Here is a 144,179-nt window from a genome sequence, read left to right on the forward strand (position 1 = left end):
CCAAATTTAATAATGAAAATTACTCTAAAAACAGATGCATTTTGAACCTTATATATTACGTCTATTTAGTTGAACATTATAAACAAAATATAGTAACCTTTTTTATATATTTTATTAAAACTTCTCTAAAAAAGACAAATAGTACTACGTACTTATATTACCAAAAAATATAATTCAATTTTTCACTTTCATTTTTTTTTTTAAATTATCTTAATTTATTGAAGAAATTACTAGTTATTTGAAACTATATATATTTTGATATCCTTAAAATGATATGAACACTATAGACTATATATTTATAAATAAGATCAAAAAATAAAACATAGGTATATATATTTATCTACTTATCATTCCATTATTTCACAAAAGAACATATTGATTCTCATTACACTTAGTTAAAAATTTCATTTATATAGATATATAATACATTTTTATAAGCGTATAACCATAAAAAAACAAAGATAAAAAAAGGAATAAATTACGAAACAATATCTATTAATATACAAGTTCATTTTATTAATTTAAAATTTTATTGTTGTAAAAATAAAAAATATATAATGTATATTAATAAATTTTCAATATATATATATTTAATTCATTCTACTAAAATTAAACTAACACTACAATTAAGCATAATAATAGCATAGTAAATGTTTATAAGTCCTAATTTAATTTTAAATATTTAGAAACACTAATTCGTTGAACTATTATGAATAATATATATATATAAAAAACATTATTTAATCATATATTTATAACTTCACATAAGATTTCAAAAAAAAAAAAAGAGGCAAGTTTTATAAAAAAATAATTTTACAACAAATATATTTCATGATGCATTTCTCGTAAAATATTATTTACAGAAAAATAATTAAGTTTTTTATATTAAAAAAAAAAATATACTTATATGTATAAAAATACAGCAAAATACATGACTGTAGTTCCATAAAATACAAAACAAGACACATTTATTTTTAATATAAAACATACAACACATTTTCCTAATTAACTAATAATAATAATAATATATGAAAGGATAATGTTATGAATGTAGTATTTCTTGTAATTCAACTATATATGAGCACACGACTTCAATAAAATTATATGTACATTCCTTTTAAATATATTAATTTTAACGCAAATTTATTTTTTATAAATATCTATTTAAATATACAAATACATTTATTAAAAAAAAAAAATTAATTATGCGGAAAAAAAATCTTAAAATATAAAATGCAAGGTATTAAAACATATTAATTTGCAAAAAAAACTAAGTCATAATTTCTTACTTTGTTTACCAAAAAGATCACGAGAATCTGTGTACAAAAATAAAAAAATAATAAACTCTATGAACCTTTAATAAGTATATATCTAAATATGTTACTTTTATTATTCCACACTAAAAATGATTTTATAAAAAGAGACATATTATTTACTACATATTTTACTTTTTCTGAACTTAAATTTTTCATATTTCTTAACGTTTTTATGATAATAAATAACGCACGATATAATTGTGATACCTAATATAACGAGCGGTACCATATATATTAAAATACGGAACACTTGACCTAATATGCACGCATCAGTAACTGTTGTAACACTGCACAACGTACATGTTGTCCCAGAACCCAAACTTTCCGAGTGCTTCCAAAAACCAGTTATCTTTTTCAACACACTTACAAATGTATATAATGGTCCCTCACCCTAATTTACTAATTTTTCTAAATGAGTTTTTTTCAAACCGAAGTAAGACAATAAACAATCTTTACCTCACAATCCTAGTGCTAATTCTACTATGAATACTATTAAGAAAAACAAAAACAGCAAGGAAGGTAAAAGAACCTGTAGTCCGCACTTTTTAAATATTATTTTTTCATAAATCCTATCACTCACTGCTTTGTTATTTTTAAGAAAATTCATATAGTCTAGTTCTTTAAATATTTTTTTCTTTAAATGAGTATATTATTTTGTTTCAAATATGCAAGATTTATTTTTCGTAGCCTTTTTGTACTCACTAGCATAATTTAATGTATTTCTACACGTTTGTTTTTTCACTGTCATAATGCTTTTTTTATTATAATATATATCTTTTTTTTCGCACGCTTCATTATGTGGTATATCTTCTATAAAACCTCTAATAAATGTATCATCATATCTCTTGCATTCTGCTAATAATCTACAATTTCTTATACCTAATTTTCTAATAAGGATGCATTTCATCCCCCAATATATATTATACATACATTTAAAAAACGAAGATAACATGTGTAATTTAAACATAAATGATATCATCATAAAAAAATATTATTAACAAACATAAAAAATCAAATACAGGAATATGTAAAATATGGTTAAATAATATTATTATACCAAATCATTGTTAAAATGGTATATCCCAGTTGAAAGGATAAACACAAAAATTTTAATAAATAAAAGTATCGTAATATTTTGTTTTATGTTGTATAATTTTAATAATGTAATATATTAATTAAATAATCAGTTAGCAATAATAAAATACACTGTTAATGACAAAAAATAATATAATTATTTATTTAACTTTTTTCTATTTTCATAAAAACGAAATAAAATATATATAACTCTAGTTTTTTTACAACGAATTGACTGAAAATTAACTTTAGAAATATAATGAGAAATTTTTATCTTAATGTTATATACAAAAAACTAAAATTTACTAAAATAATATAAATTGAAATATTAAAAAATATTCAAAATACATTATTTATTTATTTAATATAACAAATTAATTAAATAACTTGTTTTTTGATTACTTTTAGAATAAAATATGTATATATATATATATATCATTTTTTAATTTTTTGATGTATTTCCTTGTTATAGTATAGAGAATTGAAATAATACACTGCTATGCATATTGATAAAATAATTTCTAATATTAAAAATGTTTTCTTATTAATACTTATAATATTATATACATTATACTTGGAAAAAATTTTTATAGCTAATATAATATTGATTATTATAACATTATTATAATATTAATAATAAATGTAGAAAATAATACTACTTGTAATTATATGTACTATATTATTTATAGCATTTACATTAGTTAGCACATAGGCATTTTCATTCCTATATTTTCTTTTATATATTTCAAAAAACTTTTTACTAATATACTACATATCATAAGTTTAAATAAATGTTTCAAGTGTATAAAAAGAGTGATTTTTTATTTTTTTATAATTATTCTTGAAAATTATAATTTTTATTACAGTTTAAATTATATCATTATTTCTAAAAGGAATGCTTGTAAATGAATGTATCTAATTACTACTCCTTTTAATTAAATGTATATATATATATATAAACATATATATATATAAGCATTAAAAAATAAAAAATTAAAACTTGCATAATATGTGCAAATATCAGAATAACCTAAACTAGAAAATAGGTTTATATAATTTTATGAACAATAAAAATAAAAAAAATTATTGTTTCATTCATTTACTTCAGTATATATATTATAGCAATATTTATAAAATATAATTAAATCAAAATTACTTATATAAAAAAATAAATTAATAAATATTGGTATCCTACTACTTAATGGAAAAGAAGAGTACTACACAAAATTAATAATTCCATACTTTTAATTACTACTAAAATTAAATTAACATGTATATATATTGACTTCTTCTTAGAAATAGTCCGAGAACTGACTCTTGAAAAATAAATTAAAAATTATTATTATACTTATGCATTGCATATGAAAAAAATTCTTATTTTTTTACTTTTATTTTATTAAAGAAATATAAATTATAAATAGGAAAGATTTACTAATAGTTAATATAAATTCTGTGTATATTTATATATTCCTAAAATAAAATGAAAACTTAAAACATTTATAGACAGCATTAAAATATATTTCCAATGCATAAATAAATACCTATACACGATGAAAGTGTTGTATAAAATATAGTTTTGTTTTAATTTTTTTTAATGTCGATATAAATTTTCGTAGATATATGTCACATTTTTTGAAATTCACTACTAAACGTATGTAAAAAAAAGGATTTGTGCATATTATCTTTTAATATGTGATTAAATTTGATTCATTTATTTAATATTTTAATGACATAATAATTAAAAAACATTATACTATATTCACATATTAATTTTCAGTTTAATATAAATTTAATTAAATATTCTAATTATTAATTAACACAATAATAAAGAACAATAATAAAGTGATAAATATTTTTAATTTTTCATTTAACTGTAATGATATATAATCCCAATTTAGAAAATAATTATAGATGATATATATTTATCATACCTATTCTTTCAATGTTTATAAATTCATTCTTTTATGATGCAAAAAAAACAAAATTTATGATAGATATATTTAATGGGTAAATCCAAATTAGTGGTTTTATAATTTTATACTTAATAATTATAAATAGAACCTAATAATTACTATATAATTTATATAAATATATTTTATTTATTATTACTAAAAGTAAATATTTTAAAACTAAGAGTACATTTATTTTCGTTATTTTCTATTTTTTTTTTTTCCAAAAATAAAAAAATTTATATCATCGACTAAAATATGCATATTTAAAAAAAAAAAAAAATATAAAAGTAAACATTGTATACAAGCACCTTTAATAATTATGATAATTTAAAAGAATTTTAAATAAAATTACCTACGATATAAGATATTATCGTTACGAAGTCTTAAAAATAATATATTATAATTTAGAAAATATTCGATATATAGTTTTTTTTCCTGAAAATTCTATAAATGAAAGAACATTGGTTTATATTTTATTTATATGTAAATTATTACTACACAAAATAATATATTGTATTAAAAATATGATACAAATCTAAATAAAATAAATTAGCTTTTTATGAAATAAACATAAAAAAAACAAAATATTATATATTAAATGTATTTTTTTATTATGCAATAGTAAATTCTTATTAATATGACAAATTATATTACTGTTCTAAAAAATAAATTATAAATTAAGATAAAAATCATATTATATTTTTAATTATACCATGTGTTTCATACTATCCTGTGGCACTGACATTAAAATAAGATAATTATTTTTTTATTTTATGCTTTTATATACATGTTGGATATATATTTATATATATTATAAATATAATGTATTTGGAAACATAATCGTTTCATAACCATAACATATTCCATTATTTCACTTCCTCTTAATTTTCGAATATTACAAATTTCCATTTCTACAAAAAAATATAAATGCGTATTTTAATTAATAGTTCTGTATATTATGAGAAATACATAATGATACGAATTATTTATAAATATAACTTTTTATTTAATAAAAGATTTTCGTATACTCATGTAACTAATTGAAATGTTTATTTTTAACAAAACTTATTTTTTCCTATATATTTTTTTTTATTTTTATATCCAATAAAAATATTCGCGGCATTTTAAATTAATTACTCATATTTATCCAAATATACGTTTCATATATAAATAATTTAAGCTTATTCTCGATATATTTAAGTTGTTACTAAATAAATATATATATCATAAATGATTATTATTATTAAATGCATACGTATATATATATATATATAACAACATTTACGCAGTTTAAAAAAATACTATATAAAACAAATAGGAAGATAATATATCAGAATATATTAAAATTTTATAGTTCACATTAATCATCTTACGGTATATCAAAACATTTATGTATATCTTGGTGATTTTATAATGGTTACATATTTTCTGAATATACATCTACGGTGGATTATTCGTAAGAGTACTATATATTGTTTTAAATTATGTAATAAATAACTTTTTGCTGAAATATATTATGCATAAAAATAAAGCTAACTCTTCTTTTTGATGACATCCTATTGTAATGTTCTAGTAAAGTTATGTAAATGTTACATGGCATATACTAGCAAAAATTAAATCTTTATAAAGTGTCTTTTTGAAACAAAGAGAAGGGATTAATAATATCAAAAGTGTTTCAGCAAGTAATATTTGTAAATCGCATAAATGTATTTTATTATAAATATTTTAATTAAATTTTGGTCCTTTTTATTTTTATCTTTATAGCACGGTATATCCAATGCACAATTCTAAAAATATATTTTCTATAGTTTCTGAAGGATTTTAAAGTATAACTTATTTTTTCAGTAGTAAATCTATTCCGATTTACAGCCCTTAATTTGTGTTTTAATTTTTTATATTTTTATTTAAGTTTTTCCTTATATCTTTTAATTTAATTAGTACTTCTATATTCTTTAAATTATTGTTTTATATAATCTTTTATAATGTAGGTTTATTTTACCTATTTATTTTTTTTTTCCTTTTCTTCGTTTTCTCTATTTCCATATTAAACATATTCAGATGTCTGCTTTTTCAAAATTGCATTTTTTGCTTCATTTTCCCTCATGTATTTTTCTATTAATATAATATTTTTGTAATATATTGAAAAGTTTCTGTTGTTCCCCTGGTTTATAGTTTTTCTAATCTGGAAATAAAAATAAGACTTAAAAATATATTTTATAAATTCATAATGTGTTTTACCTCATAATAAGAAAATTCTGCGTACAAAAATTAAGCAAACAACAGCAAAAATAAAAAAACAAAAAATAATAAACAAAAAGAGAAAAACAAAGTATGAATATTTTAATTATACTATGTCATATTATTATTACAGTGACAACTTCATATACAATAAACAAATTAATAAATTTTTATGATGAGAAGGAACTTAATTTTTTTTTTCGTGACATTTTTCCATATTACACATAAATTTAGTATAAAAGAAACTGTTCATTATAATGATCATAATTCTATTTAAATAAAAGTTTCTATTTAAACTCTTCTAACATTTTAATCATATATTTTAGTTTATAGATATTAATTATTTAACTATACATATATATATATATATGTACACATTCCGTTTTAAATGATAACATAAAGAAGAAAAATACAATAATTATATAGTAATATATCTTTATATTTTTACTTAATATGCGCTTAATATATTTTTAATATAATCTATATAAATTAGTGCAGGAACCAACCCAAAATTTATTAGAAACTTTATTTTTCTATAATACATAATTTCTGGAATAAAAAAATTACCTTTATACATAAAAAATAAAAAACATAAATAAAAACAAAATTCAGATAAAATTAAAAAATATATATTTTGAAAATTTTATTTTCATGTCTATTTTGTTTTGTTTTATTTTTTTTCAGAAATAAACCATGATTTTTGAAATACAAGAATATCACTATTTCTACTGATATTTGATGTAACTATAGTATAATGTTATAATTCCTCTACAAACAAAATGATTAATCCATCGAAATAATACAACTAAACAACATTTTCTACTTATTTCTTGTGTAAGTATTGCATGGAATACTCATATTTCTAAAAAATATTTATATGATAAATAAAATTAAATTATTTAATACACATATTAATCATTTCTATTTTATATATTTTAAATATCATACGATCATAATAAAAGATTTCTTTTTAGATGTCTATTTTAGAAATCAATTATAATTGTATCCATTTTATTATTTATTCTTTGTTTTATTTTATTTTATTTTATTTTTCTTCTTTATAAATAAAGAAATACATGCACATACATAAAACTGTTAATTTTATTTTTTTATAATATTAAACTAATTATTCTATAATTAACAAATACATAAAATTAATAAAATAATGTAAAATGGTAAGCGTAGAATAATTAAAAAATTAACAATGACACTTTTCTTTTTTTTCTTTTTACTTACCTCTATACAAAGATAAGTACTTTCACTATAAATTTCTTTAATAAAAAAGAATAGATATTAATATGTTATATATAATATCAAATATTTTATTTACATTTTTTTTATTAATTATATATATATATAAATATATAATATAAATATAAAGTAAAATAGGAAAGATACTTTTAGTTTTTTTTTTTTTTATCGTGAACATCTCTTCAGCATCACATTACATATAATAGCACAATACGAAATTTTATTTGTTCTTTTATTTTGAATCCTTCTTAATTTTAACTTTATAAAATTTTATTTTAAAATTTTTTTTATAAATTATAAATATTATTTTATATACGTTACAGTAAACATATATCAAAAGCCAAAAACAAATAATAATAAATAAATAAAATATTTCATATAAATTCAAAATAAAACTCTTTCATTATACTCTTTTTTTTTTTCTGCTAATTTTCATCTTATCTAATAAAAAATAATTATTCAAAGATTTTGTTGTAATACATTTAAACAATATGCCACTTTACCAATATTTTTGAATGTAGTCTTCGAAATGAAAAAATAAATATAATATTAAGAGAAAACAAATAACCTTAGTGCATAAAAAAAAAACAGCTTGAAATAAAAATAAATAATGTACGCAAATAATACTAGTAAAATGTTAAAAATTAAAATGTATAATTTTAATAATCAAATTTTAATTTAATTGTTATTGTTTTTAATTTATCATATATTATATATTATTGAAACTTTTATAAAATAAGGTATAATAACCACTCAAATATTATTGTTTTAATATACATTTATATAACTATATTATTGGAATTATTGATTTAAAATATAGATGTACATTATCCGCACAGATTACAGCAAAATTGAAGATATTATAATAAATAAAATTTTCATATATCTTATATAATATAAAAATATAACTATGTATATGTAAAATAATAATATTTTTTATCAGCTAAGCATTTAATAGTTATGCTATATCAAATTATATCAAAATAGAATACTATATATAATATAAATGTAAGTATAATATATTATAATTTTGTTACTGCTATATATATTCCTTCTGTTTTTTAATTAATAATTTTTATAAAAAATATTTTCAAAAATAATTACAACATAGTAGATATTTTTTAAAAAAATATTACAGTATATTTTTTAACAATAGATCAAAATATAACTGTTCTAAAAATATTTTCTAAATATATTCTAATACATATTTTATTTTTAGAATTTTTTCTCGTATTATATCCTCATTAAAGCAATATTTTATCAATATACATTATGTATATAAATATATAATTTTTTTTCGAAATGAAATTTTGTATGGTGAATTATAATATTAACACAATTGTTTCCGTAATGTGCTCATTAAATAGTTTTTTATTTGTTTTATTTAAATAATATTAATTAATAGTATTTTAATTATAGCTCTTACGAAAATATTTTTTTTAATTATAACTTTTTTATTGTACTTCATTAAATACTACATTTATATTTATTTTAAAAAAAATTTAAAGAATTGTTGTATAGACAATATATAAAATATATACATCAAGTTCTAAGTTATCCATGCACTTATTTTTTTTTGAAAAATATTAAATATATCTAGTAAAATATTATATAAGCTTTTACAACTTTAAAAGTATCTATTATAAAACAAAATAAACAAATGATCATTTTTTTTATTAGAGCCTTTATTTTTTCCTGTCTAATATGGATATTCAAATATTCTGATGAGGTACCATATTTATTATACTTAATTTTTTTCCTTTTTCTTTTTTATTTTATGTTTTTAAATGAGAGGAATATTTTATTCATATAATATATAAATATACATTTTTTTAATATTTAATATGAACTTATAGTCAAATATCTGCGATAAAACTCGGAACAAGGAATTGAACATAAATAACATATTAAATATTAAATATAGCAGATTGTTAAGCAGTGAAATAAGAGCATCGCTGGTAGATAAACATAAATGTTTAAAAGAAAAAATATATGATTTAAAAAGAAAAAGTACTGCATCATTTGAAAAAAAACCATATGCATTAAAGCAAGATAACTTTTTTCAAGAAGAAGATAATGAATCAATATACAATTATACGTATCAAGAAGAATTGAATTATTTTATTCCACGTAAAAAACCTCAAAAACATGGAGCTTCTAACGTTAAAAATAATTTAAAAGAAAAATCTCCTACATTAAAACATTATAATAATATTCAGAACAATAATAAACTATACAAATCTTTAGAAAAGTTATACTCAGGGAATGATTCATCTTTAGACAACATCAGCTCAAGTAATAAACGTAATTGTATTATTAAAAAAAATAAAATTAATTTTAGTTTAAATTATGATCATAAACATCCAATAAGATCTGCGATTTTTTTTTTCTTTACTATCATGATAACACTTCCGTTTTATCTTTTAACTCCGATTTTTGTTTTGTATTTTTATATCCGAAAATGCCTAAAATAATTATGTCTCTTATTATTTCATATGATAATCCATTATATATTTGTATTACTAGTAATATTGTTTTCATATTTTATTCTGCTTCCTTGGAGCATACAACTGTTTTAAATTAATATACATAAAACTATCTCGTAAATTAATCTAAGTCTAGTAAAAAGTGATAAACAATTATTTATTTCAAAAATTTAATTCTATAAATTTATTTTAGTAATCTGAAATAAAATATAATTTTATATATTCAGTTGTAAAAAAATGTATGCCACCAATACAATTATCTAATATATATGAATTTTTTATATTTTTTTCCACTTATTATTAAAAAATTGTCTTTATATAATTTTATATTTCTTGTAATATAAATATATATTCTGTACTTTAATTTTTAGTTTAAATTATTAAAGATTTGAAATATATTTAAAAATTTACTTTCTGGCGATATATATATATATACTTTAATAAATTTTGCTTATTTTTCATATTATGTCGTTCATATATTTAATATATACAATTAAAAATATTTATATAAAGAATAATATTACATTTCAAAATATTATAATCATATTTATACAAGTTAAATAGTAAAATATTTACAAATTATGTAATATTCACTTTAATAATCAATTTTTATATAATTCAGTATATCGTTTATATGGAGATAGCTATAATTTTTCTATTTATAACTATCTGTTTTGCTTTAAAATAAAAAAAACTTAAAATATTTCCCTTTCTTATTTCTAATATTAATTAGAGAAGGCGTAAGTAGAACATATATTTATAGGGATTCGCATCACTAGTGAAATTCCAGTACTTTTCAAAGAATTATTTTATAGTTATTTACTGGTCTAAAATGTTCTGTTAAATATGTATATGTAACACATTAGGTGTTAATGATCATATACTGTTGTATCAGTTGTATATTTGTTCTACATATATTTAAGTTATTCACTGCATAGACGATAGAATAGTTAAGGAACGACATATATATATATATATATATATATATATATATATATATATATATATATATATGTATTTATATTAAAGCGTTTAAGCAAAAGCTATATAATAGGTATATACAAACTGAATAATTTAAATATATTTTCTATTTATTTAAATATTATTAATTAATTTTTGCTTAAATACCGGAAAGCATATTTTTTATATACTCCTAAGAACTGTGCTACTCTTTTGATACTTCACTAATAGTATCATTAAATATGTTGAATATTTCATGCAATTTGCCATGATTATAGAATTAGCAACAATAAAAGCCTTATTTTGTTAATAATATGTGTTAGTTTTTTTATTGTATAAGGAGTATCCTTATTTTTTTTTAAATTAATTTTTGGATAGAGTTATTTCTTTACCTTTTTCTAGTGAGTGTAATGTATATATATTAGCATCGTTTAAATAAACATATTAGAGAATTTTAATTATAAGAATGATTAAAGAAATATTAGTTAATCATTCTTCAAGTGTTTTGACTTTTGTATTTATCTTTACATACAGAATTTTTCATTCCATCTGTACATACACAAAAAATTAGTTAATAAGCATGATGTAATATATCCCCTGTACTGTTTATCAATTTGCTTGTCCAATATTCTATAGAATTTTAAATTTAGGATAATAACATATATATATATATATATGCATTTTAAATTAATAATTTTTTGTGGATAAATATTTTACAAGAAATATATGGCTGTCCATTGTGCGCTTTGTATTCCCTGTATGGTATTAATAAGTAAAATACATTATATATATTATTAGTGATATTCTAAAATATAAGAAGTTAATAAACTAATAAATTTAACACTTTTGTGATAATTTATATGTTTTATGAGTATATATAATGTAATAGTACGAGTCTTTTTATCATCATATCTATTACGTATTTACAAATGGTTATTACTACGATTAAACTTTGAAATAATATTTCTTATACCTCTAACGAACTACTAAAAATTTCGCAATAGGTGAAAAGGTGAAGTAAAATAATATATTTTATTAATATATCTTTAGTAGAGGATATATAGGAATATAAAGTATTTATTAATAGATGTTATATAATTGAGGTACATTGGTTCTTTATTCGTTTATTCATACATTTGACCAAATGTATATGCATATAATTTTATGTATCTATTTATTGACTTAGTAAATATTTAAAAAATAAATGAAATATTTATGAATTCTTTACACTTAATTGTATACACTAAAGTAGTTTATAATACCACATAATATAATTTGGAACTGTAAATTTAAATGAATGAATTATGTGGAAAATATACTTCTTTAACACAATCATTCAATTAAAGAATATGTTACATGAAACATATTTTCTCATTTAAATAATGCATAAATTACTTTTTTTTTTTTTTATATTTTTTCAAATTAATGTTCGACAAAAATGTATATAAAACAATATTATTAATGATATATCTAATATTTCACTAAATATATCTGTTATTTTATCTGCTGAGTAATATTATAATTTGGTCACCCCAAGAGTATATCAATATTTACATTTAAACTGATTTTACAAAATAGCTAACAAAAATGGATACTTATTCTTTTTAAATATTTTATTTTTAAACAAATAGATAATAAGTAATACTATATTTTATATGATCAGCAGAAAAGGATTTTTTGGAAAAAATATTAAATTTGGATATTTTTCGAATATATTACTTTTTTCATATAATATTATATTCTTTAAAACATAAAAAATGTGAAGTACTTAATAATTATGTGCACATTTTTCTAAAAATAAATTTTGTATATTACTACATACTTTCAAAAATAAAGAAAATATTTTTATCATCGTCATTTCAATTTAACTTCAAACTATAATGTAAAACAAGAATAGAAATAAGTATGAGGAAAATTTTTAACTTAAATATTAATAAATTAATGGATTAATTGGTTCACTTGGTATACCTAATATATTGAAGTATAACATATTTAAAGTAATAAATAAAAATAAGCGAGGATTATAAAAATTATTTGTATATCTAATGGTAATTATATGATGTCTATGATTAGAAATTACGAAGCGTATAATTTATGGAATTTAACATATGGAGATTCGCAAAATATGAACTAAATAATCTAACATAATAAGAATAAACTTTTTAAAATGAAATTAAGGAAGATATATTTCAACAAAAATAATTAAAGCATTTTATTTACATTATGCAATGTCCACTATTATATTATTAGGTAATTCTTTGTAATATTATGAGTGACAATAATGTAATCTGTACAGCTGTTATTATCTCTAACGAAAGAAAGTATATAACATAATAAGTAAATTATAAGAACAATATAAATAAAAATTAACATATGATACCTTTTGAAAATATATACAATACTATTATTTTTTTTTATTCAATATAAAAGGAAGTATTATTATAATTTTTATTTTTTTTTTTAAAGAAACTTCATTAAGAAAACATACTTTTATTCGCATTTTTATTTTGCACTTAAACAAGTTATATTAATATTAGCATAATAAAATAATTTATTTATGTAGCAAAACAAAGGCATAGTATGCGAACCAGCAAGTTATGCAAACAAAAAAACAAAAAATAAAATGAAATTATATAAAATATAAATGTAATATGTAACATAAAAAATATTTATTTTCTCTTATGCATAAAATTGACAGAAAATAAATCTTCTTTCCATGTATATTAATATATATAATATAGTTTGTAATGTTATTTACTTAATTTTCATGTGTTATAATTTTATTAAAACATGCTAATAATTGACTTATGCTCTAATTGCAATATTTTATACGCTTTTATTTTTAAAACACAAAATGTTATATATATATATATATATTATATATGTATTTAACAAAATAAGAAAACATTCTCTAATATTTTCATAATTTACTGATATAATAAATTATATTTTAGTTCATTTATCATTAAACAAAAGAAAATATATAAAAAGGGTTAAATAATCCATACAAATTGTGCCTCATAATAATGTTCGTTTTAAATATTTTTTTAGTTTCTATGAAAAATTAAATAAATATTGCAAATATATTTCCAAAATTTAATATTAAGCTATATTTGAATTATGCTAATTGCCTTTTAGTTATCTTCAAAATAATATTTTTATTATGCGGGAAAAATAAAAATGCTTTTATTCTTTTTTTTAAGCGAATGAACATATTAAAGTTTTTATTAAAAATTATTGATCTGATTAGTTCATTTTATTCAGATGCGCATTGATGTACAACATAATATATGCTATGTGAACTGTAATAATGAAAGAAAAAAAACAATATCGATTTACAGTTTACTGTGGTCATTAATAGAGGTAAATATTTTGTATTTGCGTTAAATATAGATTACCTAAATAGTGGAATTATATGTAAAATAAATTTTCTAAGTAAAACTTTTTATCATTAAAAAAAGTTTATTTGTTTGTTTTTCTTTTCTTTTTTTCTTAATATTTCTCTTTTTAATTACATGATTATAATTTTTCTAATATGAACTCGGTTAATTATGGTAATGCTCATATATAGAGTAGAAGATATAGTTTTAATGGAGTGATGATTATATTCACGAATAGAAAAATAACTTCTAAACAAGGAAATTTAGTAATTTTGATGGAATACCATATTTAGATATATATAAATATTTAAAAGTATAAAAATCCTTGAAAACAAAAATATATGATAGGGCATTACAATTTTTTATTTTTTATATTAACATTTATATTTTCAATTGAAGAAAATTAGATAATAACAATTAATTACTTATGTACATATATATATAGAAAGAGAATAAATTGTTTCTATAATACATTCTTTCTCTTTTACTATTTACCATTATACCGCATAAATGTTAAAGTTATTTCGGTTTTAATGAACAATATTAATGTAATAAAAACGATACAGTTATAATTTATTTTATAAAATAAATTAGTGTAACATTTCTTTAAGAAATATGTAAATGGATGTAATTACTAATAAAAAAAAGAAAATGCTCGAAATGTGATAATTGTAAATATGTCGTCATTATTTATACGTAAATATATATATATATATATATATATATATATATACAGTTTTAATTATATAATTTAGTATATACATTGTAAGAGGGAAAGAAAATTATATAAATGGAAGCTGTAGATTATGTATATTTTCATTTTTAGTTGAAATAATGATAATGATACTATATTAAATTATCACTTTTCACATGTAACATGAAAAAAATAAATCTTTGTAAGAAATATTTTAGTACATGAATAATTCATTTTATACCTTCAATTTTCAGGAAAAAATTTTTAAGGATTCAAAACCGTATAATATATATAAAGAATTGGAAGATAAAGTTAAAGATGTAACAGATGGCAAACATTGTAGTGAATTTGAAGAAATAAAATCCAGTCAAAAAGATAATTATATTACACTTTGTAAAAAAGTATCTAAACTTTTAAAATATGTATTTGATCAGAGTAATTCAGGGAAACGTAAAGAATATTGTTCACATTATATATACTGGGTATATCATGAAATATGGAAATTGTTTAAAAACGGTCAACAAATGGATGATATGCATGTTATTGATAAATTTAATAAATTACAGAGTGATCTTTTTGTTAAGCACAGTAAGCGTGATTGTTCTTACGGATATATTCTCAAGGACTACGAGGAATTGAATTATAAAATAGAAAAAAAATATTTGTATGATTATTTTAAAAACTATAACACTATTAAAAGTAGTATTAATTGTAATACTGTTGGCAGTGATAAATATAGAGCGTACCTTGAAGCTATCAAAGAACTATATGATAGAGAGAGTCACTGTTGTTGGACCGGGCTATCAGAATGTCCAGATTATATTTTAACTTGCGATGATAAGTTTGATCCTAGTAAACTCTTATCCGCTTTAGGATCTAGAGGTAGCGAGCGTTGTGATGGATTAAATGAAATTATAGCTAATTTTGATGAAGAAAAATTAAATTCTGTGGTAACAGATGCAGGAATTTTAAACTCAATTTCTCTTGGTACATGTTTTAACCTGGAGAATCACGAACTTACATCAGATGATAGAAGACACCCACATTGTAGTTTATTAGCAACATCTGTTACGTTAACTAGAAGTGTGCGTACAGACAGAAATGAAGGACCAGAAGTAATTGATACAGAATCCACCAGGGATATATCGAATTCAGGGTTTAGGGCAGATCAGGAAGACGGAGATCTATCAAAAGGATACCCATTACAAGAAGGTCAACTTGATGCAAATGGAAAAGGAAGGGATTCTGATAGAGCCGAAGTAAAAAAAGTTGTACTTCCTATGAAAGACGCATCTGATCATTTTAGATGGAAAATTGATGCAACCGGACAATTAAAATGTTCAAGTAAAAATAAAAAAGAAGCTGAATTAGCAATGTGCAATTTTATGGAAGAACTGATTGAAGGTGGTCATGCTAAAAAAATAGAAGGTACAGAGAAGTATACTTTGGATATTCAAAAAGGATGGACCATTGAAAAATTAAGAGTATATCGTGAAAGAATAAGGAAAAGATCAACTTATGAATCAAATATATTAAACAACATTTTTGTCCGTATTTCTACTGGAGTTACTCTAGTAATGGGAATTATTTTTATATTTTACCTTTTTTTTAAAGTAAATACAAAATTATTTTTTGCTGTATGTATACATTATTAGTTACCATTTATAACATGTTTTTCTTAAAATATTGTAATTGTGAAATAAACAAATTATACATGTCTTTTACTGTCATTTATATATTAGTTTACTCCCTTCGGATCACGTTTACGTAGACATAGAAAGAGGAAACAAAGGTATAGGTTTGATTTTACCGATTTAAGTACACGCAAACGACCAAGACGCTTCTTAAAACGCACTTATAGGCATTCTGACAGGAAGAGATTTAACGTAGTAAATATAGAAGATGAGCTTAATTCATCAAATGATTTACGGAATATCAACTGATATATATCAAAGATATTAAGAAGCCCACAAAACTGGATTAAATAAACATTTCTATTAAGTAGAAATGATAAAGATCAAGCAATAAAAAGAGGAGCATAAATAAAATATAGACACTTTTATTTTTAACTTTTTATATATATTTTTTTATTTGTCCTTTTAGAATAATTTATTTTTTCTAACATTTTGTCAAATACTTTTTTTGTATTTATTTAATTTTTTTTTTAATGAATTTAATTTGAACTTGCAATAATATTTGTTTTATATATGGAAAAAATAACTAAAACATTCCTATCTAATAATAGTTTAAGATTCTAATGTTCCACAATTCAAAAGTGTATACTGGAAAGGCATTTTCATTTTATTTAATTATACTCATGAAATTGTACCCTGACTTCTTATTATGTGTTTTTAAAGCATAACACATTTGAAATATATTATAGTTATATTTAAAGTAAAAATAAATTTCAATTTATTGAATTTATTTGGAAGTAGTAATTTAGCCCTTAAATTAGCACAATGTATCGTTAGTAAAAAAAATTGATGTAACTCGTCAAATAAAAACCTACAATTTTTTTTTTTTTTTTTTTTTACATATAAATATACTTATCAAATTATGATTAAATATTATATAATAATCAGTACTCAAACTATTTCGTTTTTCAAAAAGAAAAAAGTATATATTCATATTTGATCAGTTCTTTTGGATAAAATAACTTTGTATCTGTAGAACACAGTTTTTATATATATATATATTAAATATTATATACATAGAGCAGAAGAAATATTAAACGTGTTGCTGGATTTTTTTATTGGTAATATATATTAAGTGTTAGAGTAGTACATAGTAAGTGTATAAGAGTAAACTAAAAAAAGTTCATCATTAAAGATATTAATACAATTATTTGTATCCAAAAAAACTAAAATGAAAAAGTAAATATTATAATACAAAATTTAATCCAATGTACCCAAAAAAATATGTAATATTTTATTCCATGATATAAACATAAGTGCAATTTTAGGTCTAATTTTATTAGAAATTATTATAATAAAAACTGTTTTATCATTTAAACTCTGAATATTCAGAGAAAGGAATTTTAACTCATATTAGCACAGAAAAAAGACATATATAAAATAATAAGCAAAAACGAAAGAATAAAATAGGAAAAAAAAAAAAATTATTAATTCTCATATTTTAACAATACAAAAAGTGTATAATAATACCATTTTACAAATATATATTTTGCTTATATATTTTTCCTAACATAGAAAATTGTTTCCTATGAATAAATTATAAAACCATAAATATATGTTAATTTAGCATCCTCCCATGTACAAATATAAAAACAAGTAGAAAGATTCATTCATTCCATATGTTTACAAGCATACCAGTAATTGTAACCTTCCATTAAAATATATATTTAATTTTGTGTAAATACGTCAGTATGACTAAGATATCTTAGAGCAATTACTTTGTATACATAGAACATATAGCACAGAAAAAGTTTTAATAGTTTCAAATACAATATTATATAAGGAAAATAAAATAAGAATTACTTTTTATAACTTTTCTTATATTTTTCTTAAAAAATTTATTTCGATTAGTATCGGAATAGTTACAATAGAAATAAATGATACACTTAAAAATATACAATTAAATATGCGTTAATAATTTAGGATTCAGTAATTATTAGTGAATATACGAAAAACAAAAAATCGTATTTAAATGTATTTTCATATAATAATTTACTTCTATAGATTACTCTATTTTTCTATTATTTATAATCGGAAGTATGCAGTTATCGCGTTAAAAAATTAAAATAAAATTTGATTTCCTTTTTTTGCAACTATTTTAAACAATTGGGCTTAACTATTTTGGTAACGTTATTTTTACGGAAACATTTCATAGCATGCTTTTCAGTAATATAAATAAATATATATTTATTTATTTACTTAATCATATTAAGTGCAATATATGTATATATTAATTAGAGACTACCATAATTATAACAAAATATATTTTATGGTGCCTTTAGGTTAATGCGAATAGGCATGGTGAACTTTTAGAGTTCATAAATTATAGAATACCTTTTAAATAGGACAATAATAATTAATAATATTTTGCCATAAAAAATACTGTTTATGTCACAAAATTATATTTATTCGTCATATACAGTGCTTGATAATTTATTTCATTTTTTTTTTTTTTTTTTTGTTCCCCTAATGTATCCAAAATTTTAAGATATCTGCTTCATTGACTTAATATGTTTTCATTGTAATATCGTTATGATACATTTTGATCATGTCCTTACCATTTTATAGGTTGTTGTTTTGTATTAATTAATCGTATTAGTCTACTTTATTCATAGTTTATATAGAATTTACATGTATATCATCTTCTCCTATCCAATCCTTTATTTCATCTGTAAAATTATTTTCTTCCTTATAATCAAAAATTTCAGTATTTTCACTATTTTCCAAAACATTGTTTCCCTTTTCAACAACATTTTCTATAATGTGATATTTCCTATCTAAATTTTTTTCTGAATTACATTCATTTATTGAACTGTCTAAATATGATTCCTTATTTTCTACATTTTTCTCTTTTTTGCACTCCTCTAATATTGTCATAAATACAAGCACACACAATTTTGATAATAATTTTTTTTTAATATACTTATATAATTCTTCGCAACTTTTGTTATGTTCCATTTCTTCTATATTTATTAGTGATACACTATTTTCAGTTCCTTCATTTTCATATTCATCTAATATATTATCAAATTCATTTGTTAATCCCTTTAACCAGTCCTGTTCCAAATAATGTTCTACAATTTTACCTCTGTTTGATATCCATCCTCTCCATGCATCTTTTTCTCTTTCTAAATGTGAACCTTTTTCATTTTCGTTTAAATATTTCTTGTTTAATTCTTCCGTTTCATTTACCATGGCTTTCTCTTTTTTCCATTCATTTTTCAAATTATTAAACCAATCTTCTTTTTTCAATTTTTCAGAAAGATTTCTGTGCATTTCTATCCATTTATTCCATATAATTTTTTTTTCTTCAATATCATTGCTACATTTAATATTTTCCATTTGATCACCATTTATTAAATTAGGATAGGTTCTATGTTTTTCATATTTGTATTCTTCTAGACATACTGCTAAAAATTCACCTTTTTTTAATTCCCATTCTTCATTTCTGAATTCCTCAAGTACTTCCATATGTACTTCTATAATAGTTTTGGATCTGTCCTTTTTTCTCTTTAGCATATTTGTATTATTTATAGTGTTATGTTCATGTATTTTTAATTTTTTTATGATTTCTTCATCATCATGTATCGTCTGATCCAAATGATCATCTGATAAAAGTATGTCTTTTTTAACAGAATGCGAAGGTAGTAGTATTCTGAGGAATTTAACTTTTCTTCTTATATTTTTCTTCTTTTTAAACTTCCCCATTAGAGCGTACTAAAATACAAAATAAATATACTTAAAAGTTATATTATTACAATTATCAAATATTTATAATGTTTTTAATACTTAATTTTATATTACTTTTATAAAAAAAGAAGACACAATAATAATTAGAAATGTTATTAAAAACGATGATACATATGGGTTATGTGAATTTGCTACTGGACCTGCATTAACGTTATATATATATATTAATTTGTTTAGATATTACAAAAATAGAAAAGAAAGTAGAATTAATGTTACCTTGAATTTTAGAGTCTACAGGAGTAGTAGGAGGAGGTTTAGGATGTGATACATCAGTAGCTGCGGGTATAGTTTTAATATGACTATCTGCTTCTAATTCTGGGCTACCTGGTGATTTTACTATAGAACTAGTTAATATTTCCTGTGAAGATGAAGAATGTGTAATAGCATCTGGTTTTTGAGTAATTGAATCTTGTGTATCTTTGTCTAAATTAGTTAAACTTGCTTGATTTCTGTCTTCTGCTGTTGTTTGAAGTTGAGACTGATCTGAACGTGAACCTTCAGGTAAACTGCTTGGTTGACGTTCAGATGGACTATGCTGACCATCAGGTGGACGTTCCACTTGTGATGGACTTTGATCTTGAGATACTGGCGAATCTTCAGCATTGACTTGATCTAATTTGGATCTGCTTATTTCTTTTTGTTCCGTTGGAGCTTGAGTAGATGCATCTGGTTTCGGCAGTAGGCATTGAGGAAGTTTATTGAATGTACTAGTATCTAGTATGTTACAATTCTTTTCTGGAAATTGTGATGATGTATTTTTAAATATGCAACTTTCACTAATGAGATTTCTATTACTCTCAAAATATTCCTTTTTACTTATAAACCACTCTTCATATTCCTTACAATGTTTTATACAATCAGAATTATTATTACAACTATATGTGCTACTACCTCCCTTTCTGAAGGCAAATAGCTTATTTTTATATGATATATTTTTTCCACAGAAGTCTAACGCATTATATTTTAGTTCTAAAAGGTCTCTATCTTTCTTATCGAAAGTCATAGGACAACCACCATATTGAGTAAGCTTGTCAAATTTATTTCCAAAATAATTCCTAAGTACTGGTACCCAACGTTTTGGATTAGTATATTTTGGGGGATTATCCTTTATTGTAATTAGATAATCAATCAATTTTAAGCATTCATCTCTAAATTCTTTTTTATTTTTCTTTGTCCTTAAGGAAGCAGTGAAAGATGAAATTTGTTTTCGAGCTTCTTTAAATTCGTTTTCCATAACATATTCTGATGCCCCATAACCGATCCCAGTGTAGTCCTACATTCAAGAAATATATTAGGAAACATTTAAACATTAGTTTTTTGCGTTATTTGTATCATAATTTTTTTATCACAAAAAAGTAGTTTATCCATATTAAAAAAAAAAAAGGAATATTACTCTGGTAGTACAATTTTCCATATTGAATCTACATGATAACACGAGGTCGTTTTAAATAACTGAAAAAAATACAAATATATATATTTCTACTTATTAATAGCGTAATTTTAAACTAATAAATATGAATGAAAATTATAAAATAATGAACTAAGTAATTTATATGTTAACTAAAAAATGATATAATAAATTAATATTCATTTTATATGCTTCTAATATTTTTTACCATATATAAATATATTACAACTAAGGATATATTCTAATGTTATTTTTACTTTAAATCACTATAGAGAAATTATTTTTGTGTAAAATTTATACAAACCTTATATAAAAAAAGTTAAATAACTAACATTAAAAAATTACATATAAGTGATATAAAAGTTACTATATAAAAATTATTATTAATATAAGTATTATACCTTTTTTTTTTCTTACCAAAGACACATATATAGAAATAACACTACCTGTATTAATATAATTAATTCTTTTTATTCTTTTCTTTTTTTTTAAAATATATAATATATAAAAGAAATTGTTATTAGTATATTAGTACGTACCTTATTTTGTGTTATATTTTATATTTATTTTTGATATAAACCATTGTTGTATCATTAGTATTATTTTAATTTTTCCTCATATTTACTATGATATTACACAGAGAAGAATTAATATTATATAAATTTTACTAAATTGTTTCTATAGTTGCGGAAAGTAAATACGACTGAAAATTATATATAACTTTTAATATTATATATATATGTATATATATATATATATGTATGTCAATTACCTAAAAGTTAATTATAAAAGATATTTATTATTCTGTTGAATGATTTAAAATAGTATAATTTATTAAATATATAATTATAATGCATATATATTTCCACTTATTAATATGATTTCTCAGGAATTAATTTAAAAATTAAAATACATTAATCAATGACAATAACGTCAGGTACATTTTTGAAATATTGAATATTATAAGGATATTCTTAAGTAAAAATTAGTTATATTATGTTTTTTAAAAAAAGTAAAATGAAATATAAATTTTTTTAGAAAATATAATAATATTATAATTCCATGTAAATGGAATAATTTACAACACTAAATAATACAAAAAATATTTAGACATCGTAATTATTTTATAGTAATTATTAGTAGATATATTCTATTAAATGGATTAGAAAGATGTTATATTTTTTTTTTTTTTTTTTTGTATCTTTTTTTAATTGATAACTAATGAAAATATACTTTTATCACTATTCATAAATATTTAATTAGCATGCAAAATTAAAAAGATGCCGTATTATTTTATAAATTTTTAGGACATGAAATTGTGAATGTAATTACAAAACAAATTAAAAGTATTACCAAAAATTTAGGTTATTATACTATACAGTAAATGTGTTATTACTAATTTTAATGCTTTTAAAACGTATACACAAGGGATAGAAATTGGTGAGGAAATAAAAAAATATGTATATATATATATTAATTGAAAATTAATTTTTGTAAACAATTGATTCACATAATAAATTCATCCATTATATAAATGTTTAAATAATTTTTTATCCTAAAAAATTATTGGTTTGATTTATTTTTAAATTTTGAATATATTTTTATATATTTTTTTGATTTATTTCTCTTTTTTTTTTATATTAATTGTTTACATTATAAACTTCTTCTTTTCAAAATAAATTGTTTAATAACTATATACAGGGGGATTATGCATAAAATTTTTTTATTATTTTTAAAGATATTATGTATTTAAATTGTTGTATTATAATATGTTATTTACATATTTGGTAAACATAATACTTAAAAAACATAAAATAGTGGGCTAATATATAGAAATATTAATGAAAATATGATTTTTCCAAATATCTGTAGGAATAATAGAAGAACAACATGACAATTGTTTTCAAACATTTGTATAATCAAATTTATCTTTTTTTTTTTTTTTATACTCTATTATAAATATATGAAATTTTTATTTTTTTTATTAATATATTTTTAATTTTTTTGTTCTAATATATTATAAAAGTTAACATATTCTAATACACTTTATTTATAATATTTAATTAAAAGTAATACAAGATTAATAACATTTCGTATAATCCATTGAATATTTCTTCGTAGTACTATGAATATATTATTTATTTATTTAAAAAATAATATTTATCATTAAAATACATATGCTGAACATACGCATTTTTCACATAAGATATACTAATATAATTGATACATATATATATATATAAAGTAGAACAGCATGCAGCTGAAAATTTATATTAAAGAAGTCCTATTTAACATTATTTATTTACTTTGAATAACATAATTTTTTCTTATTTAACATGTATTAATTGTTATCTAAATTATAAAAATCCACTTATGTAATTAAATTCACAATTCATATTATTTCACACAAGAATTTATATTTTTTGATATATTTTCAGAATTCATGTAATTTTAAAGAATATTATTTATTAAAATATAGTAAAAAAAAATTATTTTATGATAAATAGATGCTAGTTTTACCTATATAACTTTAGATATACACATAAATGCAAAAATGGAAACACACTATATAATGAACGTGCATATATAAGTCATTTCATTAAAAATACAATACGTTATATTAATCCATATCATCTTAATGTAAAATAAGTAATATTATTGCTGTTTTAATGATTATTATTAAATCCTATTAAAATACATGCCATTGTTCTATGTATAATTTACTTAATATAAAGTTATATAGTTCTATCTCTTATCCTTTAAAATTATAGCTCTAAAATATATCATATTTTTAATAATATAATTAGAATAGTATAAAAATTATTATATATGTATTAATATTACAATAATATATGACATACGCTTATTATTATAAATTTTTAGCAAATGTAATAATAATTCTTCTTTCATTTACAAACACTGTTTATATTTCTCATATTTAATTATTAAATTGTTCTTTTTGGTACATGTCCATTTATATATATTATATAAATGAATTAACTATAATAAATACTGTGCATCCTGACTATGTCACTATATAATAATAACATGGATAATGTTTATTCAATAAAAAAATTAATGTATTTTTATATTTTCTTTGTTTTAATTACTTATAATTTTGAGTAAGATATTTATCTTTTTACTTCATATATATATTCTTTTTTACTTTGTTAAAATAGATCACGTGGGTATTTATGTACGAACTTTTTATAGTTATCCTATTATTATGCCTATACATATACTGTACATGCAATATACTTATTAATAACAATTTATAGTAACACTTTTATTTTTTGTATTTTTTAAAATAAAATTCATTTAACTTATTCACAATTATAATTGTTATTAACATAGATATCTTTTTTTTAATATTCATATATTATAATTAAGTACAGTATGATATTATATATAATATCTGGTATCACGGGAGTTCTCATGATAATTTTCAGAACATTGTAGCGCTAAATGATCACTATGTTCGTCTAGATCATTTAATATATTTTTATTTTTTCCTATTGAAGATTAAACCAAAGTCCAAATAGAGTAAACCATTATTATAAAAATTACATATTTGTAAAAACAACACTTTTACAACAATAATTTCTTGTTCTAATGGATTATAAGATTGTACAAGAAGATTCATATTTCTAAATGGAACATATTGTAGTTTTCCTCAATAAAAAACATGAAAAATATTGGAATAAATTTTATTGTAATTATTAAGAATAAATAGATAAATTCATACCCATTAACATGATAAGAATTTTTCTCGTAATTGTGATTGCCTCAGTTAAAATTTTAAGGAAAATGAGATTTACATAATATGAGAAGCCTTATACACATAATGAATAAATTTTACGAATGATACAACATTGCATTTAATTATAATTTATTCGTTAGTATTAAAATTCTTTTACAAATATTGCAATTCATACAAAAATTATTGCCTTTGTGTGCAATATATCATTATATAAAATTATTACATTATAAACGTTAATTCTATGAATATACACAAAGACTATATGAATTAATTTAAATATGGTAAATTTTAAGGAATAGTAATACAGGTAAAATATATTAGAAATATATATAAAAAAAAAAAACTTTTTAAATAATATTTCTTTGTAGGAAAACAAAAGTATATATATATTTAAGATAATTGTACATGAAATCATGTAAACTATACATTCCCTTACCTAAAAATTGAACCTCTGAATGAGCATACCAATTTTTTTAGTTAATGAAATATATAATTATTTTAAATAAGAAGTAATGTTTTGAAAATTTATATTCGAAATTATTTTATATTTATCTTTATTTATTTATATATATTATATAATAATAGAATTATTTATTAAATATAAAAAGACATGAAACGCATGCAAAATTTATTGATACTCAAAATTATTTATAGCCATATAAAATTACAAGCGAAGTGTCACATATCGAAAAAATTAAAAATATGTAAAAGGATGATGAAACAGATTTTATGAATATGGAAGGTTCCATATATTTTCCTATAGAAAAATACAAATCTTTTTTTAGCTGTAAATATGTATTATCTTAGATACGCATTTACTTTCCATAAAGGGGAATTTAATCAAAGATCACAGATGTGTTATAATAAAAATAAAACAATTCTAATACTCGTATTTATTAAAATAGAATAATAACTAACAAAATAAATAATAACGTATATAACAATTCTATTACAATCCACATTTCTATAATAATTATAGAATATTTCTTAGAAATAACTTAAATTTTGAATCCGTATAATGAATTATATAGAGAAAAAAGGAATATAACTTCTATTTTTATATTTTTAAAAAAATGAAGGTATAAATATGAAAGAATTAGAAATCATCAATATAAGTTATAATTATTTTTATATATTAATAAAATAATATTAAAATATTACTTAATATATTTGTAGACACTATGAAAAGTATTACTAACATATAAACCAATACTTATGCATTATTAAAGTATTGTAAAAATTATACATATTTTTTAATAACTCCTAAAATTATATAGCTTTTAATAGATATATAACTCATTCTTTGAAATTTACAATTAAAATATAAAAGAAACGTTTTTCTCTATAATATAGATAAATGTCTTACTAAATTTTATTCCTTGATGTAATTGTTGAATGATACACAATATATATAATTATAAAATTTCAATATAATATATATTTAAACAATTTATAAAAAGTTTAATTAACACTACAGTTAGTAACAATAATAAAATTATATATGATATTAATGCTTCACTTAATTATAAAGACATAGTATCTCGTGACTAATTGTCATAAATGATTTTCTATTAAAAAAGATATTTTTTCATTATATATTCATAGATTTACAAATATATAATTAATAAATAATAGAATACGGTTAAAATGATTCTTATGCTAAATATGATTTTTTACATATATTCTATAGAACTTTTTTATAGATTAAATATTAAGTGTTCATTACGTAAATAAATACATATATATAAATATAATAAAATACTTTTAGTTTATTGCGTTAGATATTAAGAAAGTTACATTTATTTTGTAATAAAAATAATAATTTTCATACTGGAATTACGTCAACAAATAATCACATTAGTTTAGTACAAGAAAAAAAAAAAAAAAATCAAACGAGAAGTTTTTAAATCAAATACAAATAATAATATTACAAAAAAATTGTATGAACAGTACAATTATATATTACTTTTTACCTACATATGTACATTCTCATAAGAATCTATTTAAATATACGAGTATATATTACCCCATAATATTTAATTAAATTGAAATAATACTCTATATTATATAGTTAAAACGCTCAAACATTCAAATTTACAAATATACTAATAAAATATTTATTTAATCTTATATATCAAAACTATCTAGCTATTCATACTTACATTTATGTAATTTAAGCAGTTCTATATATCTTTATAAAATATAAGACTAACTATGCTACATTTATTTAATCATATTAATTCATACTATACATAAATGAAAATATTTATTTTATCTAATCTAATAAATCTTCTTCATAATTCTTTTATGTTTTTTATATTTCATATAAGTAAAAACAGGACCTAACATCAACATGACAATTAGCATGAATAATATAACAAGAAATAATGTAAAATCATAATATTCTTCTAATTTTTTTTTCTTAAAAAAACCAAATATTGTAGTTTGTAATGATGCTAATAATACCCACGTGAGCGCTAAAGTAGGTAAACACATTTTATGTCCAATCTTTTCACGCACTAATTTTTGTTAAGTCTTATTGCTAATTGACGACCTTTTTTTAATAAAATCTATGTAATCAAGGTTCTTGAAAACATTAATTTCAAAGTGATATCATTTTTTTCCTATATATATTAATTTTTTTCGTTCCTTATATTCCTTATCAAATTTTTTTTTATAAAATGAACTTCTGCTTCATTGTATGTTCGTTTCTTTGTTCCCCTTTCTATTGTTGGATGTAACATTTTCATCGTTCTCTTCATCATTAATTATCTATTGTTCTGATTCTACAAAATTTGAATGATTTTTTTATTCACATTCTGCCAGTAATCTGACATTTCTTAAATATAATTTCATATGATACTTATGCTCTCTCTTTGATATATTAAACTTACTCTACTAAAAAAAAGATTTATATATTATTTAAAAGAATAATTAATTTCAATCTGAAAATTAGAATTGATAAAAATAAGAACCGGATAATAAAAAATACGAATTTCTTTAAATAATATAGTCATACCTGTTCAATGTAAAAATTGCATATCCAGGATAAAAGTATAAACATACCGATATTAATGAAAAATATTGACTAAATTTTTTTCTGCATGATATATAATTTTAATATAGTACTATATTCAGTAGGAAAAAAACAAATTATTCTTTAATATATTTTAATTATATTTTTTACTATATTTATTTTATTATTTTCCTATTTATTATTAATAACGTAATAACGTATATATAATTAAAATTTTTTTTACAAAAAATACAAAGAATGGAAACTCTAAATATATAATATATAATTTATATCTTTATGTTATTTATAAGAAATTAATTTTAATAAAAATAATATAATTTGAATTTATTCATAAATATCCAAAATATATAATTTAATATAGTACAGTAATTAAATAATTTTTATATAATTCTTTTCGAAAAAAACAAAAATAAACAAATATATACATAATCTTCTAATATTTCAAATTATTAAATATATTTAAATGTATAAAGTATAGAATATATATTATGTATTATACTATATATTAAGAGGATAATTTGCAGTTTTAATGATTCTTTCTTATTAATAATGCTAATTTTGTAAATATTACATAATGGAACGAATGTTTATTATTGTAGTAAAATATTTATTATCGTAACAATATGATAATAGTAATAGTAATTAATAGAGGAAACGTTTTGAACAAATTATGTATTATATTAATTATAAAAATTAAAAATATTGAATTAATTACGATATATAATGTATTTAAATAATCATATTAATATGATACCCAATAATATATATAAAAAATATATACTTCAGAGCTAATTGAAAAAAAAAATTATTCATATTATTAGCATAATTTTGAAAATAATAATTTTTAAATGATTTTATTATATATCATTATTTGTAAGCGAAATAACTGTAAACTCATGGAATTAATTTATTTTTACTGTTTATTACCTAAAAATATATATTCAGAAGAAACATAAATATAATAAAAAATAAGAAGCAAAAAATTGAGATAAGAAGTAAAATTTCCTTGAAAGTATTTAATACATTTTTCTCGGTTCAATAATGTATCAAATGAAGTATATAAAAAAATAATTATAATTTATAAGATATAATATACACATAATAAATAAGAATATATTTTAATAAAATATGTTATTTGGAAATATTTTTTTTATAGTAATTGAAAGAATATATTATTTTTCTATTTGTTCTTTTTCATAGCAATAATACCCGGAACAAATTCTAAGGACACATTAAAAAATTAACATAAATAAATAATATTTTATTAAAAATAACTTTACAAAATATATATTATACACCTTAATAATTTTATACTTTATGTATTGTATGTTGAGCATGTAAATTATAAATATATCAAAAGCATAAAAACATATTATAATTATCCGATGTAAAACTATATACTATTTTTTACTTCAATAAATATTATTCATCAAATTAAACAATTAAATGTTTTAAAATAAAACAATTTTAAATTAACTCCTATGCATTTTGCTCTTTTAACATACATATATATATATTATTGTCTTGAAGTCATATAGTGAGACTCTTAGTTTTTTTTGAGATTTTTCCTAATACGGTAATCTCACATTTATAAGTACAGTTAATGTTTTATTATAAAATATATGCAAAAATATTTTAAATATTCATAATAATATATATATAACTTGCAAAATGTATTACTAAATTGAACCCTTAATTCCGCAGAATCCTCCAAGTCATTTACTTATAAACAGGATTTTTTAATTTTAACAATATTCATTATTTCTTAATATATTTTGATCATTTTTCATAACAAATAAACATTTATTTATATGAATTATATATAATTTTCTCAATTTAAGCATTCATATACAAAAAGTTTATTTTTCTAGTAAAATATTTTATTATATATTTTCACGTACTTATAGCATAAGAATTGTTTTTCTTTGCATATATATCTCAAAAATCTTTGCCTATTTTTGTGTAATATATTTTTTATATTTAATATGTTCCATTATTAATTCATTGTAATAACGCACTTTAATGAACAGAAGATATTAATTTTCCATTTCCACAATACAATTTTCATATTTTTACTAGATTTATAATACCATGTTTATAAAAAATAAATTTTTCATTTACATATTTAATTTTTATCGCAACTAATATATTATTTATGTAGTTTCGTATATAATTAACCAAATAAATCAATATTTTACTTTTTTACAAAGAAGACATGTTTCATTTTTCAGCCCTTATTATAATTTAACACAAAAATTATCTGTTTCACTATTTCTAAAATTCTCCCATAATTCAACTGCATATGTATCCTTATCATCCAAGTTAAGACATATAATTGATTATATAATAGTCATATTAGTAGATATGATACAATAAATAAAATAATTTTTGTACATAGATGGAAAATATTACAAATGAATAACTCCCTTATAAATAGCACGTATGTTCAAAAGCATACATCTTTTAAAGCATATTAATTAACTGCATGAAAGTACTAAATCTCAAAGATATACAGATCTAATAAAATTCTAATTTTTCATTTACTGGTACAAAAAAAATCTACTTCTAAAGCTACGGTGAATGCATTTATCTTTATATTTTCACTTATTATATTTACATTTATTTTAGTATTATTCACGTTTCCTTTTGCTTAGTACTAAAAATTAATTTACTCAAAATTTTGAATGTTTCACAGTATCCCTGTAATATGTTACTACAAGAAATTACTGTTTCAATAGTGCTGTATATATAAATATGCAATTTATCTAATAATAGTTTACTTCACTTATACTCTTCTTTGAGCTTTAATAAGAAAAAATAATAATATATATATATACGAAATTCCCCAATACAGATAAACGGTTATGTGAAAGAAATAGCAAATTCGTCTTAGAGAAGTAACTATATAATGTATGCTGTTCAAGATTGTAAATTATAAATGTTTAATTACATATTCCTTCGTATATATGAAATAGAATTCTGAACAATTTAACTTAAATGCATTTTGAAAGGAGTAACAAAAAAGAAAAGATTAGAATAATTTTTTTTAATAATAACTTTACAAATATAATAGTATATAATTATGATTTTAATAGTATTATAAAAAATTCATATATAAATTTTCACATAAAAAGCATAGCAAGATAAAAAAAATAAAAATAGTATATGAAATTGAAAGACAAATATTTTTCGCAAAAAAAATATGAGTAATACAGGCACAGAAATATAAAAAGCAGATAATTTTAATTGGAAAACCAATATACGAATTATTGTTGAATATTAACATACTTAGGATACATTTTATTTCTTATATGAAATCCATTCATACAATATACATGAATAAAAAAGAGGCAAAAAGAGCAAAATAATAATTCAATAAACGTATAATTGTCAGTAGATGTAACAGATAAGCAGAATTATAATGAGATTTAAATAAAAATTCGTAATATTAACACTATATCATATATAAACACAGGATTAATACATAAATACAAACATTTATGCTAACATAATTATATGATTAGTAATGTTATATGTTAGGGAACTCAAATTTTAAAAAATGCATACCAGAACAATAGAATTTTATAATGAATAAATTATTCATAGCACGATCCTACATAATCCAATAAGATTAAATGATACTTATTAATACATTAATATTATATAACGTATTTTACATTATAATAATATGCACAAATATAACTTAATCATTTATTCTAGAAAATACTTTTTAAAAAATGTTACTTTTATAATTTGATACTACAACATATTTATGTATATATATAAAATTATACTCGTAAAATTAAGACATATGTATAATCAAAATAATTTATTTTTTTTGTTTTTCAAGTATATTATTACTTAAGACTGTTAACAACATAATTTTGTGCTAATAATTATGAACTATATTTTGTATAATATAAACTATAAATTTAAAAACCTAATGGCTCTTTATAATTTTATATACGACAATATTTACATTTCGTTCTTTTATATATTAGATGAAAAAGAAATATAACTTGTTATTCAAAGAACTCCATTTTCTTAAATATATTTACTTTTACATATATTTCAGGCTTCATGATGTAATAACTTTTATTCATACAGCATTTGCATAACTTATGTTATGTTATTATTTTACATAAAAATATATCCAATTTTACATTAAATATTATCTTTTAAAGAAAAACATAAATAGTATATTCATAATATTATGAAGCCAACTTCATTAATTTATATGAATTTTTAATAATATTGTATAATTTTTAAATAAATATAATGTATAAATTACAGTATAATAAAAAAAATTATAATGATATAATAATAGAAAAATGTATTAACAAAGAAAAAAATATATATTCATATTTTTATAAAATAATAAAAGAAGAAAATAATATACATTTTCTATAAACATTTTAAAACTAAATTTATTCATATTTTTTGAAATTATTTCAAATACTTGACAAAATAATATTCTGTTGTTTTTGGTAAATATTAATCCACAATTATAAGTTCATTATATAAAATATTTTTACATATATTTATGTAATATATTTGAATACATAAATATAAATAAAATATATTTTTAAACATGATAATTTGTTTTTATTTATAATCCACTATAAATTATTATTAACATATTTAATGAAAACAAAATTAAGTAAAATATATGATATTAAAATAAAAATAACAGAATAACGAACAAATAAATCCTATATAAATAAATTAATATGTAACTCATTATGAATGATTTATTAAAAATAACCATAATAACGTAATTTCCTGGGTAATTAGCTACAAAATTTTAAAATTAAAATATATTTTTTTAATTTTCTTAGCATTCTCTATATAATATGCACTTGTTTCAAAAGAAACATTAAAATAAGTAACAGTATACGTATATTATATTATACTAGCAATTGTTTTTGGTTAGAAGTTTAAACTGTTCTTCATTTTCATTTAATTGTTCGCTCCTTAAAGGTATTTTAATAATTCAAAATCTATTTTATTTTTCATACAATTTAATCATATATTATTATTAAGAAAACATTTTCTTATAATTAAATGCAGCAAAAATCAAATAAATATACTATATATTTTTAGTCAGCTTATTAGAATATACTTATATAAATTACAGAAAAACAAAAGCAAAGTGTCAAAAATTTTTGATTTGCCTATTTTGATATATGATTCAATTTACATTCAATTATTATGTTATTTTTTATTTCAATGTTATAATTAATTTTATATTATTTCGATTATATTGCAAAATTTATTATATTATAAATATACCTTAATTATACTTTATAGTTAGAATAAGTAACCATACATAATTTTGTTAATTATTACACTAAGTATATACTTTTACTTAATCAAATTTTTGTACAAATGAATAGATTTATATCTAGAATTGATAATACTCCCATAAAAAAAAAATTAGTATATATTAAAATATAACATATTAATAGTATTGAAAGGAATAATATATACTATAAATAAAGAATTTATAGGTAATAAATATAAAAATAATATTAAGTATCACAAAAATAAGTTAATGCTAAGAATATTCCGCAAATTTAGAAACAATATAGATTAATTTATATATCGTTATTTATCACATATTTATACAATATACATAATATGAAAAAAATATTAACGATATAATTAAAACAATATAATAACCTATAACAAAAATAAATAAAAATAATAAGATAAAAAAATCAAAGAAACAAAGACACACTATGAATACCAATAATTACTCAGTTTATAGATTATTTTTCCTAGTAAAGTAGTAGGAAAAAAAGGAATTATTTACACTGCTACAGGTAATATTATTTATACATATATGTCATAATTTTAAAAATAAGATAGATAAAACTATATATATATTACTGATAATTTTGCAAAATAAAGACTATAATACTTGTTGATGCAACTTATATGTAATTTGTATTGTTAGTTGTCTAGCTTTTTCTTCATAAAGAGCATATGAATTTTATATTCAACATATAATTGACTCTGATTTAATATCATAATATTATTTTGATACATCTTCAGCTGTAATTTATTCATTTAAGGTTAAATTAGATAATAATCGTACGAATATATAGTAATGTATATGATTATTTTACAATACTTATATAAATACATATATATATAATAATTTTATAATTCCCTTCTATTAAAAAAAATTAATCAAAAATTACACTACAGATAAATAATAATAATATATTTTTTATTCTTTTTTTAGACTGTTATTTACATTAAACCAGGATATTAATGTACAGTCATTATGGATAGTTGTTTTTCCTCGGTAATCTTCATTATTTTTTAATATTTATAAAGTTAAGCATAAATTATATAATTATGATAAAAAGTTATAATAAAACTAACCTAAACATTAATGTATAAATAATTCTTAATAATTCTTTTTGTATCTAGGAACTTAGTGCTCTAGGATTCGGTTCATTCACGTTCTTTGGAGAACCAAAATTTAATCGGCTTAGACAATTAATTAGTGATAAAACTAGTTCATTAAGTAAAGTAAATGATAAAAAACTATTTAGGGAAAAATGCTTTGAATTGGCTGATTTACTAATTAAATATAAGGCTCCTCCTGCACATTATAGTCAACAAAAGGAAAAATGGGAAGGAGCAATAAGAGATTGGTTCAGAAGATACTATAAAGACCTAAAAAATTATGGCGGATGCTTTATAATTTTAGATGAGGAAGATAAAAAAATTTTACAATTAATATATGATGCAGAAGATTTCTGTGAGGAAAAAGAAAGTAAAAAACCAAATAAAAAATGCCTTCAGGAAGCACGTGATAATTCCTATAATTGTGATAGTAAGTGTTCAAGTGAAATTAATCAATATAATGCTTGGATTGTAAATAAGAAGAGCTATTTTGCCAATGAGAAGGAAAAAATTTATCAGAAATGTAAAAAAGACGATACTTTATTTTCATTTCCAAAACGGTCTTGCGATGTTTTTAAAGCTCAAACTTTTGAAACAATTCTTGAATGCAAGACCTCGAAACTGACTACACTGAAAAGACCTGAACAAGAAAAATTATCTCTTTCTCAAGATCAAACTCAAGATACTAAAAGTAATCAAATTAAAAGTGAGAAATCTACACAACATGATGTATCACAAACTTCAGAACGTTCCGAATCTACTTCAGGAATACAATCTCACGCATCAGCAGATTCATTACCTAAAATTCAGTCTTTGGAAAGTGCAACGCCTGAGACTGCAGAAGAACTATCTTCAAAAACCGATGTATCATTAATTTCTGGAGATTCTGAATCAACAGATTCAAAATTACCAAAACCTTTTACATATTCCCCAAATAATGAAGGTTCACAAGAAACCCCTTATAGCCAAACAAAAACTCTAGCTCCTAATACTCTAGTTACTGACTTACAATCTCGTGCTTTACTTAAACTTCCTAAATTTTCAGGTATAATTAAATCTCTATATTTTTATATTCTTTAATTAACTCAAGTAAATAATATATTTATTTATAAAACTATTACAGGCCAAGAACAAAATTTATCTGTAATAAACACATCATCTATCTTAATAACCATTCTTCTTATTATGGTATTTTCCATTTTTATTAAAGTAAATTTAAATAAAATTATTAAATACATGATATATATTTGAGTTTAGTAATAATTTATATTATAAATATATTTTCTCTATATTATAGTATGCTTTAACAGTGATGTTCAAAAAAAAAAAAAAGATAAAGAGAAAACAAATGAAATTCCTTAGAATACTACTACCTTCTTTCTCTGAGAGAAAAAGAATATTTTTAACAAATGATCAATTGGTTCAACAAAAATATAATAATAAAGAAATCACCAAAAAAATAAAAATAAAAGAACATAACATAAAACAAAATGTAAACTCCTCAAAGAGGAAAACGGAAAGGACAAAAACTATTATAGAAGTACATATGGAAGTACTTCAAAAATTTAGAAATGAAGAATGGGATTTAAAAAAAAGAGAATATTTGGAAATATGCTTGGAGGAGTTCACAGAAGGCCAAACTAGAGACTATCCTAATTTAGAAAGTGACCAACTATTAGCAGAATGTACTAAAAACAGTAGAGGCACTAAAGAATCCATAACTCTATGCAATAAGTGGATAAAAAGATACAAATATCTTTCTGAAAAATTGAAAAAAGAAGATTGGTTTAACAGCTTGAAAAATGAGTGGAAAAGAGAACGAGAATACATAAAAAGAAGTAATGAATTAAATAATAATATTCCAAATGACACCCCAAATATTTCATCATTAGAAACAGAAAAAGATATATGGAGACAATGGATATCAAAGAAGGGTCGGATTATAGAGCAGTATTTGGAATATGAATGGTTTAGCGGATTAACGGAAGAATTACAGAATACTTTAGATGAATATGGAAATGACAGAAATAAATATAATGTATCACTAATTGATTTGGAAGAGTTGGAACAAAAAGGATGTAGTGAAGAACTATATAAATACGTAAAAAAAAAATTACTAGAAAAACTGTGTATACTTGTACTTATGACAATATTAGAAGAATGCAAAAAAGAGGAGAATACAGAGAATAGTGAATCATATTTGGATAATTCCATAAATGAATGCAAATTAGGAAAAAATATTGATGAAAAATCAGGAATTACAGAAAACATAAATAAAGATATAGGAAATGTTTTGGAGTACATGGAAAATAAGGAATCTTATAGCAATAAAGGAGAAGAACCTTTTATACAGGAACTGAATGATTGGATAAGAGAAGAAAATACATATATATATTTTATAAACAATTAGAACAAATTATAAATATCCTGGGAGAAATTATATTGATATAACCTATAAAGAGATAGGGACAAATTTAAATGTATTCGAAGAATAATTTATTGAAATAAAATGATATATATAATGTAAAATTGCTAAACTATGCGATATTGAAAGGAAAAACACAAAAAGATAACTATAAAGTAAAGGAAAAAATAAAAGTAAAAATTATTTGCGAAATAATAACATTGAAACAGAGTTATATAAAAAAAATTCGAATTATATATAAATTTTTTTAATTCTATAAGAATATCTAAAACACGTTATATTAATACTTGAATCAATAATAATAGCCAATTGCCAATGTATAAATAATAAAAAATAAATTTCATACTATAAATTTTAGCATACTAATTCAGCAAAATTTAAGAAATGCTTTTTTTTTTATTACTTAATATATAACTTCTTTCAAAAAATCATAAGATATATTGAACTTATAACTTGTGCTTTTAAAATGTATATTTACTTTTTAATATATATTAAATTATTACATTATCTAATACTGGTATCCTTCCTGTCCCAGATAAAATATTAAAGCTCAGATTAGTATATACGTATGAATTTATATAAATATATATATATTATATTGTATATATTTTTTTTTCCTTTCTCTTTTAAATAATTAATGTGTTTATAATTATTTTATCTAATTTAATATTTAAATATAATAATAATATAATATTATATCCTTATTAAAATAAATAATATTTTACTTTGTTTAATAACAATATCTTTTTCAATGAACCATTGGAAAAAATGAATAAATATATTCTTTAGTATTTTATTTTTCTTTTATATTAATATAAGAAGAAACAAGTTATTATAATAAGAACTTTATAATATATAAGTTTTAAAAAGATTATTAAATCTATTATTAACTGGATACATAATTATGAAGTATAATATAATTTTTTATTAATAATAAATATTACAATAATATACTTATAATAAATAATTGATTAATATATTCTTACAATATAATTAATTAATAATAGTTTATTATATTTCTTATATTAGATTCTTTATATTTAAAATATATATATATCTTCCGCAAGAACTCATATGTTATATATGTAAGATATGCTGTTATCTAAAATAAAATATTAGAGTATTTTTTGAGTACATAGAAACTACAATGAATTTTGCTAATTTAATACAAAAAAAATTATAAAAATCCCATAGCTTTAATTTGAGGGGCTATATATTCATAAATGTATATATATATATATATGTGTATAACATTTTTATTATTTGTAAAGGTCTATAAAGGAAATGTAGAATATATATTTTTATATATAAAATTTTATTGTTTTTTCGTAATATATTATTAAAAGTACTATAATAATTAAGAATTAACAAGTAAATCTACTTTATATTGATATTTCTAATTTTTTTATTATTTTTTGTTTAAAAACTACAACTCAATTTCTTTTAAAGCTTCTTTTAATTAATTTTAGAAAAAATTCATAAAACATAGTATAAATAATATATAATTAAGTGTAATATTATTATTAATGCAAGTTCAATAATTTTTATTTCTAAATTTAAATAGGAATTCATTTTTTTTATATAAAATTCATGAATATGGAAATTCCTTATGATATATTTTATCCATATTAATGATATATTATATGGAACTCCTATTAAGAATCTTTAAATCACAAATAAAATCTATGATTCATTCTTAATTATTTCGATATTAAACTAAAAACGGCTAATATATTTTTTGCACAGAATTATTAATGTATATATATTTTAAATTATTAACAATATTATTATGAGTAAAGTTCATGAAAAAAAGCATTTACATATGAATCAATTTTATATCTTTTTTAAAAATAAATATTCATTATTCATACATTAAAACAGTGAAAGTTTACAAGCAACAATTAAAAAAATTTTAAATAAAAACATTATCAATATATTTATATTAGAATTTTTCATATAAATATTATGTTTATTGAATTTTTATATATATCTCGATACATTTTGTCTTACAATATTTTATACAAGGAAAATATGTTACTATTATTATAACATTTATATTATAATATATATAAAAACTAAAATAAGAGAAATACCTTATATATATGTAATGATATAAAATGCATTATCCAAGTACAAAAATAATTTTTTTTTTTCATTATGTACATGCATATATATATATATATATATATATAAATGAAAACAAATATAATTAATGTATTAATGTATGATATATTACAAAAAATATAAATTTATGAGAAAGGTATTTAATTTATTCATTATCAATTTATTACATAAAAAAAATAATTTATACATAGTATATATATTTATACTGCTTCAATAGATATACATCAATCGTAGTATATTAATAAATTATAAAAAAAGTTTAATTAAATATAAATACTATATTTAAAAATAATTTACATATGTTAAGAGTTATTTAGTACAAGTAACTGTGATAATTTTTTTTTCATTTTTTCATAATCTTCTTTTTGTTGGGGTAAAGTATTTTAGTGAAAGTATATTTCCATACTAATATAAGTATATTCTTATTATGTAATCAAAGATACATAATAATTGCACCTTAAAGTTAAATTAAAGGAACAATTAATTATATATATATATATATATATATATATCATTGTAACTTTTATAATTTTTACTAATTTTTTTCTTTTTATATATTATATTTTTTCTAATAATAGTAGAAATATTAAAAAAAATCTTATACATCTTCAAATTTTTACTTTTAATATTATTTCTTAAACTGTTGTATTATTAAAAATTTTGAATTCATATTAAAGATAAATAATGTCACCAGTACATAAGAAAAATATTTTTTATATTATTTAAAATATTAATAAAAGTCTTATTTTTTTAAATATGATATATCGGTAAAGGTAACCTTAGTTAAGCAGTATATATTTTTGTGTTAGCAGTTAATAAAATATTTTTTTCTTAAAATATATATTTCGTTAATATTTTTATATTTCATCTCAATTAAATTTTATTCGTTATTATTATATATATATATTGTTTTTCTAATTATATTAGGCATAATTCAAAATTATTTTTAAAATTTTGTTTATACGTAAGATATCAGCTGCTTCAAAGAATTTTTTATTATTTTAGTTGTAAGAAGATTATTTGAAAAAATAAAATTTCAATGGTTAACATATATATATATATATATATATATATATTACGTTATATACCTGTATTAAATTTTATCTACTTTTATTTTAATATTAAGAAAGCTGTTTATTAATATGTATATAAATTATAAAAATATAAATTCATTTTTTCAAATAAATTATTTTAACAATGCGTAAAGTTGCAATTATTATATAAAATTATTATATTATTTTTAACTTTTCTTAAGATAATTTTATTAATACTGTTCTTATTTCGCATTACATGAATAGATAATCTATGTTTTTAGTGTTTACTTACATAATTCTGAATACTTCTACAAGAGTATCTACATTTTTAAATTTTTCATCTTTTTCTACTTAGATATACAGGATAATTATCTTTATATATAAGTTTTCTTTAATTTTGAAGAATTTTATTTTGACTATTTTTTTTCATTCATTTTTTAATTTACCGCGTTTTTGTTTTCATTTCTATTTGTATTTCAATATATTAGGTAAATTTATAGATATATATATAACATTAAATTTTATTTTGTTCTATTCCGGAAAATGCATTTACTAATTATGAATAAATGCCTAATACAAATAAATCATAATAAATTTGCTCAAAAAAACATTTTACGAGAATTCAAAATTATTTAAATAAATATAAAAATTAATTTCATAATTATTTATATTTAGTAGAAATATTATTTATGTGGAAATTTTAACTTCTGATGATTTTTTTTTTTTTTTTTGCTGTAGGACAAAAAAAAGTAGCATGGAATTACTTCTTTTATAATACAAACAGTAACTTCATTTAATAAACATTTATTAAGTATACATATTTATACAGAATTATTATTTAATTAAATTTATTTCAATGCGTCTTTTCTAAATTTCTCCCTTTCTGTTGTTCTCCAAAAATATATATTATTAATGTGGAATAAAGCCAATTTTGAACGCTTCATATATTTTAGTAATCACATTTTCCCTTTTACTTATTTCTATACATATGTCAGCATATTAATAATTTTTTTTCTACAAATGTTGACATATAGATATATCGTTAATAATATAAAAATTTTCATTTTTATTATTATTTATAATGCTTTATGTATACATGTATAATCAACGTATACATACTTATACAAAAGTAATATATATATATATTTTTTCATTATACTTATTTTAAATATGATATTATACTTTCAATAATGTCATATATCATTTTTCTTAGATTTATTTCTATATTTAGACTCTTTCAACTTTAACATTTTAAATTCTTATTTTAAATAGAAATTTCAATAAATTATTAATATGCTATTTTTGGGCTATGGAAAAAATTAGTGTTTTAAAAAATAAATAGAAAATATGTAAACATATATAGAAACTTGATAAAAATATATACACGAATTATATTTTATTATAAATTATAAAAACTATAAATTATATACTTAAACATATTAAGGTGCTGCCCGCTAGTAAATGCTCGGAGATTAATAATATTTACTTAATATATATTTTTAACCTCTTTTCAGATAAATGCATGCTTATTCTTTCGAATTATTTATGTTTTCACTCAATTAAAGGATTATATTTAAAAATTCTACTTTTTAATAAATAATTTAATTTTCTATACAATAAATATGTTATCGTAAATGTAATATATTCACATTTATATATATATATATATTGATAATATTAATGTGTTTTTTTTTAGTTTATATAGCTTTTATTAAATTTCATTGTGTAAATGATTGAAATTATTAAAATCATTAATATATAAAAATAATGAAACTATGCTGAATATCTAATTTTTTACATTAATGCTTATATAATATTTGCTTTTAAAAAAGATATAAACAAATAAATAAGAAAGAAATTTTTTTTTTCATTTTATCATTTATTTTATTTCGGAATCACATTACATTATAATAATAGAATTCGCTACATTTAAGAGTATTTTTATATTTGATCATTTTTAACATTAACTCTGCAAAAACATATTTTAAATATAAAACTTTATGTAATTTATAAATATAATTATTTGTAAGATATGGTAGAATCAAATATGAAAAGAAAAAAATAATAATAATAAACAAAATACTTCATATAAAACTAATATAAATCACTTTCCTTATTACATATTCTTTTTTTTTTCTACTAATATTATCCTATAAAATAAAAAATCATTCTTCTAAAACGTTGTTGAAATATTTTTAAAAATTATTACATTTTAATTTATCAATTGCTTTTGCTAATGGTCTTTAGATTGAAAAAGTACACATAAAATTATTTAAGAAAGAACAAATAATCTTATTAAATAGAAAAAAAAAAAAAAAAAAAAACTTGAAATAAAAAAAATACTGTACACAAATAACCAGTAGAATGTTAAAAAAAAAAAAAGAAACAATTTATTTTTAAAATTTAATGCTAAATTTAGTTGCCCTTTTTCGTATTATATCATGTTCTGTTTGTATTTTTAAGACATTTATAAAACAAAGAATAATAGTAGCACAAATTTTAAAGTTTCAATATACTTTATAGGGCTATATTATTCGAATTATTGGTTTCATATATAAATATATATGATCTGTAAAGAATTAATAGCACTATTTCTTGTATTATTATACAAATTAATAATTTTAAGTATTATTTATAATATAAAAATATAACTATGCATATGTTAAATAAGTATGTATTTCCAGCTTAGGTTTTAGTAGGTACTGTAGATCAAAATATATTAAAACCTAATACTACATATAATATAAATATAGCTAATATATTATAATTCTATTACTGTTAAACATATTTCTCTCCTTTTTAGTTAACAATTTTTATCAAAATTAATTTCAAAATAAATTATAACAAGATAGTTACTATATAATTTTTAAAAATTTTTTACATTATATCTCTTAACAAAAGATCTAAATATATTTGTTCTAAAATTTTTTTTCTAATTAATAAAAATAAATCTATAAACATTAATACAACCAAATTTATTCACTTTTTTTTTTTTTGATACTATACACATTTATTATTAATTCAAATATAATAATGCATTTTCTTAAAACTATGAAAAAATAGTGATTATAGTTTGTAACTACATATAAAATAGAGAAAACTTTAGTTCCCTAACATAAATGAATATATTTATTTGTAATTATTCAAGTTGTACTATTATACATTCATTTGAAAGTGAAAACATATATTTTTTATAGAAATCCATTTACATACACAAACATTTATATTTGTCTAAATATATTTAATTAAGCGAAAATAAAATTTTAAAATAAAAAACGAAAAGTATTAAAACAGTGAAATTCATAAGGAAACATATATGTTTATATTTTACCGTTTCTTAACATACAGACCAAGTATACTCACGTACATTTATAAAACTTTATATAATAGTTATCTTATTCAGAAATATATTACTCATAATATTAAATATATTACTTCATATTAATAATTGCCTCACATAAAAATTCGTATTCTTATTTTTTCATTTTACTCAGTCATTAACTTAATCTTTTTATATTTTTCATTATTTCTCAAGATCTTGGGAATAGCTATTATAATAATAGCACCTAATATAATGATAAGAACAAAAAAAAATAATACAAAAGCTTCTTCTTTCTTTACTATATACTCGAAAGGTTTTCTATATACTCCCAAAAGCTTTTCATAAAATCTAATTTTTTTTCAAGTCCACTGTATGAAGGTAGTGCTTTTAATATGGGTAATCCTATTCCCAACAAGAAAAAAATAAAAAATATGGAAACTCCAAATCCGTAATTTCTAAATTTTATTTTTCTTAAAGTTATATTCCTAATTCTATTGTTTTTTTCAAGAAAAGTGTTATAATCTTTTTTTTTGATCCATTTTTTTTCAAAATGGAAATGTTTTCCATCAAACATTCCATTATTATAATCTACGACTTCTGTATAATATGTAGCCTTATTTAATAGACTACTATTAGACTGTTTATTTTTTCCTTTATTTCTTTTTATATTAATAGATATATTTTCTTTATCCGACTTCCCATTGTCTGGCATACCCACTTTTAACTGTGTAATATTTGAATATTTTCCTTCCTTATATTTTGCTAGTAATCTATAAGTTATTGTATCTAATGTCTTATTAAAATTGTTCTCATTAGCCAAATATTTATTAAAAATATACTAAGAAAAAAAAATGAATACTGATTATATAATAGATTATATAATTTAGTAGTAAAAAACTGTATTAAATAAAATACATCACGAAATGCATAAATAACATATATATCCTTAAATAAAATAACGTACGAAATCATTGTTAAAATTGAATATCCATATTAAAACGAAAAACATAGTAGTTTTGATAAATAAGATTAACTTAATTTTTTGTTCCATCATATATTTCTCTAATACTGTATTATACTAAATAAGAAAAAAATTTTAAAATAATATAATATTCCTCATATGATAAAATTAAATATTTATTTTTAATATTCAATTTTATTATTTCTTCGTAAATACCTTCAAAAATTATATAACTATAACGTGTTTCACATAAATTACAAAAATAAATAACTTTTAAAATATAATATATATAATCTTTATAGTAATTAAATTTAAAAAAAAAAAAATACCTATCATTGAAATGAATAATTTGAATTCATTTATAATAATTCAAAATATAAAATTTAACTTTTTAATATAGTGTACAAGTTATATAATTTTTTTATTAATTCTTTTTAGAAAAAACTAAAAAGAAAACATATAGTTCCCTATTAAATTTAATTATTAAGAATATATAAAATATAGAATATAGAGAATATATATTTAGTACATTGCTCTACATATTAAAACAGGAATTACTAATTCTATGGATGTAATATCGTAATATTTATAATAAAATAAACATATTTTCAAAAAATTATATATTTTTAATAAAATATTAATTATTGGTAACAATATATTAATACTAATAATAAATAAATATAACTATATGTTGTACAATTTTTGTGTAATATTTTTTATAAAGTGTATTCTAGTCATTACACAAATATATGTATTCTTTTATGTTTCATAATATATTTTTAAAATCAAATCTATAACATATAACATAATATATAAAAAAGTTTATTCTATATATAATAAATACCTCTTAAATATTTACTTATGTAAAGAATTCTTTAGTCTTAGAAAAATTCATGGTTTCTAAGTATTTTCTTGTTCTTTTTTTTATTAATTCTGTACATATTTGTGTAAATTACTTATATATTAAAATAACTGAAGTATTATATTCAAATAGTTTACGTGCTTTATAATATATTTTAATATTCCACTTTTTAAATAACTATATCATGAAATGTGTTCTTATATATATATTCTTAATAATATTCGAATATCTTTTGCAAACAACTGTATATTCTATCTTATTTTTTTTATAATGCTCTTTTAAATATATTGTTTATACTAATATATTTTACATCATTATATTTATATCAAATGATATATTGATATTAAGTAATTTACTTTTCTTCATTTCATATCTTTGTCTAAGATATAATAAAAATATTTTTATATTTTCAATTAAAATTTTGTTTAGAATATTTGAATAATAGATAATTTTCTTACATATTAATAATAAAGGTATTACTCTTTTTTGATTATATCTTTATAAATTAAACATACAAATGTTCTTGTGATAATAAATATTTTAAATAATATTTCATATAATTAAATTTTATGATTTTATTTATGTTCATTTTACATTATTATTATATTGAGATATATATTTTTATATATTTTCCTCTATTTTCTAATTAATCTATACAGCATGCTGCGTTATCAAAGTTTATATAAGTTAACATTCATATATACAAGTTAATGGGATAAATACAACTCTTAATTTTGTTATTATAATTAATACTTAATCATTGCAAAATATCTCATTATATAAATGCTTATTTTATTTATACAATATATATAATAGAATTTTTATAATAGTATTCTTCATATATAACTTGATACATTATATATTATAGTAATGAAAGTTATTATATCATGATTCATATAAATTTATTTTATATTTTAATTCATTTACATTCATATAATACTTTGCACTAGAATATGCTTATGTTGTAGTATATAACTTACCATACAAAAAAATATATATTTTTTTTACTTTAATGAATAATATATAGATATATATAAATTCAACAAATTTTATTCACTTCATTTCCTCAAATTAAAGAAAGACACATATGTGTTTGATTTAAAACTCATAATAAATTATTTTAGATATATTAACAATTAAACGTTTAATCAAGAACAATATGAAAAATATAAATCTGAAAATTTTGAATTGAATATAAATTATCATACATCAATAAAATTATGTGAATTGTACTATAATATATTTCCTTTAATGTATAAACATATATTTTCCATGGAAATTTAATTAAATTGAAAATTGTAAATATGAAACTATAATATTTAGTTAGCCTTATACAATACAGTGAAATACTTAATTAAAAACTTTAAAATATTCAAATATAAATAGAATTACTGTTATAATAATTTTTTACTATAATGCATAAAAAAAGAACTGATTTAATTAGGCACATTTATAAAATTTAAGCACTTATACATACTACTAATAAATATATAATTAAATATATTACCGAAGTTGTTTTACATTAAAGAATTCATTACAGAAAAAAACATAATACATACCATATATTTTACCTTTTCTTAAACTTAATTTTTTGATATTTCTTAACTTTCTTGTGGTAATAAAAAAGGCCTAATATAAGTATGACACCTAATATAAGCAAAGGTATAACATATATTAGATAGTTAAAAAAACTATCTACATAAACGTATCCTGCTATTTTCTCCTGTTTCCCCTTATTTATCTTTATCAATGCATTAGGTACTTTATCCATTGTCCTGAACAACCAACTTACAGGTGAATTCTTCAACAACACACTTAAATTATGGTACCATTTATCTGGACCACACAAATTCAATACCTTAAACAGTACCCCCCTAAGCCCACAACCACAAATAAATCTAATATGTATAATATCAGTAATACGGTGATTAATAATAAAGGTAAAACAAATCTCAATCGGTATTTTTTACATATTGTTTTTACGTAAATCTTATTACTAATTGTCCTGTTGTTTTTAAGAAAATCCATATAATCAAGTTCTTTGAATATTTTTTTTTCCATACGAGAATATTTCTTTGTTTCAAATATACATTTCCTATTCCTCATATTTTGTTTATTTCCTCCTGCATTCATAAATGATTTTCTATTTAAATGTTTCATTTTTTTTTTGGGTTCTTTCTCATTATAATATACATCTTTATTTTCGCTTACAGCATAATTTGGTACTTCTTCATTTAATCTTACAAAAACTGAACATTTATCCTCTTTAGATATTGCTAGTAATCGATAATTTTTATCTAATTTTCTATTATTTTTATAGTTTCCTTCTGAAGTTTTATAATAGTCACTCTAAAAAAATATGTAAATATTTATTATTTAAAAGAATAAGTAATTTAATGACAAAAAAATATATTAATAAAAATAAGGCAAGAATAAAATAGATAATGCACGTATCCTTAATTATTATTATCATACGAGATCAATGTTAAAAAGACATATCCAACTTAAAAGGATAAACGCAGAAATTATTGTAAATAAGAGTAACGTATTTTTTTGATCCATAATATATATATTTAATTTTATAATATATGCACTTAAAAATTTATATCGACATAATATACTTCTAATTTTAAAGGACTCTATATATTTTTTCTGTTTTTAATTTTTGATTATGTTTTTATTGTAATTTTATAAAATTATAATAAAATGAATATAACGATAACATGTTTTATAAAATAGACAGAAAAACAACTTTAAAAATTTATTATAATATTTTTATTTTATTATTATGTATAAAAAACTAAATTAATTAAGATAATATAATTTGCTTTCATTAAATTATATTAAATATATATTATTTTATTAATTGTTATAGTAAATGAATAAATATTGTTATTAGTTTTTTACAAAATAATATATATTTTAATATCTGAATTATGGAAATTATATAAAGTATGGAATATAGAGAAGATAGATATAATTCATAGTTCCATAAATTAATAAACTACTTATTTAACGATGTTTTACTTTTAATAATAATAATTTCATAAACAATATATAATTCAATATATAATTCAGAAATTGGATATTTTTGTTAAATATACTAATTGTTATAGCAATATAATAATAAATCAGAATTCCAATAATTAGTAGAACATTTAGTTTCTTGTTAATTTTAGAATATACTTGATTTACTATTTGAACGGATTCATTCCTTTATATTAAATAAAATATTTATAAGTATTTTAATTCATAGAACACTAAATAATCTATGAAGATATTACATTTAAAGATAAATAGAAATGATTATTTATGCTTAAATAAGAATACTTGAAAATTATAATTTTTAATTAAGATCATTTTAGGCCAGTATTACTAAAGGTAATTTTTTGGAATTCATGAACAAAAAATATAAACATATTTAATTATATATATATATATATTTAGAAAAAAAATATATATAGTTAAAAAAAAAAAAAATTAAAAATAATATTAAACTTTTTATTACGAGTTGCTTAATTTTTTTATGAATATCATTCCAATATTTAATTTCAATTCCTCTATGTCGAACTATAATTTTGAAAAATTCATGATATACTTAAGAAAATACATAGTATAAGTAATACATTCCAAAACAGATATGCCTTGTAGTTAATAAAACAAATATTAATATTTATGTTGGGGTTCAATTTGAATTTACAATATATTATTTAAATAAAAAAATTAGTATTTAATCATTTTAAAGGCTCTTAAATATAGCATTTCCAAAAATCATGTTATTTATCTTATCATAATTAATATTTCTATGCAAAATATATCCTAATACTCTAACTAAAATATATAAGAAGTTAGAGTGTTAATAAAACCACTATAACTTTTGTGTTATGTTGTTTTTATATATGACATATGTTTCCTTTAATTAGTGTTAAATTATTATATATATGGTGATAAAAAATATGAAAAAAAACTCTAGTTAATATAGATTATTTGCACATTTTCACGTATTTTATGCACCATTACTGCTCTGGTATGTACATATATATAATAAAAATAAAAAGTATCATAACTATATAAATTATTATCCATGGGTGTGTGTTTTCTTGAACAAAATATATTTAACCTTAAAATTTATGTATATTTTATTTAATTGTCAATTAAATTTCATTAAAAATATATTATTAAGTTTTAGTAATTATTTATTTATTAATTTAGAATGAAATTAGTATTTATACGGTATATATTATTATAGGATTAACATTAGTGTTAAACTGTGTACAATTAATAGAACCTAAAACAAAAAAATATATGTATTTATTTTATCAATTGAAAAACAACATAAAAAATTTAAATTATGACTAATATATAATATATTCTAATAATAAGATTTTCAGATAAATACTTAGAATAGAAAAAAAAGAAAAGGGATATTATAATTGTTAAAAATATAAATTACCTCATTATCTTTGGTAATGTTTTATTTATTGTAACTTTGTTTATTAAATTAAGTGAACAAAATTGCTATAATAAAAATTAAGATCAAACATATATGGATCCAATTTTTATACATAAAGTGAATACTTTTGTTCTGAATATTAATCTATAATATTTATGTACTACTATGAAACAGAAAAAAATAAAATACAGCTATATTAAGTCACAATAATAAATTGACTCAATATAATACATAATAATATAAAAATAAACATGAAAACATTCGACTGTTATAAACATTTATCCCCTATTTTGTTTACAGTTATACATATATATATATTCGCATATAGTTTTATTTCAATATTTAATTTTATATGTATATATCATGTAATTAATTTGAACATATATTCTTACTTAGAATTAAGTACACACCTTTTAGTTACACAAAGCACTTTTTTTAAAAAACAAATATTCATTTTAAATAGGCTTTAAATGAATTTCCTTATATATCAGTTGTATAAATTATGATTTTTACAAATATTTAAGTAACTATCAAATATACTAAATAACTAACAATAATGAAAACATTTGTGTAAATTCCTTGGAAATTTCTATGAATAATATAGTTGAAAATCCAGGTATCATAAATATTTCTCGTAAAGCATATATTAAAGAGGTATTCGTATTTCTGAATTCATTAAACTTATTTTCTCTGTAGAATTGATATATTTCCTGTATTATATATATAAGAATAAATCCTATATATTGTACATTTTCAAACAAGTTATCTACCATCGAAAAAGTTTTATATATGACATATTTTCATTTCTTGACTAATTTTTTGGCGGAAACCACCATAATTATTGTTATCTATCGATTCGCCTTTCCTAATTTACTTTCATTCATTATTATAAACTTAACTGTCTTAATCAGTATATATATATTTCCAAATAAAATATAATTAATCCTGCATTATTTCTTTTCTTCTCATGTAGTAATATATCGGTTCTTGAATATAATATTCAATATACACTCTTCTATTTATCAAACGATTTATAAAAGCTACACAACGAATAAATGAAAATATTTTTATTATTTATAACCTAATAATTTTACCTACGGATAAGGGAAAATTTTAATATAAGTATATATAACATAAAGCATTAAAAAATAAAAAGTAAACTTTTTGTTTTTATCATTATACTATATTAAAAAAATAATATATCCAAATAAAAAGAATAAATATAGGAGATTTAGCTAAAATTAAATATTTACTTTTTCCGTTTAAGTGGTATCCTTTTATGTTTTATTATCTTTTATTCTGTAAACAAAACTCTGTATAATATGAAGATATTCTTAAGAAAATAAAATTATTGAGGTACTCATTTTATTTTATTATATTTTATGAAAAGATACTAAAATTCATAAATAAAATACAAATATCTGGTACAAAAAATAAAAATAATTTAAAAAGATTTATTGTAAATAATTCTTAAAAGTTATTTAAAAAAGAAGGTAACATCAAAATAATTTTTGGCAATACTAGTTATTTTAATAAATGCACAACATATATATTATAATAATCTATTAGACCAATTCTAAATTTTAGTTATCAATGTTTTTCAAAAAATAATGAGATAAATTAACTTTTTCTTTATTCATATGGATTTTATTTGATAATTAGATTAAAAAAAATACATATGGGGTGAGAACAGGTAGATAAGTACATATTAGGAATATAGTTATTAATTTTTTTGTCAAATTCCTAAAAATAAACTTAGTCATTTCTAGACGTAATACGTTTATGTACTATTTTATACTTCAAAAATATAAGATATAGCATAAAATATAATAGTATACACAGTTTAAAAAAAAAAATTTTTTTATAGCATAAATTATAATTTAACTTGTGTCATATACTTCCAACATATAGAATGTTTTACATAAATTACTAAAGAAATTCTATTCTAAGCTTTAATTGACATACAGAATGTTTTATCTCTAAATATATACTATCCAATTTAACGCATTTACGCATTTATATCATATCATTAAATATGAAAAACTATAATTTCTTATATTTTAGAATAATGCGTTATATTAATTATGACTAAAAAGAAATTTACTAAATTTAAGAATTCATTTATATTTTTCTTTTATTCTTTTTTATTTTTTTTAAATATAAAATTATAAATTCTATAAAAATTATAATATTAAAAAAAACATTGAAGTAAATGTAATAAATAAACATTTTAACTAATTAAACAATTAAAAAAAAAATTACAAGAAAAATAATATCATTAGAAAATACGAAAAAATTATGTACAATAAAATATAGGAAAATAATTAATGTATTATTTTTCTTTTTAATATATATATAGAGGAGATAGCTGTGTACATATTTTTCTGATTTATAAATTAATAATACCAAAATCATGTATTAAAATACAACTATTACATAACTTAAAAAAATTAAATATATTATGAATATATTAATATAATCATATATATTTAAATTACATATTTTCTACTGAATTTATCGAATGGACTTAATTATAAAAATGTAATATATTAAATATATTACCTTAGATGAAAAATTATAAATCTATGCTAATTTTTGTATGCAAATTACTTCTCTAAAAAATAATTAATTAAAAAAAAATATATACATTATTTATATTTTTAATGTTCTATATAATGCATACTACCCTTGGCTGTATTACATAAATAAGATAGTTATATTTTTACACCATTTTTCATGTGCACATATATATATGTATATATATAAACATATTTAAATATATTCTTGTTTTGGTACCCTTAAATAACACTTTCATTTGGATATTCATAACTCTTCCAAAAATTATAAATTTTTTCTTATATAAAAAAGAAAAATGGAGCATCTTAATTAACATTTCTATCTGTTTTGAATATCATATAATGATAATTACATAAATTTATAAACTTCATTTTTGTAGTTATTTCCTAAATATTCATGTAACTAATACAGTAGATAATTTTTAAGACTATTGTTTTTTCCTAAAATCTTTTATGCATGTTTAAACTATTAAAAATATTCACGTCAATTTAAATTAAATAGTTATTCATATTTATCAAAATGAAAAAACATTCAATATATAATTGTCATTTCTTTTGATATATATTAATTCCTAAGTGAACTTATACGACATGGAGGATAATTATTAAATATATGTTTTTATTTCCTATATGTATATCTATTAATTCATGCATATTTATATTAATATCTTTATATTTTTTAAATTATTGTAGATCAAATGTCATTTTTGATAATCATTTGTCTTATATATAATGTTTGCTATAATGGATTAGTTTTCTTTTAATTTAACGTGCTCTTAATATTATAATAATGAGACATACGACATTTTTTATTTTAATATTTTATTTAAAAATTAATTTATTCGTGTTATATATATTTTCAGTGAAATTATTATTTTCACATAATTTCATTAGGCATTATTTTTGCAATAACACACATGATATAACTATTAAATCTTATCAATAATACTAATACACTTTGATTTTTATTAAAGTAAGTCCGCCCAAACATACATGTATTAAAATAATCAATAAATTAGAACCTTTATGAGTTTCATTCATATGTGTTTTATATTACTCTATAATTTTACAAGCATTTATTTTTTCTAATTAATTCATTTTTTTCAAAACATATTTAATAATTTCTTACTACGAATTAGTTTCCATACATACATTTAATGTAATTCTTACAAAAAAAAAAAACATTAATGTATAGTTTTTTCCTTTTTCTCTGTTCCATATGAATTCATTCATTACATTCAAATTTGAATACGTATTTTTCTTGTGCATATTTTTTATTATTACATGTATTTACTTTTTTACATTCTTGTTTATCTATGGTGAAAATTATGAACATATACATCAGCATATAATTACAGTTCTTGTGCATGCACACTTATTTACATATATGAAATCTTTTCTATCATACTACAAAGAACTAATAACCTTCGAGTTTTTGCTTATAACTTTATTCCTTATGCTTTTGCACTTTTTATATTTTTACTTTTTGTTTTTTCCATGCTTATGCTGAATGCATTAATTATTCTCCTTATAAAGATCTTTAATAGAAATAATTAAATGAACTTTCACACTTTTGACGTAATATAAAATAGGCTACAGCAAAGCAATTTTTCTTTCGAAATTGTTAATTTGAATAGATCACTGTTCAGGTGACCTATCTATTTTTTTTTCCCCTTTTTCTTATTAACAACCGCACCAGAAGTAATTGTTTCAACGAACTTCATACATTCTTGTTTTTCTCCGATGTTATCTGAATTTTATCATCCGTATCATCCTCTCTTATATACATGAACTTACTATAAATTGTTCACATTTATAAATGATGATCATAAGACGGCAAGGTCAGTAAGGTCATGTAAATAAATATCTAATACACAAATGTTTGTATACATATATATATGTACAGATGATTTCCTTTTTATGACTTTTCAATAAAAACAATCTAAAATATACAAGGCAAGATAGTTTAAAAAACATATGTATATTCTTGCATATAGTATGCATAGATAACTAATTGTGAATAATGCCATCCTATCAACATGCATAGATATGACCTCAGTTGTGTCCTCAAATTGTTTCAATTACTAACATAAAATTTAATTCCTAGTATAAATGTCTTATTCTATTTATTTTTCTTTAAACAGGTCAAATGGTCATTCGTGTCTTCATAAATGTATTCTTCCTATGGGCTCCTTTATTCGTGTGACACATGCACGGAACAACATAAAAAAAAATTTACATATATATGTAAGAATCTCAGACAAAATATTGAATTACTGTAATGGTTTCACAAGAACAAATAGATATATCTAGATGTAAAAAATACATCTCATTTTTTTTAATAGTTATAATATATTTATGCATTATACTTTTATGCTGGAAAACATTTTTGCATCAACCCTCTTAATAATATAGATAAATGATTCAATGTATTGTTTCAAGTTTAAAATGAAATATTCGTTCTTTGAAATATAGGAAAGTATATATATTAAAATATGTACATGAATATCTTATATTATGTAAGTATACGTATGTACACGTATACACGCTCCTTTATTCATTTACATGCATACATGTACATATACACAAATGTATGCACACGTATATGTACACGCTATATAAGCATGATTGACAAATATATATTTTTGAAACAATTTTTGTCAACTTTTATATCCCAAATTCCCAAGAAACTACATAATTAAAGGCTTATTTTATTGAATTTTTCCTCTTTTATAAATGCTATGGAAAGAAAAAATAAATTACAAAAATCATATAAAAAGATAAACCAAAATTTTTTTTGTCTCTTTTGAATAAAATATTCACATGTATATCATCGTCTTCAGAAAAACTCTGTAATATATGTCTGAACAATTAAAAGAATAAGTAAAGAAAAAGTTTTCTTAAAATTCAAAGTTATACATATACTATTTGTATCAATATTAATCACGTTTTATGTTATTATACTTTTTTTTATATTCTTAGAGTTTTGTACAAACTTATCAGATAATGTATTTCTTCTCCTCCATTCTCTCCTTTTTCAACATAACTTTCTTTCTGGATAAATAAGACATCTTGATAGTAGTGAAGGTATCCTAAAAAAAGAAAGCGTACTTCTCATGAATATAATACTCATATCTTTTACATATACATAATGTTCATTCACTTAGTTCTCTTATATTATATTTACTAAGGTACGCTCACGTACACTCCATTAATACTTATAGATACAATGAAAAATGATACCCTAAGTACAGAAAATAAAAAAAATTCCATTTTTAATTGCGCATATCATAACAATTATTATATAAGTTCAACATTATTCACACATTTCGGTGACATTTATACAACTGTAAAATTCAAATTTAGCCCTACAGTATTTTTAAAAATTCATGCATGAATACCATTAACGTTTAATAATTTCTTATTTTTTGATTTTAATTTTTCAAAAATTAATTACAAAAAAAAGAAAAGCAGAATAAAATGATGTAAAAGGGAGAAATAAAAATATGAAATAAGAGGTAAATATGAATATGTGTACGAAAGAACTTTTAAGGAATATATGCACACATGCAAATACTTAAAATACATTAAAAAGTGAGGAGAAGAAAAAAAATATATTTTAAAGAACAATAATAACATATAAAAATTAAAAACATAATATGCGAAGATTCAAAAAAAAGCATTTTCTTTAATTTTTTGGGTGAATAATTTAACTTTTTTAAGGTATTAAAGTTATACCTGTCAAAAATATATAATTATCTTTTCCTTTGGTGGCTTCTAGTAAAAAAGAAATTTGTTGTCATGTAATTAACATTATGTATTTTATAAATATACAAATAAACGGCGAGCTAATAGCACCATGGAATAAGAATAATTACTTAAAAACAAGATTTTCAGTTGTATAAAAATTCTTTTATCATATTTGTTTTTCCGTTTATGCAGTTTTTATATAAATAATTTTTATTCCTTATACAAAAGAATATTTCTGTAATATTTTTCTTTATGTTATCCTGTAAGAGTGTTCTTCAATTTTGTTGTATTTTGTAATTCTATATAATACTTGAATTTGAATTATTAATATTTTAAATATTTCCATACAAATAAAAAAAATTAGAACAATGTAATTTTAGTATAATTTTTTTCAAAAACAAGAAATAATTAATTATCTATAAATTCTAAATAACAAAAATTTATTAAAATATTATGACATTTTGAATAAAGCGACAATTAATACATAACAATATAAAGGTAATGATATGAAGTAACTATCAGTATTCTTCGAATATTAAAATGAACATTTACTTATTTTAGTTTTTTTACATGTATATACGTATAATACTATGATATAATAAAATTAATTATTTTTCTATTTTTATATCTCATTTCTTTTCTATTTCTTAGTAATTTAACTATATAAAAATTACTCTACACAAAAAAAAAAAAGTACACATAACAATTCCAAAACTCACGGATGCGATAAAATTAATACATTTATAAGTATCCTCAATTTACTTAAAAATTTTAGTCAAGAAAATCTTATAGCATGTTTTTTTTTTTATGCATCAAAAATAAAAAATTAGGAAACGTTACAAATCTTTATGAAATATTATACGTAAACAACAAAGATATATATATTTTTTTAAACTTTTTAATGCTTACTGGTATGTATTTCATGTATATAATTTTTTTTTACATATGTACTATAACATTTTCTCATAAAAATACTACCATTACGACAAACTCAAAGTATTTTTAATACTTGATTAATTATATTAATATATAATAGGAGCAACTTATTATAACTGTATGCATATTTAGGTGAGTACTCAATATAAAATATTTAATTATAAACAATATTTTGTAAAAGTTAGAACTTCATATTATCATTATGAAATACTCCTATTTTGTTGTTAGCAGATTGTAAAAATATATATATTTTATTGCATATTCCAAATTTTTACAGTAAACTAAAAGAAACCATAAATTTTTTTCATCTTATACACACACTAAAAATAATATAATTATGTATTCTCAAAAAAATTTAAATACCTCATTTTTAAAAGAACTACCATGATATAAACCGAAAAATTATTAATATAATTTTTCCTTGAATTATCTACATTCAGAAGAATGAACTCATTTTTAAATTCATATATTTTACATACTCCAAGATACATAAATGTATAATTTTCTACTATACAGAAAAAAAATAAAACAAATTACTAAAAAAATATATAAAAGAATTTATAAATAATGGTATTGTATTAATACATAATGCTATAGAAAGTACGTAATATATGATGTTCGCTGCACTACTATATTCCGAGTTAGAAGCAAAAATAAAATTATAAAGCCTTATAATTTATTATTGAACTCATAAAAAATTCCAAAAATAATGAAATGGAATATTTAAAAAATACTTTAAAAAAATTATTCATACATAAAACTATAGAAATATGGAATTCTTAATAACACGAAATTATAATTAAAATATATAGTAGTTACTTTTCTACTGTATAGATTGCAAGAAAATATTAAATACCTTATTCAAAAATTAAGTAAAAAAGATGGAATTTTAATTCATATAAAATCGAAAAATATAAAAAATTTAATTCTAAAATATTTAAAATATGAATTTAGTTCTCCATGAAGTAAAATTACTAATATTTTCACATAATTAAAAAAAATATTTTGTAGATATAAAAATTATTTAATAACTGCAAACTATGATGTTAAATTTTCAATAAACACCTTTTCGCTAAAAAGAAAAGTTTTGTCTTATGTAAATAAAAAACATTTGCCTAGTTTTTATTTATTCACAATATACTATCTCATAAGTTATGTAATTTTTTTTGATAAATAATGAAAAACTACGATATTTAAAATTAGTACCAACTAGTAAAATAAAAAGATATATGTTATAAAAAGTAACATAAATTTTATAAATAATATTTAAAAAGAAAAAAATATATCAATAGATATTTATTAATATCTAATTGAATTTAATTCATTAGATTAATAAGAGAACAACATGAAAAAATAAGAACTACATGCTCTATATTTAATTATAAATTTTCAACATAATTTATATATAAATATTTTACTAGACTCCAGTTAGTACAACAGTTAGGAACCAAATTAATAGGACAAATGGTTTTAAAAATTCATTTAAACTTAGTGATTGATAATCTTAAATTTAGTATGATATTATATTTAATCTATAATTAAAAATATATTATTTAATTATATATCTATATTTTTACATTTCCTCGGCATAAAATAAGCTAAAAGTCTGTTAAACATATTTTTTCAATATATTAGTTTTATAATATGTTTTACATGGACACATTTTATGCAAAAAATATTAAGTTCTTTCCTAAGAAAAAAAAAAATATATATACATGTATCAAATAACGAAATACATATACTTTTTTTCATTAAATACAAAACAACACACATTCATTATTAATTTAAAAATAAAAATTTTCTTAATAACTTTATCAAATAATAATTTTAGGCGCAACGAGATACAAAAAAAAATCATAATTGTTTAGTATACTTCTAAATTATACAACTTCTATATAATTATGTAAATTGTGCTATTATATATTCTTATTAAGCACAACCAATATATTTCATAGATATATATTTAAACTCATAAATATATGTGCTACACCATAATATTTAAGCTATAATAATATTTGAAAATAAAAATTCTAAAACATTAAAACATTAAAATCGACAAAAAAGGAAGAACATATATTTTTGTTGCTGTGTATCAAAGAGACTAGATATACATGTAGCATTATAATACTTTAGAAAATATATATATGCATATTAAGTATATCAATAAAGTGTTTAATTTATTACTTCATATTAAAATTTTTAGTGAAAGAAAAACATTCATTTTTATTCATTTTACTCCGTCATTAACTTAATTCTATTATATTTTTCATTGTTTCTTAAAATCTTATTAATGACTATTATAACTATTACGGATAATATAATAATAATTACACTGAATAATCCTATATAAATATAGAAATTTTTTTCATTTCCCAGGCTATTTAGAGCACTATGCAAGCCTTTTAATAATGAGTCTTTTCCATCCATTTATCTACAGTTTTTCATAAATGGTAATCCTGGTAATACGGATAATCCTATTCCCAAAAAGAAAAAAGTAAAAATAGAGCAACTCCAAATTTGTATTTTCTAAGTTTTATTTTTCTTAAGGATATATCACAAATTCTTCTTTTTTTTTCAAGAAAATGTTCATAATCTTTATTTTTAATCCATTTTCTTTCAAAATGGAAATGCTTCCCATCAAATATTCCATTATTGTAATCTGTAACTTGAGTATAATAATGAGCCATATTCAATAAATTTCTATTAGATTCTTTTTTTTCCGTCCATTTTTCATTATTACATATATTTTTTTTTTCGTATTTTACATTATGTGGTACATCCTTTTTTAAATATACAATTTTTGAATCTTTGAGCTTTTCATATTCTCCTAGTAATCTATAAGTTCTTGCATCTAATTTATTACTATGGTAATAATTGTCTTCCAAAAATTTACTAAAATATCTCTAAATGAACAAGGTAGATATTTATTATTTAAATATATAAATAAACTATTATTACAAAATATTATTAATAAATATAAAATAAAAGTTAAGAATAATACAAAAATATTTAAATAACGTTATCATACCACATCAATGTTAAAATGATATATCCAAGTTAAAAGAATAAACGCACCAATATTAGTAAATATAATATCTTCATATTTATTTTTAAAATATACATGTTAAATATTCCAATATATTAAGTAAAAAAAAAATTAATAATAATATTATATTCCTCTAGTGATATGAAAATCTATATTTATTAAAAAATTATTTTTATTATTTCTTCGTAAACATATAGTAAATATACATGAATATAATATGCTTTTCCACATATTCAACGTAAAATAACTTTAAAAATAGATTATGAGATTTTTAATTTAATTCTAATACAATAAAAAAAACTTTCATTAAAATAAAAAAATTTGAATTGATTCATAAATATATGCAATATATAATTTATTCATATAATGTAGTGAACTAATTAAACGATTCTTTTATTAATAATTTTTAGAATATATAGAAAAATAAATATGCGATTTCTTATTTTATGTAAATATTAAGTTTATCTATTATACAGAATGTAGAGAATATATAAAATATATTTCTCGACATAATAGGATAACAATTATCAATTCTAAAAATGGTATCCTATTAATAATTCAAATTTTGTAAACACTTTTTTTAAAAACTAATTATGTATAATTATAATAAAATTAATTATAAAAGAAAAAAATAACATATGAAATGTTAATTATAACACTTCCATTAATTAGTACTCAAGCACATAAAATTGTTTAGTGTTTCTATTTTTTTTAAAAAATCAAATTTATAAGATCTACATAATCTACAGAGTACTGTCAATTCTCAAAGAAAATTCAAACTAATTTTTTTTTTTTTGTAGAATAAATTTTAAAAGTTACACTTTTTAATTTATTCATTTATTTTCTAAATGAAAATTTTGAATATTCATATATCTAAAACTTTAATTTCTTTTTAATTAATTATATACTCATAGAAGATATACTAATATATTAAAAAAAAAAAAAGAAAAATATATGTTAAGGGAAAAACCTCTACAGAAATATCATATGCACTAGCATTAATTTAAGTTTTTTCCAGAAGAAATTTAAAAATAAGGTTAATATATATTGCGTATAATATGTACATAACAAATAAGAAGGAATAATAATACAATTTATTAAAATGTATTTTTTAGTATTTTTTTGCTGCAATTTTTAACGGACAAGTTATTTTTCATTTATTCCGTTACAAATATATAAGATTACGAACGCATTTCAAAGTTACAAAATAGTAAATCGACCTGAATATATAAATAAATAATATTATTTTAAAAATGTATTTAACAACAAAATTTTATAATATAGTAATATTTATTACCTTATTCATTGAAACACTAAGAGTGATAAATACTAAAAAATATTTGGTATAAAAATTTATTTAATCGTCTGAAATATAACATAATGTTATTGTTCTTAGAAAATAAGATTTTCTCAATATCACAATTAAAAAATTAGAAAAAGGATATTACAAAAGTTGTCACTAAAATTTCATAGATTTACACAATATATGCATTTATCGTGACTTTTATGAAGATTATTATTAATCTACCTTGAACTGTTACTATGAATTAATCGCTCAACACTTATTCCCATATCAGATGTTACTAAATAAAGTGTAAAACCGTCCATATATAAATTCTAAAATTATAAAAAGTACATTTTCTATTTTAATTTTGTTAAACAATTACTTATTAATAACTTTTTCTATTTTAGAAATATTCATGATTTCTAAAGGTTTTTCGAGCAGTTATTTTTAAAATAATATATAATTTTCTAGATTATTTATGTTTTTGCTAAATTAAATAATAATGAAAAAATAGATTAATTACTTTATAAAACATTTATTCTTCTGTATTTTTAATATATATATATCTATGTGAACTGTTCTATTATATATATATATATTGGTATAAACATTTTATTATTATTTCATTCATTTGTTGATTCAATATTATTTTTTTCAAGATTATCTTATAAATCTATTATTTATACCAACATATATTATACTTTCAGTTTATGAAATTTTCAAATATATAAGTATTTAAAGTAATTAAATTTTTTTTTTTTTTACTATCGTATAAAATATAGTTAACATATTTTTGAATTTACAATGGGAATATTACTATGCCTTTTTATTTTTTAATGCTTGCAAATTCTTCAATATACATAATATAATATTATTACACTTATTTAAAACTTTTACAAAAAATGTAGATATTTTTTTTAATAGACTTAATTAAAACTCATGTTATCAAAAAGAAGAATATAATATACTCATGAATTATTTATAGAAAAATAATTTTTTTTTTAATTTCATTTAATTTAAAAAAGAAACTTCATTAATATAAATTAATTAGCAATTTTACATATGAAGTGCATATAATTTTATACATCTTTAAAATGATGTTAATTATTTACATAATATATAAATAAACATAAAGCATTTGAAAATATATTAAAAATTAGAATTTCGAATTATTGTATGAATGTAAAAAAATTATATATTTATGCATTACTTCTAATCATATTTTATCTTTTTAGGTATATATAAATGTCTTATAAATTTTACTATACTAATAAAAATAAATGTATTTACGCATATTATTTATTAATATATCATTACTTTCAATTCATTAATTTAAACTTTAAATATTGTAAAAAATATAAGGTATATGTTCTATATTTATAAATTTTTAGTATAATATATATTCAATTCATTTATGTCATATAGAATTTATATTAGAATTCACCACAACAATAAATTAATAAATCATAGTACCTCTCAATATAATTGTGAATATTTAAAATTGTGAAGATGTTGAACTATTATATGTATCCTAAATTTAATAAAAATATTTTATTATTTATTTTTGTATTTTATTTTTTTTATCATTCAAAAAAAAAATAAAAATTCTGTAAAAAGTGATTTACAATTAAATTGTTCTATAACGTATTCTCATAAAACTTATTTTATGTATTATATATATACATCAATAAAACAAAATACATTTGCTTCATATCATTGAAAACAAAACAAGACACATATTTTTAAATTTAAATATTATCAAACGTTTTTCATAATAAGTCAACAATTATTTATTTTAGAATATAAACAGATAAAAAAATATAAAAAAGTATTATTTATGGATAAAATATAAATTAACACAAAAAATAAATAAAATTATACAAATTTCCTATTATATATTAATAATAACGAACAAATACTTAATCTTAGAAGGAATATACTGAAATATAAAATTATATACATTAAATCAAAATAGTCAACTAAGCTGAGACAATAACTTAAACTAGAAATTAAAAAATATTAAAACATTCTAAGAGACAGAAAAAATAAAAATACCTTTTTTTACTGGTATCTATCAATTAAACCAGTTATATATACATACATCTATAAACTTTAATCAATTATGAGTGTATGTATTATCAATACTATTCTAAATACTGCTTATACTAAATCATATTAATGATCTCATTATAGAAAAAATATATTGATTATTACAAATTTTACCTTTTCATGAATTTAATTTTTTCATATTTTTTAACTTTTTTATGATAATAAATAAGTCCTGATATAAGAATTATACTTAATATGAAGATAGGCACAAAATATATAAGAAATCCCAAAAAACCGGATACACAATAGTTTCTCATCTTACCTGAGGTATTTGACAAAACTTTTGTGAACGGATTTAAAGATGGTTTCGTCAAAAAGGCATATAAGTATGCAAAGGCGGAAGAAATATCTCCTTTATTTTCAAACACATCTGATAATTTTTTAATATCTGTAATATGAGAAAAAAATGGATTACTTTCAAGACTTTGAACAGATACGGAAGGTGAAAGAAGAATTATTAATTTAAACAAACCACGCGAAAGCCCACATCCACAAAAATTATCTAATATGAATGATACTGCTAATACCAAAAACAGCAATAAAGGTAAAGCTATTCGTAATCCGCATTTTTTAAGCAATATTTTTTTGTAAATCTTATCACTAATTGTCCTGTTGCTTTTAAGAAAATCTACGTAATCAAGTTCCTTGAATATTTTCTTTTCTAAATGGGAATATTTTTTTGTTTCAAATATACAAGATTTATTTTTCAGACTTTTTTTATTGCGTCTTGCATTTGTTGATAAACTTCCATTTATGTGTTTCTTTTTTCCTACTTCACCTTCTTCATTACTAGATATATCTTCTTTATAGTTCACGCCATTTGGAGAATCTTCTTTTAAACAGAAAAAACTTAAATCTCTATCCTGCTTATATTTTGCCAATAAACGATAATTTGTTGTATACATTTTTCTACGATGACTATAGCATTCATTCAATGATTTGTTATGCATACTCTAAAAAAAAAAAAAAAAAATCATTATGTATTCAAATAAATAATACCATACTAAAAACAAGTACTAACAAAAATAAAACTCAAAAAATACAAATAATACATAAAAATTTATGTAAAATTATTATAACCAAATAAACGTCAAATTGATATATCCAACTTAAAATAATAAATGTAACAATTTTAATAAATAACAGTGGCTTAATTTTTTGCTTCATTATAGAGAACGTTAAAATTAAAATATACTAAACTAGGATTCAGTTAAAAATATAATATTCTTTGAATGATAAAGAACACTGTTATTTTTTAATTAACGTGATTTCTTTTATTTTTTCGTAAAATCATAATAAAAAGTTTTTAAGTACAATTAATTTTACAACAGATAAAAAAAAAAAATAATTTCAGAAACAAACTATAAAATTTTTCTATTAAAATAGTTTTTGAAAAAATGCTATTAATTAAAAGAATACAAATTTAGTTAATTAATAGATATTCAAAGTACATAAATTATTCCTTTATTATACTGAAACAATTAAATAATTTTCTTATCAATACTCATCAGAAAAAAAAATATATATTTTTAATTAATATTTATATATATTGAGTATATAGAGAATATAGAATGTAGAGAATATAGATAATTCTTTCCTCTACATATCAGGAGAAATGTCACTTATTTAAATGATATTTTCCTATTAATAATACTAACATATTGAATAATATATTTTACAAACTGTTTATCTCTAAAAAAAATATTAATTATTATGCCACCATAATAATAGTAAGAAGAAAACAAAAAATTAATATTTTGTACAAATTGTTTTTATTATTATATGTAGTATTGTAATTATATACTCCATAAATATACACATCTTTTTATGATCTATAATATATTTTAAATGTCAAATATGACAAATCACGTAACCAAATAAAAAACAGTAAATTTCAAAGGTAAATAAAGACCATACTTTTATGTTTGTAATATTATTTTTTGATGGGTATGGAATTTAAATAGTTATATTTTATATTATTTTTTATAAATGAAAAGTTTGTAAATTGTTATGTTTATTTATATATATCTTGTTTTAGCTAATATAAATATTCAAAAGATATATAATAAATAAAAATAGAGTAATAGTTATATAATTTATAATGACTTAAGTACAATGCTAATAGAAAAAAGTTCTTGTTTAATTATATCAAATGCATACATAAACATAATTTTTTGTTATCATATATATTATCGCAGCTATTTAAGTAAATCATATAAAATAGAATTAACTCGCGTAATTATATAGGATAAAATGTAAAATGATAAATTTTTATAGAAGTCCTGATTTAAATATAAAGCTTCATGTATTCTGAAGTTGATAATGTTCTATTAATAATTAATTTTAAAAGGAAAATTATATTATTATTTAATTATAATTTCATACCTTAACTATAAAAAAATCTAGAAATTTATTTATAGGTTTTTACATCAAATAAATTATTAAACATATAATTTTCAAAATAATTTTTTATGAGGATGTTCTGTTATGTTTGCATTTAAATAAAAATTAAATGTTAACACAAAAAGTGAAATAGATTATATTTTGTTAAATAAAAAAATTTCAGACATATTAAAATTAAATGTAATATCTCATACATTTATTAATAAGAAAAAAATGAAAACTTACAAACTTTAAAAAATAAAAAAGAAGAGCAATTGTTATAAATATAAATTACTTCATTAACCGAGTGAAATTATATAATTTTCAATATTACATAATAGCTTAAAAGTCCCACCTATATTATATTATATTACAAATCCAAATGAAACAATTACATAAATAATTTTTGCATATAAAAGACTTATTTTTATTCTAATTATGCGGAAATTTAAATTGCACATTTTATTAAATTAAAAAAGATATATTATATATATGTGTTCAGGATAATTTATTGTAATACAAATGAAATATAGAAACATTTGGACTGCTAATATTATTTAATATATGTCTTTTTACTTTTATGTACAAACATATACTTGTAAAATATATAGATTCTATAAGAAATAATTTATAAGTATGCAACAATTAATTTTCGTTAACTTATTTTGATTAAGCATATAGGAAAACATCATTACATACATGAAAAAAATATTTCTGAAAAAAATCTGTCATTTTTTACCAGACTTAAATTTTAACTCATCCTACTTCAGTGGCTTATTTAAGAATTTTAACAGCACATAAAACATTAAAATGTTTAAAAGGTGACTAACAGCAGTACAGTTGAGACTCCTCTTGATAATTAAATAATTATGTCATTAATGCTCGTTCTAATATATATTAAACATTTTCCAATTAAATAAGAAATAAAAAACTAATGAAAATTTTATAAACAAAAAGTATTCCATGGAGTACATTATAAAGTATTACTCATTCATTCTTAAGGTTTTAAACGTTCTTTCTTAATATAACAGGTGTAATTTCTGCTTTTATGCATAGGAATAAATATTCCTTATAGTTATTTAAAAGAAATATATCTAGCACTACATATGACTTGAATATAACAGATATTCACTTCATGAATAATTTTTTAGATGCATTCATCTAATTGCCGTTATCTTTACACTAATTCTTTCCATCATCTTTTAATTCAACATTAACTCTTCATTGTATGGATCACCATATACATCAACATATAACATCTTTATTTCTATTTTATTTCTTCTCTTCTCTTTTTCTGAAAATAATATAACAAGTTTTGAGTCAAAAATTCCATGCCCACAATTATAATTGTCTAAAGGCATATAAAAAGTGTATTACAATGAAAAGTAATTTTCTTTATTATTTATAATGTGATAAATTTGCTTACGAACAATGAAAACTGTCTTATAAATAAACTTATGTTTATATAACATGCAGCATCAAAAACATAAAGTAAATTTCATGCTAACGTACTATACTGCACATATTAAGTATGGACATATACAATTAAAAAGGATAAATATAAGCGATTTTGCTAATATAAAATATTTATTTTTTCCATTAAAATTGGATTTATTTAACTTTATAATTCATCTATTTATGTAAAAATCCTACAGCATATTGACAAGTTAGTGACATAGTTTTATAGTAATTTCTGTAGCTATTTTATTTTATTTTTTAAAAAAAAATTAAATTGCATAAATAAAATGCAAGGTACAAAAAACCTCAGATTCTTTTAAAAATATTTTTATAAATACTTCCAGTAAATTTATTTATATAAAAGCTATGTGAAAATGATATTCAGGAAAACTAATTATATTAATGAATTCTTAAAAAGCATATATATATTCATAGCCTAACAAAACAGTTCTAAATTTTTGTTATTTATACTTTTCAGAAAAGAAATAAAATGACTTTTCTCGTACACAGAAATTTTATTTTATAATTAGAAAAAAAAATTAGTTGTGTTCAGCATAAGCATTTTAGCATATGTCAGGAATATACTTGTTACATTTTAGATGAACATCCTAATAATAAGCTTATATGTCCGTATCTTTTATACCTTTTAAACATTATTTTACAATCAAAGAACGCAAATTATTGTATTGTATATAATAGTATTCATAGGATGGAAAGAAATAATTAAAAGAAAATTTTATATTTATAGCACAAATTATAATCTAATATTTGCACATACATATAACATGCAGAATATTTGTACTAGAATAATTTTAAAATTGTATTCTAAAATTTAATTCAAATAAATAATTCTAATATTTTAAAGAGTTCTATCCAATTTAACGCTTTTACACAATTGTATGTTATTATTATAAATAGAATACTATAATTTCTATATAATTAAAAAAAAATTATTTTATTCATTATGACTAAAATAAAATTTATTATATTTAAGAATTAATATCTATTTTTTCATTTTTTATTTTTTTTTTAAAAAAATATTAATTTATAATATATAGAGCAATGGTAATATTAAAAAAACATAATAACCATGCAAGATTATATGTAATATGAATACATATTTATTAATTATGATTATAAAAAAAAAAATTATAATAAAAAAACTATTTTAAATAAATTAATTTACATCAAAAAATAGGATAATTAAGAAATTTAAAAGATAGTATATAATATGTAATATAACATATAATAACATTTAAAAAAAACGATTATGAATTATTTTCGTTTTTGTTACTTTCATAGAGGAAATAATAATACATATTATTTTTATTGGTATATAAATAAATATTTCTTAATATATCATATTAAATTTTAGCTGTTATTTAAACTACTCAAATAAAATAAATTAGATTTTTAAAGAAATGTACTTATTAAATCAACAATATTTGTATTCCATACGGTGTGTTTAATATAGTAAACATAGATAATTATAAAATGTAATATCATAAATATATTATCTTAATTTTATAATAATAAATTGATATTAACTTGGGTAACTAATGCACTTTTCTAAAAAATAATTAATTATAAATAAATATAAAATATTTTAAAATTTTGCATATTCTACATAATATATATTACCCTGTAGAATTACAGAAAAATAAGATAATTATTATTTTATTTTATGTTTTCTTATATATGTACATTACATATATTTATATATTCAGATATAAACATAATTAATAATACTTTTAGTTTAAAACGTTTACATGGTTCTTTCATTTATATAAACTTTTTCAAAGTTTACAAACTTGTTTTTATATAAATAAGGATAACACCACAATTTGGCAATAAATACTACCTATTATAAAATTTATTTAATTATAAAATTTACATTAGCATATGAGCTTTTTTTAATAATTACTTTTTAAGCTTTTATGTAACTAATCCAATCGATAATTCTTAGTAGCTTTAGTTTTTTTTTTAAATATTTTATACATATTATATTAATTGAATATATTCATGTCAATTTAAATTACATAAAAATGAACATTCAGAAAACTAAAAGAATTATCAATAACGAATTTTCATTTTGTCTTGAAATACTTAATTTGTTCTTTAGTAAATGTATACGACATTAATTAATTGTATTATTAAATATAAATATTTATTTTATAGTCATACATCTACGAATTTTCATATATATATGTTTATTAATATTAACTCTTTAATTATTATTTACTGTAAATTTAACGTAACTTGCAGTAATAAGTGCTCATAAATATTATTATTACATTAATAAATTATGTTTCTTCTAATTAGATATGTTAATAATGTTGTAATAATAATCATATATATGGCATTTTTAACTTCAATATTTTATTTTAAAATAAATTAAAATAAAATAATGTAAATTATATATATTTCCAGTTAAAGTATTATTTTCCTATTGTTCCATTCAGTAATAATTTTATAATAATCTTTATTATAGAACAAATATGCCTGTTTTGTAGTACTATTAAAACTATAAATTCTATGAATTATGTTCGCATATATGTATATTTGATAATATAGTCCCTGATATGAGGATCATTATATTTTATATCTATATGTATTTCTTCCTACTCAAGCACTACTCTGATATTTATTTATACTAATTAATTTATTATTTTTAAAACATACTGAATCTTTTCATATTCTCAATACATTTACATTCATTACTCTAATGTAATGTTTACAAAAACAAAAATAACAATTATAGCGTAATTTCCTTTTTGTTTTTAGTTCCATATGAATAAATTCATTATATGCATATATGCATAAATAAAGTGTTTGTACATATTTTTTATTACTACTTGTTTACACTTCCTTACATACTTGTTAATATGTGACGAATATCATAAACATATGAATACGCACGTATGCCCTTTTTACTCATATGTACATATATAAGTATATGTAAACTATATTCATAGAATTCCGACAAACTAATAATTATTACAATTTCGTTTTTTACCTTTGCATTTTATGCTATTCCAATTTCTATTATCCAATTCATGTTTTGTAAATGCTTACAACTAGTAAATAATTAAAAACTTGTATAAGAACCTTTAATAAATGTAATCAAATGTAAATTTACAATTCTGATTTAATATAAAATGGAACTATTGTTAAATTAATAATCTACACAACTAATTAATATATTCAACGCCACATTTAATTGCCTTATCATATATATTTTGTTTTCTTTCTTTTCTTAACATCCTTAGGTGGAATACCTTTTTTAGTGACCTTCATACATTAATGATATTTTCCCTTGTAATATGTAATAGTTCTATCATTCGGCTTATATTATCTCATATACAAAAACGTCTACATGGTCACATGTACATTGAAACATAAGGCGGTAATGTGAAAAATAACATGTAAATAATTTACCGACATGCAGAATTTTATACTCACATACATATATATGTGCGTCCACTTACAATTTTTTAATGTAAACAAGCTAAAATATCCACGTAAAGCTAGTACAAAAAAATAAAAAAAACAACAAATACATATATACATACGCGTTATATGCATAAATACACATTTCCGCATGAATACTGCTATCTTATATATCCACATAATCATGTACACGATAGCGTACTCAAACTAATTCATTTATATATATACATAAAATCACTTATCCAGGATACATGCTTTATTAAATATATTTTGTTTCAAATGTTTTAATTATACGTTAGAGTTTTTAAAAAAATATTCTTCTAATGCAGACAATATAAAAACATTTACGTGTATACATATGAAACTTGGTGATAATAAGAAATTGTTTAGAAAAATATCATTAGGGCACATAGGTAAAACCCACCATATAAAATACTTTTTATAGCGTTTATTTTTTCTAATTTTCTATTCATTCTGCGCAGAAGAATATACTTCTATTCATACTATTAATAATATTGTACATAAGTCAAAATATTGTAATAGTCACAAAAATGAATATGCATCTTATGAAATTTAGGAATGTCCATATGTACAAATATATATATGGATAAACCAACTTACAAAATTCATGTACTTGCATCCGTATATTCACATATACACATACGTATATACACATATATACTCATGACATAGATGTAGCATAACATATATAAATTCTTTGAAGAAATTTTTTTTTAATTCTTATATCTACATTTCTCCAAAATTATTATAATTAGACGCTTATTTTCTCGGATTTTTACTTATACATATAAACTAAGGAAAGAAAAGATAAATTATAAAAGTGACGTTAACATATTACTTCCTTCTTTTTATTTCTTTTTTATATAAAACTTTTATAATGGTATCTATATATGTTTTTAGAAAAACATATTTGTAAATGATATTTGAACCTTGGGAAAAAGGGGGGTATGCTTTTATAATTTGTAGGTATTCATATAAGTTTGCATTATTATTTGTCATATTTCATGTTCTCTTAATTTTTTTTATTTTTCTCATTTTCTTTTTCTTTGAAACACTTTGTCATATGCTTGTCAGATATGAATTTCCTTCTTCTCCATTCTCTCTTATTTCAGAGTAACATTCGTTATCGATCAATAAGTAATCCTAATAGAAAAACATGTAACCTTAAAAAAAAATAAAAATTGTTCATAGACATAATAGTGTTTTTTTACAGTACTTATACGATTAATTCTCGAAGCACTCCGTTTTATAATTAATAAAATTTCTACCGGCACATTGCATAATTAATTAAAACTAAAATGAAAAAAAGTACACTATCTCAGAAATAAAATAATTTTTACAATTATAATTATTTATATCAAAAAAAATTATATATCACTTCAATATTATATTAATAACTCATAGAAGATGTTACAAAGGAAACATGCGATTCATACATTAACTTACTTTTAAAAATTCTTCTTAATATTCTATTAAAATTTAATAACTTTTTGTTTTTTAATTTTAATGCTTCATTCATTAACTATAAAGGAAAAGGAAAACAATAAAACCAAGTAAAAGTGAGAAATAAAAAGGTGAGACTAACGAGGGTAGTGAAAATATGTCGTAAATAACATTTTAGAGATACATGTACATGTGTATTTTATATTATTTATCACATGTACAAGCATATATTCGAGAACAATTTAAACAATATTAAGAAAAAACAATATGAATATACATATACATTAAAGAGTAATAGTTATATAAGTAAATTAAAAACTTTACGAGAAGAAGATTCAAAATAAGTTTCTTCTTTTTTTTTGTTTGCAAACCAATTAACTTGAATCTCTATTTTAAATCTCTATGTACTAAAAATATTTTATTAACTTGATATTTAGGGTCTTGAAATAATGAAATTTTCTGTCATACATATAGCTTTACGTATATTATAAAAACATAAGTAAAAGAATATCAGTTCATATAAAAAACTTAGAATAAATACATGGAAAATAAGTTATTTTAATTGTACCAAAAAATGTTATTATCTTAGTTTTTCATATAATTATTCAAATGTTCACATGAAAGTAGGTTTTATATCCTATAATAAATAATCCTTTAATATTGTTCCTCTCTTTTCTACCTTGGGGAAATGTTTTTCCTTTAATTTAATTGTATTTTTCAATTGTTTTTATATAATATTAGAGCTTCTAATTATTAAGGGTAATGCATTATTAGGAAATATACAATAAAACGTTTTGAAAAAAAATTATTTTAAAAAATATAACGTAATTAATTGTTAATAAGTGATAGTAAAAAAAAAAAAAATGTAATAGAAATATGCTTATACTTTTAATATATATGACAACTACAGATGTATATTTAAAAATATAAATCTAATAATATAGCTTGTAACATTATACAATGTATTATAATTTAATATATACTAAATTAATTTTTCTTATATATCTATACTTGTAACATTATGAAATAATGAAACATGCTATTTTTCAATAATTGTGCCTTGTTTCTTTTTATTTCATATAAATTGAACTAAAAAAAAATATTATCTGCATGTAATTATTGTACATAAATATATATATTGTATACAGAAGAAATATTTTAATAATATATAGTAATACCTAATGTATAAAAAAAAATATATATATATATATATACTTTTTTTTTATTAAAAATACTTTTAGCAGTTTTTTCTCTTTCACCATGCAGAATTGTCCATATATATTAATCTCATATTCTCTTTCTCATTAGTATATTTTTGCAAAGACATATATATATGTGCATTATTTCACTAACGAAAAATTACTTTTCAATCGTAAACGAAGGCGATAACTATAACATTCATTACAATAATATTATAATACTCATTTGAATCTATATAAAGGAAAATGTAATGTATTAACTTTAGTTATAAATGAATTAGAAAAACAGATTCATGAGAGATCATATATATCAGAATTAATTAAATCCTCTAGAAAAATACGTATTAATTTTGAAAAAAACTAATTAAAGTTTACATAATGCAAAAAACAACGTTATATACTTAGGAATGTTTAAAAAAAAAACGAGAACATTTTTTTCTTTAATTTTATATAAAAAAATGATTGCTATACATATAAATACACTATTAATTGTCAATATTATATATATTCATATATATGCATGAAAAATAAGAAATATATATAAAAAAGTACATACACATAGTTATAATGTTGTAAAGAAATATATTTTTTTTCCTTAAAAAAAAGGATAACTTAGCGTTTTAAAGACATATATATATATTTAAGATATTACAATTCTAAAAAAGATAATAAAGGTATTTATACATAATTATGTCAATATTGTTAACAATAAATTCTTTCATTTAATATTTTAATTTTAAAAATAAAATAAATACATAATTTATTTATAAATTTTCATATAATATATATTAAATTAAACTTGACAGAATGTAATTAACTTCAAAATTAAGTTTAATAATAAATAATTCTAAATCATCATTCTAATTATGAAGATACAGAATATAATTTGGTACACAGTTATAAATAATCTATATTTAATAAGAATATTTTTTTATTGTATATATATAAATCAATTTTATTCATAAAAACTAAAAGTGCATTAAAATATCTTTTACAATTATTAATTTTTATAATATATTTCATATAAAACATATCTTATAGAATAAATATAATATTTCTAATAAGCAAAGCATATATATTTATATATCAAAACAACAAATAATATTCATTTGCTATTATTAAATACTAAGTAGTAACCATTTAATTCTAATTTAAAGATAATATTACATTTTCTTAATAATCTGAAAATATAAATATTATGAACTAGAACTACACGTAAAATAGAAAGCAGACCTTTTTAGATAAAATATAGATTATCACAATTATTCAACAAAATTATATCAACTGTGCCATCATATAATTATATCAATGCACAAATATAATTTTTTTATAAAAATCCATTTATGTAAGGACATGTAAGCATATTATGAAAAACATAATTAATGAAGCTTAAAAAATACTTTGTAATGCAAATTGAAAAATATTAATACATTCAAATTCATTAAAAAACTAACAACATAATTTATATTTGAATATAAAAAAGTCTACTTATATATAGGCTTGTTTATAAAATTTAAGCAGCAATAATTACGTTTATTAAGCGTAGCACTAATGATATTACAAGTATTATGTCATGATTAAAACTTCTTTATATAAGGAAACATATTCCTTTTTTTTACTTTTTACTTTTTTATGAACTTAATTTTTTGATATTTTTTTACTTTTTTATGGTAGTAAACGATTCCTAATATAAGTGTTACACCTAATATTAAGAAAGCTATTAAATATATTAAACATAATAGATACCTAAAAAAGCCATATACGTAATCGTAGTCATTTATAAAATCTAACGTACGGCTTTCCTTAATCCATTTTTTTAATTTTATTGTTTTCTCAGACTTGAATAAAAAACCTAAAGTAGAATTTTTCAATAAGCTATTTAAAGAACCGTACCACGAACCTCCAAGGTACAAACGCAATGTATCAAACAACCCCTTTATAATAAAACGAAAGCAAGAAATATTTATTATCATCGATAATGATAACAATAATAACAATAATAAAGGTACAGAAAATCGTAATGCTAATTTTTTACGTATTATTTTTTTGTAAGTTTTGTAACTAATTGTCCTGTTATTTTTAAGAAAATCTTCAAAATCAAGTTCTTTGAATATGTTTTTTTCCATATGGGATAATTTTATTGTCTCAAATATATTAGACTTATTTTTCTTACACAGTTTATGGTCTCCAGTATTATTTAGTGAACGTACATCTTGTTGTTTCATTTTTCGTCTGTTCCTTTCTTCGTTTATATATATATCCTTTTCTTTATTCATTATTTTATTATGTATCTCTTTTTTTAAATGTAAAATATTTGAATATTTATCCTGTTTACATTTTGCTAGTAATCTATAGGTTTTTATATGTAATTTACATCTAGTGATTTTTTTCTTATATAGGAATTTGTCAAACAAACTCTGAAAAACAAAGAAAATAATTATTATTTATATAAAAAAATATTCTCATACTGAATAACAGCGTTAATAAATATTAAACACTAAATATATAAATAATATGTGTTTCTTTATGTTATAATACCATATAACTGAAAAAATGACATATCGCACTAAAAAAGATAAAAATAGAAACTTTAATAAAAATAGGTAACTTAATTTCTTGTTCCATGATATATATATTTTCATAACACAACGTATTAAGTGAAATAAATAATTATCAATCATATAATCACCTAATAATATAGGATAGCTGTTATAATGAAAAGTAATTTTATTAATGCTTTGTAAGAACTTAATGAAATATATTTGAGTTTAATTTTTTTGATAATGAAGAAAAGCAAAAATAACTTTAAAAATAATATAAAACAATTTTTTTTAATTTTATTTTTAAAAAATTATTCTTCTTTAAAAAATAATAATTTTCACTGTTCTTAAATATTAAAAACATGTAATTTAATAAATAGCGAAGTAGGGTAATTAAATAAAACGTTATTATTATTTTTCTAAAACAAATTAATAAGAAAATATAAGATTTATTAATATATATAACATCTGAGTTTATGTATAATATAGAATATATAGAATACATATACTATAGAATGTATATATTATAAATTATATATTATTCTATATTTTTAAATAATAATATCTAATTTAGAAAATTTCTTTTTTACTAAGAATTTTAATTTATTTACATATTTTGGAAAATTACTATAATATTTAATAATCATAAAAATTATTGTGATATTTTAATAATAGTATTAATAAATAAAGAAAATTTTTTTTTACAACATTTTGTGTTAGTTTATTTATAGTGTTGACATTAATATCCAAGTAAACAAACAATATTTTTGTGTGGTCTATAAGATGTTTAACTTATCGAATTTATAGTGTACTACGAAAACTATAAAACAACATATTTTTTAAAGGTTAAAAATAATTATAATTTTTTAAGTTACATAAAAATATATGAAAATTATAATTTTTATTTAATTTTTTCCCCCATTACTAATATAGATGAAATATTTTTATGTTCACCTACATATTTTATTTATTTTTTTTAACTATATATTTATATTTAAAAAAATTATAGTAGAAAAAAAGAGAATGACAAAAAATATATTCTTAAATTTTCATTTTATATGTTTTGAAGTCAGAATAGAGTTTTTAGTGTTATGTATTAGTCTAATTCCATCAATAATAAAATTATATAATGTTTTGTGTTAATACATTATTCCTATCATAGATATTAGAGATAAATTTCATAAAATAACTTAATTAAAATTTATTAGAACATAATAGATTTACTCATTCTCTTATTCATTATAACAACATATTTTTGCACTATAAGAAAAATATAATATTCAATATTCCTATTGAATAAGAAAATGCACTTATACATTTTGATGTATTCCTAGAAACAACTTAAACCCCAAGCCCCAAAGATAGACCTGTATTTACAAATTCTATATGAAGAAAGAATTTTGTTTTTTTTACTATAATTTTATATAAAAAATTATATTTATAAATATGAATGAATTAGTAATATTCGATATATATTACATGTGTTTTTATATGTATTCATAATAATATCAAAATTTTAGTAAATATCTTTATATATAACTACAAAAACAGAATACACATATTTAAATAAATACCTATATATAATAAAAAGCTCGTATAAAACATATATTTACTTTAATAAATTTTAAGGATAATTTAAACCTTTTCAATATTAAAATAATTTATTAGAAATTCACCTTTATCAGATGGTAAAAAAAAGGATTTGTACTTAATAATATAAATATATGATTAAATTTAACTAACTAATTTAATCTCCGTGTGACATAAAAAATTAAATATAAAATATATTTATTTATTATGTTTCAATTTAGAATATATTTATTTAATGTTTGCAAAATTTAATTAATGCTATAATAAAGCATAATAAAAAATGATAAATATTTTTGATTCTTCAATTAAATACATTGGTTTAGGATAACATATTTAGTACAATATTATAAATAATCCCTATTTAATATGGATATTTTTTTCATTATATATATAATTTCGCATTTATGCAATGCATAAAGAAATAAAATTTATTAAGGATATTTTACTAGTAAGTACTTTTTATTAAATATTTTACATAAATTATATCATATAGAGTATTAAGTTCTTGCATAAATTAAATATATATATAATACGCACATATCAATATAATTATATATCTTCAATACCTTTCATAAAATACAAAACAAGTCACATTTAGTGTTAACCTGAATATAATAAAATATTTACTTAACGCTAACAAGTAACAATTTTAGTCTAGAAAAAGATATAAAATATAAAAAAGCACTTAATTATTATAATACAAATTATCACAATATTCAAAAAGGATATATGTATTGCGACAGTATACATTTAATATAAAGAACAATAAATTAATTTTCATAAAAATGCATATAAATACATAAATATATATATTTTATCAAATGAATTTAATATAGATTAATTAATACATTAAAATATATAATGTAAGACATTAGAATATTATGATTCTTCGAAAAATTAAAAAGTTAATTTTTTACTGCGGTCATAAAAAATCCCGTATATTCAACACATGTATTTGTAGAGTTAGGATAATCATAGTCATATTTATTAATAACATAAAATTAAAAATATCAAAAATATCATATTATATTAATAACGTTATTACAGAAAAATACATACTTATAATTATTAATGCTACTCAGATATATACTTAATTTTCTTATATTTTTCATTATTTCGTAAGATCTTAGGGATAATTAATATAATTAAAACAGCTAATATAATGGTAATTATGAAAAATGTTGCTAGAAAAAAATATTCTACTCCTGGTATTGCTTGTGTTGCTTCTCCTGTTCCTGTACCTGTTCCTAGACCTAATGTTTTATATATAAATTTCCAACAATCTTTAAATGGTGTAAAATGTGGACTTTCACTTAACTCATATACACGTACTATTGGTAATCCTATTCCCAATAAGAAAAAAAAAAAGATTATAGTAATTCCACATCCGTAACTTCTAAATTTTATTTTTTTTAAAGCTATATTTTGAATTCTCCTTTTTTTTTCAAGAAAAGTATCATAATCCTTTTTTTTAACCCATTTTTTTTCAAAATGAAAATACTTTCCATCAAACATTCCATTATTATAATCTAAAACTTCTGTATAGTATTGCGCCTTATCTAGTATGCTTCTATTAGCTTGTTTTTTTATTTCTTTCGACCCTTTTTCATTATTAGATAAATTTCTTTTTTTCCATTCCCCATAATTTGACATATCGTCCTTTAACTCTATATTATTTGAACTCATATACTGTTTATGTTTTCCTAGTAATCGATTATTTATTGTGCCGAATTTATGATCAAAGTCGAATTTCTCATTCACAGATCTGTTAAAAATCCTCTAAAAAGAAAAGAAATTTAAATATGTACTATTTATTAGAATGTAAAACCTAACGTAAAAAAAAAATATTTATTAATAAATATAAAATACTTAGAATAAATATAATACAAATATCCTTAAATAATATTATCATACTACATAACGGTTAAAATGACATATCCACGTTAATAGGAAAAACGCAGTAATTTTAATAAATAATATTAGATTAATTTTTTGTTCCATAATATTCGCCATTAATATTTTATTTTATATATTAAAGAAAATAATAATAATATTATTATATACTTGCAAATACAAGGTATGCTATATATATTTTAAAATCCTTTGTTTTTACCTATATGTGAATACTTAATAAAATATATATAACTATAATATATATTACATTTAAAAAAAGAAATATTCCAAAAATTATACTATTAAAATTTTATGTTAAAGCTACTATAAAAAAAATAAACGTTCATTTTAATAAAATAAATTGAATACATTCATAAATAATCAGAACATGTTATTTAAATATTTAACGTAATGCATTGAATAAAATATATTTTTTTTAATTCTTTTCATAACAAAGTAAAAAGAAAAATATATGTTCCATGAATATTTAGAAATATTGAGCTTATATAGAATATGTAGTAGGTATAAAATATATATATTATACATTTATCTACATAATACAGAATAATTACAAATATTTCGGATTTTATTCTATTAATAAATCCTATTTTATTAAGATTCTATTTTAGAATTACATGTAAATATTATTAAACATATTAATAATATAACTAAAATAACTGTTATATTATATGAAAAAAACAAAATTATATGTTATGTGAATTATAACACATTATTTATTTACTGATTAATCATATACTGTATTTTATATACTATAAGATATATAAAAAATAAAATTTATTATATACTATCTAATCAATGAAGAAAACTATTTTTTAAAGAAAAATTTTGATTGATATTTTATTTTTGTATGATAATTTTTGAAATTTATTATTTTAAATTAAGTTTAACTTATAATATTTTTTATAAACAAAATAATTTAAAATTTTCAATATAATGTGTTTTTTTTTTTTTTAAATAAATATATATATTTAAAAGTAATATAATAAAAAAATAAAAATTATAAAGAAACATAATGAAATTTTTTTTAGAAGTGAACTTTTTTATTAATCTTTATGTAAATATTATCCCAAATTTTCTAGAACTACGCGTGTTTTTTCGAAAAATGTAAATACATAGGTTCTTTCATACGTTATGCAATATATTTTTAAATGCCCATGTCGTATGGTAACTAACAAAATATTGGTTTTAATTTTAGGAATAAACTTTAATTTACATAATGGCATTTTTTAAAAAACTTAACTTATATAACATAAATGTTCATATATAAATTTAATGAAAAATAATATATATTATCCTCATATAATTGAAACTTTTAGTCAAAAAACAGTATAATATTAAGATTAAAATATATTGCAGCTTATAGTTTTCATAAATGTATAATATTTTTATTAATTAGCATATAATATAACTTGTTTTTTGTTTACATAAGTTTATATTATTAAAAAAATATTAAAAACATCCAATAAAATTCTTTGTTATTAATGTAGAATCCTTATCCTTTAGAACATATTTTGGTATCTACAATTTCTGCTGTAAACAAAAGTAAAGAATAAAAATGTAAAGTACCACAAATATATCAATTATTATCTACATATAATGATGTTATGAAAAAAGTTTATTTACCTTAAAATTTATTTTCAAATTGTTTAATTAAACATTATTATATCTATATTATTTTTTTTTTTTTTAAAATACATATTATTTAAGACAGAACAAAACGAATAAGTATTCTATAAAGCCTGCTAATAATAGATTAATATTCATACAAAAAAACTTTTGTCTTTATACAATTAAAAACAAAAAAATATAATAAATTTTAATTAACAAATTTATTTATTTACAGATATCTAAGTAATTCTTATCAAATAGTTTTTTATCTAATCATTATGCAAGTTATATAATGATACATGTATTTTAAGCCATTCATTTATTTATAAACTTTCATTAATTCCAAAATTTTTAATGTACTACTAAGAATTAATTTATAAAACAAAAATATTATTAGTTTGTATTTTTAATTTCATTCTAAAGTATACATAAAATCGAAAAATACATTAAAAATATTTTTATATGAAATAATCTTTGAAACATATACCTCTCATAATAATTTCCACAGAATATTTCTTAATATTTCTATAAAATATACATACTGACAAAAAATAAATCATATAGTTTTAGTTTTAGTAAATAAGAAACAACAATATATATTTAAATTAAAACGATAATATAATAAATTTCTTTAAGAAATTCTTCATATAATCAAATATAACCATAAAAAAAACCCAAAAAATATAAAATTCTTAAAAATCTATATTACCTTAATAATTGAGAGAATTTGTATTAATTCCAAACTTGTATATCAAATAAAGGGCGATCATATACTATATGATAAAGTTTTACATTAAAACTTTATGCATATAATTTTCTCACATATAGTTATTACTTTTGCCAGAAATATTTAGCTATACGTATTTAATATTACAATGAAACAAAAAAAAAAAAATATATATATATATATATATATATATAGGTATAACAAGTTAGAATAATAAATTAACTAATAAAAATACAGTATAATAGTAAATGAAAAATAGAACCATACGAACCATAATAAATATTTAATAAATACTTTTTACTTTTGTGTGTCAGTACATATATATATTATCTATGAATTATAATAAAATTTATGTACATACAAGACACAGTTGTTTTTTCGAAGATAATATAATTAAGCATAAAGAATACCTTTACTAGTTATATGAAAAAGCTCTTTTCTATAATCGGTGAATTTACTACTAGACTTTATATTCATTTCCTTGAATATAAAATACCTTATTTGAATAATATTATTAGAATATAAATAAACGTAGAAATACTTATATAGGCTATGATAATTCAACTTTATGTCCATTATTACTAATAAATACCAATGATATATTTTCAATTATAAGCCAATTATTATTAAAAGTTGAAATAATATATACAAAATAAATTATTTAAATAAATAATAGAAATACCACTAAAAAAGGTATTACAGATAGTGCAAATATCAAAGCTGTACTTTTATATTCTGAGCGTACTAAACGTTTTTTCTGTGAAGAATTCTTACATGTCCTATATTTATATATATGACTCAATGTCCTATATAGCATTTTCTAAAAAAAAAAATCTATCTCTTCACACGGTTTACATATAATTGATGTGAATTTCGTCACTAAAATTTTGAATGAAGCTTTTGTATTATTTATATTCATAGATTCATACTTTCCATTAAATTTTTAAATATATTTATCGTCTTCACTTTTTGAAAAATAATACTATTTACAAAATAATGTAACTTTTAATACTACATTTTTTGTCTACTTCTCACCCTCTGAAAACAAAATATTCGTTTATGAAAATAATGTTCTGCTGGAAATTGTCACATTATCTAAAGATTTATTAAAGCCTATTACAATCAAAATTAAGTATAACAATCATTCACGAAATTATATACTTACTCATTAAGGTACTATTAATAATAATATAATATGAGGTAGATAATAATATTAGGCAAATTTTCTAGGATGATATTATTACAACTCATATTAATTAGAAGGTTACAAATTATATAGAAGAAATATAGGAGTTTTCACTAAAATGAAAAATTTCACTTTCCTATTCACATAAAAATCATTCGTTCTTATAATATCCTTGAGCGTGTAAACAATTTAACATATTTTAACAAGTTACTAATAAAATGATATTGTCATTTGATTTATGAATATTTTTTTTTTGTTTTTAAAAAGACATTAAAAATAAGTAAAATACAAATATAAAGCTTAAAAAAGAAAATATAATTTTAAAAATGTTCTAATGAATATTTGCAATAATGTTATTTATTAGTAAAGTAACACTTTTTACAGTGAATGTTTGAACAGTAAATATTATAAAAAAATGTTTGAAATATATATATATATTTCCCCATAGAACTATTAAAAAATTTTGTTATTTATAACATTTAGAAATATAATAAAATTGATCTTTTAATGTTTAATGATTTAATTTTGTAGTTAATATAAAAAATATATATATACATTGAATACACATATTGACATATATATTACAAATATAACTATTAATTTTTTTCTCATTAACCTCAAAAAAAAAAATAGCTCTGTACGCTTACTATAATTGTTAAACATTATTAATTAAAAAAATTAAACTTATATGAAACTTAATACTAATTATAGAATGTGAAAAAAAAATAAATATAAGTTAAAATTTTTCTTTGTTTCAAAAAATACAAGCTACACGTTAAATATATTTCGAATATTTAGAACATTTATGCAATGTTATATTAAATTTTGTATTCTTTGAGTGAAAACACCTATAAAATTTGTATATTTTAAAAAGGGAAATCCAAATGTGCGGTTACATAATTTTATATCTAATAAAAATATTCGTGGAAATTTAAATCAATTATTCATATTCATCCAAATAAAAGTACCATATATAAATAATTTACATTTATTCTCGTAATATTTAACTTGTTTCTAAGTAAATATATATATCATAAATAATTAGTATTATTAAATGCATATATATATATATATATATATATATATATATTATATAAAAACAGACACATTAAAAAAACATTATACAATAAATGTTGGACGAAATATATCCTAGTTTTATTAAAATTTAAGAATATATATTAATTTTCATATTTCATATCAAAATATTTAAGTATATATTAGTGATTTCATATATACTACATATTTCAATAATATTATTCCAGTACTTAGTATCATTAAGAATACAATAAATTTTTTTAAACTATGAAATAAATACTCTTTTGCAGAAAATAATTATGCTTAATAATGGTGCTAACTATTTTTTTTGATGATAAATTACATTTTAGAGTATCTAGAAATGTTAGATTAATATTACATTACATATACTAGAAAAAGTTAAAACGTTATAGAGTAATTTTTTTGTAATAGAGAATTAAGCCTAATAATTTCAAATGTGAGGAGACAATTAATATATTTAAATTACGTAAATGTATTTCATTATAAATATTTTAATTAAGTTTCTATCTTTTCTATTTCCATCTGTATAGCACAATATATACAATACTCATTTTTCAAAATATATATTCTGTATTCTTTGATGGATTTTGATGTAGGACTTATCTTTTTGGTAATAAGTTTATTCTCATTTATATCTATTAATCTGTGTTTTAATTATTATTATCTTGTTTGGAGTTATTTCTCATATCTTTTAATATAATTAGTCTTGATATTTTCTGGAAATTTGTATTTTCTCTAATATTTTTTAAGTGATGTTTATATATTTTTTTTCTTTCCTTTACATTATCTTCTTATTCATCATTTGATAACGTCTTTTTTTTCAAAATTATATTTTTTCTTAAAAATTTATTATGCGTTGTACTAATAATATAATATATTTGTAATGCAAACAAGTATCTTTTTTTTTCCTGTGATTTATAGTTTTATTAAACAGGAACTAAAAATAAGGCTTAATAACATATTTTACTATTTTGAAAAGAGATTTACCACTTAAGAAGAAAATTGTGTTTACAAAAATGAAATAAAAGACAACAAAAAATATTAAAAAAAAATAATTTTATTAAAATTAAAAATATATATATTTGAAAATTCTTCTTTTCGATACTTTTTATTTTTTTTCTTGAAACAAACAATGATTTATAGAAATACAAGTATATAACTATATTTACTGCTACTCTATATAACTATTATATAACGCTATGATTATACTGTAGATAAAATAACTAATGTATCAAAATAATATACCAAATCAAAATTTTTTGCTTATTTCTAATTTAAAATTTACATGGGTTGCTCAAATTTTTATATAGAATATATAACTTCTAAATTAAATTTAATTTTTTAAGAGACATGTGTTTTTTATTTTATACATTTTAAATATCATATGACCAGAATTACTGTTTCCATTTTAGATGCTCACTTTTGAAATAGATAATATTTTATACCAATTTGATATTTACATTTTTATTTTATTTTATTATGCTTTTTGTACTGATGAATAAAAAATACATATATATTCATAAAAATCTGTACTTTTAATTTTTGAATACAGAATTTATTATTATATAATTAACAAGTCTATACAACTTATAAAATGAAGTAAAATACAAATAGAAGAATTAAAAGATTTTACCTAAACCTTATTATCTTTTTTTCCTTTTATTTAGTTCTATTTTTTTATAAGTATTTACTTGATAAATTTTTTCTTTAAAAATAAATAAAAGTTTATTTGTTATAAATAATAACAAATATTTGGTTTTTATTCTTTTTATTGTTTTATATGTATGTGTATATAAAATTACGTACATAAAATAAAAGGGGAAAATCCATTTTTATTTTATTTTTTTTTTTTTTCATTTATATGTTTGCAGCATCATAATAAAAATAACGAATAATACACACTCAATATTTTTATTCCTTTTTATATTTAACTCTTTTTGTCTCTATGTTTGTAAAAATGGTTTTTTAAATATAAAACTTGCGCAAATTATGAATATAATTTTTTATTATCTTTAATAAAAATAAATATACATCGAAAATAAAAATAATAACATATAAATATATAAAATATTTCATATAAATTCATGGTAGATTTTCGTTATTCTAAATATCTTTTTTTTTTTTTTTTTCTAATTTTTATCTTATAAAATAAAAAAAGATTTTTTGAAATCTTCGTTGAAACATGTTTAAAATAAATTTCATTTTTATAAATTTTGTTTTCTAATGACATAAAAATTGATAAAATAAACATAAAATTTTTAATAAATAACAATAATCTTATTAAATAAAAAAAAAAAAAAAAAAAAAAGGGATATAATATATTATTCTTTTCTAGGCATTTTGAAATAAATGTTATAGCATGTTATAACATATGATATATGATAAATAAACGTAAAATAGCAGCACATATACAAAAATGAAAAATATTACGATATTACTTTTCACAATTATTTTATTATAAATGAAAAGTAAAACACGTATTGTGAATACATTTTCTAATGAAAAATATGATACATAAATTATAATAATAAATTTTATTTGATATATGAATCTATATTATTATCATTCTGCAGATACAAAATGATTTCATTAATAAATTTTATTAAACACTTTAGAAAATTATTAAATACATTTTTCTATTATCGTTAACTTATGATAATAATCAATTTATAGTATGATAATATCTAATTTTTGTATATATTTATATATACAATACAAAATTATATATTATACATAGTCAAATGTAAAATGAACATAAAATGTTAATAATTATATGTAATGGAGGGGAGAGAATTAAGGGATTATTTTATATTTATTCAATGTAATTTATTCAGAGAACAATAAATTTATAATTAAAACTAATTTTTTAAAAAGTTATATTTTTAATTTAACAAAAAAATACTTATTCTCAGATATAATATTTACATTTTATTTAAATTCCTCCTTCATTTACTAATATTCTAATTTCAGCAATTATCATGATGTTTTTCTTCTTAACGAACATATATATTATTATAAAATATAGTAAACATTAATCCAAATAATTTTAATGGTGTTATTTTAACATTAGAAACAGAGAATAATTAATAGGAGCGAAAAAGCTATACTCTCGAAAGAAATAGTATCTATATATTTATAATATAATAAAAAATCAAAGTAGATTCCTAAATAGATATTTCAATATAATGTACAATTTATATAAATATATATTAAAATTAACTTAATTTTCTGCAAAATATATATACACAACTACATAATCCCAATATGAATAATAAATAATTGGAAAGCTATTTTTCTGAATAAATTTTTTTTAATTACAATAAATTAATATATTTTTCCAAATTATTATATTAATAATTAAAGTCTTTTATTTTATATTATATAGAATGTACTTTATTCCTATAATATTAAGTAAAAATTAATTAAGACATTTTTCTAAGGAATTTCTTTTTAAATTTTATGCATGACAAAAGGAATATACTACATATAAATGTACTATGGAGCATTTCTTTTATTTGTATATGTATTAACATGATATCAATATAATTTATTTTATTTAATTCATATATTCTTTTATACAATGGCATCTGGAGTTATAGTAGAAAACGTAAAAGTTATATTTATATTATATTAAATATATATAATATTGTATTCAAGATCTCTTTGTTATAGAAATAGATAAATATATATGTCATGTAAGCAGGATTTTGCTTATTTAAATGTTATTATTAATTTTTTTTATTTTTAGGATAATTGCGTGGAATTATTTCTTAGATACAAAAAGGATTTTGATAAGGCTATTGAAGATTTTTATGATAATAATCGTGAACTAAATCCTGGAAAAACATGTGCTATAATTAATACTAATGATTCTGATTTTATCACACCTTGTCAAGAAATTGGCATGTATTTAATGAAAATACAGAATAATTATTTTTCTGAAAGAATAAGACGTTGTAAATACTTGAATTACTGGATAAATAATGAACAAGAATATAATAAGTTATCTAGTTGGTTTGATGGATATAATGAATTTTCTTCCAAACATGATCATATATGTGAGCAAAAATTCGAAAAAATTAAACCTGATATTTTAAATAATCTTAAAAAACTATATAGTTATTATGATGCTTTTCACAAATATGATGGCACAAATGGCATATCTAATGGCGATTACTGTAATAAAATTCAAGAATGTTACAACTTTTATATTGAACATTATGACAAATGTCAAAAAAATAAGGAAGATGCCTTTTGTGAGGAGTTATCCAATTTCAAGAAAGCATATGATAATAAAATGCTCAAGGTAGCACCTTGTTCTGGTTTACCACATATTTTACCACCTACACAAGTAGATTATATATTTGTTGCCAGTTTAACAACATCTGTAGCATTACTAACATTATTCACTTTATTTTTTTTATATAAGGTTAATAAAAACTATACGTAACCGTAAGAATATAATACTTCGATGATTATATTTATTTTCAAAAATTACTAGAATAAAATAATTATATTTTTAAGTATACGTATTTTTTTTTTTCATATAGTTTACTCCACTGAAATCTTGGTTACATAGTCGTTTAAAAAGAAAAACAATAATTGAACTTGAAGAAGAAACAACAAATTTCTTACAAAACATACAAGAAGAAGTTAATAGAATTCATGGAGAAAGTTTTCATAATATAAGTTATCAGCCTAAAGGAGATATATAATACAAAAATTGCAGTTTATATTAATTGCATTAAAAAATCTAATACACAGCGATATGAATTTTGAATACATGTGAAAATTTATTAATAAATAAAATTAATTAAAATATAAAGAAATAAATAAAAGTTCATAAAAATTACAATAATATTAATATAAAAGTTTTTCAAAGAAAAGATTAACAAATAATCAGAACAAATTTAAGAAATAGTAGCGCTAAAATACATTTATACGTAAGTTTTTATCCAGTATACAAAACAAATAATTTTAAAAATTAAATATATCACAAAAGATTATTCAATAAGTATTAAATTTCTTATACAGTAATACTAAATAATATTTATTATGTAAATATTGAAAAAGAATAATAAACGAAAACAAAAAGAAGCATTAAAAACTATACCAATAATATTACTATACAAGTTAAAAAAAAAAAAAAAAAATTTGAAATAAAAGGATTACCCAAAAAATAAAAAATTTATACATTTTCTTCATAAGAATTTGCATCTAATATTTTTGCAATTATTTTTTCTTTTAAAATTATGTAGAATTGAAAATTTAACCTAATACTAAACATTTCATCATTGTTCCTTCATGTTGCAGCTATTATATGTGGAATTTTAATAAGGATATACATACATGATCATAAGAGAAACAAATAATATTGTTGATGTATTTTAAACAGAAATATTTTTATTTATTAGTTAATAATTCATATATATACCCTTTTTAAGCACAATACTTAATTTTTTGTTTTGTTATTTAATACCCTTTTATATGTATAATATTCAAGAGGGGTAAACAAATGGATATAGGATAAATAAAGAACATATATATAATTACATTATAATTATAATTTTTTTATTAAAATGAATTATAATAAAAATAAATAGCGTTTTTTTTGTCTATATTTTATTTCTATTTATTTTATACCAAAGCAAATATTCTTTAAATATTCCCATAAATGATGTAGTAATATAATAACACATATAGAATCAGAAATATTAAAAGATAATTATCCTTTTCTTGAGTATTCAAAGATAATTCTGCTTATATAGCCTCCTCGAAACTAATTATATATATAACTGTATATTTTATCTGTTAGTTATGGAAGCTCCCATTTCTAATCACATAAAAATTTTAAGTGCCGCTTTATTTTGTTAATTAGAAATTTTAGAATATTGATATATTTTAATTATTGCATATAAATATATGAGGCCTTAGATTTTACTATATATACACATTTTAGATATTAATTTAGACATAATTTTTTTCGGATTTACTTAATATGACATTCAAAATAGTAAAATAAAAGAATACATAATACTGAAAAATTACAACATAAAAAAAACATTGAATTCTACATATAAAAATAACAAATCCAAAAGTTTTTATGATAAGAAATCGTTTAGTATTATTTTTAATGAAGATTTCATTATAGTTATCATACGTTTATTACATACAGAAGTGCTCAGTATATAGTTCACCAACTATTAAATATAAGGACACAATTTTGTTATATTTTAATAATTTTTTTTTATTTTACTTTAATTAATTATTATACTATATATATATATATATATGTGTGTACAGAGAACTTAATGACAAGTTATATAACAAAAATAAATTATAAAAATAATGAAGTTTCACTTCCCTGCTAATTTTCTTATATCATATTGAATTAAAATATTTTTAACTAAATTAATATATAAAAATTATTTAATTAGTTCCCTTATAAATTAAGCAAATTTTAATAATTTATTTTATATAATAAGAAAAAAAACTTTATATACAAAAAATTTGCATTCATTTATATGTAAAAATAGACGAATCAAAAAAAATTTGTTTACCAGCTTAAAAAAATATTTTTAAAATTCATTTTTTATTTATTTTTACTTTTTCTTATTCATATATAATAATAATATAAATCTTTACATTTCTAAAATCGCTAAATTATATATTTTTCTTTTTATATTATGTTAATTATGTACTTAATAATATATATAAGCTTAAAAAATAAAGTAAAATAGTAATAGGGATAATATTAAAGCATTATCCATACTCCGTAAACGCAAAATCTTATTTAAAAAAGTTATTATTTTATTATACATTATAATTTCCTATGTATATCATAAAAAAAAAAAAGGTTTCTTAAAAAGTATTACACAATAAATATATTGCGTAATACATTTCTAATAAAAATTATATTTATTTCCTTTAGTAAAATATATGTAATATAATACATTTACTTTGCTTGATTAAATTCAAAAAATGATATTTTTATTTTTAAAAAAAAGCTAAGCATATACTTTTCTTATTACATATACAAGTAGTCATTTTAGAATTGAATAAGATAAAAAAACCAACACAAGTATTTTCATTTAAAATATGAATTCTAAATAGTACCAATAAATATATTTTAGTTTTAATATTATATATTAATTTTTATTTAATATATACATATTTAATGACAATATATTTTAACACACCAATAAATATATAAAGCAATAATATATAAATATAATGCAACCATAATTTATAATACAAAATCAAAATCATTAAAACATTCAAATATACAAAAAAGCTAAAAACTTAATTTATTAATGTTCGTATAAAAATAAAACCTTATACTCATGTATATTTACAAAATTATATCAATAATATGTATGACTATAAAGTTTATAACAATAAACATATTACATATAATAATCCTTATTAATCATTAATTTATATGAAAATACATATTCCTTATTGTTCATTTTACTCTCGCATCAACTTAATTTTCTTGTATTTTTCATTATTTTTTAAGATCTTAGGAACAGCTATTATAATTATGATAGATAATATAAAGATAATTAGTGAGAACATTATTAGATAAGAATATTTTTCTGGACAAAGAGTGTCTACAATAGATTTCACGATATCATGCAAACTTTCCGAACTAAATTTAATTTCTATTTTTTCGTTCATATACCCTAATCCACATAATATTGGCAATCCTATTCCGATCAACATAAAAAGAAAAAATATAAAAGCTGCCAATCCGTAACTCCTAAATTTTATTTTTTTTAATAATATATCACAAATTTTGCTCTTCTTATCAAGAAAATCATCATAATTTCTTTTTTTAATCCATTTTTTTTCAAAATGGAAGTGTTTTCCATCAAAAATTCCATTATTATAATCTATATATTCTGTATAGTACTGCGACTTATTTAATAAACTTTTATTTGATTGTTTATTTTTTCTTTTCGTTACTTTTTCATTATAAGATATGTCTTTCTGTTTGTCAATTTCAGTATTTGGGAATCTTTCTTTTAAACAGACATTATTTGAATCTTTGTCATGTTTATATTTTTCTAATAATCTATAACTTTTTATACCTACTTTTCTATCATACTTACAGTTTCCGTCCAAAGATTTGCCAGATATACACTAAAAATTCAAAGTAAATAATTAGATTTAATAAAAATAAATAAACTAATGGTAAAATATTGTAATGATTAATACAAAACAAACAAACTATAAATAATAAATATTATACTTATATTATATTGTTTTACCACATAATTACTAAAATTGCTTATCCATGTTAGAATGATAAACTCCGCAATTTTAATAAATATTATTATATTAATTTTGTGTCTCATTATATATATCTTTAATACTATATTATATTAAGGAAAATATTAACAAAAATATAATGTACTTCCAATAACAAACAGTTCTATATTTATAAAAATTTTTTTTTTTATAATTCTCTCATTAAAACATAATAAAATCTATATAATTATAATTAATTATACTACATATAAATAGTAACATAACTTTAGAAATATATTGTATAACTAATAAAGTTATATTAATATAAAAATAAGTTTCATAAAAATAAATTAACTATAATTTGTTCGTATATAATTAAATATATATTTAATTTAATGTAGTGTATTAATTAGATAATGCTTTTATTAATTATTTTCGGAATAAAATAAGAAATAAGTAAGTGTTTTTATATTAAATGTAAATATTGAGTTTATCTACTACATAGAATATGGAGTACATATATAATATATCCCTCAATATATTAACGTAATAATTACTAATTTTAAGGTTGTTATCATAATAATAATTCTAAATTTGTAAATATTGTATTTAGGAAAATCTAGATATATTTTATAGAACATTAATTATTATAACACTATAAAAATCATAATAACAAAATAAAAATAAAACTTTGTGTATTATTACAATTATAATAGGGGCATTAGTTTCTCCTTAATGACAATATTTTATGGTTTATAATTTTTTTAAAGTGATGGATTTAATATATACTACCTAATCTATAAAAATATATGCAATATAAAGCAAACAAAAATTCATTCATTATATTTGTGCTATTAATTTTAAAAATTACAATTTTTAATTTTGATTTATTCCATTATTTCTCAATGAAAAATCTCTATATTCGAGTACATTATATTTTAATTTTTTCTTTAGTATATATATATTTAGAAGAAATACTAATATGGTAGAAAAACGATCAAAAAGAAATGTTGTTAAAGATAAATATTTATTGAAATATTGCATGCAACTGCATTAATTAAAGAATATTCCAAATGAAATGAATTTGCAATTAAGTATAATATGTATAGTGCATAATATACACACGAAAAATAGGATAGGACAAAATAATTTACTAAGATGTATGTTTTAGCAATTTTTCTGTTAACGTTAGAACGTATATATTATTTTTTATACATTCCTTTAAAAATATGTTATGTCAGGAGAAAATATTAAAGGTTTACTAAAATAAATAAACATAAACATAAAAACAAATAATCATTTACTAAAAAAATTATAAACAAAAAATATATTATACCCACATATTTGCGTTCTATATGTGTAACCCAAACAGCGATAACTATGATAAAGTTATACGCACAAAATATTATTGTAATAATCTGAAATATATCGTCATAATGTAGTTATGCTTAAAATAAATTATTTATACAAGGTAATAATAAACAACATTAGAAAATGTTAAAATATTACAAAAATTAATATCATAATATTTTTTATAGTTTTACATTATTTATATTTTTACCTCAATATATATTCAACCTATTTATCTATCTTTTTATGTTACAATTATTTGAGTATTTAACGTTTTATATCACATAAAATATTGCCATATAAAATATAAGCCATTCCGTTTTTAAAATGGTTAAAAACATATATATATGTATTATGAGATTATTTATGAAAAATAAATTCTCTATCTCACATATTCCTCTTAAACATTTAAATATAAATACAAGTTTTTTGTTTTTTTCTATATTTATGATTTCTAAACAATATTTTAGACTTTTCTTCTAAAAATAAATCATATTTTTTTAAATTATTTATGATTTTACTCAATTAAGCTGTAATATACAAATATATTAAGTTCTTTATAAAAAATATATTTTTGTCCTTAATATATATCTACACAATAAATAAATTATGCTACTTTATATATGTAGTAGTATAAATATCTTATTATATCATCATTCACCTCTAGATCCAATATTCTTTCTTTTAATCCAATCTTATAAATTTATTATGTATCCTAATATATTTTATTTTTAGATGGTAATATGTTCAGCACTGTATGCAATTAGATTAATTCATTTTTTTCCTTCATTATTATTATCTAAAGTGTAATAAAAATATTTTTGCTTTTACAAAGGAAATATTAACAGATTTTTTCTTTTTTTCTTAAACAGGAAGTAATTTATTAATATTTCTAACATAAAATTATTATACTTATTTAATAAAATCTTTTACAATAATATATTGAAAATTTTTTAATAAAGCTAAAATAAAACTTATCTAATTAAAAAAAAAACAATATAATATGTATATGAATTATCAATAAAAAAATAATGCTTCTTTTAACATCATTTTATCTAAAAATTTACATTATAAATATAAATGTATTAGTATTTGTCAATATAATTTAAATATATTTTTTTATACACCTTTAAAATAATAATAACTCTTCAATTGATACATTTTTATACATAAAAAAAGAGGAAATAAATATAAAGTATTACTTGCAAATTGTTAGATGAATGCAGAACAAATATATATTTATCCATGACACCTAACTGTAATTCACTTTTTTAGTGATGTATTGATATATTTAAAATTTTACTATTATGAAAGGCAAAAAGAAAAAAAATAATTCATGTTATCTATTAATATATAAGTACATTTAATTCATTAATATAATCATTTTATATCGTAAAAAATAAAAAATAATAACTTGAAATATTTATAAATATTCAATATAATATATATTTAAGTAATTTTTTAAAATTAAGCGCACTTATAAAAAATGAAAAGGGCTTAGCCCTACATTAACTGGTCATATGTAAAAATCCTAAGTTAATCGATTATAAAAAAAAAAATATTTAATAAAAATAATAATTTAATATATATCTATATTTTCTCTTTAAACCATTAAAAAAAAATAAATGTTTGTTAAAAGGACGTTTAAATAAATAAGTTCTATAACACATTATTAATAAACTAATATATATAATAAATATTAAATATTTCCTTATATAATATATATGTATCAATACAACAATATACATTCGCATTTAATTGTTATATGAAAAATGTAATACATCTTTTTTTAATATAAACCTAATTAAACATTTATCTAAATATACCAACAAATAATCATTTTATATAAGAAAGAGATCAAATAAAAAGAAATCTTATTATAGTTAAAATATAAATCACCACGAAATGTTGATAAAATTGTATAAATTATCTTTTTATATAGTAATAATAACGTACAAAAACATATACTTATACGAATTTACTGGAATACACTAATTTACACGAAGCCATTAATTACATTAAAGGTCAAACTATAATTTAAACTACAAATAGAAATATACTAAAATATTCTAATTCACAAAAAAACTAAGATAGTATTTTTTTAACTTGTTCATAAAAAATTCCCTTATCTGTATGTTCATATATAAGAATTAAGCAATTATTGATATGTTTATTATATATATTTATATATATTTTAATTGTTAGTTCACATTGATTATTTTATTACAGAAAAAAGTATGTAACTAATTATTAATTTTATCTTTGTCTGAACTTTATTCTTTCATATTTTTTAACTTTTTTATGATAATAAACAATCCTTGATATAAATGTTATACCTAATATTAAAAACGGTAAGCCATATATTAGGATTCTAAATAATCTTCCTAATACATTCAATTCACTGATATTTTCAGACGCGTCTCCAATGGATCTCCAAAACTCTTTTGCTTCTTTCAGCGACCCATATACTGCCTTCAACCACCCACTTTTTCCACATTCTTTCAAAATTTTCGAAAATCCTATTGCATCCCACAACCCTTTATTTCCATCTATCAAACCCCACGATAAATCTACTATGGGCAGTACTGATAACAAAAAGAACATTAATAAAGGTAAAACAAATAGTAGTACGCATTTTTTACGTATTACTTTTCCGTAAGACTTATTACTAATTGTCTTGTTGTTTTTAAGAAAATCCATAAAATCCATTTCTTTGAATATTTTTTTTTCAAAGTAGGAATAATTTTTTGTTTCAAACATACACTTGTTTTTTTTCATATATGATTTACAGTTTCCTTTAAATTCTGATGGAATTCCATTTGAATGTTTTCTTTTTCCAGTGTATCCTTCCATATTATTAGATATATCTTTTTTTTTCTTCATTCCATTATTTGTCATTTCCTCTTTTAAACCTAAGGCATTTGAATATTTATCCTGTTTATATTTTGCTAGTAATCGATAATTTCTGGTTCCTGATTTTTTATCAAGTTCGAAGTGCTCATTCATAGACTTGCTAAACGGCCTCTAAAATAAAAGAGAAATGCAAATATGTACCATTTAATAGAACCTAAAAACTAATAAATAAAAAAAACTATCAATAAATATAGAACACTAAAAATAAAAACAATACAAATATCCTTAAATATTATTATCATACTACATCACTCTTAATATGACAAATCCTTGTTAAAAAGATAAACACAACAATTTTAATAAGTACTATTATCTTAATTTTTCGTTCCAAGATATACATTATTATTATTTATTTTATATATTAAAGAAACAAACAATAATATTATAATATATTTACAAATATAAAGTATGCTGTATTTGTTGAAAAAACTTTTTTTTAATGCTACGTGAATACTTAATCAAATATGTAAAACTATAATGAATATTATGTTTACAAAAAGAAATAATCGAAACATTGTTCTACAAAATTTTTATGTTAAAGTTATTAAAAATAAAAATAAATGTACATTTATATAAAATAACTTGAATACATTCACAATAATTCAGAATATATTATTTAATTATTGAACTTGATACATCGATTAAATAATTTTTTATTTAATCCTTTTCACTATAGATTAAAAAGAAAAATATATGTTCCGTTAATATTTATAATTATTGAGCTTATATAGAATATATAGTAGGATAGAATATATATATAATACATTTCTCTAGATATTACAACAATAAATATGAGTTTTAAGGATGTTATCCTATTAATAAGTCGAATTTTATAAACATAATATTTTAAAAGAGCGTGATATTATTATTAAAAATATTAATAATATAATTAAAAAAATTGTTGTAATAAATGAAAAAACAACATTATACGTTATATCTATTACAACATATTATTTATTTACTACCTAATCTCAAACAGTATTTTATAGAATATAAGATATACAAAAAAATAAAATTAATTATACTCTATCTAATCTACGAAGAAATAAATATTTTAACGTAAAATAATGACTGATTTTTTTATTGTTTTATAACAATTTATGAAAATTATTGCTTTTTATTAAGTTTAAATTAAATAATTTTTTGGAAATAAAGTATTCTTAAATTTTTGAAATAATTTTTTTTTTTTTTTTTTAAACATAAATATTTAAAGGTAATACAATAAAATAAAACAAAGATATATAAAAGAGTTTATTAAAATTTTTTTCATCAGGTTGTCGTATTTTTTTATATATCTTTATCCATGTTTTATACCAAAATATCTAGATTCAATTATATATCACCGGAAAATAGTAATACATAAGCTATCTTATATCGTAGGTAATACATTTATAAATATACATATCTATAATAACCAAAAAACTTTTAATATTAACGTTTAAGTAGTATTTGAATTTACATAATAGTACTTTTAAAAAAATTATGGTTATATCATGTGAAATACTCAAATATAAATTTCACAAAAAATCATATATACTATCCTTATATAACTAAGCTTTTTATTCAAAATATATCTTAATATTTTAATTAAAATATATTGCAGCTTATAGTTTTAATAAAAGCATAATTATTTTTTTATTAACTAGAACATATATATAACTTAGATTTTCTTTTACCACATGTTAAATTATTAAAAAATATATTAAAAATATCTAATAAATTTCTTGGTCATTGATGTAAAATTCTTATGTTCTTGTACATATTCAAGAACCTACGTATTCTGCTGTAAAAAAATGTATAGAAAAAAAAATTGCAGAGTACTACAAATATATTAACAATTATCTATATATAACAATATTGAGAAAAAAATTTATTTACCATAAAATTTATTTACATATTGTTTAATGATTAATTTAATTTTATTATATCTATATAATTTACTTTTATAAAATACTTACTGTTTATAACACATCAAAAAAAAAAATATTTCTATGAAATGCACAAACACCTGAATAATATTCGTTCAAAAAACATTCTCTAACTACTAACATAAACAAAAAAATACAATATCTTTTTATTAAGAAATTTTTTTATTATAGTTCAAAGTATTCATAGAATCGAAACATTCATTAAAAATATTTTTATATTCAATCAGATTTGAAACACACCATTCATAATAATTTATTTCCAAAGAATATTTGTTATTATTTCTATAAAATATGCATACAGACAAAAAATATAAAGAGAGACTTAATTTTATTAAATAAAAAATAACTATGTACATTTAAATTAAAATTATTTTATAATAAATTTCTGCCTATGTTATTCTTTAAATAGTCATTTATAACCATAATAAAACTAAAAAAAATCTAATATTGTTATAAACATAAATTGTCTAATTAACAAAGAATATTTGTATTAATTGCAATTTTGTATAACAAATTAAATAAGTTCATATATTTTATGATAAAATTTTACATAAAAACTCATATACACATAGTTTTCTCAAAAATAGCTCTTACATTTGTCACGAATATTTATCTATACGTATTTAGTATTACAATAAAACAAAAAATACATATATATATATATATATATATATATATATATATATATATATATATATATATAATAATTGAAAATCATAAATTACCCTATAAGAATATAGTATATTATTAAAACAAAAATATAACTATACGAACTGTAATAAATATTTAATATATATTTTTATACTTTTCCGTGTAAATACATATGTGTAAATTATATATGATGCATAATATAACTTACATTCATGTAAGACGGAATTTTTTTACGAAAATAATATCATTAAAATAATGCAGTATATTAGTAGTTACATGAAAAATATGTTTTCTTTAATTGATGTATTCATTACAACTAGACTTTATATTCATTTCCTCGATTATCAGTTACATATTTGAATAATTTTATTAGGATATAAGTAACTGTAGATATAATTATAATAGATGATGATAATCCAAGTATACGCCCATTATTCTACATTAATAACAATAACATATTTTCATTTATGAACCCAGAATACTTACAGGCCGAAATAATATATCCAATTTAAGTAATAAAATGGATAATAGAAATACCATTAAAAAAATTTATATAGATAAAACGAATATCAAAGATGTACTAGTGCATGATGAATGATTTAGAACTTTTTTCTGGGTATATTTTGTATATCTCCTTTATTTATATATAGGACTAAATTCTCTATATAATATATTTTCAAAGAAATAATCTATCTCCGCAAAATGGATTGCATATAATTAATTTGAATTACTTAATTAAACATTTGGTTGATATTATTGTATTATCTTTATTCAAAGATTCTTATTTTCTATCAAATTTTGATTCATATTTATAGTCCTCATTTTCTGAATCATAATATCCATTTAAAACAATATATCTTATATTTCTGAATTGTTTTTCTACTTCGCATCCTCTGACAATAAAATATCAGTTTACGAATATATTCTTCTATGTGCATTACTAATATTTCCTAAAGATATATTACACAACAATAAAATAATATATTTTAATCATTTACGATATAATATACTTATTTACTTATTATGATGCTATTATTATTATTATCATATATATACATATATGTATAATATGAAGCAACTAAGAATATTAAACAAATTTCCTTGAGTGATATTATTATACCACATTATAGTAATTAGTATACCATCAACTATATAAAAGAAATATAGAAGTTTTAACTAAAATAAAAATCTTCATTTTTCGATTAATGTTCCAATTATTTAATTTTATATTTCCTTTATGATAGTAATAAATTCATCATATTTTCATAAGTACTAATAAAAATATTCTGTCATTTAAGTTATAGATTTTTTTTTTTTTCATTTCAAAAAAGTAATTAAATTCAGAAATTAAGTACAAATATAATCTTTATAAAAGAAAAGATTATCTTAAAATTGTTTTAATAAATATTTGGAATAATAATATTTTTAGAAAAAGTAACATTTATTGCAATTAGTTTTTGTGTAGTAAACATATATCAAAAGCTAAAAACAAATAATAATAAATAAATAAAATACTTCATATAAATCCAAAATAAAACTCTTTCATTATAATCTTTTTTTTTTTCTGTTAATTTTCATCTTATCTAATAAAAAATCATTATTCAAAGATTTTGTTCTAATACATTTAAACAATATGGTACTTTACCAATATTTTTGAATGTAGTCTTCGAAATGAAAAAATAAATATAATATTAATTAAGAGAAAACAAATAACCTTAGTGCATAAAAAAAAATATATTGAAATAAAAAAAAATAATGTACGCAAATAATACTAGTAAAATGTTAAAAATTAAAATGTATAATTTTAATAATCAAATATTAATTTAATTGTTATTGTTTTTAATTTATCATATATTATTTATTATTGAAGATTTTATAAAATAAGATATAATAACCACTCAAATATTATTGTTTTAATATACATTTCTATAACTATATTATTGAAATTATTGATTTAAAATATAAATGTACATTATCCGCATAAATTACAGCAATATTGAAGTTATTATAATAAGTAAAATTTTCATATATCTTATATAATATATAAATATAACTATGTATATGTAATATAATAATTTTTTTTATCAACTAAGCATTTAATAATTATGCTATATCAAATTATATCAAAATATAATACTATATATAATATAAATGTAAGTATAATATATTATAATTTTGTTTCTGCTATATATATTCCTTCTCTTATTTAATTAATAATTTTTATAAAAAATATTTTCAAAAATAATTACAAAATAGTAGATAATTTCTAAAAAAATTTTACACTATATTTTTTAACAATAGATCTAAATATAACTGTTCTAAGAATATTTTCTGAATATATTCTAATACATATTTTATTTCTAGAATTTTTTTGTTGTATTATATCCTCATTAAAGCAATATTTTATCAATATATATTATGTATATAAATATATAATTGTTTTTCGAAATAAAATTTTGTATAGTGAATTATAATATTAACACAATTATTTCCGTAACGTACTCATTAAATACTTTTTTATTTGTTTTATTTGAATAATATTATTTAATAGTATTTTAATTATAACTTTTACGAAAAAAATTTTTTTAATTATAACTTTTTTATTGTATTTCATTAAGTACTACATTTATATTTATTTTAAAAACAAATCTAAAGAATTGTTATATCGACAAAATATAAAATAATTGAGTCAAGTTCTAAGTTATTCGTGTGCTTATTTTTTTTGAAAAATATTAAATATATCTAGTAAAATATTATATAAGCTTTTACAACTTTAAAAATATCTATTATATAACAAAATACACAAATGATCATTTTTTTTATTAGAGCCTTTATTTTTTCCTGTCTAATATGGATATTCAAATATTATGACGAGGTATCATAGTTATTATACTTAATTTTTTTCCTTTTTCTTTTTTATTTTATGTTTTTACATGAGAGGAATATTTTATTCATATAATATATAAATATATATTTTTTTAATATGAACTTATAGTCAAATATCTGCGATAAAACTCGGAACAAGGAATTGAACATAAATAACATATTAAATATTAAATATAGCAGATTGTTAAGCAGTGAAATAAGAGCATCTCTGGAAGATAAACATAAATGTTTAAAAGAAAAAATATATGATTTAAAAGGAAAAAGTACTGCATCATTTGAAAAAAAACCATATGCATTAAAGCAAAATAACTTTTTTCAAGAAGAAGATAATGAATCAATATACAATTATACGTATCAAGAAGAATTGAATTATTTTATCCCACGTAAAAAACCTCAAAAACATGGAGCTTCTAACGTTAAGAATAATTTAAAAGAAAAATCTTCTACATTAAAACATTATAATAATATTCAGAACAATAAAAACATACACAAATCTTTAAAAAAGTTATACTCAGAGAATGATTCATCTTTAGACAATATCAGCTCAAGTAATAAACGTAATTGTATTATTAAAAAAAATAAAATTAATTTTAGTACAAGTTATGATCGTAAACGTCCAGTAAGATCTGCAATTTTGTTTTTGTTTACTATGCATATAGCACTTGCATTTTTTCCGTTAACTGCGATTTTTGTTGTGTATTATAATAACGGAGAAGGCCAAGAATAATTATGTCTCTTATTAGTTCATATTATAATACATAGTATATTTGTATTACTAGTAAAATTGTTTTCATATTTCATTCTGCTTCCTTGGAAAATACAACTGTTTTAAATTAATATACATAAAACTATCTCATAAATTAATCTAAGTATAGTAAAAAGTGGGAAACAATTATTCATTGCAAAAATTTAATTCTATAAATTTATTTTAGTAATCTGAAAGAAAATATAATTTTATATATTCAATTGTAAAAAAATGTATGCCACCAATACAATTATCTAATATATATGAATTTTTTATATATTTTTGCACTTATTATTAAAAAATTGTCTTTATATAATTTTATATTTCTTGTAATATAAATATATATTCTGTACTTTAATTTTTAGTTTAAATTATTAAGGATTTGTAATATAATTAAAAATTTACTTTCTAGCGATATATATATATATATATACTTTAATAAATTTTGCTTATTTTTCATATTATGACGTTTACATATTTAATATATACAATTAAAAATATTTATATAAAGTATAATATTACATTTCAAAATATTATAATCATATCTACACAAGTTAAATAGTAAAATATTTACAAATTATGTAATGTTCACTTTAATAATCAATTTTTATATAATTCAGTATATCCTTTATATGGAGATAGCTATAATATTTCTATGTATAACTACATATTTTGCTTTAAAATAAAAAAAACTTAAAAAATTTCCCTTTCTTATTTCTAATATTAATTAGAGAAGGCGTAAGTAGAACATATATTTATAGGGATTCGCATCATTATTGAAATTCGAATAATTTTTAAAGAATTGTTTTAGTATTATCAACTAGTCTAAAATGTTCTGTTAAATATGTATAAGAAATACATTAGGTGATAATGTTGATATAGTGTTATATAAAACGTATATCTGTTCTACATTTACTTAAGTTATTCACTGCTTAGATGATAAAATAATTAAGAAAAGACATATATATATATGTATATTAAAGCATTTAAACGAAAGCTATATAATAGGTATATACAAACTGAATAATTTAAATATATTTACTATTTATTCAAATATTATTAATTAATTTTGGCTTAAATATTGGAAAGCATATTTTTTATATACTCCTAAGAACTGTGCTACTCTTTTGATACTTCACTAATAGTATCATTGAATATGTTGAATATTTCATGCAATTTGCCATGATTATAGAATTAGCAACAATAAAAGCCTTATTTTGTTAATAATATGTTTTAGTTTTTTTATTGTATAAGGATACCCTTATTTTTTTTTAAATTAATTTTTGGATTGAGTTATTTCTTTACCTTTTTCTAGTTAGTGTAATGTATGTATATTAGCACAGTTTAAATAAACATATTAGAGAATTATAACTATGGGAATGATTAAAGGACTATTAGTTAATTATTCTTCAAGTGTTTTGACTTTTGTATTTATCCTTTTATACAGAATTTTTCATTCCATCTGTCTATACACAAAAAATTAGTTAATTAATAAGCATGATGTAATATATCCCCTTGACTGTTTATCAATTTGCTTGTCCAATATTCTATAGAATTTTAAATTTAGGATAATAGTATATATATATATATATATATGCATTTTAAATTAATACTTTTTTGTGGATAAATATTTTACTAGAAATATATGGATGTCCATTGTGCGCTTTGTATTCCCTGTATGGTATTAATAAGTAAAATACATTATATATATTATTAGTGATATTCTAAAATATAAGAAGTTAATAAATTAATAAATTTAACACTTTTGCGATAATTTATATGATTTGTGATTATATATAATGTAATAGTACGAGTATTTTTATCATCATATCTATTACGTATTTACAAAAGGTTATTGCCTCGATTAAACTTTTAAAAAATATTTCTTAAACCTCTAACGAACTACAAAAATTTTCTAAATAGGTGAAAAGGTGAGAAAAAATAATATATTTTTTTAATATATTTTTAGTAGAAGATATATAGGAATATAAAATATTTATTAATAGATGTTATATAATTGAGATACATTGGTGTTTTATTCGTTTATCCATTCATTTGACCAAATGAATATGCATATAATTTTATATATCTATTTACAAACTTAGTAAATATATAACAAATAAATGAAGTATATAAGTCTTTTTTACACATTATTGTATACACTGATATAGATTATAATACCATATAATATAATTTGAAACAGTAAATTTAAATGAATGAATTATATGGAAAATATACTCCTTTAACACAGTCATTCAATTAACGAAAATGTTACATGAAACATATTTTCTCATTTAAACAATGAATAAATTATTTAATTTTATTTTATATTTTTTCAAATTAATGTTCGTCAAAAATGTATATAAAACAATATTAATTATTGTATATCTAATTGTTCTCTAAATATACCTGTTATTTTAACTGCTGAGTAATATTATAATGTGGTTACCTTAAGAGTATATTAATATTTACACTTAAACTGAACTTACAAAATAACTAGCAAAAGTGAATAATTTTTATTTTTAAATACTTTATTTTTAAACAGTATAATAATAAGTAATACCATATTATATATGATTAGCAGAAAAGAATTTTTTGGAAAAAATATTAAATTTGGATATTTTTCGAATATGTTACTTTTTTCATATAATATTATATTCTTTAGGACATAAAAAATGTGAAGTATTTAATAATTATTTGCACATTTTTCTAAAAATAAATTCTGTATATCACTACGTACATTCAAGAATAAAGAAAATGTTATCATTGTCCTTTCAAGTTAACGTTAAACTAAAAAGTAGAGCAATAAAAGGAATAAGTCTGAGGTGAATTTTTAACTTAAACATTAATAAATTAATGGATTAATTGGTTCACTTGTTATACATAATATATTGAAGTATAAGATATTTAAAGTAATAAATAAAAATAAGCGAGGATTATAAAAATAATTTGTATATCTAATGGTAATTATATGATGACTATGATTAGAAATTACGAAGCGTATAATTTATGGAATTTAACATATGGAGATTCCCGAAATATAAAATAAATAATCTAACATAATAAGAAAAAATTTTTATAAAAGGATTTAAGGAAGATATATTTCAACAAAAATAATTAAAGCATTTTATTTACATTATGCAATGTCCACTATTGTATTATTAGGTAATTCTGTGTAATCTTATGAGTGACAATAATGTAATCTGTACAACTGTTAATACCTCTAATCAAAGAAAGTATATAACATAATAAGTAAATTATAAGAACAATATAAATAAAAATTAACATATGATACCTTTTGAAAATATTTGCAATACTATTATTTTTTTTATTCACTGTATAATGAAGTATTAAATATTTTATTTTTTCTCTAATGAAACTTAAGAAAACTTAGTTTTATATTCATTTTTGCATTGCATGTAAACAAATTATAATAATATGAGCATAATAAAATATTATATTTATGTATCAAAACAAAAGCATACTATGCGGACCAACAAGTTAAGTAAACAAAAAATAAATTAAATTAAATATAATGTAAATGTAATATGTAACATAAAAATATTTATTTTCTCTTATGCATAAAATTGACAGAAAATAAATCTTCTTTCCATGTATATTATTATATACTATATAGCTTGTAATATTACATTCTTAATTTTCATGTGTTATAATTTTATTAAAACATGCTAATAATCGACTCTTTTCCGAATTGCAATATTTTATATGTTGTTGTTTTTAAAACACAGAATGATTTATATATATATATATATATTATATATATATTTAAAAAAATAAGAAAACATTCTCTAATATTTTCTTAATTACTAATATAATAAATTATATTTTAGTTCATTTATCATTAAACAAAAGAAAATATATAAAAAGGATTAAATAATCCGTACAAATTGTTCCTCATAATAATGTTCCTTTAAAATTTTTTTTTAGTTTTTATGAAAAGTTAAATAAATATTGCAAATATATTTCCCAAATTTAGTATTCAACTATATTTGAATTGTGCTAATTATCTTTTAATTATCCTAAAAATAATATTTTTATTACGCTCGATAGATAAATATATTATATTCCAATTTTTTAATGTAATTAACAATTTAAAGTTTTTATTAAAAATGATTCATTTGATTGGTTTATTTCTGCATAAAAGCATGGATTAACAATTTAATATACACTATGAGCACTGTAATAATATAACAAAAAAAAAAATATTGACTTAAAATTTATTGTGGTCATTAATAGAGGTGAATAATTTGTATTCTTCTTATATATAGTCTACCTAAAAAATAATTAAGTTATTAATAAAATAAATACGTTTTAATTAAGATTTTTTATCATATTAAAAACAATTTATTTGTTTGTGTTTTATTTTTTGTTTTCTCCAAATATTCTTCTTTCTAATTACATATTTATAATTTTTGTAATATTAACTCAGTAATTTATGGTAATGCGCCTATAATATTATAGCGTATTGCATATAATAGGGTAAAAGATAAAGTTTTAATGGAGTGTTATTATACTTATTTATGGTACAATTATTTCCAAAAAAGTATATTTTATAATTTTACAAAGATACCATATTAAAAGATACATACAAATATTTAAAACTATAAAAGTGTTTGAAAAAAAATATGATAAAGCATTGCAATTTTTAATTTTTTATAGTAAAAATTATATTTTTTATTAAAGAAATTCGGAAAATAATATTTACATATGTACAAATATATATATATATAGAATAAATTTTATTTATATTACATTCCTTTTTTTTTTACTCTTTACTATTTACCGCATCAATGTTAAAGTTATTTAGATTTTAATTAACAATATTAATGTAATATAAACAATACAATTATAATTTATTTTAAAAAATAAATTAGTGCCAAATTTCTTTAAGAAATATGTAAATAGATGTAATTACTAATAAAAAAAAAAAAAAAAACGCTTGAAATGAGCCATTTGTAAATATGTCGTAATAGTTTATACGTAAATATATACATATATACATAGTATTAATCATTTAATCTAGTACATATATCTTAAAACTGATAGAAAATTATGGAAATTGAAGATCCAGATTATGTACATTTTCATTATTCATAGAAATAATAATATATATTCCCATTTATTATAAGGCCATTTTTCATGTATAAAATAAGAAAAATTATTCTTTGTAAGAAGTATTTATGTATTTATATAATCTATTTTATCAATTCAATTTTTAGGATGAAATTTTAAAAGAGTCGTTTCCATATAAGTTATATGAAGAATTGAATAAACAGGTAGAAAATGTAACAGATGGTCAATATTGTAGTGAATTTGAAAATTTAAAACAAGATTACAAAGATAAATCTGTTGAACTTTGTAATAAAGTAACACAACTTTTAGATTTTGTAGTTAAAAAGAAAAAATCAAAAGAGTTTAAAGACTATTGTTCACATTATAAATACTGGGTATATCAAGAAATAAGGAAATTGTTTAATGAACGCTCATCAAATAATGATATCGCAGAAGTAATTAAAAAATTTATTAAATTACAGACTACTATTTTCTCTAATCACCAAAAGTATGGTTGTTCTTTCGGCTTTGGTACAAAGGATTTTATAGAATTGAATTATAAAATAGAGGAAAAATATTTGTATGATTATTTTAAAAATTATAATACTATTAAAAGTAGTGATACATGTTCTAAAGTTAACAATGATAAATATAAAAAATACCTTAAATCGATCGTTAAAGTATATAATGATTTAAAGGAATATTGTTGTTTATCAGAGAATTGGGACTGTTCACATTATTTTTTGAGTTGTAAAGATGAGTTTGATCCGAGTAAATTATTATCCGCTTTAGGATCTGAAGAAAAAGGAAATTGTGATGGACTAAAAACTATTACAGCTGTATTCAATGATAAAAAATCAGATTCTGAGGCGTTCAGTTCAGATTTTTTGAAATCACTTAATTATGGTGCATGTTATAGTCCCAACAATGGTACATTCACATCAGGTGATAGAGCACATCAATTTTGTAATTTATACACAGCACCCGTACAATTATCTAGTAGTGTAACTATAGTTAGAATTAATGAACCTCAAGGAAATGGTGATAGATCCCCTGCAGGTAATTCGAATTCAATGAGGGGGAAAGATCAAGGACAAGTAAAACAATCAAAAAGAGTTTCACCAAAAGAAGTTACAGATGAAACAAACGAAAATGTAGGGGATTCAGGTAGTTACGGGGAACATAAAAAAAAAACATCTCCTGATGAAGATACACATGTTACATTTAGATGGAAATTGGATACAAGCGGACAATTAAAATGTCCAACTACAAGTACAAAGAAAGCTGAATTAGGAATTTGTGATTATATGGAGGAATTGATTGAAGGTGGTTTTGCTACAAAAACAAAATCTGGGATGTATAGATTGAATATTAAAACGAATTGGACCACTGATGATTTAAGAACGTATCGTGAAAGAATAAGGAGTAGAAGATCAACTCATGAATTAAATACAGATTATTTTAATATATTAAATAACATTTTTGTTCGTATTTCCACTGCAGTTACTCTAGTAATGGGAATCATTTTTATATTTTACCTTTTTTTTAAAGTAAATACCAAATCAATTTTTGTGCTATGTATACATTAGTAGTTACCATTTATAACACATTTTTCTTAAAATATTGTAATTGTGAAATAAACAAATTATACATGTTTTTTACTTTCATTTATATATTAGTTTACTCCCTTCGGATCACGTTTACGTAGACATAGAAAAAGGCAACAAAGGTATAGGCTTGATTTCACCGATTTAAGTACACGCAAACGACCAAGGCGCTTCTTAAAACGTACTTATAGGCATTCTGATAGGAGGAGATTTAACGTATTAAATATAGAAGATGAGCTTCATTCATCAAAAGATTTACAAAATATCAACTGATATATATCAAAGATATTAAGAAGCCCACAAAATTGGATTATATAAACATTTCTATTAAGTAGAAATGATAAAGATCAAGCAATAAAAAGAGGAGCATAAATAAAATATAGACACTTTTATTTTTAACTTTTTATATATATTTTTTTATTTGTCCTTTTAGAATAACTTATTTTTTCTAACTTTTTGTCCAATAATTTTTTTGTATTTATTTAATTTTTTTTTTAATTTAATTTGAAGTTGCAATAATATTTGTTTTATATATGGAAAAAAGAACTAAAAATTGCCTACCTAAGAATAGTTTAAGATTCTTATGTACCACAATTCAAATGCGTATATTGTCAGAGCATTTTAGTTTTATTTAATTATACTCATAGAATTGTACCCTGACTTCTTGTTATGTGTTCTTAAAGCATAACACATATGATATATATTATAGTTATGTTTAAAGTAAAAATAAATTTGAATTTATTGAATTTATTTGGAACTAGTAATATAGCCTTTAAATTAGCACAATGTATGGTTAGTAAAAAAAAATTGATTTAACTCGTGAAATAAAAACCTACAGTTTTTTTTTTTTTTTTTTTTTTTTTTTTTTTTTTTACATAAAAATATACTTATCAAATTATGATTAAATATTATATAATAATCAGTATTCAAACTATTTGGTTTTTCAATAAAAAGTATATATTCATATTTAACCATGTCTTTTGGATAAAATAACTTTGTATCTGAAGAACACAGTTTTTATATATATAATGCAAATATTATATACATAGCGCAGAAGACGTATTAAACGTGTTTATGGATTTTTGTATTGGTAATATATATTAAATATTAGAGTAGTACATAGAAACTCTATAAAAATAAACTAAAAAAAGTTCATCATTTAAAATTTTAATACAATTATTTGTATCAAATAAAACGAGAAAAAAAGCAGATATGATAATTTAATATTTAATCCAAGGTATCCAAAAAAATATCTAATATTTTCTTTCTTGATATATACATAAATACAATTTTAGGTGCAGTTTCATCAGAAATTACAATAAAAACAATTTTATCGTCTAAACTTCGGATATTCAGAAAAAGCAATTTTAACTCATATTGGTACAGAAAAAAAATATATATAAAATAAAATGCAAAAACGAAAGATTAAAAGAGAAAAGAAAAAAATATTATTAACCCTCTTATATTTTGACAATTCAAAAAGTGTATAATAATATCATTTTACAAATATATATATTTCTTATATATTTTTCCTAACTTGGAAAATTGTTTCCTATGGATAAATTATAAAACCATAAATATATGTTAATTTAGCTTCCTCCCACATACAACTATATAAATAAGTAGAACAATACATCCATTGCATATGTTTACATGCATATCACTAATTGTAACCTTCCATTAAAATATATATTTAATTTTGTGTAAAGACGTCAGTATGATTAAGATATCGTAGAGAAATTACTTTGAATACACAGAATATATAGCACAGAAAAATTTTTAATAGTTTCAAATGCAATATTATATAAGGAAAATAAAATAAGAATTACTTTTTATAACTTTTCTTATTTTTTTCTTAAAAAATTTATTTCGATTAGTATCGCGATAGCTACAATAGAAATAAATGATACATGCAAATATATACAACATAAATATGCGTTAATAATTTAGAATTTATTTTTATTACTGAATATAGGAAAAACGAAAAATCGTGTTAAAATGTATTTTCATATAATAAATTACTTCTATAGATTACTCTATTTTTATATTATTTATAATCGGAAATATATTTTTAGCGCGTTAAAAAATTAAAATAAAATTTGATTTCCTTTTTTTGCAACTTTTTAAAACAATTGGGCTCAACCATTTTGGTAACATTATTTTTATGGAAACATTTCATAGTATACATTTCAATCAAATAAATAAATGTATATATATATATGTATATATATATATGTGTGTGTATCCCTTTATCCATTCTGAACTATGCTTCCATCCTATAATACTACGGAGAAAGAAACATGACGATCTGGAAAAATGTAAAAAGCGATCTCGGTCGTGAACATCAGAGCCTACGTATATCAATCCGAAACATAGGCTATTACATATATCCTGTGATTCTTGATTATCCGTTTAAAATTAAAATAACATTTAACTGAAAATTAGTTATAATATAACTATAAGCAAACGTGCAAATTGAGTCATATCTGTACTTGAGATTAATGAAGAAAAACAGGAAAAGTGACACATAGAGGGCACAAAAAAGAAAAAAATATATATTGCATAATTAATAATTAAGAAGTTATTAAAATGTATAATTTATATAGCTTTAAATATATCGACTATATTGTAAAAGGAACAGTATTTAAAAATAAGAAATTCTTATAAAATTTCATGCAATAACATTTATAAATATATATATTAAGTCAAGTGTCATTCTTTGAAGGATAAAAAATGATGAAATATATATATAATAGTAAGCATTTAAGATATTCTGCACAACGAAGGAATAAGAGGAATATGTGTATTAAGTATCACCAACTAAAAAGATAGAATGCCCTAAATTGACTAAAATTCTAGAAATAATTCAATAAATATTATAAAGAAATAATGATAAGAATATAAGCAAAAAGAACTTGTGCAAAAGCTTAACAAAATAATTAAGAGGAAGAGAAAGGTTAAAATATGTAATACAATAATGCTGTAAAGTAAATATCAGTTTCATATGATCTTTCTTTATTGATCACACAAATACATAAAAAAAAAAAAATTGTTTACTCACCTATATTTATATACAATTATGTATAAATGTACAACAAAAATAAAACATAGTAATGTATGATTTTAATAATTTTAATTAATGCATAATTGAATAATTTAAATTATTTATTATTTATCCTTTTATAAGGTCAAAATGATTTATTAAGTGGTAATATATTTTTATTATTTTAGGAAATTTTTATTATCTTATAATAAATAAATAATCAAAAAAAAAAATGTTTATTTTAATACTATATTGCAAAAATGACGTATATAATTTTATATAATAATTTATTTATTATTCGTAAAGCTTATTCATTTTTTTTTTTTTTTTTGTTAGTTAATAATCTAAATATGATAGTTCTAATATATTTAATAGTATCCATTTTTCTATCATGATATAAGTTAATTTCTTATATAATGTAAAATAACTAATAATTCAATCATAATGTATTTTTAGAGTGTCATTAAATTATGTACGTATAGTTTTTTATGACAATTTTAAAATATATAAAATTATTATTTTTTATTAATTTATCATTTTTTTTTTTTAATTATACCATCCTATTTCTAATCGCTTGAATAAAAAAAAAAAATTTTTATATGTCCAAATTTTTATTTTTAATACTATTTCTTATATTACTAAAAATTTCGAACTGCTGTTAAATGCAATTAAATCTAAAATCACATAGTAAAATTACGTATAATAGTGTTAAAAAAAGTATAAGATTAATTTATCTTATATAAGATAATAAAAGTAAACTATCTTAAGTTGTATATTTTTGATCTCAAACAAAAAATTAATCACTTTTGATTAAAAAATATATATTTATAATATTCCATTACTGCATTTAAATTAAATTCTATTAAATCATTATTATTATTCATATTTTTTGTTATTTTAATGTATTGCTCATTGTCAAACATTTATACTATAATTACTCTCTTAGTTTGAACAATTATTTTTATTCTGTTGTAAAATGAATACCGTTGTAATTATTCTAGAATAATTATTCAAGCCTTAAAGAAATTATTTATTTTCATAGTACCATTAAACTAATGCACATAGTATAAGTAAAAATTTACATAAATAAAAGAAAAAAATTATTTAAAAGTAAATGAAACACACAAAAGTTAAAAGTTATTTTGTCACATAAAAAATATCATTATTTATTAATTCCATTTAATTATAAATTTCCTATTTGAAAAATAGTTTACATCTTATCATTCCTAAATTGCTCCCTATACTTCATTATCTTATAACCAGAAAAATATTAAAATTCCATGTTATGCAGTATACTCATCTCCATACAGTGTGTACAAACTTCTTAATTATTTTTTTTAAAATATATACAAAAAAAAAAAAAAAAATATGAAGACATAATCTAAAAGAAAAATTATAAAGAATTGTACGCGGCACATACTAGAAAAACAAACAGGAATACGCAAAATTTAATATATATTATTACTAAATCCTTCATCTTCAGAATATAAATAGGAATTAGAAAAAAAACACATAAAACATATAAATCTACACCAAGGAATTTACACAAAAGTAATTATGATTTCTATTCCATATTAAACAACCAATATATACTATTCTACTAATATGTATTCTTATGTCACAACAGTTCATGCGAAAATGAAAAAGTAAGACACAATAATAAAAATAAAAATACAACTTAAAATAAGAAAAAATGTAAAAGTAAAATAAAAGCATCGAATGAAAATTCATCAAAGAATACGCCATATAATAAACAAGATTAGCAAAATAATTCTTATATATTTGAAACAAATAAATATTCAAATAATTTAATTATCTAGATTTTCTCTAGGAATATATGGCAAATAGTAACAAGACATACAAAAATATAATACTTAAAAAATACGGATTAAGAATTATTTTACCTGTATTATTGTTCTTGTTTTTATTAATAATATTTACAATAGTGTTAACATCACATTTCATATATAAGAAAATGTGATTGTTAAATTTTGATTGGTCTAATACTCAAATAGCAAAATTAGATAAGATAATATTGTCAACCACATTAGAAAAGTTAAAAGATAGTTTTCCATGGATATGAAGGTCTTAGATGCATATCCCACTAACGCCCAAATTTCCTTTCTAGGACAATCAATTGGCCTACTAATATATACCTTTTCTTTCACTATATTAGGTATCATACTTATATTTAAGGTTTTTTACTATCATATGTTAAAAATATAAAAAAACTAAGTTCACTAAAAGATAATATACATAGTAAGGAATATATATATATTCCTAAAGAATTTCCAAATATATAGTAATAGATATAATATTTTTATTCTTAATAAACATAATCATAATTTCTTAAATTCTCTATATATCCTAATATATATATGGCATTTTTGACACACAGCAATGAAACAATATATTCTTAGTTTTTTCCTGAATTCGAACGTTTTAATATTCTTTAATTTGTAATATAAAAAATTGTTTCAACTTGACTAAATATTAACAATTCGTACACACATATTTTTAAGCATAGTTTCATTTAAAACACACACACATATATATATATATATATATATATATATAAGTTAAATTAGCATATGACATCACACAACATATATAATTATTAAAGTAAAATATTTATATTCTACCAAAAAATTGTTTCTTTCCTTTTTTGTCTTATTACTGTCTAAAATGATAATTTGTTTAGTCTACTAAGAAAATATATTATTAGTTTTGAATCAAAAATAAACGTATCTTATTTTGTATTCAATGAAAAGAAGTGAATATATTTCGTTGTATTGATATATATATATTTTAATTTTATATGAAACTTAATATTCTATAAGTTGTACTCTATGTGGAACATGATATAAAGTGCATTAATTTAAATACATTTTTCACGGACATCCCTTTTTTTGTACATGATATATGTATATATAAATGCATATTAATAAATTATTCATATTAATTATTTATAATTCTTATATGAATTATGAAATATATATCCTTACACTCATTTAAGATTTCAAATCAATTGCAACTTAATTATTCACATTAATTGTGGTGTAAATTAAATTTTGAATATATGAATTAAGTATATATGATAACATAAGTATATAAATACAAGAAATATAGATATTTTATTCTTTCAAAGATTAAATTAACAAATAAAATACGGTTATATATTAAAAAATAATTTGTTTAAATTGTTTTCTCTTTTTGTTTCAGTTTATTTCATAATGATATATTGCTGAAGTTGTATTATGTAACTATAAATATAAAATTTTTCATTTAACATATTATTAAAAAGTCATTTTTTTCTGAAATGATACAATGATAAACAGATAATTATTTCTTTATATATTGTACTTTTAGTTTTTCCGTAAATATATTGCGTAATATCTTAAAATTTTAAAGATATGCAAAAATATATGTTGCTTGTATTAAGCATTAGTAATTATCTATGTCTAATAATAAATAAAAAAAAAATAAAATACGTGAAAAAAAGAATTATCTTTTTGTGGATAATATATAAATACTTATCATTTTTTTTCTTTTGGATAAGTATAATTTATTTTTAAAAAGTAAATATTTTCTTAAATGATTAATTAAATAAATATAATTTGTAAGTTTTTGTCTACAGCATTTTATTGAGCAGTTTTCAAATATTAAATATTATTTTTCATAGATTCAAATGAAAATTATAATTTGAATATAAATTCTAGTTATTACATTTACATACTCTTTAAATATAATCATTAAATAGGTGAAATAACGTATCCATATTTTTTCCTTTGCAACTTTCCACATATGATATACAGAAAATGAGGCAGGTACATATGATCATATCAGCATAGAAAAATTAAAAATATTTTTAATTAGAATATTAATAGTACATTTAAAATTATGTTTACTATTCATATATCTTCTAAATATATATTATTAATTAAAAAAAATAAATTAGTTGAATATAAATATTTTTCATATAGAAATAGCATTATAAATTAATCTTAATATAGAATTATAATTTTTAAAAATCATAGCAGAAAAATAAAAAGTTAGATTTTACGCATCCTTACATTATATATTATTTTCATAGAATAAATAATATGCTAAAATTTTAATTTTTCATCATTATATTATAGCCTATAAAAAAATACCCATGTTTACGCAATAAGTAATGTAATTGCTATATATAACAGAACAAAATTCACAAAAAAAAAATTTCTTCCTCTATTATTATATTTCAGTAAATAATATATTTTAGGAATATTAATTTATTGAAATATATCTTTATAAAATGAGAATTATTTAAAGGATAACCTTTTTAAAATTAGCAATTATATTTTTAATATGAAGAGCATTATATAATATATATATTCTCTACATTCTGCATGCTATGTAAACTAAATATTTTTGTATAATAATAAATCGTATATCTTTTTTTTGTTTATTCTCAATAAGATTAATACGTAATCTATTTAATCAGTTATTTAGAGTAAATAATTACATAATATTTTTTCAATATTTATAAATAAATATATATTATTTTATTTTAATGAATGTTAGTTATTTTTTTTTTTTTCATATCATTAATGTTAAAAATTTTTTAAATATTTTTAAAGATTTATTTCTTGTATATACCGTAAAATACATTGTAATTATATATATTTTATTAAGTATTTATAAATCAATAAAAAAAAGTATTTTTAAATAAATATAACATCTCTTAAAATTAGCAACAATATATATTATTATTAATATTTCCCTTAATATATATATATACGAATGATCTATATAATGGAAAAAAAAATTAATTCCTTCTTATTTTATAAAATTTCTGCGTTTATGATTTTAAGTTGGATATGTCATTTTTATTGTGATACAGTATAATAATGTTATATATGGATTTCTGTAAATTATATATTTTTCGTGTTTTATTTTTTTTTAATAATTTTTACTATTATTAGATTATTTATTGTGTGAAATAATATATATTAACATAATTTTTTTAGAGAACTGTTAACAAATTTTTGGATGAGAATTGGACACCATGTAGAAGGTTAGATACAAGAAATTATCGTTTACTAGCAAAATATAAACAGAATAAGGATTCAAATAATTTAGATTTGAAAGGGGATAAACCATTTAGTGGAGAGGAGTACAAAGAAACAAACAGACTATATAACGGAAGCCCATTAAATAAGGCGCAATACTATACAGAAATTATAGATTATGATAATGGAATGTTTGACGGTAAACACTTCCACTTTGAAAAAAAATTAATTAAGAAAAAAGACTATGATGATTTACTTGAAAAAAAAAGGAGAATTTGTGATATAGCTTTAAAAAAAATAAAATTCAGAAAATACAGATATGGAGCTTTTATAACTTTCCTTTTTTTCTTGTTCGCAATTGGATTGCCAGTATTACAACATTTTAAATACTTGAAAAGTGCAGGAGAATGGCTTATTAAAACTGCATTAAATTTGGATAACGTATGGACAGCAGTAGAAGGTGTCTTGAAGGGAGCGAAAGAATACTTTTTCTTAATATCATTTGGAATATTAATGTTTATATTATCTGTCTTACTTGTAATAGCGTTATATAAGCTCTTAATAAATAATGAAAAATATAATAAAATTAAGTTAATGTCCGAATTAAATGAATAATTAGAAATAAACATTTTTATGTAAGGAGGTTATCAACATCAACTAATATATGTAATATTTTTACGGAATATATTCTTATAAAACATACATATAACTGTTATTATTTTATAAATACATGTATGTATAATTTTTCTTTTTAATACAGAAGAAAAAAAAAGTTAAATTAATCATTTTTTCATTAATATTAATGTTATGATATTTTTAAAATTTTATTTTATATTATTTTTTCACTTTAATTGCATATTATGGTTTAATAAATATAATATTTCTATTTCAATAGGATCTTATAAAAAATATATTTCACTAAAATTAATATATAAAAGGACAATACAAATCATTGTATACGAATAATGCCTTAGCTATATTCGAACTAAAAATGGTACTTTATGTTTTTATATTTTTGTAGAATGAAAGAATTTTATTGGTTCATCTTGTGGTAAAAATTCATAATTATCCTTAAAATGATAATAAATATGACTTTTTTATATTTTAATTAAACAAAGTAAACGTAGATTGTTTCTTTGACCTATAAAAACAAATTTTATTTACTTTAAAAAATAACTGTTAATATTTATTTTATAAAATAATAATTATGAGAAATATATTATAATCTATATATTTTGTAACATACATTATAATATATTCTTATTTTTTTTTTTTGAAAATCATATATCATATTTTATAAATATATTAAAAAATAATGTCTCTATAAAATGTGTATTATTTAAAATTTTTTGATGAATTAAGACAACAAAGTCATCAGAACTAAATGAATTATTGAAGCCATTAAATGTTTTATTAATATTTATAATTACTCGGCTAATTTCATAGTGAAAACTTAAAAATGTACTATATATATATATATACATTTTTTTTTTTTAGTTCATTAAATGTATAAAATAATGAATTAAATATTATCACATATATGAAGAAAAAATATATTTAAAATTCTTCCTTTTTTATCGTAGTTTTTTCAAAATTGTTCACTTCAAGAACGTGTTATATATATATAAATATAAAAATTTTCTTTTAAGGTAGCAAAATTACATATAAATTTTCATAAAATTATATAAATATATGTATGCATATATTTATATATATGTTATAATTTTTCCTAAGGTTTATATATGTATTATATAGAGTGTTAATACCGTTTTTAAGATGTATAAATATATGTATAGTTTATTCTGACAGTTAATAATATCTTAAAAAATAAATCTTATTTTTAAAACAGAATAAAATTGAAAAAATGGATTATTTTTTTATAGATAATTTATAAATGCGTAACATTCATTTTATTTTATCATAAATATTTAAATATATTTTTATAAAATAGAATTAAATATAAATTAAATATGTATAATAATAAAAGGATAAATATAAGAATTTTGTTTTTCATTTGAAGAATGTACCAATATGCAAAATTAAAAATCGTCGAAAAAAAATACTACTAAAAATTATATAACACAAATATGTACTCTATATTTCATAGAATTAACCTTATCTCTAAAACTTGAAATGCTTTATTTGGTCTTGATTAAATGCATATAACATAAGTATATAGCAATACTGAAGGTATATATATATATTAATATTTTTCTTTCTTCTAGATATGTTATCACTTATAATACTCATTTATCTTGAATATATATTCTACAATAATTGGTTATGATTCTTCCAATCAATAATATCATAAATGTTATATAATTATAGTGTATATAACATTTTTCATTGAAGTATATTGTTTAAAAATAAATGAAAATATACTACTTGTATTTTCACGCAAAATTTTTTTTCCTTTTGTTTCACTAACCATTATATATTGATATTTACAAAATATTTATTAATTTTTCTCAACTATTCTATTAATACTAGTAGAATCACAAAAATATATACTTTAATCAATAAGAAAAATAAGTGACATTTCTATATTCATCTAATGTTTTTTCACAATAACATTTTCCTTATTTTACTATAATACTTTTATAATATTAATTTTTTATCAATTAATCTACTATCTTAAAAACTTATTGAACTTATTCATATAGGATGTACATTTACCTACATTTATCAAATATAAAATTAAAAAAAAAGTAAATAAAGTTAAATTAATTCTCCTATTATAAAACATATAATTCAATAAATATACAAATAAAATGTAAAATAAACATACATAAAATAACTAATTTGAATTATTAATTATTTACTCCTTTTCTTATGCATAAATATTAGTAAGGTGTATCCTTCTAAAACAGTTAAAAAAAAATAAATGTAATATTCCATGTTACATTAAACAGGGTAAACTACTGTTAACCCAAAACTGTAAAGCGAAATGTTTAAATATAATTATATTTATAATTCAAAAGGAGCATATTCCTGAATAAAATTATTAAAATACACAAAAATGGCTCTTACGATTATCTTATACGATCTAAAACATCATAAATAACATATACCTTTTTGTGCCCTCCAAAGAAATTTATATCAATGATTAAACAAATTGTATTATAATAGTAAAAAGACAATGAATCGAAATAAATGAAAATTAATTATTTCATATATTATATGAAATTGCATGTGTTATCTGATTTATTAGGATTCATTGGTTTTTTTTTTGTAAATTTAATCTTAGCTATTATAAAGAAAATATAAATTAAATGTAAAAAAACAAATTGTATTGTGATAAGATTGATTCAACTCGTTATTAATCTGTTATGTATATACAAACAAAAAACAGAAAAAAATGAAAACATATAAATAACCATATTAGTATATTCATTCACATTGTTTCTTCAAACGAAAAACAAGTTACGTTTATACTTAATAAGAAAGATTAATCTTCCATTTTTTAATTACTGCAAAAAACAGAAAATAAGACTAAAATAAAATAAAAATCAGTCCAGACTTTTTTTTTTACGATTACAAACATAAATTGCCACATACATCAATGAAAATATATAAACTGTTCTTTCATATATATTTATGAAGCTACATACATTTTTCAAAAAAATTTTGATATATACAAAATTATATATATAAATGATAATATTGTTTTATAATGAAAAGATATTTTAAAATAAAATGTGAATAAAATTAAAATATTCACATTTAAAAAAAAATTAAAAATGTAACTTTTTACTCTTGAGGATCAAAAAAACCCGTCGTCTGCAGGTCTACCTATTGCATCTCTGAAATTATAGATATGTTCGTTAATTGTGTTTATCAATTAGGAAATTATATATTTTAATCGTCATAAAATTCTATTTTATGTAATGAATGTTATTCTATGTAGTTCATTTTACTTTTTAAATGTAATAATTCTTTATGTTTTGCAGTTTTTCTTAGGATATAAAAAAGCCTCACTAAAACTACAATCCATAATATATATAATGATCCAAAATATTTTAATAAATCTCTAGTGCTCATAGAGCTTAGGTTATCATACAACAAATACATTAACATAGCGAATGCTACCCCAACTACTAAATGGAAGATAAATAAAGCAAAAAATGACCCATCATTTTGTTGTATACATTTTTTCATAAACTTAAAATCAGCATTTTTACTATACCTAACTACATTTTTATAATATATTTTGTCTAACATTCTTTTCCCATAATAGTTATTTACGTTATTATATTCAGAAGATTTACTTTTCCCTGCTTGTTTACAGCCTCCTATAGTATCTGACGCATACACTTTTGGCAATTTATTTTTTCCTTTGGATACCCTTCCATTCCTAGATATATATTTCTTTTCGTATTCGTCATTATTTAGAATATCTTTTTTTTCCCATACGATATTTGAACACTTTTCCTTTTTATACCTTGCTAGTAGGCGATAATTTTTTTTTACATAATTTTTCATCAATAACGTCCTTCTCATCCAAATATTTACAAATGTTACTCTAAAATAACAAAAGAAATATTCAAAATATAGAAAAATAAATAAATCGTAATATGAAATATCAATAGAAATATAAAAATCACAAAAATCAACAACAAAGGTATCTTTAATTAAAATAGGTCATACGGCATCACTATTAAAACGATATATCCACGTTAAAATGATAAATGTCTCGATTTTAATAAATAAGAATAGCTTAGATTTCACTTTCATACTGTATATTTTTAATATAGTATTAAGCCTTGATAATAACAAATTATTGACAATAAATATATTTTCATTGAAAAGGGACACTAAATTTTTTTAATAAAAAAATAATAATATGCATATAATAAGTATAATACATATTACAACATGGAAAATGTAACGGAACTCTAGAATTGTATTAAAATATTTTAACCTTAATATTATTCACAAAAGGCAAACACTAATTTAATAACATAATTTTAATGTATTAATAATTATATAAAATACTTAATTTTGTTATTTATCGCAGTAAAATAACTAAATAATTATTATATTAATCCTTTTCAAAATAAAATAAAAAAAAGCAAATGAGTTCTCAATAATTGAAAACATTCATTTTATATAAAATATATAATGTATAAAATGTACATTATACAATGTTCCGTATATTAAGAGAATAAATGCTAATTATAATTATATTTCCTTAATAATAATTACTTTTAGATAAACATTATATTTTGGAACAAAAGTTTATTATTTTTAAAAAAATTATCATAATACAATAATAGTTATAATGAACTAAAATAGAAATATTTTTACAAATATTGTATAATTTTAATTTTTAAAATCGTAATTTTTACGGTTTATTTTATATTTAAAAAATCAGTATTTTATGATACTGATGTACTAAAAAAATATCAATTTTAAAATCAAATAAAAAAAACAGAGTTCTTATATTTGCATCATAGATTTTATAAATTATAATTTATAACTAAATTTAATTTTCCCCATTACTACTAAATGAAAATTTTTAAAATTTTCTTCTTTTCTACATATTTTTTTTTTTTTTTAATAAAATGTATGCTTTCAGTAGAAATATTAATAAAATTTAAAGAAAAATAAAAGAAAATGGAGATTAAAATTAAAATTGGTGTAAAAATTTTGTATAAAATATAATAAAGTTATAGATATTTCTAGCGAAATATATTTACCATTTGAATATTACATACGCGTTTTTAAATGTACATAATAAATAAAAAAATAACATAGTAATATTGTAAAATGTATGATTTCGTAATTTTACTGCTAATAATATTTAAAAAAATAAATAATTTTTAGTTAATTCATTTACATATACATTATATTAAAAACAGTTTTTACAAATACAAATTAATGAACATAAAACTATATATTGATAAATATATCTATAACAGCAAAATTATTCTCTATTAACATATTTACTTTTCTATATATTTTGGAGAAAGAAAAATTATAAATTACAAAAATATTATATTATTAATAATTTAATATAGAATCATCTAATATAGAACTCAATTTTTTTCTTTTAAAATATTTCTATTCTAAGGATAAACTTAAAAAATTAAAAAAAAAAAAAATATATACTTAAAAGAAATTAGAATTTTTCTATATATATTGTTTTCAGTTAAATTCACTGTAAGACTGGCATTTGTGAAATACATTATTCAGTTTCTTATAGGTTTTAGTACACTGGATTATGTCAATTTTTTACGTAATTAATAATTTAATGTATAGTATAAGATAAACCAATTAAAATTTTACCATAACCTATATAGTAAAATTATTAAATAATTTATGGAAAATAAATGCATATATTATAAAATCATGGTAAACATTTGCATATGAGCACAACTTTTTCCACATAGTAATATTCATTGTTGTAAACATATTTATGAGACTTTTTCTTAAAAAATAATTATTTATATGTATGAATTATTTATGTTATTCTTAAATTAAAAAAATAGTACACAAATACTCTAACTTCCTAGTAATACCTTAAATTTTCTTATTAATCATACATTCTAATAGACAATTGTACTCTTATATATATATATATGCATAATATAAGTCAATAAATTACACATATATTTACCATTATAACTTCTTTATATTTAATAAAAAATTTTATTGCATAATAATAAAACAAGTTTAATATAAAGCAATAATAAATTTCAATTTTAAAAATATTATTTTCATTTTTATACTAGATATACCCTATTAAAGATAAAAAATATTAATTTAAATATTAAATTTTTATTTAATGTAATATATTTTATATTTTCAATATAATTCATATTGTGAAACATAAGCTTTTTTCTTCTACAATAAAACAAAAAATACTTAAAATGACCTCCTGTTATATAATTTGTCATATATAGTATATGCTTCACAATTTCGAAAAAGTTGCATTAATACATTTTATACATAATATCTTCTAATCTATGATGAAACATGCTATTGTTTATAAAATAATCATATATATATATGTATAGTCCAAAATGGCAATAATTTTTTTATTCAAATACAAAATATTAAAATTGAATATGTTACTTATAAAATACTTATGACTAAGTGCAAAAGTATATCATATTAACAATTTTTTAATGATGAACATGAGGCTCTTAAATCTAAATAAATCCAAGTTCCTGTAAGAAATTCATTAGATAATCACAGTCATGAGAAAAAAAACTACTCATGTTAAAAGATATGAAATTATTTATAAATTTTCAATAATTACATTAACAACTATTACAGCATTTTTCTTATTTTTTGTTTTGCTAATACTATAAATTTTTGAAATTAAAATAATGAATGAACTTCCATAATCTCTCTAATTTACTAGGACATAAAATTACTACTGTAGTAGTATTGTATTTACTAATGTGTAATTTTTTTGTAAACTAATCCACCTAATCTGGAAAATTATGTTGTATTCATTAAGAAAAAAAAATTCATGGAAATTTATAAGTGAATACAAGAATCGCATAGCGACAAGTAGTTTTGAAGAAGGTCAGATATATTATTACGGTAGCAGGTATTATATAACATATCATACCCAGAATTTTATATAGAAATGCTATTATTTAATTATATATCTACAATTCCTCCCCTATACCATAACAAAAGGAAGACATTTGTTAAATAGTCACAAGTAATAAATATATTTTATAATATTTTTCTAATAAAAATTATGATTTCTCTTCTGAGTAAAATATATATAATGCATTATAACACATTCACTTGGTTTGATTAAATAAAGAAAAGAATATTTTTATTTTTAAAATATAGCCAACCATGAACTTGTCTTATTACTTGTACCAATAGGCATTTCACAATTGAAGAACGCAAAAAATAGAACACAGTTATTTTTAATCTAATATATATATTATAATATAAAACTAACAAAATTATATTAATTTTAATATTATATGTTCCTTTTTATTAAATACACACATTTTTAATAGAAATAAAATTTAACGCACAAATATATATATTAAGCAATAATATTTAATTATATTGAAACAATAATTTATAATACAAAATGAAAATTATTAAGACATTCAAATCTACAAAAAAGCAAAAACATAATTTATTAATCTTCTTATAAAAATGATACCTTATATTCATGTATAGTTATAACATTTTATCAATAATAGGTATGACTTTAAAAAATATAACAATAAACATATTACATATAATACTTCTTATTAATCATTAATTTATATGAAAATGCATATTCCTTATTGTTCATTTTATTCTCTCATCAACTTAATTTTTTTGTATTTTTCATTATTTCTTAATGTCTTATAAATCACTACTATAAGTATAACTGATGTTATAATCATAAGTATGCTAAAAGTTATTATATGAATATATGGTCTTATTTCCATTGGGACCATATTTTCTATAATATCTTTAAAATGTTTCCAAAATCCTTTTTCACCAATATCATCCCAACTAAAATTCAAAGACTTTATTCCATATAATCCTGGTATTCCTATTCCCAACAAGAAAAAAATAAAAAATAGAACAACTGAAAATCCATAACTTTTAAATTTTATTTTTTTTAAAGCTATATCACAAATTTTTCTGTTTTTTCCAAGAAATTCATCATAGTCTTTTTTCTTAATCCATCTTCTTTCAAAATGGAAATGTTTTCCATCAAACATACTAGAATTATGATCCACAATTTCAGTATAGTATTGTTCCTTATTTAATAAATCTTTAATTGATTGTTTGTATTTTATATAGGCATCATTTTTATTATTAGATATATCTCTTTTTTGGTTCCTTTTATTATTACTTGAGTGTTCCTTTAAACACACATTTGTTGAATCTTTATCCTGTTTATATTTTCCTAATAATCGATAATTTCTTATATCTAGTTTCCTGTGAAAGTAACAGTTCTCATCCAGAGGCTTATCAATTATACACTAGAAAAAGAAAGGTAATAATTATTATTCAATAGAATAAATAGTTTAATTCCCCAAATTGATATAAATAAATATAAAAGAATACAAATATGAAAAACGTAAATATCCTTAAAATATATAATTGTAACAACTCATTGTTAAAATTCCATACCAATATTAAAAGGATAAATGTAGAAATTTTTATAAATAGGGGTAACTTAATTTTTTGAAGCATTTTATAAATATTTATTATTCTAATTTATTCGATAGGAAAAAAATTAATAATAATATGCTTTTAATGACAAAGTATGGTATATTTATTTAAAATTTTATTTTTATTATTACTTCATAAATACATAGTAAAATGTATGTAACTATACTATATTTTTTTACATATGCAAAGTTAAATTACTTTTAAAATATAATATATTATTTTTATCATAAGATTATTTAGAAAAATAGAACTTTTATGAAAATGTGATAATTCTAATTTATTTATAAATATTTAAAATTTATAATTTAATTAATATATAGCACTAATTAATCTATACTTTTTTTATTCAATTTCAGTATAAACAAGTATATATGCGATTTTTTTTCATAGGTGAATAATGAATTCGTTTAATATACAGAATGTAGAGAATATATATATAACTTATCCTTTTATATGTTAAAACAATAATTACAAATTTATGGATATTTTCTTATTAATAATTCAAAATTCTCAAACATTGTATTTTTGAAAAAATACTTATTTTAAATAAAATATTATAATAATAATAATAATATTATTTAATGAAAGTAACATTTTTCATTGCTTTAATTATAACAAGTGCATTTAATTACAATTAACAACTATATTTTATTTTGTATAATATTTTTTAAAATGTAAAATATATACAGTATTTATATATAAAGATATATGTATTCTAAAAGCAAATAAGGATTGATTTTTTATTTCTATAAATAATTTTTTAATATTACAATGTTTATTTAAGATCACACCGCATCACTATGTATAAATTAAAAATCGTTATATTTATGTACTTAATTTTATAATTCTTTTTAAAATATGTACATACTTAGTGGAAGTATTCATATAATAATATAAAGAAAAAAAAAAAAATAACTTGATGAATAAATTGTTACAAACATATTACTTTATTCACATTAATTTAGGTATACTTCAAATGATATAAATTTATAAATACGTATAATATATTTAATCTACAATATCTAGATAACAAATAAGAAAGGATAGCAATGTAATTTACTTAAATGTATGATATAGTAATTTTTCTAGTTTTATCTTTAGACGGATTCTTTTATATTTTATATATTTTTTATAGATACATGAAGTCAAGAACAAATTTTAAACGATCAATATAATAAATAGGCATAAATATATAAACAGCAAAAGCTTTATTGAAAATATATTTACCAATAAAAAAATATTATAGTCCAATATATGTATTCCGTATGTACTGTAACCATAACAGTGATAATTATGAAAGCATGTCATGCGCAAAGAATTATTGTAATTATCTGATATATAACATTTTATTATTGTACTCTTTAAAAAATTTTATTCTTACAATTGAAAATTAAATAAATGAAATAAGTTGAATATATTACAAATACTAATACTATTATATTTTTATAATTTTACATTATTAATACATTGATAGTGCAATTTATTAAGACTCATGTTTAACTAGTTTATATTTTTCCATGCTTTTATCGTCTAATGTTTTTTCTCATAAATAATATTTTCATGTAAAATATAAGGAAACTAAGTTTTTAAATGTAACATAATAATTATATGTAAATATATTATAATATTAATTACTGAATATAAGCACAGTAAAGCATATAATTGTGCTAAAAAATTATTAAAAATACAATTTTTCTATTTGAGCAACATTTACGATAACTAAATATTTTTTGCTCCTATTTTTTTAAAATATTTTATATTTTTCTCTATTATTTGTGGTTTTGCTTAATTAAGTAATAACATATAAATAGATTAATATCCTTATATAATATATAATTTTATAATTCTTTAATATGTAAAACATAAATGCAATATTCTCTTATATATATATTTGTATTAACATTTTATTATTATTTCATTTACTAGTAGATTCAATATCGCTTTTTGCAATATGAACTTCTGAATCTATTATTTTTACTAATGCATTGTGTTTTTAATTATGGTTTTCAAATATAAAAGCATTTAAAATATTTTTTTTTTTCTCCTCATTATTATTGTATAAAAGGAAATTGACATATTCTTACATTTACAATAGTAATTTTACAAAATTTTATTATTTTTTAACGATTACAAATTCTTAATATACTTAATAATAAATCATTACACTTATTTAATTAAAACATCTACAAAAATATATGGAAATTTTTTTTAACAGACTCAGTTAAAACCTATGTAACCAAAAATAACATAAATGTAGATATGTATTGTTTAAAGAAAAGTAATTTTTTTTTTAATTTCATTTTATTTCAAAAAATAAGTTTTATCAATATAAAATAATTAGTAATTTTCAATATATACTACATATATTTTTATGCTTCTATAATATAATATTAACTATTTACATAATATATTATTAGACATAAGTAAATGAGGAAATATAAATAAAAAACACAGATTATTATATAAAAGTAGAAAAAATATATACTTTTTTTATTACCCCTAATGATAATTTATCTTTTTCTATAGATATGAATGTATATAAAATTTTAAAAATATCGAAAAAAAAAATTATTTATGCATATTATTTGTTAATATTTGATTACATTTAATTCATTAATTTAAACTTATAATATTGTAAAAGTTATAAAATATATATGGTATATTTATAAATTTAACATATATTTTATATTTAATTAATTTTTTGGATATAAAATTAACTTTACAATTAAGATAAATAATAAAATGTTAAATAGTAGTCATTTTCATTTAATTGTGTACATTTAGAAATAATAAGTTATTGAACTATTATAAGTACCTGAAAATTAATAAAGATATTATATTGTAAATTTATATTTTATTTTTTATATCAAAAAAATATAAAATAATAATCCGTTGTAAGGAAATTTACAATGTTAATTTTTTACAGTTTATTTATCATAAAACTTATTTTATATAATGAATATTATGTTAGCTTTTATAATATATATATAATACTACAATTAAACAAAGTACATCTTCATCGTTTCAATAAAAATAAATCAAGACATATTTTTTTTTATATTAATTGTAATCAAATATTTTTCAAATCATGTCAACAAATATTCATTTAAAACTAAAGAAAAATGAAAACATATAAAAAAGTATTTTTATAGTCAAAATATAAATTAACACAAGCAATAAATAAAATTATATAAATTGTCCCACTTAATATTAATTATAACACACAAAGACATATTTTTCATACAAATATATTCAATAATTCAAAATATTCAATTTGGATATAACGATACCTTAAATTACAAACTAAAACATATTATATATTAGAATTCACAAAACAAATAAGATTTTTTTTTACTGGTGTGTATCCTTAAGAACAGGTATATGTATTTACACTTATAATCTTTATTCAACTGTGAGTATTCATATTATGAATACAATTCAAGATATTACAGTTAACTGTTCATATTGAATATTTCATTATGCAAAGAAAAATATTAATTATTATTCATTTATCTTTTTCTGAACTTAATTTTTTCATATTTTTTAACTTTTTTATGATAATAATAAACCGCGGATATAAGTATGATACCTAATATGAATAAAGGCACAAAATATATTAGAAATCCCAAAAAATATCGAACACAGTAGTTAATATTTTTACCGCTTCCCTTTACCAAAACTTTTGTGAACCAATTTAAAGGAGGTCTGTTCAGAATGTCATATAAATATACTAAGGCCGGAGAAGCAGAATTTTTATATAATGTTGAAAGATTTGTAATATGCTTAAGATATGAAATTTTACTTAGATCATCAAGACCTACGACAGGTGAAAAGAGAAGTATCACTTTATACAAAACATATGTAAGCCCATATCCACAAAATTTATCTAATATAAATGATATTGCTAACACCAAAAATAGTAATAAAGGTAAAGCAAGTCGTAATCCGCATTTTTTAAGTATTATTTTTTTATAAATTTTATCACTAATTGTCCTGTTGTTTTTAAGAAAATCTGCATAATCAAGTTCTTTGAATATTTTTTTTTCTAAAAGGGAATATTTTTTTGTTTCAAATATACAAGATTTGCTTTTTTTATCTTTTCTATGACTTCTTGCACTAGTTGATAAAGTTCTATTTGAATGTTTTTTTTTTCTTTCAGCATATTTTTCTTTACTAGTTATATCAATTTTATTGTTCACTCCATTCGGTAACTGTTCATTTATACATGTAATACTTGAATGATTATACTGTTTATAATTTGCCAGTGAACGATAATTTCTTGTATATAATTCTCTATGGTGATTGTAGTTAATATCAAAAAGATTGTTAAATGCCATCTAAAAAAGATAATATAAATAATTATTATGTATGCGATTAAATATTATCATTCTAAAAAACAGTATTAAAAAAAACACAACACAAAAAGTATAAATAATACAAATTTCCTGAAGTAATATTAATATACCATATATATGTAAAAATGGCATATCCAAAATAAAAGGCTAAATGTAAAAATTTTAATAAATAACAGTGACATAATTTGTTGTTCCATAATATATATCTCTTATATGGTACAATATACTGAAAAAGTATATAATTAATAATAATATAATATACTCTTAATAATAAGGGGCACTATTATTATTTATTTAACTTCTTTTTTTATTATATTTTCATAAAACAAAATTAAAAGTATGCACCTATAAATTCTTTTACGACAGAGATAAATAAAAGTAACCTTAAAAATGTATACAAAAATTATTATATTAATATTATTTATAAAAGTGTCACTTTATATAATATAATATTAAATGAATTCGGTAATAAATATTCAAAATATGAAAATTATTTATTCAAAATAGTGAATTAATTAAATTATCATTATTTTAATTTTCTAAATAAAATGATATATATATATGATTTCATAATATTTCCATGTAGGATATATATATACAATATAGAATGTAGAGAATATAGAAAATAGATAATTCTCTACATTATGTGAAGTATTACTCATTGAATTGATTTTTCCTTATTAATTATTATAACAGTATAATAATAAAGAAAAATAAGAATAAGTTATACAAATTTATTTTATTTTCTTTGTCCTCATGTCACTAGTTACCCCATAAATATATTCTTTATTATATGATTTATAATATATTTATAACATCAAATTTTTAGCGTATGACTTAATAAGTATATATTTAAAAGGTATATAAAAGCTTATCATTTACTTCTTAAAAATAATTGTTGAAGGTTATTGTATCTAACTAGATATAATTTATACTATTTTATATAAAAGAATAGTCTGTATGTTTATCTACTTTTTTTATATTACTTTTTATTTTTGTAATGTTATATATATATTTATAAGAAATACAGAAAAAAAGAAATAAATATTTATAGTCATTTTGTACAAAGTATATAACATAATAATGTTATAGAAAATATACTTTAGTTATTTAATTCGATAATAAAATGAATATTTTTTTTTGTAAATATATATTTCATATATATATAAATAATTTTTAAAAACAGCTTTTAACTCCAAAAATTACATAAGATAAAAACTAATCTGAGAAAAGTTTAATCCCGTCATTTATAAATAATAATTCAATAATTTTTAAATAGATGATGTCCCATTAATAATTCATACATTAATGTAGAATTATGATTTTATTTATTAATAATATCATACTTGAAATATATAAAAAATCTACTGAAAAAAACTTTACATCAAACAAGATATGCAATCTGTATTTCACATAATATTTTTATATAAATATGACGTGTTATATTTATTTCTAAATAAAAAATATATTTAAACACAAAAAATAATATGGTTTTGTTTTATCTATATGAAAAAAACGTAATTTATGTAAATTAAAATTAATGTATAAAGAATTATTTTAAAAGTTCATAAAAATTATCACTTAAAACTATAAAAATTAAAAATAAATAATTTTTAAAAATATAAATTCATTAGATTAGTGAAGTTATATTATCTGTAATCCTACATTTTAAATTAAACGATCACATATTTATCGTAATGTAAATCTACTTGATACATATTGTATATATAATTTTTGCTTATTAAGCATATATTTATATTGTCAATATTGAGAAATATCAATTTCACATTTATATGTTGAGAAAAATATATATTTATATGAAATGCACAAAAGTATTAAATTACACCAAAATAATTAATTATTATAACAATGCTAAGGTAAAAACACGCAAACTGTTAAAAATATTTAATATATTTTTCTTTACTTTTGTGCAGTAATATATATTTGTTTATTATCTAGGGCGCATAAAAAAAAAGTTTAAATTATACAACTGTTGTTTTATCTGAGATTATAATTTCATTAAGCATAAAGCGAACTTTCATTGGATTCATGAAAAATATTATTTCTGAAAGCAATATATGAAATGTATATAGGATATAATTTCATTTCCTCATACTGCAACTGCTTATTTAAAAAATTTTACGAATACATAAATAAACACTAAAATACATAATAAAGAAATGAAATACAATACAGTTATGGTTATCTCACTAGATTATAATAATCGTCTTTGTAATTCATTCTCTAATAGACAATAAATTTTTTAATGGAATAAGATAAAAAAAAAAATAACAAAAACATTATATATTAATGTATTCATATAGAGTAAATAATAAAGAGATATTCATACACGCTTAATATTTTGTACTTTGAGCATAATTTATATATTTCCGAAAATATATATAATAAAATCATCTATATCATAAATTTCCAAAAAAAAAATATATATATTTATCACTGCAAATTCCCTATATATAGAAGATTCTCATTTCTTGACTAATTTTCTTGCTGAAGCAGTTGAATTATCTATAACCTTACACTAACCTTTTCCACCATATGCTTATTTAATATTATCGATTTCATTATCGGAATCATTTTATCTAATTCCATATAATATATACTTAATCGTGTATTAAGCGTTACATTCTTATTTTCTGACAATGAAAAACCATTTGTTGCATATAATGTTCTATCATTACTGTTTTAATTATCTAAAGATTTATCTGAAGTACATAATAATGAAAAAATAATATTTTCATTATTTATTATATGATGAATCTACTTATAATGGAAATTTTCATATAAGTACATTTAATATCAGTTATCAAAAAATATAAGGCAAGTTTTCAGCGATATGTCATCGTTATACCGTATGGTATATATTAGAACATCTCCAAATAAGAAATATAATTATAATAGTTTTTACTAAAATAAAAAAATACATTTTTTCTTTCATATTATAACTGTTTATCCACTAGATAGTAATGAAAAGGTATATTTATTTTCATAGTTATTATATTTTTTAAAAAAGCAAAAAACTTCATAAATAAAATACATGTATAGTGTATATTAAAGCAAATATAATTTTAAATATATTTTTGTAAATATTTCCAAGAAAGTTATTATGAAAAAGGTAACATAAATAAATAACTTTCTGTAAATGTAATATTATTCATAAATTCTCAAAAAATATATATATATATATTAATACTCTAACAGAACAAGTATAAGTGTTTATTATAAGTAATTTTCATAATAACATTAAAATAAAATGGATTTTTTAGTTCATAAGGATTCTATTTTACAACTAAAATAAAAAAAATATATGAGGTGAGAATAAATACATTAGCTTATACTAGTAATATAGTCATTAATTTGTTGTTTAGCAACTTAAGAATGAGCTTACTTCTTTATATAGTATATGCTTTTAAAACATTATATTATAATAGAAAAACACAAATTATTCTATAGCATACAATAGTATTAATAGGAATGAAAGAGAAAAAAAAAATAAAAAAAAGACAAATTTATTATATGGCACATGTTACTCTATAATATATTTTATAAACCTACTACACGTACAGCATTTATAATGTAATAATATAGAAATTACATTCTAAGGTTTAAATAAAGTACAAACTTTTATTTCAAAATACTATCCCATTTAACATTTTAATATATTTTTACCATTGTGTTATAAACGATATACTATAATTTTTATATAATTTAAAAGAATACATTTTTTTTACCATTACTGAGGTGAAATATATTACATTTAAAAATAAAGCAATTTATATTTTTTTATTATTTTATTTTTTAGAAAAAAAAATTATAAATTTATATGTTCTATAGAAATAATAATATTAAAAAAGAAGAAGAATTTAATAAAATAATATTTTAGTAAATATATTACTTAAGAAAAAAAATTCTAATAAAAAATCACTGCAAATAATATAATTTACAACAAAAAATAACTTTGTTTAGAAATGCAAAAATATAATATATAAAAAAACAAATAATAAAATTTTGGAGAATATTTAATGCCTACTTTATATTTTAACATTTTTATGGATCAGATAAAAACTTATATATTTTTCATTGATTTACATATAAATATTACTGAGAACCATATTTTAAATTACATATATAAACTTAAAATAAATTAGATATTTTATGAAAAGTATCTATAAAAAAGGAATAGTTATATTCAATAGTTTTTGTTTAATAGCGTAAATGTAAATAATTATAAAGCACAATTTATTATTTTGATAGTATAATTATAAATTGATCAGAATATTTGCAAGTAAATTACATCTATACAAAAAATACATATTTAAAAAAAAATATAATAATGCTTTATATTTATAATAGGCTATATAACACATATTACATTATAATATTGCGCCCAAATAAGAAAATAATCTTCGTTATTTCAGTTTTTCATATATATGCAGTATATATATAGATATATATATATATAAAAAGATTCATTCTCCAATATCTTTAAACGATTCATTAATTTAGATGCCCGCTTGTCAAAATTTACAAATTTGTGGTAATATAAAAATATAGAAGTAATTATCTTAATAATTAAAACTATCTAATAATAATAATATAGTATGACATAAATTACATGAATTTATAAGCTCCATTTTTATAATTCCTTTCTAAATATTTGTGTAACTAATACAGTTAATAATATTTAGGAACATAATTTTTGCCTAAATTATTTTATATATGTTGGAACTATTAAAAATTTCCAGATCAATTAAAATTAAATAATTGCATATATTCAGAAAAATGAATGAACATTCAATAAACAATTTTCATTTTTTTTGAAATACTTTAGTTCCTGAATGAACAAATACTATATGAGAGAGTAGAAGTATTAAATATATATATATATGTTTCATATATTCATATTTATTAATTCATATATACATAAATTAATCTATGCATACTTTTTAAATTATTTTATATATAATGTCAATTTTAAATATAATTTCTCATAAATATAACATTTGTTATATTATTTTAACTTTCTTTTAATTTAGCATGTACTTAATGTTATAATAAGGCATATGATTTTTTTTGTTTTAATATCTTGTTCAAAAAATAATATGTGCTATACATATTTTTAGGGAAAATATTATTTTCTAATTATTTCATTACGTAATATTTTTAAAATAATACATATTATACAAATATTAAATCTTATCTACAATTCTAATATTACTATGACCTCTATTGATGTATGTCCACATAAACGTTTATATATTAAAATATTCAATAACATTAAAACCATTATGAGTTTTATGCATGTGTGTTTCATTTTACTCTAGAAATATACAGATATTTATTTTTTCTAATAATGTTGTTAAAAACTGATCTAATACATTTTCATTACAAATAAGATAACATATATATATATATATATATATATAATGTAATTCTTATAAAAAAAAAAAATTAACGTATAATTTTTCCTTTTTTTTTGTTACAATTGAATTCATTCATTACATTCAAACTTGCATACATAATTTCCTTATGCATATTTCTTATTACTACACGTGTATCTTATCTTAGATACTTGTTTATTATTGTGAAAATAATGAACATATCCATCAAAATATAAGTACATTTTATGTATATGTACACTTAGTTACATGTATGAAATGTTTACTATCATATTACGATGGATTAATAGATTTTGGCTTTTTAGTTATAACTGTGCTCCTTATAAATTTGTATTTTTTATATCGTTCTTTTTGTATTCACCATGTTTACAATGAATGCATTAATTGATCTCCATATAAAGATATTTAATAGAGGTAATCAGATGTACGATAACATTTCTAATGTAATATAAAATGGGCTACAGTTAAACGAATTTCCTTTTCAATAATTAATTTAACCAGCTCACAGTTCAAGTTAGTTATAATATATGTGTTTTCTTATCCCTTTTCTTTATTAACGTCCTTAAGGGAAGTAACTCTTTTAGCGAATTCATGCATTGCCTTTATATTTTCTTATTATTTATCTTAATTTTATCATTCGTTCCATTCTCTTTTAAGTGCATGTACTTATTCCAAATTTTTCACATATATAAAGAATGAGCATAAGTTGGTAATATCTGTAAAGTAATGTAAATTAATTTGCAATATGCAAAAGTCTGTATACATATACATGTGTACTCATGTTTTCCCTTTTATAATTTTTCATTATAAATAATCTAAAACATACAATGGGAGACAGTATAAATAAGAATATATATATGCCTGCTTGTCATGTGCACAAAAATGCATCTAATAATGAATAATGCTATTCTGCTAACGTGTATAGGTATGAACTCAATTGTATCCTCAAATTGATTCAGTTAAAGACATAAAATTGTACTCCCATAATGAATTTCTTATTTTATTTATTTTTATTTTAATAAATTAAATGAGCATTAGCGTCTCTATGGAAGTATTATTCCCATGGATTCCTTTATTCACATTACATATGCGTGGTACTACAACATAAAAAAAAATGTATACATATATGTATTAAGCTCAGAAATAATAACGAATTGCTGTATTGATTGCATAAAATGAAACAGATAAATCAAGCTATAAAAAATGCATCTTATTTGTTTTATTAGATATTACTGATTTTATGTAGGAAAACATGCTTCCATAAATCATGTTAATAACATAGATAAATAATTCAAAGTAATTTTTCATGTTTAAAAATAAAGGTACGTTTTTTAAAATATAAGAAAGTATATGTCTTTAAGTATATAAATTCGTACCTTACATTATGTAAGTATACATATGTACATGTACACACACTCCTATATGTATTTACATACATACATGTTCTTATTTACACGTAAATATATACGTATGTATACACATACATATGTACACAGTATAGCAGCATGATTCACACATATAAATTCTTTGAAAATAATTTTTTTCAACTCTTATGTCACCAATTCCCAGGAAACTACATAATTATAGGTTTACTTTTCTGAATTTTTGAACTTTCATAGATGCAATGGAAATAAAAAATTAATTGGAAAAATGGTGTGAAAAGATACACTAATATTTTTTGTTTGTCTCTTTTGAATAAAACATTCATATATATATCCAACTGCTTTTGGAAAAAAACATTGTAATATCTATTTGAACAATGAAAAAAATAGGGACAGAAAAAGTTTTCTTAAAATAACCAGATATACATATGTTTTTATATCAATATCAATCACGTTTTATGTTATTTACCTTTTTTTTATATTCTTAGAGTTTTGCACGATCTTGTCAGAAAATGATTTTCTTCTTCTACATTCTCTCCTTTTTCAACATAACCTGCTTTCAGAATAAATAAGACATCTTGATAGTAGTGAAAAAAACTTAAAAAAAGAAAGCTTACATCTCATTAATATAATATTGTTAATTTTTCATGTACTTAATATTCATTCACGTAGTTCTCTTATTTTATATTTATTAAGGTACTAGTTTGTGCACTACGTTAATTCTTATAGATATAATGAAAATTGATACCCTAAGTACAGAAAATAAAAAAAAATTTCCATTTTTAATTGCGCGTATAATAACAATTATTATATAAGTTCAACATTATGCACACATTTCGGTGACATTTCCACAACTGTAAAATTCAAATTTAGCCCTACAGTATTTTTAAAAACTCGTGCGTGAATACCATTAACGTTTAATAATTTCTTATTTTTTGATTTTAATTTTAAAAAAAATTAATTACAAAAAAAAGAAAAGCAGAATAAAATTATGTAAAAGGGAAAAATAAAAATGTGAAATAAGAGGTAGATATGAATACATGTATGAAAGAACTTTTAAGGAATATGTGCACACGTGTAAATACTTAAAATACATTAAAAAGTGAGGTGAAGAAAAAAAATATATTTTAAAGAACAATAATAACATATAAAAATTAAAAACATAATATGCGAAGATTTAAAAAAAAGCATTTTCTTTAATTTTTTGGGTGAATAATTTAACTTTTTTAAGGTATTAAAGTTATACCTGTCAAAAATATATAATTATCTTTTCCTTTGGTGGCTTCTAGTAAAAAAGAAATTTGTTGTCATGTAATTAACTTTATTTATTTTATAAATATACAAATAGACGACGAGCTAATAGCACCATGGAATAAGAATAATCACTTAAAAACAAGATTTTCAGTTGTATAAAAGTTCTTTTATCATATTTGTTTTTCCGTTTATGCAGTTTTTATATAAATAATTTTTATTCCTTATACAAAAGAATATTTCTGTAATATTTTTCTTTATGTTAACCTATAAGAGTGTTCTTCAATTTTGTTGTATTTTGTAATTCTATATAATACATGCATTTGTATTATTAATATTTTTAAATATTTCCATACAAATAAAAAAAATTAGAATAACGTAATTTTAGTCTAATTTTTTTTCAAAAACAAGAAATAATTAATTATCTATAAATTCTAAAAAACAAAAATTTATTAAAATATTATGACTTTTTTAATGAAGCGACAATTAATACATAACAATATAAAGGTAATGATATGAAGTAACTATCAGCATTCTTCGAATATTAAAATGAACATTTACTTATTTTAGTTTTCTTACATGTATATACATATAATATTATGATATAATAAAATTAATTATTTTTCTATTTTTACATCTCATTTCTTTTCTATTTCTTAGTAATTTAACTATATAAAAATTATTCTACACAAAAATAAAGAAAAAATGTATACATAACAATACGAAAACTCACGGACGCGATGAAATTAATACATTTAAAAGCATCCTCAATTTACGTTAAAACCTTTAGTCCAGAAAATATTATAGCATGTTTTTTTTTTTTTTTATGCATCAACAATAAAAAATTAGGAAACGTTACAAATCTTTATGAAATATTATACGTAAACAACAAAGATATATAATTTTTTAAAACTTTATAATGCTTACTGGTATGTATGTCATGTATACAATTTTTTCTTCACTTATTGTACTATTACATTTTCTCATAAAAATACTACCATTACGACAAAATCAAAGTATTTTTAATACTTGATTAATTATATATGTATATATTAGGAGCAACTTATTATAACTGTATGCATATTTAGGTGAGTACTCAATATAAAATATTTAATTATGAACAATATTTTGTAAAAGAACTTCATATTATCATCATGAAATACTCCTATTTTGTTGTTAGCAGATTGTAAAAATATATATATTTTATTGCATATTCCAAATGTTTTACAGTACACTAAAAGAAACCATAAATTTTTTTTATCTCATACACACACTAAGAATAATATAATTATGTAATCTCAAAAAAATTTAAATACCTCATTTTTAGAAAAACTACCATGATATAAACCAAAAAATTATTAATATAATTTTTCCTTGAATTATCCACATTCACAAGAATGAACTCATTTTTAAATTCATATATTTTACATAGACCAAGATACATAAATATATAATTTTATACTATACAGAAAAAAAAAATAAAACAAATTACTAAAAAGAAGTATAATAAAGAATTTATAAATAATGGTATTGTATTAATACATAATGTTATAGAATGTACGTAATATATGATGATCGCTTCACTACCATATTCCGAGGTAGAAACAAAAATAAAATTATAAATCCTTATAATTTATTATTGAACTCATAAAAAATTCAAAAAATTATGGAATGGAATGTATAAAAAATATTTTAAATAAAGTATTCATACATAAGACTATAGAAATATGGAATTCTTAATAACGCGGAAATTATGATTTATGTATATAGTAGTAACTTTTCTACTGTATAGTTTGCAAGCAAAATATTAAATACCTTATTCAAAAGTTAAGTAAAAAAGATGGAATTTTAATTCATATAAAATCGAAAAATATAAAAAATTTAATTTTAAAATATTTAAAATATGAATTTAGTGCTCCATAAGTAAAATTACTAATATTTTCGCATACTTAAAAAAAAATATATTTTGTAGATATAAAATTATTTAATAATTGCAAACTATGATGTTAAATTTTCAATAAGCACCTTTTCGCTAGAGAGAAGAGTTTTGTTTTATGTAAGTAAAAAACATCTGCCTAGTTTTTATTTATTCTCAATATCCTATCTCATAAGTTATGTAATTTTTTTTGAGAAATAATTAATGAAAACTACAGATATTTAAAATTAGTACCAACTAGTAAAATAAAAAGATACATGTTATAAAAAGTAGATATAAATTTTATAAATAATATTTAAAAAAGAAAAAAAGCAATTTAATAGATGATTTATTAATATCTAATTGAAATTAATTCATTAGATTAGTAAGAGAACAACATAAAAAATAAGAACTACATGTTCTATATTTAATTATAAATTTTCAACATAATTTATATATAAATATTTTACTCATACTCCAGTTAGTACAACTGTTAGGAACCAAATTAATAGGACAAAGGATTTAAAGAATTCATTTAAACTCAGTGATTGATAATCTTAAATTTAGTATTGTATTATAGTTAATCTATAATTAAAAAATATATTATTTAATTATATATCTACATTTTTACATTTCCTCGGCATAAAATAATCTAAAAGTCTGTTAAACAGATTTTTTCAATATATTAGTTTTATAATATGTTTTACATGGATACATTTTATGCAAAAAATATTCAGTTCTTTCCTAAGAGAAAAAAAATGTATATATACATGTATCAGTGTAACGAAATACATATGCTTTTTTTTATTAAATACAAAACAACACACATTCATTGCTAATTTAAAAATACAAAATTTTCTTAATAACTTTATCAAATAATAATTTTAGGCGAAATGAGATACAATAAAGAAATCATAATTGTTTAGTATACTTTTAAATTATCCAACTTCTACATAATTATGTAAATTCTGCTATTATATATTCCTATTAAAGCACAATCAATTATGTTTCATAGATATATATTTAAACTCATAAATATATGTGCTACACCATAATATTTAAGCTATAATAATATTTGAAAATGAAAATTCTAAAACATTAAAACATTAAAATAGACAAAAAAGGAAGAACATATATTTTTGTTGCTGTGCATCAAAGAGACTAGATATACATGTAGCATTATAATACTTTAGAAAATATATATATGCTTATTAAGTATATCAATAAAGTTTTTTCATTTATTACTTCATATTAAAGATTTTACAGAAAGATAAACATTCATTTTTATACATTTTATTCCGTCATTAACTTAATTCTATTATATTTTTCATTATTCCTTAAAATCTTATAAATCACTATTATAACTATTACCGATAATTTTATGATAATTATGCTGAATAATCCTATATAAATATAGAAATTTTCTCCATTTTTCAAGTCATCTAGAGCACTATACAAACTTTTCAATAATTCATTATCTTTCATCCATCCTTCTACAGTTTTTATAAATGGTAATCCTGGTAATACGGATAATCCTATTCCCAAAAAGAAAAAAAGTAAAAATAGAGCAACTCCAAATTTGTATTTTCTAAGTTTTATTTTTCTTAAGGATATATCACAAATTCTTCTTTTTTTTTCAAGAAAACATTCATAATCTTTTTTTTTAATCCATTTTCTTTCAAAATGGAAATGCTTCCCATCAAATATTCCATTATTGTAATCTGTAACTTGAGTATAATAATGATCCATGTTCAATAAATTTCTATTATGTTCTTTTTTTTCGGTCCATTTTTCATTATTACGTATATTTTTTTTTTCGTATTTTACATTATGTGGTACATCCTTTTTTAAATATACAATTTTTGAATCTTTAAGCTTTTCATATTTTCCTAGTAATCTATAAGTTCTTGCATCTAATTTACTACTATGGTAATAATTGTTATCCAAAATTTTACTAAAATATCTCTAAATAAACAAGGTAGATATTTATTATTTAAATATATAAATAAACTATTATTACAGAATATTATTAACAAATATAAAACATAAACGTTAAGAATAATACAAAAACATTTAAACAACGTTATCATACCATATCCACGTTAAAATGACATATCCATGTTAAAAGAATAAACGCACCAATATAAGTTAATATAATTATCTTCATATTTAGTTTCAATATATACATGTTAAACATTCCAATATATTAAGTAAAGAAAAAATTAATAATAATATTATATTCTTCTAGTGATATGAAAATCTATATTTATTAAAAAAATTATATTTATTATTTCTTCGTAAACATATAGTAAATATACATAAATATAAT

At 19.2% G+C, this 144,179-nt stretch overlaps 19 protein-coding genes and 5 pseudogenes across 19 annotated transcripts, besides 5 other annotated features; 8 read left to right on the forward strand and 16 right to left on the reverse strand.

Annotated features, from left to right (window-relative positions):
- Nucleotides 1–1,428: 1,428 nt before the first annotated feature.
- Nucleotides 1,429–2,454, reverse strand: PmUG01_14010100 (annotated as a pseudogene).
- Nucleotides 1,429–2,454: a sequence feature (fam-l protein, pseudogene).
- A 7,037-nt stretch (nucleotides 2,455–9,491) lies between these two features.
- On the forward strand, nucleotides 9,492–10,305 carry PmUG01_14010200 (Plasmodium exported protein, unknown function; the record flags this gene model as incomplete). The annotated part of the gene is made up of 2 exons (XM_029007651.1): nucleotides 9,492–9,560; nucleotides 9,688–10,305. The coding sequence occupies 2 exons, from the start codon at nucleotides 9,492–9,494 to the stop codon at nucleotides 10,303–10,305; spliced, it is 687 nt and encodes a 228-aa protein (XP_028864019.1).
- Nucleotides 10,306–15,447: 5,142 nt separating this feature from the next.
- PmUG01_14010300 (PIR protein) lies at nucleotides 15,448–17,294 on the forward strand (the record flags this gene model as incomplete). The annotated part of the gene is made up of 3 exons (XM_029007652.1): nucleotides 15,448–15,465; nucleotides 15,606–16,964; nucleotides 17,094–17,294. 3 exons carry the CDS (start codon nucleotides 15,448–15,450, stop codon nucleotides 17,292–17,294), a joined length of 1,578 nt encoding a protein of 525 aa, XP_028864020.1.
- Nucleotides 17,295–19,661: 2,367 nt separating this feature from the next.
- PmUG01_14010400 (STP1 protein) lies at nucleotides 19,662–22,209 on the reverse strand (the record flags this gene model as incomplete). The annotated part of the gene is made up of 3 exons (XM_029007653.1): nucleotides 19,662–20,762; nucleotides 20,980–22,068; nucleotides 22,189–22,209. The coding sequence occupies 3 exons, from the start codon at nucleotides 22,207–22,209 to the stop codon at nucleotides 19,662–19,664; spliced, it is 2,211 nt and encodes a 736-aa protein (XP_028864021.1).
- A 6,034-nt stretch (nucleotides 22,210–28,243) lies between these two features.
- Nucleotides 28,244–29,027, reverse strand: PmUG01_14010500 (annotated as a pseudogene).
- Nucleotides 28,244–29,027: a sequence feature (Plasmodium exported protein, unknown function, pseudogene).
- A 6,265-nt stretch (nucleotides 29,028–35,292) lies between these two features.
- PmUG01_14010600 (STP1 protein) lies at nucleotides 35,293–37,830 on the forward strand (the record flags this gene model as incomplete). The annotated part of the gene is made up of 4 exons (XM_029007654.1): nucleotides 35,293–35,313; nucleotides 35,442–36,465; nucleotides 36,544–36,629; nucleotides 36,718–37,830. The coding sequence occupies 4 exons, from the start codon at nucleotides 35,293–35,295 to the stop codon at nucleotides 37,828–37,830; spliced, it is 2,244 nt and encodes a 747-aa protein (XP_028864022.1).
- A 6,793-nt stretch (nucleotides 37,831–44,623) lies between these two features.
- PmUG01_14010700 (fam-m protein) lies at nucleotides 44,624–45,379 on the reverse strand (the record flags this gene model as incomplete). The annotated part of the gene is made up of 2 exons (XM_029007656.1): nucleotides 44,624–45,163; nucleotides 45,290–45,379. The coding sequence occupies 2 exons, from the start codon at nucleotides 45,377–45,379 to the stop codon at nucleotides 44,624–44,626; spliced, it is 630 nt and encodes a 209-aa protein (XP_028864023.1).
- A 2,336-nt stretch (nucleotides 45,380–47,715) lies between these two features.
- On the reverse strand, nucleotides 47,716–48,710 carry PmUG01_14010800 (annotated as a pseudogene).
- Nucleotides 47,716–48,710: a sequence feature (fam-l protein, pseudogene).
- Nucleotides 48,711–60,337: 11,627 nt separating this feature from the next.
- PmUG01_14010900 (fam-m protein) lies at nucleotides 60,338–60,896 on the reverse strand (the record flags this gene model as incomplete). Its single annotated transcript, XM_029007657.1, has 2 exons — nucleotides 60,338–60,766; nucleotides 60,882–60,896. 2 exons carry the CDS (start codon nucleotides 60,894–60,896, stop codon nucleotides 60,338–60,340), a joined length of 444 nt encoding a protein of 147 aa, XP_028864024.1.
- Nucleotides 60,897–64,413: 3,517 nt separating this feature from the next.
- PmUG01_14011000 (fam-l protein) lies at nucleotides 64,414–65,470 on the reverse strand (the record flags this gene model as incomplete). The annotated part of the gene is made up of 2 exons (XM_029007658.1): nucleotides 64,414–65,256; nucleotides 65,384–65,470. The coding sequence occupies 2 exons, from the start codon at nucleotides 65,468–65,470 to the stop codon at nucleotides 64,414–64,416; spliced, it is 930 nt and encodes a 309-aa protein (XP_028864025.1).
- A 10,408-nt stretch (nucleotides 65,471–75,878) lies between these two features.
- On the reverse strand, nucleotides 75,879–76,881 carry PmUG01_14011100 (fam-l protein; the record flags this gene model as incomplete). Its single annotated transcript, XM_029007659.1, has 2 exons — nucleotides 75,879–76,673; nucleotides 76,795–76,881. The coding sequence occupies 2 exons, from the start codon at nucleotides 76,879–76,881 to the stop codon at nucleotides 75,879–75,881; spliced, it is 882 nt and encodes a 293-aa protein (XP_028864026.1).
- Nucleotides 76,882–79,460: 2,579 nt separating this feature from the next.
- Nucleotides 79,461–80,399, reverse strand: PmUG01_14011200 (fam-m protein; the record flags this gene model as incomplete). The annotated part of the gene is made up of 2 exons (XM_029007660.1): nucleotides 79,461–80,165; nucleotides 80,304–80,399. 2 exons carry the CDS (start codon nucleotides 80,397–80,399, stop codon nucleotides 79,461–79,463), a joined length of 801 nt encoding a protein of 266 aa, XP_028864027.1.
- Nucleotides 80,400–83,028: 2,629 nt separating this feature from the next.
- Nucleotides 83,029–83,776, reverse strand: PmUG01_14011300 (annotated as a pseudogene).
- Nucleotides 83,029–83,776: a sequence feature (Plasmodium exported protein, unknown function, pseudogene).
- Nucleotides 83,777–88,457: 4,681 nt separating this feature from the next.
- On the forward strand, nucleotides 88,458–89,592 carry PmUG01_14011400 (PIR protein; the record flags this gene model as incomplete). Its single annotated transcript, XM_029007661.1, has 3 exons — nucleotides 88,458–88,484; nucleotides 88,626–89,306; nucleotides 89,428–89,592. 3 exons carry the CDS (start codon nucleotides 88,458–88,460, stop codon nucleotides 89,590–89,592), a joined length of 873 nt encoding a protein of 290 aa, XP_028864028.1.
- A 2,755-nt stretch (nucleotides 89,593–92,347) lies between these two features.
- PmUG01_14011500 (fam-m protein) lies at nucleotides 92,348–93,237 on the reverse strand (the record flags this gene model as incomplete). The annotated part of the gene is made up of 2 exons (XM_029007662.1): nucleotides 92,348–93,022; nucleotides 93,151–93,237. The coding sequence occupies 2 exons, from the start codon at nucleotides 93,235–93,237 to the stop codon at nucleotides 92,348–92,350; spliced, it is 762 nt and encodes a 253-aa protein (XP_028864029.1).
- A 3,499-nt stretch (nucleotides 93,238–96,736) lies between these two features.
- On the reverse strand, nucleotides 96,737–97,733 carry PmUG01_14011600 (fam-l protein; the record flags this gene model as incomplete). The annotated part of the gene is made up of 2 exons (XM_029007663.1): nucleotides 96,737–97,504; nucleotides 97,638–97,733. 2 exons carry the CDS (start codon nucleotides 97,731–97,733, stop codon nucleotides 96,737–96,739), a joined length of 864 nt encoding a protein of 287 aa, XP_028864030.1.
- Nucleotides 97,734–102,778: 5,045 nt separating this feature from the next.
- On the forward strand, nucleotides 102,779–103,585 carry PmUG01_14011700 (Plasmodium exported protein, unknown function; the record flags this gene model as incomplete). Its single annotated transcript, XM_029007664.1, has 2 exons — nucleotides 102,779–102,847; nucleotides 102,968–103,585. The coding sequence occupies 2 exons, from the start codon at nucleotides 102,779–102,781 to the stop codon at nucleotides 103,583–103,585; spliced, it is 687 nt and encodes a 228-aa protein (XP_028864031.1).
- Nucleotides 103,586–108,676: 5,091 nt separating this feature from the next.
- PmUG01_14011800 (PIR protein) lies at nucleotides 108,677–110,556 on the forward strand (the record flags this gene model as incomplete). The annotated part of the gene is made up of 3 exons (XM_029007665.1): nucleotides 108,677–108,700; nucleotides 108,844–110,226; nucleotides 110,356–110,556. 3 exons carry the CDS (start codon nucleotides 108,677–108,679, stop codon nucleotides 110,554–110,556), a joined length of 1,608 nt encoding a protein of 535 aa, XP_028864032.1.
- A 4,380-nt stretch (nucleotides 110,557–114,936) lies between these two features.
- Nucleotides 114,937–115,577, forward strand: PmUG01_14011900 (annotated as a pseudogene).
- Nucleotides 114,937–115,577: a sequence feature (fam-l protein, pseudogene).
- Nucleotides 115,578–118,120: 2,543 nt separating this feature from the next.
- On the forward strand, nucleotides 118,121–118,992 carry PmUG01_14012000 (fam-m protein; the record flags this gene model as incomplete). Its single annotated transcript, XM_029007667.1, has 2 exons — nucleotides 118,121–118,207; nucleotides 118,336–118,992. 2 exons carry the CDS (start codon nucleotides 118,121–118,123, stop codon nucleotides 118,990–118,992), a joined length of 744 nt encoding a protein of 247 aa, XP_028864033.1.
- Nucleotides 118,993–122,271: 3,279 nt separating this feature from the next.
- PmUG01_14012100 (Plasmodium exported protein, unknown function) lies at nucleotides 122,272–122,877 on the reverse strand (the record flags this gene model as incomplete). Its single annotated transcript, XM_029007668.1, has 1 exon — nucleotides 122,272–122,877. One exon carries the CDS (start codon nucleotides 122,875–122,877, stop codon nucleotides 122,272–122,274), a length of 606 nt encoding a protein of 201 aa, XP_028864034.1.
- A 3,779-nt stretch (nucleotides 122,878–126,656) lies between these two features.
- On the reverse strand, nucleotides 126,657–127,551 carry PmUG01_14012200 (fam-m protein; the record flags this gene model as incomplete). The annotated part of the gene is made up of 2 exons (XM_029007669.1): nucleotides 126,657–127,337; nucleotides 127,489–127,551. 2 exons carry the CDS (start codon nucleotides 127,549–127,551, stop codon nucleotides 126,657–126,659), a joined length of 744 nt encoding a protein of 247 aa, XP_028864035.1.
- A 3,488-nt stretch (nucleotides 127,552–131,039) lies between these two features.
- On the reverse strand, nucleotides 131,040–132,082 carry PmUG01_14012300 (fam-l protein; the record flags this gene model as incomplete). The annotated part of the gene is made up of 2 exons (XM_029007670.1): nucleotides 131,040–131,867; nucleotides 131,996–132,082. The coding sequence occupies 2 exons, from the start codon at nucleotides 132,080–132,082 to the stop codon at nucleotides 131,040–131,042; spliced, it is 915 nt and encodes a 304-aa protein (XP_028864036.1).
- An 11,061-nt stretch (nucleotides 132,083–143,143) lies between these two features.
- On the reverse strand, nucleotides 143,144–144,038 carry PmUG01_14012400 (fam-m protein; the record flags this gene model as incomplete). The annotated part of the gene is made up of 2 exons (XM_029007671.1): nucleotides 143,144–143,815; nucleotides 143,943–144,038. The coding sequence occupies 2 exons, from the start codon at nucleotides 144,036–144,038 to the stop codon at nucleotides 143,144–143,146; spliced, it is 768 nt and encodes a 255-aa protein (XP_028864037.1).
- Nucleotides 144,039–144,179: the final 141 nt, after the last annotated feature.

Source organism: Plasmodium malariae (genome assembly GCF_900090045.1).
Source record: "Plasmodium malariae genome assembly, chromosome: 14".
Lineage (NCBI taxonomy): Eukaryota > Apicomplexa > Aconoidasida > Haemosporida > Plasmodiidae > Plasmodium > Plasmodium malariae.